The following is a 112,453-nucleotide window of genomic DNA, read 5'->3' as shown; positions in this document are numbered from 1 at the left end:
CACACACGCACACGCCGAGTGTGTGAAGCGGGAAGCTAGGCTTGCTACAAAACTGGACGGAATTAGGTAGCATGAGTACCTGCCCCCCTTTGCAACCTCCCACAATACACAATACACACCTACACACCCTCCCACAGGCTTCAAGGAAGTGTCCCCACTAAGGAGTGACAGTTCCCATGACAGTGATAGTTAAATATAGATACGTGCACGACAGGAAACAGTGTATTGTACACACACACACACACACACACACACGCACACACACACGCACACACACGCGCGCACACGCACACACACACAAATACAAACAAACTCTCACAATACGGAAAGATCACTTATTGAGCATTATATCTTTGATATGAAGCTTAAAGTCCAGATACTAATAATGAAGTGCCAGAACTAGTAGAATTTTATATCACGAGTAACATGCAGTTGTCAACTAGTGCAGATTGTCCTCAATAGTGACATGTAGTTGTCCTACTAGTGACCTACTAGTGACAACCTAGTTAGGATATGGATCTTATGCTCAGTGTTTAGTGACACTTGCAAAGCGTGAGTCATTTAACTCTGTTATTAATATTTTCCAGCTTCCTTCCACATCCCTAAAACACTTTAGGTTAATTAAAGCTGCTAAATATTCCACAGATGTGATTGGTTGTTTGTCTGTATTGTTTGTACCTGATTGTCTGTCTGGCCACCAATTTGCGTCTTGCGTTTTGTCTCAACAATCAATTCAATACAAATTGAGTTCAATCAATGAAGCCCTTAAATGGTAATTTAATTTTATTTATTAAGGGAGAGGGAAAAAAACTATTAAAAACTAGGGATGTAACGATATCCAAACATCACAATACGATATTATCCCGATATGAAGGTCACGATACGATAATTATCACGATATTGTGGGGAGGTTGGCGATACAAAAAAGGTCACAATATTGTAAACAAAAGAAAAAGAGCCCATATGAAACACACACACACAGGTTTGTTTTATTATCTTTGTGGGGCCATCTCATTGACATAATGCATTTCCTAGCTCCTTCCCCTAACCCCAACCATCAAAAATGATTTCCTACCCCTATTCCTTACCCTAACCTCAACCATAACCCGATTCAAACCTAAACTCTAAAACCAAGCCTTGACCCCAAAAAGAGGTCTAAGCTTGTGGGGCCCAGCAAAATGTCTAAACTTGGGGGGCCAGCAAAATGGCCCTACATGGACGGGTGGGCCCCACAACTCTGTGAAATTCCAGAATGTTGGCCCCACTATGTAACAACAACAAGGCCACACACACACAAAATATTGTGTTTTTGTACATTACAGCTATGAAAAATATTATAAAAACATTGAGTTACTACAAATATTGGCTCTGTTCACAAGCACATTACTTTCCCCTTTATCTGACCATTAGCGTGGCCAAAACATGCCTTGTGAAAATTTAACTGCACTAAAAAACTAGCCACCAGAAGGTGCTAGAACTGCACAAATGGAAATCAACCCGACTTATTTAACAGATGTGCTGCTTTTAATCACGAGACATGACGAAGACGATATATTGTGCCGGTTTTAATATCGCAATATCACGATATTGCCGTTATTGTTACATCCCTATTCAAAACTGCCTGGTGTGAAAAAGTACTTTTCCCCTAAACCAAATGTCTGGTTGAGCCACCTTCAGCAACAATAATTCAAATCAACTGGTTTTCTACAACTGGCAAAGTGTCTTTCATATCTTGTGGAAATATTTTGGCCCACTCTTCCTTGCAGAATTGCTTTAATTCAGCAACACTGGATGGTTTTGGAGCATGAAGGGCCTTTTTGAGGTCATGCCGCGGCATTTCAATCAGATTCAATTCCTGACTATACACTCCAAAACCTTCATTTGTTTCTTTCACAAGTTGACTGGCTTGTTTATTTTGGACCATTGTCCAGCTTCTAGCCATAAACCTAATGAGGACAAGCACTACAGGAAGCATCAACAGTATACAATAATACACACAATTCACTGAAAGGCCATTTATCCATTAGGGTGACTGAGATACAGTTGATTTTGGTGAGAGACGATGAACACCCTGGTCGTGTATAAACAATAGCCATTCACACTCACGTTCACTTTTGTGGACAATTTAGAGTCTTCAATTAACCTAACATGTTTTTGGAATGTGGTAGGAAGCTGGAGTACTCCGATTAAACCCACGCAAGCACGGGAAAAACATGCAAACAAAAATGGAACCCAGATCTTCAAAAAACAAACAAACTGTGAGGCATAGATATATATATATATATCGTCGGTGGGGTGGCAGCTTGTTGGGGGGTGGGGGGGATGGGTGGCTGTGTGTGTGTGTGTGGGGGGGGGTGCTGGTGGGGTGCCTGGTGGGCCTACCGTGCCCCGTTCTGCTGCATTGGGCTTGGGGCGCGGGCCATGTTAGGGTGGGGGGGGCGCTCCTGGCTCCTGGGTTTGCTCTCCGGCTGGTGGCCCCTACGGGGCCCAGGGATTGTGCCTTGGCGCTGCCGCGGCCTGGGGGGCCCTGGGGGGTTGTGCTTGCTCTGTCCTGGTTGGTCGACGGCTCCCCGCTTTAGTGGAGGTTTTCATGCATGCCAGCTCCACCACACCAGCATCTACCGAAATTCAAACACAATCTGCTTCGTCCTGTGGTCGCTGAATCGGTGGAGGCTGATGTCTGTGGATCTCACTCTGCTTCATCTATCCTTCCTTCCTTTCCTCAGTCTCTCCTTTGGTCTCTTGAGTTCTCCCTAATTTGTTGGAATTTAGATGTTTCAGGTGTTGGTGAAAGATTCTGGTTGGTAACTCGGTAGGTAGTAGGTGATGTCTGATCGGTGCTGGATTTCACTTTTCTTTCTTTTCTTTGATCCTTCCTAGTGGGATTCTGAAGTATTCGGTTTAGTTGAATGGTATGGGATTTTTATTAGGTTTTAGGTGAATTAATGAGCACACACTCACACGCACATATGCACACCCGCACTTTCTCACGCACATACAAAAAAAAAGAAAAAAAGAGAGAGAGAGCAATGATGATGACATGTCGAATCGATAAAGTTACCGAATGAACAATACTGAGCTCTCTCAGAAAAAACAAAAAGACAAAGAATTTAGAGTGTTACATTTACCAAATGGAAGACTACCTATATACAGTACCTACCTACCTTTATACCTACTGTATATATCAGCAGTTGCTTGTTCACATGCAGGAAGAGACATTTTCCAGGATGTGACTTGCATGACTTGTTTTACTGCACTGTTATTTTATCTCAGTTTTTTTTTTTTACACAACACATAATAATCTCTTCTGAGCCTCAATTGATCATTAATCAAGCATAAAATTCAATCATTACAATACTTTTTTTTCTGTTTTCATTAATTCTAGTCAATTACAGCCAAATGTTATTTATGTAGTACAAATTTAAAACTGCAAAGCATGCTTAGCAACTAAGGTTATTTTAGTTAACGAAAACTAACGAACAAACTAAAACTGAAATTCAAAAAACAACTGAAAGTACATTTTATATTTACTAAACAAACTAAAATTATAGTGAAAATTTCCTTTGTTTTAGTGTTTGGTAATTATTTAATGCATGATGTCAGGAAGGTTGAGGTTTGGTGGAGGACCCAGATGCAGGGAGCAAAAACAGCCGGGCAAGGATGCAGTTGATGATGCAAAAAAAGGGGATTTTAATTTCTATGAAAAAAGGCGGTCTTCCAAATTACAAGATAAACCAAAACATGGGGGGCCAACAAGGCAAAAACGAGCAGCATGACATGGGGAAAAGACAATGAACCCACACAGACAGGGGGGAGACAGGAGACTAACTACACAGACGCTAATGACACAACAAGACGCACTTGGGGCAAGACACAAGTGGCTGAGGGCACTGATTGGTTCACATGAGGAAGGGCAGGATTACACTTGGACAAGACCAAGGGAGACACACAAGGAAAACAGAACCCATACATGACACATGAGCCTTTGGGGATGATTTTAAATGTGATTTTAAGTAGATTTATTTAACCGGAATAAGGACCCTTGAAAGTGTGTCACACAGAAGTGACGTCATTTAGCAGCAGCCAATAGAAAAGCACCTTGCGATCATGACATCGCTCCTAGGCGACAATTTTGCGTGCTGCTTGACTTTTGGCTCCAATGGCTCGGCTCGCCGGCTTTTTCATTTAACTAGGTAAGAAATTAGTTACTTTTTTCCATTTTACCATTTGTGTGTGTTTATTAAATATTGTGCACAAGTAATACATGTTATTGTTTTTTTATGAAAACTAATATGACTTACTAAAACTAATAAAAACAAACAAAACCACCCTGTAAACTAATTAAAACTAAATTTAAAAACAAAACTCAAAACGAAAAAAAAAGAAAATTCCAAAACTATAATAACAATGTTAGCAACAGACACATTGGTGCCGAAATAACTCAGTTGGGAGAGCATTAGATGGAAAGTCTAAAGGTCCTTGGTTCAATCCCAGGTTTTGGCACCATGGCTGTACTTGAGGCCATCAGGAAAACCAAGAGACAGTACAGGCGGAAGCTCAAGTGAATACATGTGGGAGGCCATCATCACATCACACACCCCTGACAGAGGAGCAACACCATCACGACCAGCAGCAACAATAACACTACCACCTGAGGTGCCACCCCCATCATACCCACTCCAGTAGTAATGAAGTGCTTTGAAAACCTAATCATGACACATATACAGAAGGCAGTCCCAGACACAATGAACCCCCTCCAATTTTCTTATCATCATAACCGCTTCACTGTCATCCATGCAGCCCTCACACACCTTTTATTGACTACAGCTCAGCATTCAACATGGTCATCCCAAGCAGGCTAGATAAGAAACTGCCTACCACACCATATGATTTCTATTACTATCTTTACTATTACTACTTTACTACTACTATCTTTTTGGATCTACACTTTAAGAGCCACTAAGTTTCCTGGTCTGATTGGTGAACCGGATTTCATTCCTTTTCTTTAAGCTCTCTTCTGAAAAAGACATTGTAAATAATTGTATATTATATATTGTAAATTGTATATTGTTTCATTTTTTATTATTATTGACTTTTAAAAATATTCCTGATTGTTGCTTGCTGATTGAATGATGAGTACCAGCTGACTGTGTCCATCACACTGTGAACATGTGACTAACTTTTATATAAGCAGTTGCATGGCAGACCTTTTCAGCTTGCCCTGACGATTGTTTACCAAGGCCGAAACGCGTTGGCAATTTTTAATTTTAATTACTGTACATTTTTAATCAATTGGCCATATGGCAATAAAGGCCTTTTACTTGGAACACCTTTGAGTGCCTCAATTTTCTCTCTTTTTTGAAAATGTTTTTGCGGATCCCTACACTGAAGACCACCAAAGAGACATTTTTTTTTGATAAATCCAAAATTATCCTAGCAGCGTTCTTGCATGGTCTGATTGTTTGCACTCAAAGGTGATGAAATGTTGTTTGGCTTCTCTAACAATCTGCCTGCCGAGGCAAAAGTTTAATTTTGAACAGAAATTGGACGTCATTGGCTAAACGTTAGATGAATATCCTTACAAACAGGCACTTGTACATTATCACATTAATAAAAATGAAAGAATAAAAACTGCATATACAATGTAGTTCTTAGGTCATCTGAATATTGTACATTATGCTAATAATGTAAAAACTATTAAATAGAAAATTAAAATGTGCAACGTGCAAACTAAAATATGCTAAGACTAGCATATGGCACGATAGCTAGCATGGAGCTGTGGTGGTTTGTTTACACTCATTTAATTTTCTATACAAAGAGTAGGACATTTGTATCAATAGTTTCAGTGATTTGGACGATTAGAGTGATGTTTTGCCTATTTTTCTTTAGTTAACTCTTATGTTTGCACTGTTACCAAGAAAAACGGGTCAAGTTAACGTCTCCGAAGAGAACGGAGGGGGCTTTACTCCATTTATATACTGTAGATAATGATGTAAGCTAGTTAGTGCCTAAAATATCTGGAAAACTAATTAATACATTTGATCACACTCAATAACGATTCTTAACATTTAGGAAGTGCTCACTACAAAGAACCGCGGTCTTGGTTAGCCCCCATTTTGAACTATCCGGTTCCACTCTTTCACTGCTTTGACACAATTTCTTTGACGTTCAAGGTCTGTGGAAATAAAATATAGAATGATAATTTAGTTTCCATGTTATGGTTTGAACATCTCAACCGCACAAAGTTTTGGCATGATTTGAGAGCTCTCAGGCAAAAGTATTGCAACACAGCATTTGTATTCACCAATTGTTGCATTGCGGGTAATATAAAAAATAACCGGATGCTATGAATTTTCCGTATTAACTATTTTTATTTTTATTGCTCGCACATCGTTGAACAGTGTGGAATTGATTGAAGCATACTTAAAATCTTTGAAACAAATGTTTCACTTAAGATGACCAGTTCAAAATAGAAATGTACTAATCTTCTATTTAGGGCTCATTTTTTTATGTCTGACTAGTCATGAACTTCACCGCACGTCGCTGACGACGTGCTTGTGACTTGAGACCTCTGCTTAATAGTCAACCATTAGAATGTGCATCTGTCCATGTAACGAGGCATACTGAGGATAGTGGAGAAAACAAAAGATGACACACTTAGGTGACCAAAGGCACTCGGCTTGACCTTAAGCACATTCCTCCAGAAAGGCCAGCGTGTCCCACTCCCCTCCTCACCCCCACACATTACATCCTTCACTCCCATTCACGTCGCACCCAGGCCTCAAGCGGCTAGCACCGCACTCACCTACACACACACACACAACCACATAACACAACATACCAGTCAGACCAGTCTCACTGTGCCTTATCGCAGTCAAATACAAGACACTTTTTTTCCCGTGTAACATTCTCTGGACACTCTCCTGCCAGAAAGCCAGTTCGAGAATGGTTTTGTGTTACTGCATCATTTGTCATACTACAGATGACTTAGTAATGAGAGCACCAAACTCAGAAGTGGCACATGATCATAAATCTTTCATCTTTTTTTTTGGTTTGAACTTTCAAAACAGATGACTTGTGCGGCACCTCTGCTTCTCAATGTTACACGATTTACTTGAAAGGGTTGGTGACCTCATCCATACATACATTTTCTGTAGCCATGTGTGCATTTCGGGTGTGCACAAGGCTATCTAAGATAGAGTTTGCAAAAACCCTGAGCCACACGATTGGAGGCAAGTGTTAAAACTCCCAAAAACTGTAGCAAATGTGTTTAACTTAGGTATTCATTTCTGTTGACACAATCAACACATTCACTAAACCTATTTACAAAGCAGAAGAGAGGAAGCTACAGAAAGTAGAAAAAGTCTGAACACTCCTGTATCAAAACATTTCTGTCTGATAACAAAACACATCTGGGGGAAATTGATGACAGAGAAGGTATTTTAAAACTAACTAACTAACTAACTAACTAACTAACTAACTAACTACCTAATATTGATGAATAAAGAAAATCATCCAGGGCAAAAGTTCTGGTGCTGAATAAAGCACTAGCAGGGTGCAGTGTGCACGTGCATGCCTGCATTTGACTATCGCCAGTCAATCGTAGGACATTTCTAAGCAAACAAGTATTCACATCACGTTTATCCGACCACTTGTTGCAGGGCAAAATTAATGGGGTACACAAATTTGTGCCCCACACTGCAAAAAAAATACAATTATCACCTCTATGTATAAAATAGCATGGATTGGAGATACATTTTTTTTCATAGGTGGGGCCGTGGGGGTAATATTCCGAGGAAAAAATGACCAAATTTGCGACTTTATAAAGTGGCAAATTCGCGAGAAAAAACTCTGTTTATGAAAGGAAAAGGCAGGGTTGAGATTGATTTATTCTCAATTTAAACTTTATTCATTATACACGACAGGTAGAGCGACAACACTTCCTGATCCCCTATCAGGTGACTAACACTAATCAATCAGAAGCTAGCATACTTTAGGTAAATGCAAGTGAATGACGGTGAGCAGCAGATTCGACATGCCATGTTTGGGTTCTGTTTTTCCTTGTGTGTCTCCCTTGGTCATGTTAAGTGTAATCCTGCACTTCCTCGTGTCAACCAATCAGTGCCCTCAGCCACTTGTGTCTTTTCCCAGGTGTGTCTTGTTGTGTCGTTAGTGTGTGTATTTAGTCTTCTGTCTCCCCTCTGTCTGCGTCGCTTCATTGTCGTTTTCCTTCCGTCATGCTGCCAGGTTTTTTTGCCTTTTTTGGCCTCCCCACGTTTTGTTTCATTGCCATTTGGAGTTCGCTTTTGTTTTGTATAGTTAAATTCCTCTTTTTTTTTTTTTACATTACTTCTGCCTCCTTGCCCTGTCCCTGCATTCTAGGTCCGCAACCACCACTACCCCTAAACCAAATATACATTTTAACAAATTAACTTAAATGCTTGATCCTCAGGGTGTGGACCTTCACAAAGCGAGGCATCTTTGTCGCTGGCAGTACCCAAAGTGTGAACGCTTAACATGATATGGTTCATCGCTGCTAAAGCAATTAATTACTATTTCCTTATTTGAAAACCCGACTGAAAAGTATTGGCGGAAACATCCGAGTATGCTACGTGTATTTCTCGTAATTTTAATTTTTTTCCCCCGCAAATTTGCCACGTTTTTTTTTCTCAGAATATTCCCCCCCCCCCCCCTCAAAAAATAAAATTATATATATATATATATATATATTTATTTATTTATTTATATGTCGCCCTAATACGCCGTTTTAAGCCCCAAAACTCCAAACTGAATTTGTGCCACCCACTATAAGTCACCAAGCTGACGCAGGGAAGTTCAGTGGAATATTACAAGTTATAAGTGTGAAAGATGTGTTCTTCCTGTTGCTGTTACTAATGTATGTTGTCATGACTGGCCGGACTTGTCCTCACAATATGCCTGAGTAATAGTTGGGGGGAAAATACAGTGATGCACTCCGGTGACAAAATATGGCATTTGCAACATGCTGTAAAATTCCACACGTAAACACAGCGGGCCTGCACTTAAGTGCCTGCCGTACCCTGGTTGTCTCCGTGACAAAGACTCCAAAGCGGCAAACAACAGCTGAGAGGTCATGCTCTATTTGGGCCGCATCTAATCATGGCCGACATCCCGTATTTACACCAGTGACGCCAAGGTAGTTTTAATGATCAGCTTACCCCCAACCCTTCCTCTAAATACTGCAGGGGACCATGTGATGAAAATGGGGGAAAGGTACTTAGAGGACAACGTAAACATGATCGTGTTGACCTTTTCTTAAACAACTTCAGGTCACATGGCTTAATTCCAAGTACATTCTGTAACGCACAATCAGTCGAAGAAAGCTATTTTGTAAATTCTGCCTCTACAAACAGATCAACTTTACTTTAATTATACTTTTAGGATATGAACCTGTCAATGAAGCAATAATGAATGTGGGGAAAGAGGCGGAAACGAGAAAAACTGAATTGTTTTACATGTTGACGGCATTGTTTTACTGTAACACACACCATAGCACACTAACTTAAATTCTAATATTGGTTACATGAAAATATATTCAATGTGTACATGACATTCTTTTTTGTTGGTTTCTACTACAATTGCACCACCATAAGTCACAAGGAGTTGACCCTGGACTGCTGGCCAGTTAATCACAGGGTACATAGAGACAGATAATTATTCACACTACCGCTGAATGGGAATTGAACCCATGGTGCGTGCAAGTCAGGCCAGTAAACCACAGTTAAAAAAAACTAAAAAAAATAAAAATAAAATCAGAGCAACTGCATACCTATCAAAATATTATGCCCATATGTGTTACTTTTACTGTATGTGTGCTTTATTCACAATCTTACAGTAGAGGCAAAAAACAACCTTTAAATAAGGTAAGGGATGTAAGAATAAGATAAGGGCATGGGTGTTCAAACTTTTTTCTCTGAGGGCCACATACAGAAAAATCTAAGGTTGCAAGGGCCACTTTTATTTTTTATTTTTAATATTTATCAAGCACACCAAAATCAGTCAATCAAGCAATTGATTATGTTTATATATTACAGTGTTTTATGGAAAAATGCTACCAAAGTCAAATAGTTTAGGATTTTACAAGATTTTGTTGGTGTTCGTGGTGGTCGAGACTCTGGAACCCACCAGTAAATACTAGCTCTGCACTGAGCAGCCAAATCCATTTCTACATTCAGAACCAAACCTGACCATTTTTAAAACAGTAACTTGGGAATCATTCATGTGATATGTTGACAATTTGGACCTTGACGGAGTAGAAAAATAAGGAGGAAATTAATTCTCCTTATTCACCACAGTGTTATGAAGAGAAATATTGTGACTAATTTAGTTGAAAATAGTCTCTGCATATTTAGAAAAGCACTATAGTAGGGCTGCTTGATACCCCTTTTTTTTTCTCAGACCAATACGTGCAGTATGAGTACACAACTCTTAAGTAGTCAACAGTAGCACTTTTTATACATAACATTTAATTTAAAAAAAACATTTGAGTGATAATTTTAAAGAAAGATCTCTCTCTCTATATATATACATTTATATATATATATATATATATATGTGTGTGTGTTTTATTTATGTATTTATTTGCATAAACTTAATGAGAATTTTCTGTTCTTCTAATTTCTTGTTCCTGTTCGTAAACTGGCCACAGGAGGGCGGCTGATACTTGGGTATCGGTACTTGCCCATCCCTAGTTAACAGTATATGAAATGAATTTATTTAGAGGGAATGTAATTTTTACTAAACGCCGCAAGCTGCTTAAAAATGAATGGCAGGCCACAAAAGGCCCCCTGGCCATAGTTTAGACACCACTGGATAAGGGTATGTAACGCTTTCATGCACAAGCTCTTGCTACAGTCTTGATATGTGACCTGACCCTCTATTTACCTGAAGCCCAACACTCATTAACACACACACACACACACACACACAAAAACCCTTTCTCAACAAAGTGTCACAATTGACCCATGTCGCACAACCAAACCACACCTGACTTTTGCAAAGCATATTGGCGTCACACTGACAGGAAACACACAAGCCTCCCAAAGCTCACGTTTGGCCATTTGACTGTTTTTCTTTTTTGAAAAATACTCAGGGTTCAAGAGACGGGCACACGGGTCAGACTTTAATTTAAACTGTGACAAATGCAGCTGAATGCAGACAAAATTGTTTTGATAATATAGAACAGTGGATCTTCCAAGGTCAAACACAATCTGCTGTGATGCTGCAGTTGCAGTTAGATGTAGTGAATTCATTTTACTTCAGAATCAAAACGGCATTATAAGACCTTCAATAACAGTACAGGCAACATTTTTTATTAATTAGCATTTATTCTTAAATGCCATACAAGTATAAAGAAATGATAACCACTGTAATACTAAAATAAAGTAAATGTAATCAATGGTATAGGGTGCAGTACAATTAGATTAGATTCAGATGACTTTATTGACCCCTAAAAGGGCAATTACCCCAGTCACACCATGTCCAAGAATAATGACAACAATGACCAACATAAGGAGACAGAACGGTAAGCCCGGCAGGTCATCTTTTAGTGCCCAGAGTTTCTTAGATGAAAAAGAAAAATAAGGAATTGGGAAGGGAAAACAAACAAGCATCAAGCTCTGCTTCTTAAAATGGGGCACAGTATGAAACTGGAAAAAAAACACATCAGCACATACAGCCAACCCATAAAAAGATATCGCAACAGGACTCAAAACTTTCGCATGTGGAAAAGGGGTGGGGGAGGGAACGGGCAAAGAAAAGTGGTTAGAACGTCTGCCTCAACATTCGGAAGTTCCAGCTTTGAATCTTGACTCCTGCCTTACAATGTTGAGTTTGCAGATTCTCTCTGTTCTTGCATGTTGCAACTGACAATTCCTCACTGGGTCTTTAAACTTTGGCGCTTCACCTGTCAACCATGTGAGTAATGCTCACTGATTAGTGCATGGTCGAAAATGAGACCTCAAATTGAAAACATACAGTAGTCATACTTGCACATTGACACTCACACAAAGGCACAGTATCTAAAAACATCATAAAAATATTTTTAAAATATATTGGCAAAAAAGGTACAGTCAGGCCTATTTATGTCCTGCTGTGTCTCTTCATCCAAATCTCTTCATGTATCAATTAGAAACGGTGCCAAAGAAGTCTTTGCCCTTCATTGTGTGAGTGAGGCGGCACCCTCACTGACTTTGGCAGACTGTGGCGCCGCCCTTTGCCCCTGCAGCAGCTCTCTTGCGTCTCTTGAGGAGGGGGTTGTTGGACGTGTCCAGGTCCTTGATCTTCACCTGGTCGTAGTCGACACGCATGGTTGCCAAGGCGCTGTTCATCTCCTCCTGTCACACATCAGACGCAGACTCTGTTTACTCATTGGCGCACTCTCATTCAGGAGAACCACAAATGAAATGACAAAAAGGGGCATGAAAGTGAAACGCTAACAGTTAGCTTAGCTTCTTGTATTGTTACTTTTATTTTCCCAAAGTTTAAAAACATATTAAAAATAGGTATGTCTGTCATCCGCTTAAGTGGAAGCTACATGCTATGTAAGAGCATTTGGTGGCTGTGGATGCTAGGTTCTTGCTTCCCTGACTTAGTTTCACATTAAGTTTGAATACAAAACAAATGGCAAATGCAGCTTAAGGCTCTTTCAGCAATTTCATTTTTGTTTTTTGCCTTTATTTTTTTTTAACTGGTTCATAACATTTTTAAACTGGATATGACTAAATATGAAAGTGTATTGATTATTTTTTTTAAACTTTAGATGGTATTTATATATTGACAAAAACGCTACATGTCTGATATTGGCAACAGCTTGTGAGTGAATGAACAACTTCCACTCTGACTAACTTTGTGTAAATTTTTTGGTCTGATTATTTCTTCATAGGAGGGTTTGTGCACTACATAAAGGCAACACACTATAGCTTGTTATGTAGTAAATGTAACTGGCAGTATCAGCAATTTACGTACTTGTCCTATCCCTAGAACAGGGGTGTGAAACTCATATTAGCTCAGGGGCCGCATGGAGTAAAATATATTACCAAGTGGGCTGGACCGGTAAAATCATGGTATATAACTTAAAAACAATTGGTGTCAGCTACACATAGATTTTCTCTATTTGCAGGCCAGGCCTAAATAGCGGGGTTCAATTGTAAATATATTGTTAAAAAAACAAAACACAAATGGAACGCGGCAACACTTCGCCCGTATGAGTTCCGGGCGTGTTATATCTACCCGTTTTGCATATACTGTATGCTGTTCCCAGAATGCGTTGTGTTATCGGTTTAAGTTAAGTTATAGGACGTTAATCCATGTCATATGTTTTTGTGTTACCAATAGCATGTGTGCCTTATTCAGCATGTTTGATTTATGTAGGTCTATGTTTTTATTTTTCAACAAACTAACTTTAGCTGGTGTGTAATGACTTGAGGTAAATTCATTTACAAGTTGCATTGCTCATCTGAGGTTTGCTTGTGAAATTACAAATGTGTATGTTTTGATTTTGGCCATCTGATTAAATTGGGCTGACATTACTCTTTTTTTTTTTTTTTTTACTTTACAAGATCATCTGGCGGGCCGGACTAAACCCCTTTGTGTGCCTGGTCCAGCCCACGGGCCGTATGTTTGCCACCCCATGCCCTGGAAGCTTTCCATGTTAATGCACCGCTTATTTTTGCATTTTCCAGTTTCTTGAGAATTTGTTGAGTGCATGTTCAGCAGTAATAACAGAACTGCACATACAACATACTACTTTGAGCATCAGAGATTCAGTACTGTGGAAAAGTGACAGACACATCAACAAACAAACATAAATGGCCTCTACTTATATAGCGCTTTATCTACACCATGGTGCTCAAATCGCTTTACAAAGCCTCACATTCACCCATTCTCACACACATTCATACACCAGTGAAAGGATAACAAGTTATTAATAAAGACAATTAATTCACAGACCTTAAAAGTGAAACACTGAGCTAAAAGATGCCAAAACAACCTTATGAATTCAATGAGTTCATTCATACATAGTCTCAACTGTACTGGTCTGTCATCATTCACTCTTGAATGCAGGATGAAGTAAGAGTTTAGCCTGAACATTTTTGGAGAAGTAGTTGAGAAAGGAAATATTTATGCAACCTGCATAGCACCATTGCAGAACGATACGCTATTGTGTGTCTATCATTGAAGATAATTGTGTTTTATGCTCCTGTTACGTCAGACGCGAGCTGTTGGGGAAGGATGGCTGCTATGTATTGTATTTATGGATTATGACTTACTCATGCACAATTGCACCCATTCAAAATGCCTGATAGGCAATTTCCTAACGTTACGTGCTGGAGAAGTAAAGCTACAGTGACAAATGTGTGTGTGTGTTTGTTGTTTTACAGTACACTTTTGTATTTAACTGAACCAGTACAGTATTTACAGTAGTTGGGCACCCTTCAGTCATTGCTCCCCCTAGTGTACACAATCGGGATCACATGAGTTTGATCTATTTTTACTGTAACAAATACCATCAGGCACACTAACCTACATGTAAAGTAAAACTTAAATTCTAATATTTGTTACATGTAAAACATATTAGATGTGTACATGACATTCATTGTTATATAGTAGAGGGTTTCTATCATTGTAAGCCTGATGAGTGGTGCTATTAAGAGGAGGTAATTTAAGTTGAGTAGTGCAAACTGAAGACCCAGGAACCAAATGCATGGCCCTTCACTGGATTTATTCAGCGTTGGGTCTACACTGAAGAGAATGATACAAGAACAAAGTCGGAACATTAGGAAACTAATACTGGTTTAAAGTTATCATACCATGTGTACCATTGCACAGACAGAATGTTGCATTGTTCTGTAAATTTTGGTTCACATACTTTCTTTACAATAAGTTGAATATCTTTCTAATACAGTCCTTGCATCCTTATGTTTAAGTGGATCATGTTCAGATTTAGGTTTAATTGCGGTTTATTTTTATAATTTGATTCTTACTTGAGTCTTTTGTAAATACTTTTAATTTCACTTTAACTTTTTGACAATATCAAGTCGTTTAATTATTGTTCTTTGATCAAATGATTTTGCTTGTAATGCACCACAACGACCAGAGGAGTTCAGTGTTGTTGTGCTTCAGACCTTCACGTCTTCCCACATTTCTCTGTCCTCAGTCAACACTCGGCTGGTGTGGAGTGGAGTGGAAGGGACCACCATGGCTTGCTGCGGAGCACAAACACACGCAGATGTGTAAACATGACATTAACAGGAAATAGTAGCAACTGTATCAAATGTGTGTATGGTGTCATAAACTTACACTGATCCAGGGGTGTTTCATAAACTGACTGATGGGCATTCTCTCATTGGGGTCTGTCTTCAGCAGCTGGTGAATCACATTTTTGCCTGTCAGAGGAAAGGGATATTGCAATATGAGATGTTGCAAGCATTTTTTGTTACCAATCCCCCCTTTTAAAACAAATAACAAGACTTTAATTCATTAATCATGATAAAACCTATGAAGCAACTATAGATTTAATTTTATAGTTATTTTGGAAGAACTGCTAGTTTACAGATTTTTGTTAAAAATTACAAGGCAAATTATTGGGGAGTTTTGAGGACTTGGTGTGACCATTGGCCCCTGCATCCCACCTGATGAATGCGCCCCTGCTCTGAGCAGATGTGTACAACTGAATTGAAATGATTAATACATGCAATGTAATCAGTATTTGGTTCAAAATTGACATGTTTTCTGAAAATTAAAACGACTAAGGCCATTATTTTAGGAGGGTGATGATATTTAGAACCAAAACAATCTGGAGCAATATTTTGTCTTTTGAGTTTGCATAGTATGATCATCATAATCATCATCATCATTATTATTATTAGTGTTGCGCGCCATGTAAAAGGTAATTTTTTAAAAGTCTATATTGCAGGCTGCAAATGGCTACCAGCTAATCGTTTGGACGTCGCTGGTTCAGAAGAAGAATTAAAATACATGCAACTAAGGGGTGCAGTCCACTAGAGGTTTTATGAATGGTTCATGAACTCACCTTCATGTGAAACATCTGCCCACTCTGGGTTGGGAAATTCATATTGACCCATCCTGATACGTCGCTTCATCCCTGGTGAAATGGCTTGACCCGTGTTGGAATAAAACGGGGGGAAGCCGCACAACCTGGGGAAGAATGAGAGAGGGGATAATCCTCACATTTTTTTCTTCAAGGTTACTTGGGTGACAAACAAGAGATACTCACAGGATATACATGATGACGCCCAGAGACCACATATCACATGACTTGTCATATTTCTCCGGACCCAAAACCTCAGGTGCTGATCCATGGCCACATGACCACAGAAATTTAAAAAAACAAAGCAAATATAACATAAGTGTGATATCAACTTAAAAGTCCCAATTGATACTTCTCTTATTGATTCTAATCATGCCTTTCAGTCATCACACATACTAGCTCTGGGGTCGGCAACCTTTCCTGTCAAAAGAGCCATTTTAGGCCAAATTAATCAGTAAAAATCTGTCTGGAAAACATTTGAAGATTGTGATGAAGGAAACAATGTGTTAGTGTTAATGTACTGAGGGCCCAAGAGCTAATTAGAGCTGCACACAAAACATGATAGCAGTTTCCAATTTTTCACACTTTCTGCCCTTTCTATCAAATTTCTGACATTTTTGGCATTTATGGTACTTTCTGCCCCTCTTCTTCCTTTGTTGGACGTTTTATGGCTATTTTTTTAAAACATTTTTTTCTGACTTTTTTTGCTTTCAATTTTCTGACATTTTTTTTTACAGTTTATGGTAATTTGGGGGATTTCTTTTGTTTTTGGACATTTTATGGCTACCTTTTAAACATTTTTCCCCCTGCCTTTACTTAATGTAGCTCTAAGGAACTTTTCAACCTTAATAAAATATTTTCATAACTCTTCTGATAAAACATCGATTTAAAACTAGTTGGATGGTACCGTTGCCATGGCCTGAGGGGGTCTGTGTCATTTTTACTAGCACTAAGCAACTTTGAGGAGGATGGTAGGAACACTGTCACACAAAAAAACACAAATGTGCTGAATGCTTTATGACATAAGTCACTTCCAAGTTAACCCTTTACCCATTCATTACAAAGACAATAGTCAATTTGAATGGCAACGCTTAATTACTGCATTCCTGGCAAAAGCTGCAAAACAACTGAAAAGTTTGGTCTGAGGAGACAAAAAGAAAAAAAGGAAAAGGGAAGCTACCCAGATAAAAGAACAGTCAAGGATCAATTTCACTTTCTGGCGTGAGCTAAAAATCGACGCAATGCGCTTGTAGGAAATGTGGTCTTGCTTCAGACATAACAGTACCGCTTTTGTCCATATGGCGCCGACATAATCAACATAAACTGAAAGTTCCTTAGTGTTGCCTTAAATCAATTTTCAGACTTTTTTGGGGGGTCAATTTTGTGGACATTTTTGCAATTTCATGGACATTTTATGGTAATTTTCTGCTTTTCTCTTCTTTTTTGGACTTTTTGGATATTTTTAGGTACTTTTTAAAACTTTAATCTACCTTTTGTCTCTCTTTTTCTGGCAACTTAAAAATGTGGACGTGACATTTTTGAATATTTAATTATTTATTTTTACATTCTAAATCATGAAATGATTAAAAAAATATTTTAAATAAAAATACATATGTAAAAAAAAAATATGAATTTCGATATTTTTTTAATTTTATTTAGAGATCCACAGGGCGCTACAGGAGAGGGACTTAAGAGCCACATGTGGCTCCAGAGCTGCAGATTGCAGACACCTGCACTAGCCCATTGTGTTTTAGCCTTTCCAGAGTCAGTCCATCTTATACCACAGGAAGTAAAATAAAGAGCAACTAACCCACATAGTACGGCGTGTAGCAGGGAGTCTGTAGCGGATTGTGTTGTGTGGTCTCCTTCGCGAAACCGAAGTCTGTTAGTTTGAGGACTCCATTCCTGTGCTTTGAGGTGTACAGTAGATTCTCAGGCTATCGGAGGGCACAGCAAATGACCCAAGTTAATTTTTTTTTTTTTGGAAAGCCAAACCTGATTGTGAAATTGTTGAGCTCACCTTGATATCTCTGTGTGCGATGTTAATACTATGCAGGAACTCAATGGCTGTGCCGATGTCTCTCATGATCTCAGATGCCTCTGGGATGAAAGAGGTTAAAACACATCGTCTCAAACCAGAAGTCAATCCACTTGACTTGACAAATAAAAGTTTTTTTTTTTTTGCATGAACCTAAAATACACTATAACACAGGATAATTGAATTTGTCCTTCTCTTAACTTTTGAATGCACTTGCTCTTCCTCAAAGAAGGTGCCGACTGGCGATATTTACAACATCTGTTTGATGCATGCATCAACAATACATTTCCAGGGAGCTTCTGAGCTTTTCTATGACATTTCCAGTCTCTGGTGCAACCTGCTGATACAGTGCCTGTGACACCGTAAGCTCAGTAGCCACTTCCCTCTGAGAACATCCTGTTTGATGCCTCGCAATGGCGAGGCAAGAAACTACTAAAGAATATTTGAGGTGCGGCATACATTCTATATACTGTCTAGAGTACTGTGTAAGCACAGATATTAAAAAAAAAAAAAAACACACACACACACACAAATGCCACACATTTGAGCACCTCACCTAAGAACTTTGACACACACTTGCGCTAACCACTCATGCAGTGGCTACAGCAGTATTTAAAACCCTATTTAAAAAGGTGGTGTTGAGGAGACAGTGTATGGCATTCCGCAATGGCTTACATTGCAGCTTTCCTGGATCTAACAGAAAGCGATCCGTTCTCACCTTTCTCTGTGAAAGCCTGGTCTCCTCGGGCCTGAATGCGGCTAAACAGCTCTCCTCCCTCCATACTGTGGGTGCAAACAAATCAAGATTTATTGGCCAAATATGTCAAAACACACAAGGAACTTGTGTATAATTGTATGCCGACATTGAATTGAGAATCCAGAAGCTTTCTTATATTGATAAATTTGAATTTTCACTCCTCTGGTTGTCATTAAAAATGGTTGTTATTGTCAACGCTTCTGTGGTGGCATCATGAGGGAAAAAAAACAGATAAGCAAAGCAAACAATCTTTTAGCTGTTGGAGGCCCATGAGATTTGCTACATGATGAGGATTTGAACCCCACATTTGATTTTAGAGGCATGTTTTGCCATAAAAGTTTGGTTAAACTCCAAATTGAAAAGCCTGACCTAAAAGTTTCTACTGGATTAAGATCAGTAGTGAAACTGAACATAAAAAGCTGTTTTGTGATGAGTTTTCCTATGAGGATGTGTATTCAGTGTGGTTAGTGAACACAGAATGGAAGCGAGAATAATAAATGCGCTTTTGTGTTCGACTGACAGAACTAAATGTCGTCCTCCGCTGACCTCTACTTATACAGGAAGCAGATTACAGCAGACTGAGATCACTGATGTTCGTGCGCACACACAAATGGTTACTACAAACAGTAGTTCACAAACACTGTTGCTGTGCCAGTACATTTAGTCAATAAATAAATGTCTCTGTATCAAATAATGTGAAGCGATCCGTTTCAGGTCACATTTGTTTGTGTGAGGCTATTTGTAAGTAAAGACCACAGCAGGCATAGAACATCGCCTTACGAAGTTATCAGTAGTGCGTTTTTATGAACAATAGTGGCCGTATATTCTCAAACAAAAAATGTTACCTTCCATCTTAACATTCTCAAGTGAAACTGCTGACAGCAGCAGTTTTTGGGAGGAAACCACATAACGGTATGTGTGTTTCCTAACCACTTAAAAAGCTTAATGCAAAAATAATACATGGCACAACCAAGAGCATGCAGACCACCCCCATGGCAAAAAAAGTGAAGTGAGGATTTCTTCATGAATGTTGTTCAAACTGAAAGTCAAAAATAACCCAAATTGTGTCAACCCAATTTAATTGAAATGTTTTGGGTTAATTGAATTTTGACAAATGAATAACCGACAACCCCCCAAAATGGGTTATTGTAAATGGGTTATTAATTTAATACAAAGTTGGGACAAATTAATTAATAATCCCAAAGTCAATTTGTTGGGTTATTAATTTGACCCCAGATTTTTAGGTTGAACTGAATTGGGTCCAAAATGAGCTGACACAACTTTTTGAGTTATTTACCCAAAAAGTTGGGTCAAATTAAATTAATAACCCACAAAGCGACTCCATTTTTTTTTTAAGGTTGTTGTTGTGGGTTATTCATTCCACCAAACTTTTTGGGTTAATTGTATAACCTTAATGCATTGTGTCAAAAATTATTCAAATCAACTTTTTGAGCTATTTAATCCAAGAAGTTGGGTCAAATTAAATGAATAACCCACAAAGCAACTCAAATTATTTTTTAGGTTGTTTGTGGGTTATTAATGTCACCAAACTTTTTGGGTTAATTTGTATAACCTAAATGAATTGTGTCAAAAATGATTCAAACCAACTTTTTGAGCTATTTAACCCAAAAGGTTGGGTCAAATTAAATGAACTCTTTGACTGCCAGACGTTTTCAGAAACGGGATGTCGCCAGTGCCAGCCGATTTAAGCATTTTGACTGATCTTTCAAGGTCCACAAAAAATGTTGTGTTTGGAATATGGAAACACACATACTACCAAATGAAAGATTGAACTCTCATCTTTCATCAGAAAAAAAAGTTTGTTTCTACCTTATTCCGTTCTTCAGTAATCAACAATAGAAAATGGTTAGTTTCAAAAAGCGGAGAAAAAGAGCTTTTTGTGAAACGATGTTATTTCATGCACTCTAGTGAATTGTACACTTATTTTTGTCCATGAATGATGCCACAAACACCTAAATAGTGCTTTACTTCTGTAAAACGCTATCACCAACAATGAAAAAGTGTTTTTTTGGTTGCAAAATACGTTTATTTCCATTCAACAGTGTAACAATTTGACAAAACAATTTCGCAAACTATTTACAAATGTGTGCAACTGTGGTACTATTTACAATTATGTGGATGTTTCAAATACAGTTTTTCTTTTTGTAACGCTCCCATGCGTGCAAGGAGACGCAGCAGGATTTGCACAACAGATTAGTTTCACTTGCGATGGCTCCTTTCGCGTGCAGACGTTACACTTTCTTGACGGCCTTTTTTTTCAGGGAATAGCAAGTAGCAGACTGTACCCACTCCTCCGATGAATATGCATTGGACTCGGGGCACTCTTCGTCGTCCGATTGAACGTCCGCCTGAGCGTGCTCGGTTGTGCTCCGCGTTTTCCGGTGTTAGCTTCGCTAGCCCGTGAACCTTTATGACGTCGTCATAGCCGCCGCGTCAACGCTTCCAACTTCGGCGTCAACCTCGGAGTCACCATCATCATCATCGATGATGATCATCGTCGTCATCAATGTGCTCTTTAGCGTTGGTCGATGCCTTTCGTCTTTGAAAAAAATTCCCAAGTGTGAGCTGCCTGCAACCGGTCGCCATTGTTCGCTTCCTCAGCCATCTAGCTCCGCCTCACGTCTTCTACTGCCGCGTCAATGCTTCCAACCTCGGAGTCACCATCATCATCATCGATGATGATCATCGTCGTCATCAATGTGCTCTTTAGCGTTGGTCGATGCTTTTCGTCTTTGAAAAAAACTGCTCGAGCGTGAGCTGCTTGCAACCGGTCGCCATGTTCTCTTCCCTTCCCCAGCCATTGTCCCCTCTAGCTCCGCCTCACGTCTTCTACTGACGCCTACCCAATCTTGTCAAAAGAGAGTCATTGCTGCCATCTAGGGGCCAAAAATAGTCATTGGGCTAACTAGATCTGCTTGAAACTTTCACCACAGCTGGCCAAGGCTTTCCTCCACCCGTTTCAAAAAAAAATAAAATAAAAATTGGATGACGTCTTTTAACCCTCCGTAGGTTTTTACTTGACGTCTTTTAACGTCCATGGCAGTCAAAGAGTTAATAACCCACAAAGCGACCCATTTTTGGGGTTGTTTGTGGGTTATTTATTTGACCCAACTTTTTGTGTTAATTTAATTTTGACCCTACTTGGGTTATTTTTGACCCAACTGTCTTTTACATTTTGATATTGTTGTTGACGTAGTTAATGTGCGTAGATTACTACTAAAATGTAATACAAATATTACATCAATAATTTCCCTCATGCTTTAATAAGGTGTTTTTACGGATCACTTATAGAATAAGAAAAATAAAAATGGTTGATAAATTGATGATTTATGATGATGATTTAATATTAAATTTAGTGTGGTTTCTAAATCTTCATGTGAGCCCTTTCATATCAGACTTTGGCAATTATAAATACATCAGGCACACACATTGATCCAATATTCAAGTTAATTATGAAACACACATTGTAGATTTTAGTCATTTAAAAAAATAATTGTAAAAAAAGAAAGAAAAGAAAAAAGTAAAAAAAAAAAAAGAAAGAAAAAAAGGTATTTAACAATTTTGTTGGTTCATTACAAATTACTGAAACAATGCACCTAAATAAAATTAGCAATAAGGTTTAAATCATTTTAAGTTTAACTGATTGATAGCAAGCTAACACTAGCTAGCTAGTACCACTCCATGATGATGAGCAGGCACTTCTTCCCATGATGCATGTTCTCATACAGGCTGAGGATTCGCACAATATGTGGCCCGCCAGACACCTTCCAATGAAGCTCCACCTCCCGCCTCGCTTTGGGGCTGTCATAGAGGATCTGGAAGACACAAAAGGGAAAAGACAACAGGTACAATTAAGAATTCAACCTAGTTTTCTGGACAAACATGACACTAAACCTAAAAGATTTGAGTAAAACTGTAGAACCACAAATGTGACACAGGATATTATCTGGCTACTAAGCATAATATGAGCAAACTGAATAATTGTATAGCCTATAAACACAAATGAACACGCATACACAAATGTTGCATGTCGTACACACACATGCTCACAGGCAGCAGGTGTAGCTGACATAGCATACATGTCCAGTCAGTGTGTATTTTGGGATATGACAGCCAAGGACTGATCTGATGTTCAGAAGAAGGCTGCTCTGGTCACCGGCTGGGAAAGACTGACTCATTGACATGTGAGAAAGACACACACTTACCCATGCACACACAAACACTGATTATTAGGACAAGCAGCCTGTTTGTTTGTTGATTCAAGAAGTTTAAACGTCACGGAGGACATTTTCGGGAGAACTCTACAGCCATACTGAACATGTCAGTAACAGCTCCTCACAGAGTGTGTGGACGGTGGATGAGGAAGTGATGGCTGGAAGTCACACCAGCACACAACGGCCAGTTGAAAGTAGAAGTTGGGGTTTTCCGGTGACTTTTCTGCAAATGTGTGTGACTCTCTTAGTACAGCCTCGCCCGCCAAACGTGACTAAAATGAGCAATTTTGCAGTTGCGAGCTCATTCATTGCTTTACAAGCCTCATTTCCTGCCCTGCACTGTAGTCATGAGATTAAAAATGGCAAGAAAGACAGAGATAGTGAGGCATCATGGAGAATCATTCTTGTCTCCCTGGAAGCCGCCGTTCACACAGTGGTTCTATACATCGCACCAAAACACAGCGCCATAGAAAACAAAAATATACAGTGTTATTGTAGGCCTATGGATATTATTATTGCTCCTAAAGTCCGTTCTGTATAAACCTGATGGCGAGCTCATCCCGAATCAATTTGATTTTGTTTGATATTAGAGTCCTGTGCAACTTCTTCCACACTGACCGGTTGTAAGCATAGAATTGTCTGTGTTTTGCTAGTATGACTAATAAATGTATGTCCAGTGCCTCATTACCTTATATATGTGACGGGCGTCACATATATAAGGTAATGAGGCCCCACCCCCCATATCATTGCTCCCACATAGCTTTACATTGTGTGCATCACTATAAAAAGTGGGTTGATACAAATAGTTTTCATAGGTGCGCCCCAAAGCCAGAAACAAGCACTATCTATACTATACGATACAATATACTTTTATTTTCCCCGTGGGGAACTTTTTCCTTATCTAATGTTTAAGCAATCAGTGTAAAAGGCAACACCTGAGCACTGCAACTAGAAACACCCATCAGTCACACGTCCCAATATGGCTGCTCACTTGAAAAGTGGATGGGTTCAAACAAAAGTATGGTGCTCTGTCCTGAGATGTTTAACAAATCTAGCTGTAAAAACAATAACATAAAAGCAAAAAATGTTACTCAAATTGTCCATAATGTTGCATTGACGTCATTTAGAATAATATTACAAATATATTTTTTACAATAAAATTGCTGTCTCATTTTGATACACACATTAATGTTGATGGTTGCTAAAGTTTTTTTTTTTAAGGTTGTAATTAGTGTGAAAAGTTTTTAAACCACTGATTTACAGAATATGAACAGTAATAGTAGTTTATAGAACAGATGTCTATGTGATATTACAAGCAGTCCTCGAGTTACTTCATACGCAACCTACTTCGTTTTGATTTTACGGCGCCCGTGCCTCGTCCGTAGCACCTTCTTTTTCATCAATTTCCCACAGTAATCACGCCATTTTAAAGATATTTAATGTTGTGTTGTTGTTACCTCAGCAACAGACGTCCATTGAGCAGGCATTCGGAGTTTGTAGCCCCACTCTGCCGTAGAGGAATTTAACCTCGCTGATAACCCCTACCCCCCCTTTTTCTTTCTTTCTTTCTTTCTTTCATTCCTTCCTTCTTGTTTTTGGATATTTCTAAGCTTGTCTGTTACCTTTTCTATATAATGTTTAACAATGTACTATGCCAATATGTGTTGTTTTTTTACATTCGAAGTTAAACGAATTAAAGAAGAAGAAGAAGAAAAAAAAGCCAAGAAAAAAAAGCTCCGCTCTGCCGTCCGTCAGCAATGATTGTGCATCCATGCGGAAAAACGAAATATTGTTTCTGGCTCTTCCGGGTTGCGCAAATATGTTTTAAAAAAAATGCTGTACAAAGTATTTTAATGTAAATATCGACTTTAAAGGGGAAAATACAGGTTACATTGCCAGCGTAAGAACGGGACTCCGCCGTAACTTGAGGACTTACAATATGCGTAATTAAAATCCATACCAAACTTCAAATGCTTTTATACTTATGTTCTTATATTCAGCAAATGAATGAGGCCAAAGCATCCATTACTGAAGGCTAAGGAGAGTTAATGAGTCTATAAAACAAAAACATTCTGTTCTCATGACACTGTGAAGCTTCAGAGTTCAAGCTGGAGCCATCTCTGAACAATAATTTAAAGGATAACTCAACACCAAATCAAATTTTTATTTTTATTTTTTTGCTGATTAACTGTATAAACTGGTGTCTACAAATGCTGTCCACATGTCCTGGTCATTACTTTGACATTTTAGTGCATGTTTGTTTAAAGCTTGAATTTGTGGCAAAAAAACGTGCGATTGGCGCCATCTTCAGGTAACACATTGGGATAAACTAAATTTGTCTGTTTGTCCTCTCATTACACGAGACAATACATACTACGTCACTTGTTCCGCATGACGTAGTCGCCCCCGCCATCCACCGGCTCATTCTCGTACACGTCTCCTTAAACGGCTTCTTAGCGAGTTGCTGTTGTCAATCACAGCCAGACCACGCCCAACCCTCTCGCTATTCACAACCCAACGGCCCTCCAGGCAACACCCCCTTTGAGCGCCAATTTCAAATCTTAGTGAGGGGCGGAGCAAGAGTCTGACTTCCTGTTGAGTAATCCTTTAAGCTTTAATGAGTGTCAGTGGAGACTGATTAACTATTTCAACAGGAGTGGCAGCTTAGAGCGAACTGCCTGAGGATAAATTCTTGTGAGGAGTTCCTGTGCTCAATTGCAGGAATTTCTTTGATGAAAATTGGGACTGTCTCTCATGGTGGCCGTCATAAACAAGGTAAAGGTCAGAATATGTTGACATGACACCAAAAACAAAATGACTTTCTGTGCAGTTTGACATTCTTACAGTATGACGACAACACTGGCAAGATGTTTCCTTTTCACATGGATCGTTAAGAAAAGACCTAAAAACTGTAATATGTATGCCAGGCCAGTTTGTCCAACGCACCACAAAAATAACTCTCATTAGAGTAGGCTATATGTAGCGCGCCATTGTTGTTTTTAGAATCACACGTCCCTAGGCTAACCATTAGAACATGAGCATGTCTCCTATTGAAATTATATTGAGGTCAACTTTAAGACCTGCTTTCAAATTGTATGTTCCAGCAGTAAAACATGCAAACAAACAACTAAACGCCTGTCGGATGGGCAATTGACTACATTGCCTTGGTTGATAAATTCTTAATTGTTTTCTAACTTCACTTTTTGGCTTATTTTTCTCTCTGGTTGAAATGTTCTAAAGCAGCTCTGCTGGTTACAGCCATGTAGTGCATTTTATTTTGCCTCGGGTGCTTCAAGACACAGTTAATCGATTCTACGCAATTGACAGAATTCTTGCGCTGTCAAGCTCTACCAACTGTGACCTGCTAAAAACATATAAGCTCTAATTTTGAAATGACAGGACGTAGACCACTCAGGAGGTAAGTTACTGGCTCAAGAAAAGCCCAAGAAACTGAAAACTGGTGAGTTTCAGTTTGATTAATTCATTGCGCTAATGCTAATATGCTAGCATGTGCTCACAGTAATTGCATGATACCCGAGCTACACGCTAATGCTATCATACTAACCACATGGCCAGTAAATGTGATGACCTGAAACCAAATTAGCAACGTTAGCTTAGCTTAACATGTGCTTCAGCCTTGTGTTTATTTCCTTTGTTGCGATGAGTGCATTTCTTAGCTATTTTTAGGTGTTCAACCTGACTAACGTCACCTACATTCCCTGTTGTTGTTAACCGTTTTGACAAAACCGGCGCAAAATTTCAAATCACTCCACACTTATTTATCAGTTAAATCTTATTGCACCCACAGCCAAGTACATCTGCTTCTAATATTATAAAAGGTTGTGGAGCTCATCAGGCCTGACTCCTTGCAGTCAGACAAATCCAGGTAAATAGAATCCTGATGACTGTAAGTGAATTAAATTGAATGAATGGCTACCATCCAGCTCGGCTACAAAGTGGATTAAAGCTGTACCCATCCATTACGTTTAGCACCCAGAGGACTATGTAATTAAACAGCGCATGCGATGGTCAATTCCACTCACCCACTTACACATTAAAAACTCCTTATCATGTCCTCTGGTTTTTTATTTACCTCAATTATTAACAAAATTGTGTAGCCCGATAATAGGTAGGGCCTGTATAAAAAAAATCTATGGTGTGCTAGGCAACAGTGGGTTTTAATTAGTCATTTTACAGCCAGGACAAACATTCAAGTGACAAGAGGACTTCTTGTGATTCGACAACTGTTTGCTTTTATCACCGTTAAACTGAGTGTGAATGGTTTGGAGGGATGGTCATTGGGAATTTCGGGGTTTGTCCTCAGTTAGTCCCTGGTAGGGATGGACGTAGAAATTAAAAACAAATTTGTTCAGCTGTGTGAGCTTGATTGTTCATGAATCTGACTTAATTGTTATCATAAGAAGAAGAAGAAGAAGAAGAAATTTTATTTGTAAAGCACTTTACATTTATGCTCACCTCTGGCCCAATTATCTAAATCCAACAATTAATTGATCAATGGACAACTATTTAGATAATTGAATAATCATTTAGACTTTGACTTAAAATGGACAAAATCCTTAGAATTTCAGGCTGCATTTGTATTTTTTGATGTACAGCAGTTCCAAATATTCCCCTGGACACCCTTGTGGCAAAAAATAATAATAATCCAAATTGACTGTCATTAAAAAAGTGGGTTTTTAATCTCTCTGCCAATACAAAATAAATCCATCATGCATTCTATAATGTCAGCATTTCATTTAGAACAAAGGTTGTTGATGTTTTTAATGTTTCACATTTTGTAGGCAGACTCACTAAATTCTTCTACTGTATTTTTGGCAGTTATTAGTCCATTATGTTGCCCAAAAGATAATCTCATCCCACTAAAAAAATTTCTTTCCCAGGAAGGATGTGTGTGTGAGTGGGTATGTGTGACTGTGTGAGCAACATCCTATTTGTTTCTTTCCAACATCAGCATCATATGCTGTATGTTTTCTCATCTTAGTTTCTCTCACGCAACTCTGTCTCTGCAGTTCCTCTTGTACCACATTCCTGCTTTGGCAACCTGGATCTCTGCGGATTACCGTAAAATACTAAATCTCAGATGCCTCCATGCTAGGCCCAAATTATGCACCCTAAAAGTGTCAATCTCCAATGATAGAGAGGCCGAGCTTTCAGGAACTCAGCTGCATGAGCACATAAGACCGTTCCCGCAATGTGACTCTCAGCGAGCACGCAGCAGCAGTCACACATACATGGACATGTGAAACCCAAGCCCAGCATGGACGTGAAGACTCCACACAAGTGTAGAGAGACATGTCTAACCCTGGGGTGCACACAAGAAAAGAGCTTTAGGAAACGTTTTTACTTTCATTTTTTTATTACATACTTTTTATGCCCAGTATGCACAAAATATTCCACTACATTTTTGTGACTTGATTTATTTATTTTTTGTTGCATTTGTTAAAACTTTCTTTGCCAAATACATGAAAAGCATGTGGGAACTAGTAAGCTAGAATCTCACCTACTTTCACGCTCAGATTCAATGATGTCAAATGTCAGACTGTCTCATTCTTTCAGTTTTAGCCTGACAATACAATATATAACTTCTTTTCTCTTCAGTCAACACATACTAAACCGAAATAAAATCCCGTGACCACAAAACAGTGATATTAACCGAATTGTGGATTTTGGGAATCATTCCAGCCTTAGGATAAAGATAAGCAAAGCAGTTAGCAGTAGCTATCAGACAAAAGATAACCAAAGTACACAAAAAAATGCAATGTTTAAATAGAGAAAGAAAAATCATGAATCAACTCTGGGCTCACTGACATCAAAGGCTTATTACATCCAAACTTGTTCATCCATTCATTTAAATAGAGCCAGGATGGCAAAATGAAGTCAGCCAAAAGATCTCAAAAAGCGGTCAGATGATCAGCCATGGCACAATTACAAAAAGCCAATCACTTTTACTTTTGCCAAAAAGGTCTGAATTTTATGGGCTGACGATACGAAAGTTGAACTGTTTAGAAGGCGTGTGTCTCGTTACACATCACACAGGATTCCAGAAGAAGGACACCGTGCAAACAGTTAAACATGGTGGTGGTAGTGTGATGGTCTGGGGCTGCTTCTCTGCTTCAGGACCCGGATGACTAGCTATGATTGATGGAATCGTCAAGTCTGATCTTCACCAAAAAATCCTGAGGTAAAATGTTGTGATCTCTTTGTGATCCCTCTTAGAAATGAAGGCAGTTGGCGAAGTCAAAACTTGGACTTGAATCTGATTGAAATGCTACGGAAGCTTAAAAAGGACGTTCATGCTTGAAAACCCTCCTGTGTTTTTGAATTAATGCAATTCGGCATGAAAGACTGGGGCAAAATATCTCCACAGATATGAGAAGTACTCATTGCCAGGACTCATTGCTTTTAGTTGTTGATGAGTGATTAGGTTTAGGGTGCAAGTAGCTTTCATTAGGGTGTTATCTTTGTCTGATATTTACATTGGTTTGATGGTGTCAAACATTAAATTGGGGGAACTTGGCAAAAAAATGCAAACATTTCAGAAGGTAAGTACAGTTGTGTTCACAACTGTAGTTTTTCATGGCACTGTATGTATTCATATATAAATATAAAAAAACAAAAAAACAGCAAGACGATAAAGCAAAAGTCAAGGTTTTTCAAGATTTGTGGGTGGCCGGCGGCCTTGTATTCCTGGAGTAGCTGCAGAATCACATTCAAAAACCAAACTAAAACGATCTGTACTAAGATGCCGTTGACATAGAGCAGAAGCGGAGCAAGCAATCACAATTCATGCTATTTGTTGCTGTAACTGAATGAAATTATCTTTATTCACTGGGGCGTTATGAATAGAAATTGTATTATTTTTGTTGTATATTTTTATGCAAACCAAGAAAAGCTCAGTATAAAAAACTGTGTATTAATATTAGTTAGTAATATTAATACACAATATGACTACAGTTAATACGCCACTACTACTAATAGTGGTGGTCCATGGTTTTGCACCTGATAAAGATGAAATGTTTTGACGTGTCCATTGTTATTTTTTCATATATACATCTTGGATTGCTTAAAAAAAAAAAGGATGGTGAAAAATGGCTGAAAATCATTAAAGGCATGACGTATACAGATAAAAATCCTGCAATTGCAGCAGTTTCACACTGGAACGAATGATTTCCATTATTTCCAACAAGGAGAAATTATTCAAAATATGAACACGAGAGGTTAGCCAGCGTCCCAGGACAGATTGTGTTTGTTCTCACTGTCATATGATATCTGTTTCTGAGTGGGAAACCATATGAAATGTGATAGTGTGGCCCCCCTCACCTTGACATGTCTCTCCGAAAGTGAACACAATTTCCTCTGCGGGATCAATAAAGTATAACAAAGAATATAAAGATAGTGCTGTTTACACTCCCTTCATTAACACACGCACAACTGAGCAAGATATGAGCTGTTTCAAGAGGAGAAAAAAAATTGAGATTGACAATTATTATGCATCTCTATATGAAGCCTTTTGGGCATACAATATCATTGACATCCAGCTTAAGGTCAGTGTAATACACTTTTTGCCCTCACCCCCCACACGTTCAAAGTGACACATGCCACCTACTAATTGTAATATGAAATTATTCCTTAACATTATCTGAAAGTGAAAGTCAACCCAAAAATTGTCTTTACATATGTTGCATGTGCCCCTCTATTCTAAACATGGCATTGTGATTAATTTGTGTTTGTGGAATATAAATAAAGCAACAAAAATTGACCTGTGTTTATCCATCTAAGGGGACGGCAATATTGCAACTTGATGTTGACTGAAAATGAAATCACAGTTGCTCAGGGCTCAGGTGATGACCAATCACAGCTCAGTGTGCGACCGTCACATGACCAAACTCAGGAAACAGGTGAACCATGAGTGGTCATTACCTGAGCAACTGTGATATCATTTTCAGTCAACAGCAAGTTGCAATATTGCCGTCCCCTTAGATGGATAAAAACAGGTGGATATTTTTGCTTTATTAATATTCAAGAAACACAGTATTAATCAGAATGCCATGTTTAGATTAGTGGGGGTGCACACAACATGTTCTCGGAAAGAATACTAAACTTATGTACTTGATTTGCAGCAGTAAAAAAGTTTTCTTCTCAATAATTAATTTGAAAACATGATTAATTTTTATGTACTTCTAAAAACTTTAAATCAATTAAAAATATATATATAACTTGCCGCTACATTTATTGAACCCATCACTAGATAGCTGTAACCTGTGTTAACACAAATTACTTATAGATGCCACAAGATGGTGACAAAGTGCTATTTTTGTCTCAGTGAAACTCACCAACTCAGTTCAACATAGTTCCTTGAGTATTTCTCCATTATTATTATTACACCAGCAAATAGTTGACTTTTCAGGATAAAAATAAATGTTTGAATTGTTAAAAACGCACAGACAGCAAAGTAAAAATAAAATAATCGTAATAATCTTTTGAAAAACAAAATGTACTCTTTGTGGTGTGCACTTGAATGTTACCTTGAGAGCGCACTTCTGTCCAGTCTTCTTGTTGAAACACTCCAGAACTTTACCATTAATGCCCAAACCCAAAACCTGGCTGGAGATTTTATAATCGTCCGTCACTGCGTGTCTTTTGATGTCCAGTTTGGTGTTTCCGGGCAAGGGGAATAGCGTGTCCTCGGGGGCTGAGGCAGCGGCAGCGGCAGCGGCTGCTGGCGGCGGCTGTGGTTTAGCGTTATCGGACGGCGAGTCGACCTCGGCTTCGGCGATCGGCGCTCGCGGCGGGTTCTTCCCGTTGCCATCCTGCAGCATGTTCGGTCGTGGGTGACTTACCAAAACGACGCGATGACACCACGGTTGTCCGCTAAATGCGCCCGGTTGTCCTGGACACTGATTCAAAAACTTCGTTATCTACTCATTCCCTGGAAAAGGCTCTTTTTTTTTAAACATCGAAAATAGTAAACCTTCTCAGGACTTCCTCATTCGTTAAATGTCAAAAGGAATCCAAACATTCCATCAGGTGTGCCAGTAGGGAGTCCAGATCGAGAAGCTTGTCATGGACTCAGCTTGAGCTCACATGGGTCAGTCAGTGTCACGCCGTGGGGAAGTGGAAACACCCACAGGCACCACCCTCCATCCCTCCCTCCTTCCACTGACTGATCTCATTTCACAACTCGACCCCAGCGGCTGCTTTAAAGGTGCAGGAGCTTGTCGAATGCTGCCTATGCTTACTTACTTCAAGTCTGAACAAAGAATGACTTGATCATAGCATGAGAGGCTTGTCTTCCCTCGCTATAATACATCGCTGCAGAATTTTTTTCGACAATTTTGCATGCATTTGTTTTGTTTTTTACAATAATGTGTCTATTTTATAAAATTTATGAAGGTTTGAACATTCGGAATGTTTAAACGAGAGAAATGTGAGACATTTTAAATGCCTCAATGAGAAAAGTGTATAAACTGAGAGGTAAGGAGTTTTAGAGCCTTAAAACATTTATAATCATTGTAAAACATAAAGCTAACTACTTCGCAGATTTCATTTATTGCGGAAAACAAGGGAATCCTGTATTGATCATTTGCATCGACGTCATGTGACTGTCCTATGACGGACTGCGTAAGGAAATGATTGTTGAATGGAAGTGGACGTGACTTGAGCGACTTAGTGACTGCTATTTTACAAATTAAGTTATTATTGCCCATAGAGCCATGGAATCTACTACTTCAACCGAAGGTCGCCTGTCAGTGGAAGTTGCACATTTAGTCGGGACTCAGAGCGCGATATTTACTTAAGTTGGAGATCGCTAATTTGAAAACAGCCCCTTACCTTCTGTCGCCTGCTGTTTTTATCAAGTTAATCAAATCGCCGACTTTGCCGGAATTCACAGCGCACGACCTATATCATTATGTAGTCAATGCCGTCTCTTCTCCCTATACCGGTGCTGATTTAAAAGCTTGTCGCTGGCTGGGTCTCTGGGACGAGATGCTACGCTCTCACCGGGGGACAATATACCTCGTAATGCAAAGGTAAAACTTGTTTATCATTCTAACTGACTTATTTTTACACAGTCCGTTCTATATTGAAATGCTGTGACGATGTTATGTTACTATGTTTACTAGCATGGAAAAAATGACTATCGTAGTGGCAAGCTATGCAGTAATTTCACGAATATGACTCTGGCTCCAGAATGAAAAACTCCAAGCACAAAGACTAAATCCTCCATTAATAAACAGTCAAACGCACTTAATAGTTTTGAAGAATGTGCATTTTAAAACTAAGATGTGTGTTCGTGCAGTTGGAGTGTGATTGGAAATACGCAATTCGACACCTCTGGTACAATCTTTGTTAGAGTGTACGTTTACTAGTAAAATGTATGAACATTTATCTACTAATTACAACATTTAACTACTAACCTCGCAAAAAATGATCGCTGCAAATCTGTGAATACTTTGTGGGCTGCCAGTCCTTTCTGTTGATTGCTGCTATCCATCAACGTCTTATCTTCATTAGTATGTATGTGACAAAAAGCAACATTTGGTTTACTACTTTGTCTGTCTGTCCAACCGACCGCACAGCAAGATATGACCGTTTTATAAGATAATCGATTAGATAAAGGACTTTACGCTGTACGAGATTCAATGGTTACAATACAGGCAAGTGGCTCTTTTGCCATCTAGCGTCCCGTAGGGGGCATTCCCATGAGGGTTGTGACGTCACGTGCAAAAGGTCAATACACACAGTCGTACCTTGACTTACGAGTTGAATTCATTCCATGGTGTGAGCAAGTTCATAACTCGATTTTCACATTTTTAACTGAAATGAGTTGAAAAATCTAAATCACAATTAATACTTTGTCCTGCACTCCCAATGGTAGTTATTATATATAAAAAAAAAACGGCTAACAGGTGGCAGCAGAGTATAATAGATCAAACAGGGCCATGTTGCAACAAACTCTTTTTCCCAGTGTTTTAACTCATTCACTGCCAGCCCAGTTAAAATCGATCTTTGATGTCTATGGCCGTCATTTACAGTCAATGAGTTAAACAGGTTTGTGAATAATGATGAAACTTAGTTATATTCTAATGCTAATTGCTGCAAAACGGAAACAGATAAAAATATACTTTTTTTTTCTGATGAAAGAATAGACTTTAGTCTTTCTTTTGGTATGTTCTGATTTTATAGCAATAGAGCACAATATTATGTGGGCCTTGCAAAATCAGTCAAGATCTAGTAAAACAGCCGGGAGCGAAGGGGGTTGCTTCACTAAAAATGGCTGGGAGTGAATGAGTTAATAAATTAAAATAGGATCAAGACATAATAAATGAGAATGTAAATAAACTGGTTTTGTAAGGGTTAATTAAATGTCTCATATTATTCAACTTTTCAACATATTAAAATAGTTCGCAAATGCGTAAAAGACATGTCTGTGACATGCATTCGTCAAAATTGACTTTGGATCTAATATGTTTGCTGTCCCTAAATCTGCCCAAAAAACACTCCGTTCAAAACAGCCTGTTTTAGGGGTGTGTTACTTTTATGTAAATAGCTGCACCAGGCCACGCCTAGGCCATGCCCTTCTCTCTCGAAGGGGCAGTGACTTCGGTCATGGTAGCCATGTGCTAATGTTGTGAATGGAAACGACTGGCCATGGGAACAGAAGAAAATAAAAATACAGACATGTCTTTTAAACATTTGACAACTATTTAAATATGTGGAAAAGTGGCATCAAGTTTTACCATAAGAAAAAGTAGCATAAAGTTACTATAGTACAGAGACTATGTTGTAGCGTTAGTTTGTGATTGTTTAGGCAATGGTTATTTTGCCGTAACAGTCAAATCTCCCGCGAATGTTATTTTGCCGTGAATGTCTCAGATTTGCCGTGAATGCTTGCAGACATTTACAAGCGGTTATGAATAGGACAAATGTGCACATTTAGGCCACTGCGCGGTCGCAAGGTGCAAGCCGTCTTGTTGAGACCACTTAGCGGCCGGTTAGCATCATAAAGTCATGTCAACAAGGTGGCGAGCTGTTAGTCACGGCAAATTAGTCACCGCGGATTGTATCTTGACAAAACAATACGCAAGCGCTTCATATTATCCAACCACCATCTGCTTTATAATATCTGACCTCTTGTAACCAAACAACCTCCACACGACAAATGTAGCGCCCACTTTAGGCACTAAAAATACACCAGTAATATGGTCGTAGGTGCACATCTCTTATTAGAAAGGATAGGAAGGAAGGCCAAATCAAAAATGTTAAACTTACATATTTCCCGTTTGCAGTCGTGTCACACTGTTGGCACCGATCCATTATGTTTAAACGTGTTCCTAATCCAGCTCTGAACAGGCTTTCACTAACAAAACTTTCAAAAATAAAATGAATCCACTGTCTTCTGAAAGACTTGGGACGAAGGAAGCAACCACTTTTTCCTGATCAATGTTTCCCCTCTCCACGCAGCATTCGCGAGCAGGGAGAGAAAAAGAAAGGCGCAGCCAGCTTCTCGAATTTCAGTGGGCGTGACAAACCTTTACCAGAGGTGGTGCCACTAACCCGAGGGGGCTGGGTCGAGTGCACTTCCGTGTCTTTTTGACGTCACTAAGTCACGGAAGTTTTATCTGCCTGTTTGAAGCACACATTTTACAAAGGAGGAGAAAGCTAAAGAAGTCACGTATGTACTTTTTTCATATCTGGTTGGATTTTAGACAGGCCGGGGATGCATATTATTGATAGAAAACCCCACTAAAGTGCATTTTCATACTATGGGACCTTTAAGCTATAAGTAAACAAAAAAATATACATTTGCATGTTGATGTTCTTTTTTGGGTGGGCGGGGCTAGTGAGTGACATCAGCAACTATACAGTCAGTCATGTGAGTAGGTCAGTCTTAGCATTTTCACCATGCTCATTTCGAGTGTTTTCATTTTCTATTTGCATGTTTGACTTTTCCACTCAATAAATGTGACTGTGGCTTCAATAAGCAGCTGCATATATGAATCCCAGGCCCCTCACCCCATTGGCAATTTAGAAAATCACCACTGTGTATAGTAAATTATACATTTAGTAACTCTGTAATGTCATTTAACACAAATGTCTCTAAATAGAGCTCAGACTTCTGCCAAACTTGGCTCATTCAAATGTTTTTGTTAGCAGGCAACGTCCTTGTATCTTCTTCACATTTATTGACTACTCAACATTTTTAAGCTTTCTGTTTCCTGTTAAGGGTGTATTTTATTTAGTTTACTTTGAAAAAGGTAAAAAAAAAAAAAAAGAGGTGACCCAAGACTTCGGCACAGTAATATACTGTACGTGTACATCTCAGATCGTCTTTTTAATAGTCCAAAGCACAAATGAGGGCCACTCCCCGTTTGATCCAGTGTCCTGGAGTGTGATCTGTCGGCAGCTCGACTGCAATCACATAATTGGTGGAATGCCCGGTAGTAGACAGCGTCCCTGTAAAAGCACATTAACACGTCAGCGTCCACACTGATCAGTGTGACGGCGCGAGGTGACGCGGTGCGGTCTGGATGGAAAATACAGAGCTGCACTTTCTAGGTCATGAAACGTGATACTGTCTGACGTCAATCTATTTTGGGGTGAGTAACATAACCACACCAGGAAGAGATACAACCTGAGCAACACACACGACTTCGATGCTGTATATAAAGATGAACTGTAATATCACCATTCGCGTTCAAATACTGACCAGCGCGTGTGAGGGTCTTGTAAATGGGGCAGATGTAGATCCCAGAAGTGGGAGCTTTGCGGTTGGGTGTGGGGATGAGCCAGATGGCGGCCATTTCTGTGTAGAGCTCCTTCGCTCTGGATTCTGTCAGCTGAGCAGCGTTATTATCCCAACGGGCGCCCTCGATGAATAAGCCATTGATGTAGCAACCCATGTCTGGTTTCTCGTCTATATCGCACACGGCCTTCAACACAACCTGAGGAAGACAACAGGGCTCTGGTCAGACGTCTACAAACAGATCTACAGGAAAACAAAAAAAAAAGAGGAGCACAGATTGATCTGTTTTTTTCCTCCCCTCTTTTCTCAAGTTTCATTTTTTCAATCTAAGAAACACAATTTTTTTTCTCAGACTGGTTCTGAAATCTGAATCTAAATCTGATTCTGAAGTAACAAAATATTTCAAAAATACCTGTAAATAAATTATTCATTGTGAATGACTGACCCAACATCAATGTAATTGCACGCACACAAGTAAACATTCAGCTACTGTCTGACCTGAAAGTCAAATCCAATGGTGTCAATGGAGATGCCGAAACGACGGGCATAATTCTGCAGGGTTCCGGTGAGAAACGCTTGAGGGAAGTAGAAGCCGCTAATCCAGAAGACGGGCGGAATGCCGTTTGAAATCCATCCGTGAAGAAAGCGGATCCTCAGCAGCAGGTCAGAAACCCAAGAGGCCAGAGGCTTCAGAGACGGGTAGGCCTGCGGGAGACAGCAAACATAATCCCTGGTGGTCTAGTGGCTAGGATTCGGCGCTCTCACCGCCGCGGCCCGGGTTCGATTCCCGGTCAGGGAATTACATTTTTAAGAATTTCATTAGTCAGCCTACAATTTCATTTTTTTTTTTTTTTTTTTTTTTTTGGGAGCCTACAATTTCAAATATCACTAGTTGTTTTCAAACTGGAATGCTGGCAATGCACAAAGCATAGTTCTATACTGTAATGATAGAGATTAAAAATTGTGCTATTAAAGGCAGTCAATGAAGCCTTTTTGGCCACAAAGGTGTCAGGGGAGCGCATTTAGTTCTGCATGAAAATATACAGTACTAATGCAGTCAAATCAGACTATAGAATATAATTACCACCAAAGCCCCATCACTTTACTATTTATGATATGGAAAATAATTCACTTTTTGAGATTCTTTGGTTATTAAAAATAAATAAAATCAAATGATAAAAAATGGCATTTAAAGAGTTAAAATCCATAAAACGTAGTTTTTGAAATGTTTTATGGGGGAAAAAAACTAATTTATTTGTATTTGTATTTGTGTGTGTGGGGCACTTCCCCAAGACTCACATGAATAGCCTGCACTCTAAAAACAGTTGGGTCAAAAGTAACTCAAATATGGATCAATAATGGACCGATACACTTTTTGGGTCAATTTGATCCAACTTTCTGGGTTGTTTTATACAAAATGACCCACATTTTTAGTAAAGGATGTGACCAATATTTACGAGTTGTTTTACACTAAAAGACCCATTTCTTGACTCAAAGTTGGATCAAATACGATACGATACGATACGATACGATACGATATACTTTTATTTTCCCGTGGGGAACTTTTTCCTGGACTCCGTCCAGCTGCAGTTTACAGTAAGGAAAAACAACAGAATAGAAAGAGATAAAATCAAAATTAAATAAGAAGTGCAGCAGTAGTTTACAGTGAGAAAAACAACGGAATAGAGAGAGATAATTAAAATAAATAATACACACACACTCCTATATATATATATTGCACCACTTAGTTAATGTCGGTTATTAAGTAATTTGATGGATGTCGGCAGGAATGAGTTCTTGTAGCGGTTCAGCCTGGTTCTGGGGGCCCTGTAGAGGATTGGTTCATTTTTGACCCATAGTTGGGTTAGTTTTGACCCAACTGTTTTTAGAGTACCTGTTCAGAAAATAGCTGACCAATGATTGGACAACGGATATTGTGATTTTCAAAAAAGGCTGTATAAGTGATCATTTGAAAAATGTAAACACTGACAGAGATTTATAGAAATAAAATATTGCATGATGTGTATCTGTTTCACACCTATATTTAATCATTGTTGATGATAATTATTGTGAAAACAATTAATATAATCAATTACTTCCCACAGATAAATATTAATTACTTATAATAACAAATAATGAAAGATATTTTCTCTTATTTCAGAAGGGGACATCAGCCCTTTGCAGTAGCTCTCAGTTTCAAAAAGGTCAATGACCCCATCTAATGACATCACAGAAATCACAATTGTTTATGCTTATATGTTTGCATATTAACAGTTGTGATAAATGTCATATTTAAGTGATGGCTCCATGAAAGGATGACAAAGATGAAAAGAGGTCTCATTTGTCTTAAACATCTTGCACAGAGGAACAAGGAAAAAAATGAAGAAATACAAGAAAGAAAGACATAAATTAGATCCACCCACTGAATCCTTTCCTGAGCACTGCCGAGATGCCCTTGAGCAACGGACAAAACCAAATGAAAAGAATGTAAATTGAATTTCCCATTTAAGGACAATAAAAGGCTATTCTTGTTTTTTTTTGTTGAGGAAGTAACTTTGGACACATTCTAGCATTGCCCCCCCCCCCCCCCCAGAATACCCTGAAATGTGTTTAAGACATAAAAACAAATTAATTCAATCAAGAGACGTTTCCTCAACAGTGTATCAAACAAGTTATACAACAAACACGTGCAACATGACCTATGAAGCCTCATATCTTTCAGAGGATCAGAAGGGTTGTAAATGTGTGTGTGTGTGTGTCTTGCCTTGCCCTTCCACATATCAGGCACACCATTGATAAACAGGCTGTTGGCCATCAGCTCCAGTTCTGAAGACATCACCACTAAACCTTTCAGAGCCTTCACAATATCACTGAGACTCTGAGCGATGACCTCCAGCAAATTGTTGTATCTGAAAGGCAGATAAAATGCAAGGTCCCGTTACTTTTTGTCAGTCTGTGACCAGACTGCTGGAATTGTTGGTGTTCGGGTTATTTGGCAAATACTATTTTTGGTGCACAGCAATTATTTGTGTTAAGTTCAGACAAAACATAAACATATCGCTGGGGTCGAGCCGAAACCTCCTGTTATATTGGTCAGTTCGCACGTGTGGATGTTATTTAAAAAAGAATTTGGGACCAATCTTAAGTTTTGAAAATGGCTTACTCTCTTTTATTCACTGCCATTGACGGTTATAGACGTCAAATATTCATTTTAACTATTTCTATTAGTTTAACATTTTTTTCCACTTTTGTTAACAAGAGTATGAAAACCTATAATTTGTTATTGTACATTTAGAACAGATATGAAATTTGTGATTAATCATGAGTTAACCCGTGAAGTCATGCAATTAATTATGTTTAAAAAATGTAAACGCCTGACACTCCTAATTTTTAATAATCCTTTATTTTTTTAAATCGCGTCAGGCGATTACATTTTTTAATTGTAATTAATCGCATGATTTCAATAGTTAACTCATGATTAATCATAAATTTTATAAAAGTAGGGAAAAAATAAACTAATAAAAATAGTTCAAATTAATTTTTTACGTCAATAGCCGTCAATGGCAGTGAATGAGTTAACGATGTCATGTTAATGGTTGAGCAAACGTGGTTTTGTGAGTTTCCTGAAAAGTGTTGATTTTGGAGGCACCAGCAAAATGTTAAATATGTATCTGCGTATAATGGAAACATATAGCAGATGAACACCTGTCTTATCTGATTAACTAACAATCTGGCCTTGGGTCACACATTTCATCAGTAGTGTACATTATAAACAATTTGATGGCACCAGTGCTGTTTTCTTCCATTTTTAGTGCCTGTAAAGTGTAAGGACAAGACATCCCAATACATATAGCCCATATATTTTATAATGTGCATCAATGTTTAATGTTGTGCTGGGTAATATTCTGACCATTTGCACCTCTCTGATTTTTTAGACTAAATTTGTAAAATAAATCAATAAATAATAATAATAATAAAATATTCTCAAACAAATATTTATTATTTTTAGGTATGTTCTATAACACTTTTTCAGGCCAATAACAGTATACAAGTCTTGAAGTCTTGAGTAGCCACCACTACCAAGTACTAATACAGTGATACTACTAGTAGTTTTGTTACATAACATTTCCCCCCAAAAAACAATGGCAGATAATTTTAAAGAAAAACTTACTGTACATATATCCCAATATATAAATGTTCCTTAAAATGGAATAAAATAATGGACATTTTCTATCCTTCTAATTTCTAGTCCCTAATCATAAACTTGCCACAAGTGAGTGGCTGATAGTGGTGTCGGCTGCTATCACGAGGACCAATACCTTGAAATAAGGCCGGGTATCGGCTCGCTACCAATACCTTGTATTGGTACTTAAAAAATAAGCATTTGTGTAATAAATGTTTTAGGAAATATAATAATGAAGTTTTATTTTTTCGAAATTGGATGGTGGGATACTTTGAGTGTAAATTGCTCCCAAGCCAGCTGAAAGTCAGTGTATGTTTGTTTATTATTATTATTTCTACAATATGGTATCTTTTTCCCATTGGCACTTGACATTAAATATCAAACAACATTTGATGATGAAAGCTTCTTCCACACACTGGTTGAAGCTTTAGCTCATTTCAGGAAGATCTTATCGGAATGGTGGCTGTAAACTACGTAAGATATTATTGGAGCTCTGCTCTGTGGGTGCTGAAAATTCTGACATAGTACTACAGGTGAGGGAAGGGAATATCATCTACTGCTGTTACCTTATGACCTCCTGCGTAAGCACTGTGTTCATGGACTCCTCGTAGAGCACAGGGTACTTTTCTGACAACTCCTCAATATCAAAAGGCTTTGGAACCTTCACCACGATGCCTGCTACTATCTCCTCCACTATCTGCGATACAGGAAGAAGTCGGTGACTGTTATACACGCTCTGCTGTGTCTTGGCCATTCGAAAAAAAAGGCAGTGAAGGTGACAGAAACGAATACCTCCTCCTGGGTCTTGCCTCCAGCAGATGCCGTTCGAGGCTGGAGGCGCAGCACCGATCCCAGCAGAGCAAACGTCTCATTCTGAGCAAAGCTGATATTAGCGTTGTCATGGAGACCAAAGATCTCAGGGGTATCATTGATAGGCAGACTGTGGACGTATGCCAGGTAACCCTACGGTGAGAAAGGATACAAACGCACAGTCATTGCTGGTAATTACTTGATCAGTCTGCACATTCTAAGAAGGAGTTTGAATCGCAAAGCTGGCAAATTGGACCTTGATATCCGCACTTGTTTCAATCTGCCGGTAAACTCCAGATTCAGAGTAATTATAATCCTCTTCGAGAACAGCAGGAGAGTAGAAATCTTCCAGCACACTGAGGAGGCAGCGTCTGTCCCACTCATCTGTCACACGGCCCCCATAATTGATTTCCCCTGCAGTGTATTTCAGCACCTGGACGGGAAAAAAAGCCAATGAAGGAGAATGTGAACGTGCATGATGGATAATATGAGTTCAGAGGAAAGGCAATGGTTTTTTTTCAGACTCAAGAGAACAAAGTGCAGATGTAAATTGCTCTCAAAGCACACCAAATTATGTGTTTGAATTGATATAACTGGATTTTTATTATTACATTTAAAACAGGCAATCTGGTTTAAACTAGTGATGATCAATACCACTTTTTTCAGACCAATACCAGTATGAGCACACAATACTTGAAAAGTCACCGATACCAAGTACTGATACCACTAGTATTTTTGATACCCCCCAAAAAAAAGTGTCAGATGATTTCAAAGACATATATAAACAATTAACTCTTTTACCGCCCAAAAAGTTTAATGACGTATGCTAAAATCCAAATAAATGCTGCCCAAAAAGTTAATTGGTCGTTTGCTACGTTTTTTTTCTCAATGGGCAGTGGAAGTTGTTGCGCAGCGCTGCCTACTCAATGGATTTGTGAAATCACAAACACCCACTAACTACGGCCAGCAGATGGCAGCATTGTATCTCTTTTCAATGGGCTCCCATTCGTATGGAAGTACACTGAAACATGACCAATCTGATCAAATAGAACGTTTTCAAGGATGAAGTGAATGATGAAAGCTTTTGTCACATTAAATCTATTTCACAGATGGTCACTAAACAAAAATTTATTAGTGTCAAAGTCACTGTTGTGCAGAAATTGTATCTTTTCACAAAAAGCTTGTTTTCTCTTTTCAATTGTTGCTCAATGTCATTTAAATGACCTATTTTCAAATGTTGATTACTAAAAAACGGAACACGGTAGGAACATACTTTTTTTCTAATGAAAGAATGGAACGCGATCTTTAATTAGTTATCCACCATGTTTATGTAGTCAAAGTACACAATATTCTGTTTGCCTTGAAAGATGAGTTAAAATGCTCAAAATCGGCTGGCACTGTCGGCTTTCTGGATAACGTGTGGCAGTAAAAGAGTTCTTGGCAATTTTCCAGTTCCTGATTGTAAAACGGCCACAAGAGGGGGGCCGATACCAGTCTGGCCGCCGTCATGAATACTGATACCTTGAAATAAGGCCAGGTATTGGCCCGTTATTGATACCTGGTATTGGTACTTGCCCATCCCTAAGTTTAAACCAGATACAACTCGCTTTGGCATACACATTCTGTACATAAACAAAAGTGTCGATTGGAAGTTGATCGCAACTAAATGAAGAGACAAACCCATGCTTTAAAAAAAAAATCACTGTTAAAAAAGTTAAATTCAGTCTGTCACCTTATAAGGAACGTTATCGTACTCGTCCAGAAACATTTTGAGTTGGCTGATGCAGATGTTCAGATCACCATCAGTGAACTCGTAGGGAATATTGAAGCCCAACGGACCGAACTTTCTTCGCTCGAGCGCAATTCCGTGGAACAGACATAGAGACAAAAGCAACGACTTCAAGTGTGATACCTAGAGTGAACGAAAAAGAGACAAGGTGTCTTTGAATCCAAATAAAGGTTAAAAGATTCATTCTCGTGAGGCAATCGCGGGAAAGCAGCACCTTGTTGGAGGAATTGATAAAATCATTTGTGAGCTTTAGATACGTTTTCTGTAGGTTGGCCTTGATTCCTTTGGGCAGCTCAATAGTCATCTTTGTCCCATTTTGTAGAATGGACACTGGAAACCTGTTGCTGGGAAGACTTGTGAGCCACAAACGAAAATCTTTATGGACCTGTGACACAGCAAAAACCATCATTTGAACAAGTAAATCCAGTGAGGGAAAAAAAAAAAAATGCAATTTCACCCTGCATATACCTTTAAGTCAATGCTCTCAATAAGGCTCTCCAATGATGGCATCCAGCTGGGCGCCAGGTGACAATTCTGAAAGAAGACCCACTGACCTCTTTCCATAGCTGTGCGCATCAGGGCTTCAGCCAAGGGGCCCTGGATCCCAAAGAGAGCAGAGCAGGATATTGCAGCTTAACACGGGGCCTTCATTGAAGTGATCGTGTGTGTTTTGTGCGTGCGAGAGCGTGTTCAACCTGGCCTTGGCCCAGGGAGATGGCAGTCATTTTCTTGGAGAAGTGCATGATGTCAGCAAACTTGTAGAGGTCAGAAGCCGGATCAGTACCCGGAGACAAAACAAAGATAAGGGGAGAGGAAGGGGACGACTCCTTGAAGACCACCCCAAGGTCTGATGTCTAGAAAAAAGATGTGGGAAATACTGTCACACACCTCTGCGGAAAATGTCTTTAAACTGTATGAATATGACTGCCACAAGGGACACGGGAAGAATACCTGAGGTTCTATGAATCGCTGTCCCAGCTTGACGGAGACAAAGTCCTGTATTCCTTGAACCAGACAGTCAGCCCTCAGGCAGCGCAGAACTAACAGCTTTTGGAAGCGGTCTAGTTTTGTGTTCCACTCTCCGGGTAGAGGCTCTCTAAATGCACACAAAAAACACACTTTTAGTGACAACTGCTGTAAATTCCACTTGAGTGACATCATAGCATCATTGTTCACCTGTGAGGAATGTTGCTGTCAAAAATGTTCTTGAAGCCTGGCAGATGTTGGTCAAAAGTTGACGCAAGGTCTTTGAAGGTCTCCAGTACACTGAGGCCCAGGATGTCCTTCCAGGCACGGTCCGAGAGCCATCTTACGGCTGGGTTGGGAAGTTCTTGGTTGGGCATCCCTCCAGATAACAAATTACGCCACTCAGCCTGACAGAAAAACAAATCAATTGATGTCACTCATTCACAATCACTTGGATTCAAGAGATGAAGCAATTTCTGGAGAAAATGAGGGTGAATGCTGGAACTAAAATAAATAAAAGTGGAATGATACTAAATGATGTGAAATGCTGTTGAAAGATAAGGAATTAATAATTTGGAATATTATTAATGATGTTGAACGTTAGGGGTGTGCCAAAAAATTGATTCTCATAAGAATTGTGATTCTCATTTACTATGATTCAGAATCGATTTTAAATGTCCCAAAATCGATTTTATTTCAAATATTTTTTTACTGTCTTCCCTTTGTTTGTGTGTGCCTTTATTTGGGAGCGCTGTTCATGTTGTACCCGATTTGGCCACTTAGGGGCAGTGTGGTTCTACACGGTCTGATACACTGTTAAGTTGTAGCCACATTAGAGAGTAGAAGGAAAAAGTCACGATCAAGTTATTCCAATAATTATTATTTTTTGCAGCGTAGAGCCGTTCTTTTGAGTGATAAAAGTGCCCCGAGTAGCGCACTAATTAGCATTAGCGAGTCAGACTGGAGTAGATCATTACGATTCCTTGAACATCTATAAATTTAAGCAAAAATCCTTGTCAAACAAATCATTTTGAATCAAAAATCGTTCTTAATCGAAAATCGATTCTGAATCGAACACCCACAAATCGGAATGGATTTGTGAGATTTCAAAGACTCCCACCCCTATTGAATATTATAGAACGACCTTGAACGGCAGTGGTAAAATTGCATGCATTGAATGATATGGAATGATATTGAGTTATATGAAATTGGTGAAAATATGCGCTATGTAAGAGATAAATGTGGAATTTTTGGTATGTGGGAATTGTGAGGATGTTGAAAATCATTCCAAAGGTTAACTGAATGAGTTGACCATTTTGAATTTAGAATGGGAACTCATTTTCGAATGTCTCATTGGAAATGAATGGGGGCTTTTGGGGTAAAAAAAATGTAGAATTATGTGGAATGTAAAAAGGTTTTGCGTGGGTGAAGTATATCAGGTTGAACGGCAAGGTAAATTGAATGAGATGAACGTTTTGAATAGGAACAAATATTAATTTTAAGTAGGAATGATACAAACCCTAACCCAAACCCAGACTCTCAAAATTAATGGAGAATTGTGTTGGTGAAAAATGTATGATATAGGTGAAAAATGTGGAATTTTTGCAAAGTGGGTATGTTTAAAAATGGATCCCAAAGTGGATGGGCTGACCGTTTTGAATGGGAGCAAATTGATGAATGTTTCTTTGGAAATAAATGGTGATTTTTGGGGTGAAAAATGTTGCGTTGTGAGAAAACTGAGAAAAATAATAGCCTGCGAAGCGTGAATTTTTGGAACATGTTGAAGTTGGAATGGTTTGAATCGGTTGAGAAATGTAGCAGGAGTTGAAGGACGTATAACAGAAAAAGTAGATTAAGTTGATTAAGTAGATTGAAGCGTCCTGTATCTATATATGAGAAAGCAACATGGCAGAGCCAGCGTGTCATTTACCCACCATGTCAATTTCACCATCATTCGTTAGGATGCGAGCACAAAGGAGAAAGGCAAACATGAGCTTGTGCTTCTCAAACAAGCTTCGACAAACATTGCAGTATAGACTGAAGGTGAAATATTCATTAATGTTCTCGATGCGCTCCTCCACCGTGTCTGTAAGTACAAAGATACAGTCAGCAGATGCTGCATCACATTTGATAGTCAAATTCTAATATTCCCAAATCTCTGATCCCAAAATTTTGTGAGATTTGCAGAGGCTTGTCTCTCTCTACCTGCTCTCTTAGCGTTGGCGATGCCAACCATGAAGATGCCAAGGAACCACTCCAGGGAGTATTGGTACATGGGATCAACGTTGGACAAGTCTGATACGCAGAAGAAAAGGATCTGTGTGCGCACGGCCACCGGAACGTATGTCAGACGGGTGGCGTCAATGTCCTTTTCTGTCTCCTCTGCCACAATCACTTTGGCCTGACAAAAAAATTTAATAAAATCCTTGTGAAAGAAAACCTTACAAGAATGACTCCTTTTGTTTTTCACAATATTACGAAAGAAGAAGCAATCCTTCCAGTTTCTGACCTGAATCTCGCCAGCTTTGACTTTGGAAGCTTCCAACACTTGAATGAGCTCTTCATTGTCCACCGGGTTTCCTTCTGACGAGCTGAGACGGAACAGGATCTCATCTTCGATATCTTTCAGCTCCTGCTTCATTTTGGCATTGCTGACAATCAACTGGTTCTTAGCGGTTTCCAGTTCTGGACGTTCTGCTGCTACCACCTGAGCCAGCAGCTGGTCTTCCAAACCACTGAAAACACACAAAATTTGTACTGATATAAATCTCAACGATTCAACGCAGAAAAATCTAATGAATAGAATTAGTTAACTCATTCAAACCCAAAAACGCTTAAATACTTATTATTTACTGCTTTGTCCTTCACTCCCAAAAACGTATTTATACGTTTTTAATGTTTAAAAAATAAAATAAAAATTATGCTAGAGCATACAGAAGGCGTTGATACAGTTCTGACATGAAGTGGTCGCTTAAAGCAATGGTAGTTATTACAAAAAACAGCCAGCGGGTGGCAGCAAATTATAAGAGATCATCCAGGGCCATGTTGCAACAAGCTCTTTTTGTCAGTGTTTTCAACAGGTTTGTGAATGATAAAACTTAGCTATATTATAATGCTAATTGCTACAAAACGGAAACAGATACAAATTTACTTTTTTCCTGATGAAAGAAGAGACTTTAATCTCTGTTTTGGTAGGTTCCATGTTTTTATAGCACTAGAAAAGAATATTCTGTGGAGCTTGCAAAATCAGTCAAAATCCAGTAAAAAGCCGTGAGCGAAGGGAAAGAACCTTAGGGTGTTACTGCTGTTTTTATTTTAGTTTTTAAATGTAAACCTTGTTACTACAAATAATTGTTATACTGTATGTTAAAAAAAAAAAAAAGAATATACGTAGCTGTATACAATGAGTTTTACCTTGGTGACAGTGTGAAGTTGATGAGGGTGACTTTAGTGGAAACCTCTGGCGAGTAGTGAGGGTTTGGCAACTTGGAGGTGATGTAAAATTTGAAACTCTCATGGTATGGGATGGTAGAATCGCCCAGTTTCAGTTTTAAACTGCCTTGCTCCTTAAATGTCTGAGGGACAAACAGGCGTTTTACCAATTTCAGGATAAGTGGCAAAAACAAGAATAGGCGAAGGATGGCATAACACAAGTGACCTAAAACCTAAACAGAAACAATGATATAAAAAAAAAAGTGGGTTTGTGCCGCCATATATACGATAAAAAATTATTATATTTTAGGACAGATTAAAGGGCATCTGTGTTTGCAACCTCTTTGGTCTTGCTCACACTCTCCCTCCTCCTCCTTCAAGAGTAACTGCTCGCCCCTCCCCTCTCTGCTTGCTGAGAAGGAGGGGTGAGGGGGAGTTAATTGGAGGCAATGAACTTTAAAGAGGCAGCTTATTTACTCAACTCTGCAAGCAGCCAATCATATTGTGCCCTGCTTAGACGGCCCCACGCTCTTACCGGTGACAACCAGTATTCGCGCTTAATGAAACTTTGACTTTTCAAAACCACGGTAAACCTAAAACCGCTAATCAGCTCATGCCTAAAACAGAATTATTAAGCCAGTCCCACAAGGATAAGTGTCAATTATAGCTGACAATCATTTTAGTTTACCTTACGTAGCATCTTCTTTTTGACTGACAAGTCACACTTTCAAGATCCAGCAGAGTAGAACAAGACTTCCCATACCACATCGCAAAAAGAAAAACACTCAATCAAACCCGTTACACTGTTTTCTCAATTGCTCTGCCTTGGTCAAACAACATTGAAGGGTTTGTTTGTCTCCATTGGAGAATGCTTCAGCTTTTGCACCCCTGTAGAACGTGTGATGTCATACTGAATTGTTAATTAGGTTGATATAATTAGTATGTCTAGTATTCACCTGCTGCAGCAGTACAGGTTCAAGAGAAGGATCCATGTCCTCTTCAATATTCTCAAGCAAGCAGGGTTTACCAAAGCGAATTGCATTTTCAAGACTGCGGAGGAAATCCCGGTCACTGAGTTTTATAATCTCCAATCCACTGTCCCGCTCCTGGTTGACAGAGTGACGATTATTATGGATAGAATTCATAGAATGGAATGCAGATTCTCATTGGCAAAAAAAAAAATCATACAGTTAAAAGTGCCTATTCAGTGTGAAAGCACAACAAACTGTACCATGCTTTTGATCCACGAGTTGGCTTGACCTTGAGGATCGATAAAGAGTGCCCAGCGTAGAGAATACTGGGCAATCACAGCATTTTCCACCGAAAGGTTGTCCTTAGGCAGACCTGAGAGCTGTTTACATAAAAAGACTGCAGTGTGATCCCAGAGATTTGTTCATTGGTAAAACAAAAAAATTAAGTCAGTTCTGACCTGCCAAGAGCGGATCTTGACAGGATCTCCAAGAGTGTTCATGAGATTGGGTGCATCAGTATGTGGAACTTTTAACTCCTTGAAACATCGCAGCCACTCCTCTGCCATGGCAGACCTGTATGATCCCTACACGCATAAAAAACAGTCAACACATATATTTTTACACCACTTTCCTATTGAGTAAATGCTGTTTTTTTTTCCTGTGGTAACTGACGGTGAAGGGTCCCAGGTATGACACATATCCAGCAGACAGCAGCACATCGCCTGCCACATTACTGACCATGTACTCCAGATGTTGCACTGTCTCTTTCCAGCGTGTTTTTTCATCTGCCAGTCCAGCTATAAGCTGAAGGACAAACAATTTCAGCAATGTGGACCAGCCAAACCAAAAACAATGGTCAAGATGCCAAAATAGAAATGTATAAATATTAGGGGTGTCAAAATTAGTGTGTTAATTTTCAGTTATTTTAAAGGTACTGTAATAAAAATGTACGCGCGATTAATGACCGTCCCTTAATTGGAAACTTTAGCAGTAATACATTTAATAATAATGAATATATTTGTGGAGAACGGAGTCAAGTTGTATTTTACAATTGAAAAAAATGTGCAGAATTTCACTAGTTATTTCATGTTAAAGATTAGATAACTCCTAATATGAAAAGAAAATGCACTGAGCTGTCACCAACGTCTTACAAATGCAATTATGCCATCTAGTGGCAAAAAAAATGACCTCAACACAAATCAATATCACACTCGTTTTTTACAGTTCAGTATTTTTTTTTACTCAATTTTATTAATTATTATAAAATTACTGTATCAAAGACTGAAAGACATATTTCTATTTGTTTAACATTTTTCCCCACTTTTATGACATCGAGTAAGAAAACTATTTTGTTGTACATTTAGAACAGATAAAAAATTTGCGATTAATCGTGAATTAACTATTGAAGTCATGCGATTAATTACGATTACGCCTTACACTCCTAATAAATAGTAAGAAAAACAATTTTCTCCCCTGCTCTCACCTTATCCGCTCGAACCAGACGTATCTCACACAGTTGATACTTGTTGTCCAGCTCATTTTTCTTGGCCAGGCATTCTTGGTACTTGGCCTGCAATGCAGCAATACCGCTCTCCACGGCTGCTTGCATTTCTTTCGCAGCTTTCAAACTTCTCTGAGACTCATCATACTCCGCCTGGGCTGCATTCAGAGCTTGCTGTTCAAATATATTCCAATTATACATACTGTATGCTCTAATCCATACACAATGACTGAAACAGAGATTCCATGTTTTACCCTTTTAGGCTCCACACCCTTGGCCACAAAGTGATAAAGGTGCATGGCTCGAACCCACTGACAAATTGAGGTACATGCTTTGGAAACTTTGGCAATGGCGGCAGGCTGGAATTCTTCATTATCTATGTAAGGCTGCACCAAAGTAATCACTCTTTCTGGGATGTTCTCCTGCAGAAATATTAAGAGGAAGGAATAATGTAGCAGTTTTTACAATAAAGCTACAATAAAAAGTGAATCGCAAAAACAATGAGTAATTTTTTGAGCTGATGACTGGCAGTAAAGGTTAAAAATCTGACAAAATTAGCTTGACTGAAATAGCATTTGAATTACCCTGATTTGAATGTAAAATATGAATAAAAGGCTTTGTTGCTCTGTTACCTTGCTACTCTATCACCACAAACTGTCATTATTCTATCACATTATATATGCATCTGGATACTGCAGTAGGATTTCAAAACATTAAATGTAACATGTAAAAAAATATTCTAACAATAATAATTATTATGGGGCAGCACGGTGGCTGACTGGTTAGCACGTCCGCCTCCCAGTGCAGAGGACGTGAGATCGAGTCCGGGCTTCGGCCTTCCTGGGTGGAGTTTGCATGTTCTCCCCGTGCTTGCGTGGGTTTTCACCGGGTACTCCGGTTTCCTCCCACATTCCAAAAACATGCATGGCAGGTTAATTGAACTCTCCAAATTGTCTCTAGGTGTGAATGTGAGTGTGGTTGTTCGTCTCTGTGTGCCCTGCGATTGGCTGGCAACCAGTTCAGGGTGTACCCCGCCTACTGCCCGAAGCCAGCTGGGATAGGCTCCAGCACCCCCGCGACCCTAGTGAGGAAAAGCGGCCAAGAAAATGGATGGATGGATGGATGGATAATTATTATGATTATTTTTATTAGTTTTTTGCGGCATTTTTATGTATAAGAGAAAAATATTTTTGCCTTATGTGGACCAGCTCAAATTAAAATACTGCAAAAAACTGTAATAATTATTATCATTATTTAATATAATATTAATAATGATGATGATAATAATAATATTATTATTATATTATAATAACTGTAATAATAATAATGATAAAAATAATTATTATTAATTATTATTATTTTTATTTTATTAGTTTTTTGCAGTATTGTATGTAAAGGGAAAATTATTTTTCCCTGAGTTGGACCAGCTCAAATAAAAATACTGCAAAAAACTGTAATAATTATTATCATAATAATAATAATCCATCCATCCATTTTCTTAACCGCTTGTCCTCACAAGTGTCGCGGGGGGCACTGGAGCCTATCCCAGCTGGCTTCGGGCAGTAGGCGGGGTACACCCTGAACTGGTTGCCAGCCAATCGCAGGGCACACAGAGACGAACAACCAGTGCTAACCAGTCAGCCACCGTGCCGCCCAATAATAATAATAATAATAATAATAATAATAATAATAATAATAATGACAACGACGACGACTATTATTATTATTATTATTATTATTATTATTATTATTATTATTATTATTATTATTATTATTGTTTTGGGAGTGACCAGGATGGATAGAATCAGGAATGAGTACATCAGAGGGACAGCACATGTTAGAGGCTTTGGAGATCAAGTCAGAGAGGCCAGACTGAGAATGTTTGGACATGTCCAGAGGAGAGATAGTCAGTATATTGGCAGAAAGATGCTGGGTTTCCAAATGCCAGGCAGGAGGTCTAGAGGAAGACCAAAGAGGAGGTTTATGGATATAGTTAAAGAGGACATGAATGTAGTTGGTGTGAGAGCAGAGGATGCAGAGGACAGGCTTAGATGGAGGCAACTGATTCACTGTGGCGACCCTGAAGGGAAAAGCCGAAAGAAGATTATTATTATTATTATTATTATATAATAATTATTATTATTATTACTCATTATTATTATTAGTTTTGTTGCAGTATTTTTTTGTATAAGGAAAAATATTATTTATTTATTGTTTTATTTTATTTTTAATCAATTAAGCAATTATTCAATGAGACAAATTTTTAAACATGAAATAATATATACTTTTTTAAAAGCAATTTGGGGGGGGGGGGATGATACATTTTTGCAACAAATTTTACAAGATTTTTGAACATGCAGGGTAGTGGCCCTCAAAGAACGGATTTGGACACCCCTGGTTTATGTGGATATCCAGTACAACACAATTAGCTGTAAAGAATAGAATCATAAACACTACCTTATCATAGCTGAAAAGACTATCCAGAAACTTGCCAGGGTCCTGTAGCAATACTTTTCCAGCATCCCAGTAGTCATCAACCTTGGTTCCAGGTTTTTCTCCAGGCACCTTCTTAGGTTTGACATCCCTCATAATGCAGACAGCCTCAATGACCAGCCTCACCCCTGCAGGAGGGCGCTGCATGGCTCGCACCTTTGGAGGCATTCCGCAATTGAAAAAATGTAAAGTTGTAGTCCAATACATGAGGGGAGTTCAGCAAGTTCCTGACCTCCGTGACGTCATTCTTGTTGAGTGACTTGAGGCTGTTGGTTGCGGCATCGAGGGCCGGCAGGGCCTCATCTAGATCCCTCTGCGCATCGGTGGCAATTTCCCCTGCTACACGGGCTTTCTCCGAAGCTTTGACTTCTTCTTCTTGCACTGACTTCCGTGTCTCCTCAGCAATCACGGAGTCTACCTGTCATTGTAAAGCAGACATTTGAGTTTGGCTTGGTTCACCACACATTACGTATAAAGCCATCAGGACATCACATTCTTCCTTACTTTGATGGTTTCCATTGTCACCTCGGTTTCCCTTGCGGCCTCCTCCAAAAGAGGCCTCATCACCTCCTGCTCCTCTTGCATCTTACTCACATCTTCTGCTGTGCTTAGGAGCTAATCAGAACACAAATTCAGTATCAAGAGTGTTTAGTTGAGAATAATGACATTCAAGTAAACCTAATCCTCCAATCCAGAAGTGTGACAGTGCAATTCTGCTCTTGGTGCCTTGCCTTGTCCAGACCAGTGCTCATGCGCTCACGAGCATGACACAGCTCTTGCTTCTTGCGACCAATGAGATTTGAGAAGATATTGAGCAGTTCCAGGTAACTCTTAGGCGTCACGTAGTTTTGTCGCGAAAGCTCAGCCAAGAACTGTTCACACTTCTTGGCTACAATCTGGTGGACCGTCATGCACATCAATGTCTGGAAAAAATATGCATCAATTGGTAGCTCCACACGAGGAAAACTAATTCTATATCATTTCTTCCCATGATAAAAGTAAACACAAATAGCATCCTTACCAGTCCATCCATGACTTCGGGGCTAGCTTCTAGCTCGTGCAAGTCATTCAGAAATGAAGTGGCCACAGCTTGCAGAGCCTCATCTGGCCATGCACTGAACCAGTCAATGGTGCAACATGTCACCAGGGAGGGAAACTGCCTCAGCCTAGCACGAAACACTTCCCCGATAGGACTTTGAAGAATGACACAAGAAGCATGAATGAAATGTAATGAAACGGAAAAGGACTACTTGAACTACTCACCTCATGCAGAGTACAGTGTGAATGTTAGTGCGAACTCTCTTAAGGTAAGCAGCCATAAGGTTTGATTTGGTTGGCTGCTGGGCCATCTCTTGGACCACTGGCTTCATGGAAGCCAGGATGCGCTCCTGCTCATCCGACGCATACAAGTTGGGAACGTCGCCAGAGTTCAAAATGCTGTTGATGTCTTCCAGGAATGACTCACTTTTAATCTGGTGAGGAAAGAATCCAAATTATTTGCTTTCTAGACCTATTTCAGAACGGTAGTGCAACTAGTATGTATGATGTCACAGTTAAAACTCTAAACACATAAACAGTCAGAGAGGAGCGGGAAAGTGTCAACTGAAAACCTGAGTGTCCACGAAGAGGAAGGTGATCGGCTGGTTATGAATGCCAGCCTTCATCATGATGCTTTTAATGTCTTCCCGCCACTCAAACTGACCATAGTTTTTTGACAGCTCAATCTGGAAACACTTGTACTCAGATCTGAAATGTAAAGATGTTTGCGTATAAATAATTTTAAGACAATAATGTAGTGTAGTTCTAGCTACTGCAACCTGAGGCTCTGGAGCCACATGTGGATCTTTAGTCCCTCTCCTGTTCTGTGGATCTCAATTATTTTTTTTACTAGAAATTAATTTAAAAAAATACATATTTATTTAATTTTTTTTGGATTAAATATTCTTTGAATTGATTAGAGATTTTTAAAAAGTGAACAATTAAATATTTTTAAAAAGTTAGTCCAAATGTGTAAGTTGTCAAAAAAAGAGATGAAAATTAGATGAAAAGTTTTTTTTTAAATACCTAAAAATGTCCAAAAAAGTGACCATAACATGTCCAAAAAGGGCAGAAAATGACCATATAATGTAAACAAAATTGCCCCCAAAAAGTCAGAAAAATTATTTTTAAAAAGGCAGAAGAGAAAATGTTAAAAAAATAACAATAAAATATCCAAAAACAAAAAAGAAGAAAGGCTGAAAATGACTTTAGAATTGCAAAAAACCCCCGATGCCAGAAAAAGGGCACAAAAAAATAGCCATAAAATGGCCAAAAAAGAAAAAAGAGAGGCAAAAAAGTTACCATATGTCCATACTGGGGTTTTTTCATAACAATGTTCACAGTTTTGCAACTCCAGACTGATTTTTTTTGTTGGTTATTTATTTGGCCTAAAATGGCTCTTTTGACCGTAAAGGTTGCCTACTCCTGTTCTAGCTAATTCAAAACATGTTTTCAACGTAATCTTATTTTTTAAGATCTTTCAGGCCTCAAGCACACTAAGAGGTGTCAAATTATGATTGAATCCTAGAAAAGGACAATGGCTTTGGGGACAAATATCTGATTTAGGACACGTTTCCTGAATTGTGTGTAAAATGTGTGATTCTCACATATATGAGGCAAGCTTAGTGAGGGACTGGCGTCCACTGCCACCGACTCCGAGCAGCAGGGCGTTTCCCAGTGGCTGGCGCAGGACACGAGCAATTCGGCAAACGTGCTCAATGGCATCCATAAAGAGCACAAGTTTCATCTTTGGTGTGCAGTTCTGGTTGTAGTCTTCCATGTACTCCATCATAATATCCTCCAACTACAAAATGTAACAGTGAAGCAGGCAACGCAACAAACGTTCCACATTTCTCAACAATTCTCTGGCACTGGTCACCTTCTCCTTGTCATCGATGAAGGTGTAGACTTTGTGCATTGCACCGGGAACCATGAAATCGCCGTATATAATAGGCTGGCATGGCACGACCACGTCAAAGTCGCAGCCAAACTCCTGAATGAATTCTTTCAGGACGGAGTTAAACCACTCCCTGTCTTCCGCACACACCAAGCGGTCCTGGAAAACCCGGCAGTTTTCGTGGTACCACAGCTGAAGCAGCATCTCTTTGGTCTAAGATTGAGCAAAAGAATTTGATCGTTTAACATTTAATGCTCGTCCATTCTATTCAGTCAAACGCCTTCAGGCTATTGTAGGTGATACGTGTTGATAAGGTTCTGGGAAAGGCACTTTGAACATGTGTCCATCATGTAATATGATATGCAGTGAGAGGCTATTTTTTTTAAAGAAATCATTTTCTTTATTGTTCTTAACTTGTGTAAAAGCGTAAAAATGCAGGTCCCTGGGTGACAATAGAACTAGGGATGGATGAGTAGTGATACTAGATATCGGTATTGGGCCAATATAATGCTTCATTTCAAAATGTTGGTGTTCACAAAAGTGGCCAATACCAGTATGAGCCGCCCTCTTGTGGCCGTTTTACGATTAGGAACTAGAAATCAGAAATTAGAAGAATAGAAAATTGCCATCAATTGAATACAGTTTTAAGGAAAATGCTATATAGTGGCCCTTTGCTACTTTGCAGTTCACTTATTGCAGATTTTTATCCCCCCCCTTTTTCAATAGTGAGTATCCCATAAAATTATTTATTTATGCTGCTGCTTTTGTCCCTTCTTTCATTCAACACAATCTATTACACTTTTAATCAAAATATAGAATATTTGGTAAATTAATAAATGTGTATCATCATGATAAGTTTTTTTTTTTTTGAAGTTGACATTTTACTTCTTTGAATTCTTCTGAACTAGTCAGTGTCCGGTCAGTGGTGAGCCATTTTTAGAACAGAACCCAAAAAAAAAGAAGAGATTTTTTATTTATTTTTTTTAAAGAAAAAAAAGGAGAGCAATGATGATGTTTAATCGAATGAACAATACTGAGCTCTAAGAAAAAAAAGAAGAAAAAAAAAAGAACAGAACCCAGTTACTCGTGCACAATGCATGTCTCATTGCCACCCCTCCCCAAAGTATCAAAAGTACTAAACAGTGGTATTGGTACTTGGTATCAATATCTGTGACTACTCGATACTTGAGTACTCATACTGGTATCGACCTGAAAAAAGTGATTATCAAACATCCCTAATCCACACAGACCTCTGCTATGGCACAACTCCAACATTGCTCTGTGTAAACACTGGCATCAGGAGTTTAAAATATTCAGAGACATTCTCTCCTAATCCTTGATCATTCATGTTCCCCCATGATCCCCATATTCGATAGCCATATTCAGTGCTACTGTGCATTGTTTGATGGTAATACCTCTATCATGGAAGTCTCAGCCATGAGGATACCCTGGAAAACCTTGGACAGGTCTCTGAGGTTGAACGTGTAGTGAGACTTTGTAGGAGTTGGGAGAAGCTGAGAGCAAATAGTCGCGTACACACGGATAGTGACGTTGACGATCGCATTGTTGAGTGGCACGATTTCTGGCACTGATCCTAATGAGGGGGGGGGGGGGGTGATAAAAGGTGAAATTCAAGGTCTAAGCATTTTCAAGGGAGACGGAAACTTTCGATACTCTTATAAATATTTTCTCAACATTTATGTTTTTTAAGTCCATTAAAATAGGAGACGGCTACAGTATTAAATTCTTTCAGTGTCATTGACTTACTGCCTGGATTCTTTTGACTCATGTTTCCATCTAAAGAGAAAATACATTGAATTAGAAAATGGCTGTTCTTGTTCACAAGGACAGAAGTACAAAGAAGAAACAGTGGGAAAGTTTTGGGCCACTGAGTTTGGGTGTAGGACAGCTACCATTAGTAGGATTATGTTAAAATTACAACAAGTATTTTTTTTTAGTAAACTATGTAGCGGGTTAAGGGGAAAAAACTGTTAGGATGTACTTAATCAAACCATTTGAGTATTTATTTATTTTGGATAAAACAACTCCAACGGTGGCCAAAATCAACAATTGTAACTCCATATTTACAACTGTGTGACTCACTCATCCAGCTGCCTAAAATGGTGGAGAAAATCTTTTTCATGCTGGCATCCTCCAGTTCAGTGAAGGACAGAAAACTGAAGTGGCGTGTGAAGCGCTGTGTGATGGGATTCCGGCCTCCACCTGGAGGTCCCATGGCGCAGGCAAAATTGATATCCACTATTTGCTTGAAAGCCCCTATAGTGCAGGCAAAATGTAAGATAGAGAAAGGATGAAGACGATTACCACTTGACACATCACAACTTGTTGAAAACTTATTGGGAAAGAGCAGTCGTTCAACATTCCATAATGACCCAATATGGTAGCATCTGCTCACCAATCTGCTTCCTGTCATACCAGCCAGTATGGTCCATCCACTGCCGCAGCAGTTCAATAGGAGGCTGCGCGCCGTAAGTCTCCAACAATGGCATGTTGAGGTCATCAATAAAGAAGATGAAGTACTTGCCTTTAGGAGGAGCAAACACGCCTTTCCGCCTAACACACAACAGTCAGATGGTGAATTCAAATGGCTGGTTCAGCAAATAACATGTGCACAAATGATCTATTCCTTAAAACATACCTTTTATCCAGCTTGCTGTCTATGAAATCTTGAGTCTGGTTGGCTGAGGTGCGAGCTGAGAACATGAGGAAGTGCGTGACATATTGTGGATGCATGTTCTTTAGCAGCTTGTCAGACAAGGCCAGGGTCTTTCCTGTCCCGGTGGGCCCGATACAAAGCAACTGGTACACAAATGTAATAGAGAAAAAAATAAATATGTTAGCAGTTAAAGTGGAAGTCAACCCCCCAAATATTTCTTGACAATAATTTGTTCTGTGTAGCCCCACTAGTCTAAATACTGTATTCTGGTTAATATTGTGTTAGTGCAATATGAGTTAAGCAGCAAAATCCAGACGTTTTTTAGCACTATCGGAAGGCGGCCATTTTGTCACTTGTGGCGAGTGACAATGACATCACAACTTCAGAAAACAGGTGAGCTGTGATTGGTTGTTACCTGAGCCCTGAGGAACTGTGACGTCATCTCCAGTCGACAGCAAGTGGCAAAATGGCCACTGAGATAGATAATAACGGTGGGATTTTGCTTCATAACTCATATTCCACAAATGTAATATTAATCAGAATACCATATTTAGGGGTCACATATAACATATTATTGTCAAGAAATGTTTAAGGTTGACTTTAAAGGAGGAGCCTTCTACCATCATCTTTTTGAAGCATTCATGGAGACATGGATTCACTTACAGGCTTCTTATTGGATAAAAGCATATCCATGAGGAAAGTCATTCTCACTGTGTCAGCAGTGGGAACTATGATGTCAGAGTAGCTTGTTTCTGGGGTGATAACAACATTCTTTGCATCATTAATCCATTTGACCCACTGCACCTGTTGGATGTAGATGATAAATGGTTCAACTGCAAGAAATGACAGAAAGGCTACAATCTCTTTATCTTTTCTTTCAGCATTAACTGTTTACCTTTCTTTCCTTTTTGCTTTCCTCTTCTTCATTCAAACGACTTATGCCTGCATCATCAAGCCTGTAGTCATAAACCAGGTCTTCGTCTGGGAAACATAAATTAATCTGAAGGGAAAAAATTCACATGAATTCCAAATACAGTACATTTGGTTCTTCAGTCTGCAAAATATTGGCTCACTGATGCAAAAACAGAGTTGTGTCTGTGAGGTGACCTTTTCTTTTGACATCTTGTCTTTGAGAAAGTCACTAAAGCGGTGCCCGCTGGGTCCATCTCCTGTGGCGCCGACACTCCATACCAGGGAGAAAAAAAACCACGGCTCAATCAGCTCCTTCAAGCGGTCTAGTTTATTTCGGGGCGGGGGCTTGTCATCCTAAGAGACAATTAAGCAACCGAGGGATTGTGAGGAATTTCTTTTAATTACTCTATTTACTAACTACACTTGATAATTAATCATGCTCAGCTAAACTTGGCAGCTAATCAAAAAATATCAAGGGTTATTCCCACATCCAAACCTCCTTTACGGTGAACGGCCTGAAGAAGCAGTCCATAAGTTTTACAAGACTAAAAGTCAGATTGCTGTCCAGTGATGTGATGACCTCCTTTACTGACGCGCGAACAAAATTGACAGAGTCCTGTGCAGACATAAAGAAGAAAGATAGCACATATTGCGCATCAAGTACATGCCTGGGAGCATCTTGTTGCCATGTTCTTTTCACTCTCACCTGTAGGAAGCGATCAAACAAGGAAGTGAGCTGCTCTGTAAATGGCTTCATGATTTTGGGGACTTGCCTGAGCCAACACTCTGTAAAGGGGACAAGGCCCAAAATGCTGGGCTCTAGGTAGATCATACCACAGCGAGAAACCGTAGCTGGCGAGGCCACCGCCAAGTCTTGCACCTCAAACATCATGGTCATGCACTGAAAAGAGTCAAATGATGGTGTCATTCATCAAAAGTGCATTTTTATATTAGTTTGATTGATTGTGTTTGTGGAATATGAACAAGGCAGCAAAATCCACCTGTTTTTATCCCTCTCAAGGGGCAGACATTTTGCTTTGTACTGCTACTTGCCGAAAATGATATCACAGTTGCTCAGGGCTCAGGTAACAACCAATCATTGCTCACCTGTTTTCTAAGGTTGGTCATGTGACATTCGCAAGCTGAGCTGATTGGTTACCTGAACCACCTGAGCAATTGTGATGTCATTTCCTGTTGACAGAACGTGACAAAATGGCTGCCCCCTGAGATGGATGAAAACGACAAAATTTTGCTGCTTTATTCATATTCCACAAATACAATATTAATCAGAATACCGTGTTTAGACTAGTGGGACTGCACAGAACATATGATTAGAAAGATTATTTGTGAGGGGTTGATTTCCCCTTTAAATAGCTTTTCCACTTAGTTTTCATGTCACAATGCCATGCGGGTAAATGCTCATAGTTACTTGGAGGATGGACGACTACAGACAGTTTTTGTATTTTGGAAGCAATGAGAAAGAAAGGAAGGAAAAAGGACAATTTGGTAGGTCAGAAAGGAAGAGCAGGAATGGAGAAGGGAAATTATAGCATTGAAAATGGGGACCTGCACTACGGTCGAGTAGTTTGCACGTCTGCTTTGGAAAGCAAAAAAAGAACAAAAAGGAGGAATAAAGGAAGAAAGACAAGAAGGAATTAAAGAAAGGAAAAAGGAAGAAACAAATTAGATGTGGAAAAAGAAGAAATGGAAGAACTATCAGTCAAACTAGTTTAAATTCAAAAACTCTTCCACTATACCTCAGTGAGCTTGATAATTTCTCCGGAGCTGAGGCAAAGTTTTTTGTTGTCATCCAGCACGGTGTTCATGTTCTCGATCCAGACAGCATCTACTGGACCGTCGAACATGTACCACTTTTTGTCATTGTCAAAAACGGATGTACCCATCCGGATTAAAGAAGAGAGGATGCCATCTGTCCTACAATGGTTGGCGCCAAGTGTCATTTCTCATCCGTCTTGTCATTTGTAGGTTATGTTAAGCACAGTGGCACTTACCACTCATGTGTGAGCAAATCATACTCCCCGTAAAGCTGACCCATAGTGATGGACTTGGGGTTGAGGACGTAAATCTGAACATTCTCATACAAATCGCCGCTGACAGAGGGCTGACCCTTCAGAGCTGTTATAGCTGCGCCAAGAACTTCATAGCACTAAAATGCCACATAGGGATAACGTTTACCTACATGACTAAAAAAAACAAACACAGGGCACATAAAGACTCACCTTAGTTTTTCCTGATCCGGACGGTCCCACTAACATGAGGCCATGTCTGACCACAGTGGTCTCATACAGTTGAATACACTTACCAATGTATTCTGTAATCACAAATGACAAGCGTCAATGCACTCCAGGTTAGATAACGACAAATAAATAAGCCAGATAAACTAACCATCGACATCTTTGAGATTCATCTTCAGACATATATTACGCATGGATTCCTCAAGCGTGCCATAGTCGATCGGCTCCTGTTTTGTCTTTGGGAAAAGGTCAGACACGATGCCGTTGAAGAGCTTCAGGTCATCTCGTAAAAATTTTGGCACGTTGACATCTTTGATGGCCCTCAGGCAGATCAACTCCTGTGAGTTGGCAGGTTTGTTAGCGAGTTGGTAACTTCATAATTGCTTCTTTATACAGGCACTAAAATAAAAACACCAAACCTCATTCATATTGGGGTTTTCTCGCTTTAGATTTCCGGCAGCTGAGATAACAGACTTCACAGATCTCATTCCAAAATCGTAGTGATCCTGAAAACAGACGGTAATCATTACTAAAATACACGTACTGCAACACTTACACAATGTAATGAGATTCCCTTCCTTTTACCTTATTGTAGCAACTAGGGGTGTCAGTCGATTACATTTTTAAATCGTAATTAATCGCATAATGTCAATAATCAACTCATTATTAATTGTAAATTAATCACACATTTCATATCTGTTTTAAATATACAATAAAATAAAATGTACCATAATCCCCCCAATTTTTCATACTCTTGTTAACGTAAAAGTGGGAAAATATGTTAACCTACTACAAATATGGTGGTAACTTTTAGTTCATTGATTTAGTCATTCATAAAGTCATTTGAAGTTAAAGTTAAAAAGATGTACTGTACTATAAGAAAAGAGTGTGAGACATTGATTTATGTTGAGGATTTCTCTGCCAGTAGATGGCATCAGCATTTAATGTTGGACATTGATGATAGCACAGTGCAAGGGGTGGGCATTAATCAAGTGTTAAAAAAATTAGTTAACATTAAATTAACTCTATATTAACACACTAATTTCGACACCCGTAGTAGCAACATAAGAGAAAACAAATATTCAGTATGTTGCAGAAGCAATTCTACTACCGTTGCAAACTGCAACCACAAGAATTAACAGCAAGATTAGTATCTCTCCAACAGTGGCCAATCTAAAGTAAACAGTATTTTTGATAAACAGTGCTTGCGTTAAGTTCACCACAAAATAACCCATCTAACCCCGTGTTGTGAGTTATTATGGTTAAACTCCAAATTAGCACAACAAATGTACATTACCAAAGCTAATAAAAATGTTAAAAGTTGGCAAAGTATGTTTACCTCCTATGCAGCTATAGTAATGTATCTAAATATGTCTAGAGCCTTCACTCCTATATCCTTACCTGAGAGCTAAGTTGTTCCGAGGAGAGCGTGAATGTGCTGGTGATTTTCTGAGAGAGGACTTTGGCATCACTGAAGCCAAATGAGTACAGTGAGATCTCAGCTATCATGGCAAAGTTAGGGACCATCATGGCCACCGGACGAAATAAGGCCTGTAAGAACGGATCGTTATATTTGTTCTTCAGAATGCGTTTTGCGGACATCACATACTCATTTAAAATTTGAGACGCATTTCAAACCTTGAGATTGTCGGGTAACTCTGTGCGGCCAGCATAACCGGGATTCATGGTGATGAATACAGCACAAGAGGGGACAAGCGGGATCTCAGAACCTTCAAAAACAAACCTCTCTGCCTAAAGACACAAAATATGCAATCATTTGTTGATGATACATACGACTTAGAATTCACGTGCGTAAACTACATAAATATGTGTGCAAAATTTGAACATTTCCTCTAACAAAGCCTACCAGTATTTTATACATGTATTTACAACGCTACAAACATTGTAATAAAATAGAGTGCAGTGTACCCATTTATAATTCGTTTCTAATCACGCAGCACCTCACCCTTTGCTGTTGAGCCTTTTGTATCGTGGTGATCTGTTGAGCTACCACAGACAACACCTCCACATCAATACGATTAAACTCGTCGAAACATGCCCAGGCGCCGGAGCTGCAAATAACACATCTTTTAATATTCAAAGCCAAGATATTTTTACATATGAGCTACGTCAGAAAGGTTCCAGGACCCAACCTACAAACTAAGAATTTCCCCCTTCAATGTGGGCCAGATGATCAAACAGCATCTCTACAACTATCGAGAGTCGAAAAAAAAAACTATCGAGAGTCGGGGGCAGTCTCCAAGTGCCTACTTTATTGCGCAGATGTGCTTCCGCCATTTTAAAACTCTAGTGCGCAACTTGCTTGCCACATTTAATGGGTATAAAAGGACCCGCGTCATTGGCCATGATTGAGGTCGGCAGTGAGCACTCCCACAGCAGCGCAGATCCGCCGACCTGCATTTGTCTGCAAAATTAACAAGATTGGATGAGCATAACTCACAAAGACACACCACGCGCCGCGCCAGATATACGGCAGTCACCAAAATATAGCCCGGAGTTTGAAATACATCTTTTGTGAGACCAGTCCTGGAACTTTTGTATATGTGTGCGTAAGACCTACCTGGCCAAGCCTTTGAGGAACTTCCCCATTGCCATAAAATCCAGCTGGTCAGAGCAGTTGAAAACCACAGTCTGGATGGCAAGAGCCTTTCCCAGATCTTTAGTGGTTTCTGTTTTTCCTGTGCCTGCTGGACCTGCAGGAGCTCCTCCAAACTTGAGGTGAAGGGCACCTGTCAGGGTAAGGTAGCACCTGAGAGATGCAGAAAAAATGAATTGAAATGATTACAATTGTCATGAATGTCCATACATTTCTGGGGAGGATGGTCATGGTCTTTGTGAGAAGTGCTTAGCAAGAAATGTCATTGGGATTTGGCACTATAAAAATAAGACGGTCATCCCTAAAAAGCATACTTGTCTGTGAGTGGGGTGATGACCAGTCGTCCAGAGTTTCCAAGGTACTCGTATCCATACAAAAACTCTGCATTCACTGCTCGGATGTACAAGTCTTCTCTGGCCCAGTAATATCTACAAAGTATGCATATATGAATATCATGACAGTATAGGCAGTGAACTTGTAGAAAATCCACGTCCAGAAAGTAAAAACCCTGCCACAGTTTGGCTTTAGCCCCTGGGGCTAGCTAGCTAGCTACCTAGCTAGCACCCATGGTGCTAGCCAGGTAAACGAGCACCATGGGAGCTAGCTAGCGAGCTAGCTAGCACCAGGTGCGAAAGCTAAATTCTGGCATGTTTTTTTACTTTCTGGACCTGGACTTGCCACCTCATTGGACTTAAATGTAATGAGTGAAAGTTAAACCTGAGTTGACTAATCCACTCAAAATCATTGACGCTCAACACTGACAGCTCCACCAGTTTGGCTGCTACATCTTTAGCATGCACCTCAATGACAATGAGGGCGGATAGCACAGATCGTTGCATTTTGGATACACCTCCTCTCACCAGGGCCACCAGGTTACCCAGCTGCACCAAAAGGACTCAATTGTAAGCATATCTTCTGGTGTGTATAAGCCTCAATCATACAATATTCCACAGTTTAAATATTTTATAGTTTCGCACCTGTTTCTGCAGTTGAGGAAAAAGATGGTCGCGCAAGACCCCCTGCTCCAAAGCCCCTGACACCTCCGCAGTCCAGTAGACCTGACAGCCAGCTATCACCACTTGCCCAGGCCATGATAAAACCCACTCTTCACGAGGTTTCTGAAATGCCAAGAGTACAAAACAAACATGCTGAACAAGAACAGATTTTATAACTTTTAAGTTCAACTCACAGACCTCTGGGTAAACTTTGAGTGAACGATCAATGCTATCCCTGACTGTAGCCGTCATAGATCTTTCCACCTCCCTCAGCCAGTCCTCCACATTCCCAGTGGGCATAACAGTCACGGCCATCTTCACCTCCTCTCCTTCTCCAGAGTACATATGTGTGATCAGCAGATCTGGCTGGAATTTAAGCTGAGGAGCAACAGTAACCATGTCACACATGTTTGCAGCCATTAGATGAGATTCAAAATAATGGTAAAAAAAAAAAACGAACCCGTGCAATGTTCTCAAAGCATTTGCGCAAGTGTGGCTGTACAGCAGTGGCATCTTTGGTCTGGGACAAAATCTCCAGAAGCTCATCATCGGACAGAAAGTAGAACCTACAAACAAATATTCATAGAATGTTATCTTGAGTATTCAGCAACCATCTTTGATTACTAGCCATAATGCGAACAACTTTAAGAAAACTTGAGTTTTCTTTAGAGTAGCATTCATTTTGATTGATCAATTTCCTAGACCAATGAATATTAATAAGGTGGTCGTGGTCATGGTTTCATATGTATTTTGGCACATTTTGAGAGGGTTTACCTGGGGAAGGCATTTCGTTTTATCTCCAAGTATTCGCTGAGGCCCTTTTGCACCTGTTCCAAAAGTACATTGCACTTTTTCAATTTGTCAAGCAGGTGAGGACCAGGGCAGAATTCAATTATCTGGAGATCAATAAGAACAGACAATAATTATTTTTCTGTTTTATAATGAGCTCTATATACTATCCCTGAAATGTAAGCTAGTGCAGCAAATCACTCTAAAAACAGTTGGGTCGAAAAATAACACTAATTGGTTCAAAAAGGGACTGACCCAAATGCTTGGTTTAATCGTTTAAACCAAAACGTTGGGTCAAATGAATAACACACTAAACAACCACCCAAAAAAGGTTGTTTTGTAAAAAAAAAAGAAAAAATCCATTTTTTTCTTCTTTTTTTAATTTTTGCTCGTCAAGTCGAGTCATCTTTATTAATATAGCGGTGTCAAAATGAATAACCCACAAAACAACCCAAAAATTGGGTTTTGGGCTATTCTTTTGGTTTACGAGTGTAAACCAAAAAGTTGGGTCAGTCTTTAAAAAAAAAGAAAAAAAAATTAATTGTTTGGCGGGTTATCCATTAGACCAACCAACTTTGATTAACAAAGTAAATAACCGAAAACATTGGGTCGATCCCCCCAAAAGGGTTGTTTTGTGGGTTATTTATTTGACTTTTTTGTTTAAATAAACCAAAATGTTGGCTTGGTCCCCCCCTTTTTTTCTTTTCTTTTTTACCCAATTTGGGTTATTTTTGGTTTTATGCACAACCCAAAAAGTTGGGTCAGTCCCCAAAAAAAAGAGTTGTTTTACCAAAAAAAAGAGGTCGTTGGTGGGTTATTCATTTGAACCAACGTTTTGGTTTAAATGAATAAACCAAAATGTTGGGTCTGTCCCTTTTTAACTCAATTTGGGTTATTTTTGACCCAACTGTTTTTGGTGTGTACCTTTATTTCTATTCAGACTGACCTTTGGGTTATCAAAAGCACTTTTCATGATTCTCTTCCATATTTCCTCCATTTGTTGATATCTCATTCCCTCCACAGGCAGTTGTTCATTGATATCATCGGAGCTGAAAATGGGCTCCAAGTAAAGCCAAGAACCCTGACATAACAGCCACTCCTCCAAAACATCCTGCAAGCACAAGAGGGCAGTAGCACAACATTTGTAGTAAACTATTGACCCAGCACATTAACCTAACCGTGTTTGTTTACTTGAGTTGTTCTGAGTTTGCTCTCCCACTTGTTGATATCGGCTTCAAATGCCTTCTTATAGGGGGAGAAGGACATGCTTTGTGTCATGACAATATGGTCATCGAGCAGCTGTAACGCTTCATCAGGACTCTTCAGGATGTAAGTGCCAGTTTCCTTGTACGGCATCAGGTCAAAATCAATTTCCGACCACTCTGCTTTCATTTTATTCAGGGCCTGGATGAGGCGACAGATTGCAAATGTGAATTAGTAGCTGTGTTTCAATGCATTCATCCATTTGCAGGCGTATTCCACCCCCCTCTTAAATGCTAGTATCGTAAAACTTTGATAACAAAGTTACCTGTTCAATGGTGTACTCTTTCCCGGCTGTCTCAGCCACCTGCGCTATGGCATCCATGTGGTTCTGAAGGCCAATTTCCAAGCAGCTGGACAAAGTAAGTTTGGCTGAGGGCACAACTTTTATCTCAATGGTCTGTGAAAGTGTGTCCCAGTGGTGCATTCTCATCCCTGGGTTCCTCAGACCCTGAACCAGAGGTACATAAGGACGGAATTCCTCAATCCTGGCGCGGATTAAAGATGCCACCATTTTGCATTCTAGTACAGGAAAAAAATCAAGTCAGTGACAATCACTCTTGATCAACTTGGAATTGTCATTGAGGTTACTCACCAGGGTTGTCCTTGAACTGTTTGATACATTTATTCATGGTATCCAAGGCTCCTGTAACATTGCGCTCAAGCAGCTCAGGGTCAATGGAGGTCAATGGATCATTGAGCCAGCTCTCATGCCGATTGGTCCAATCATAAGTGGTGGTCCAGAGGTCATAGAACGGCTGGAATTTCTTCGCCATTTTGTGCAGACGATCATACTGATAGAAATTCAAGTGAGACAAAGCGGATTAATTCATATTATGCTGCCGCAACAGTTTATTTGGCATTCCTTTACTCACATTCGTGACAGGAGTACCAAACAAGCGTTCTCTGGTATTGTAGGTTTGGGACAAAAGCTGACACTCTTTGAGTTCCTTGCTTGCACGCCTCACATCGTTGGCCATTTCAGTCGCGTGATCAACATCTGCAAAACCTGTGAACTTTCCAACCATCAGCTAGAAAGAGAAGAGGCGGCATTAACCTAATTATAACAAACAATCAACTTTAAAATAAGAGTTTCGATGTGAGGCAACATCAGAGACCAACATCTGGCTAGTGTGCAAAGATAAAAACAATAATCAAACACAATTATTCCAGATAATTAAACCAATCAGATGGCTGAGCAGACCTCAACAGCTTCGATGCGCTGCTCAAAAACGTCCTGGTCGATTACTTGGATCTTCTGGAAGCGCTCCTCTTCTTCAACAAGATGGAGGCTCACCTCTTCGATCTGTCTGATTATTTTTTGGGGCCACTCAATGGCTCGCCACCTTGAAAATAAATAACCACATTAATCACTGAACATATAGGGTGGGCCACAAGTTTCCAAACATCAGAAAATTGGCATTTATTAACTACAAATATATTGTATTTTTGGATATCATTACAATGTTCTATGCAGTCCCACTGGAATTAAGCATGTCATTTTCGGTTTACAGCAAGTGGCAAAATGGCCGCCCCCTGAGATGGATAAAAACGGGTGGATTTTGCTGCTTAACTCATACTATCTCCACAATCACAATATGCATCAGAATGCTGTGTTTCAGGGTTTCTGCAGGTATCATTAAAGCTAATTTAATGCTGTTTTTAACGCAACTTAAAACTAATTTAATCCCCACGTCGTACTGCATATATACACACACACGCACATATATACATATGCTGTTTATATATTAGGGCTGTCAGTCGATTACAATTTTTATTCATAATTGCCTGATTTCCATAATAAACTTGTAATTAATCGCAAATTATACCTGTTTTAAATGTATAATAAAATACTTTTTTTCCAATTTGTCATACTCGTTAACATAAAAGCGGACAAATATGGTTACCAAATACAAATGAGGTTGTATCTTTTAGTTCACTGATAAAGTAATTTTATAGTAAGCAATTCATAGTTATTTGAAGTTAAAAAGATACACCAAAAAGTTCAAATGAGTGTGGAAAAATTATTTTAGATTTGTGTTGCTATAATTTTCTGCCGCTAGGTGGCATTTGTGTTTCATGTTGGACGTTGGCAACAAGAACAGTACATTGTTTTCAAATTCAGAGCAATTGGTATTTGGAAAATAAAGCAAATCGTGGACTCCAGGCCATTTTTGTTCATTGTAAATCACAACCAGTCACCAGTGACTTCTTTGCCCAACGCTGTATGTGAAATGAAGCATGAACAACAATTGTTTTACATCAATTGTATTTAAATATTTAATGTCTCTCGTGTCATTCAATACTTTTTAATGTCATTTAAGGCCTTAATTCCAGCATGCTCCATTTAATGACTTTTAATGCTTTTTAATGAAAACCCGGTGTTTAGATTAGTGGAGGTACATACAACACATTATTGTAAAGATTTTTTTTTTTGGGGGGGGGGGTGACTTCCCTTAAATAAAAAAACAACAACAACAAAAACCACTTACTTTTTAATAAAATCCTCATTTGATAAAGAATAGTAAAATTCTTCAAATAGTTCATACTCTGCTAAAATTTTTGAAACACGCTCCTGAGGAAAAAGAAAAGAAAATTCCGGTAAAGTAAACTTTATAGGCTAAATGAGATAAATAGCGAACGTATCCTGTTAATTAGCACCTTGCAACCCTTGAGGTGGTCAGGGACTTGCTTCATCCAGTCCCTCTTCTCTGTCAGATCCTCAATAGAGTTGGGACGTTCGCCTATCGTGTGACCAATGTTGTTGAACTCATCACATTCCTGGACACACACAAAGCGATAACAGCTTAAGACATAACTTTGATTTTGAAGAAGTGAATTAGAATTCTAAAATGCTAAACACTTGAAAGTGTCATACATTTGAGACAAATTACTTACATCTTCCAGCTGCCTTCTTAGCTTCTCAGCATAATGCTCCAATGTCGCAATGGCTAAGGCCTTTTTTTTGCTGATGAGATTCTGACGTACTCCCTCAACATGTACAATAAATGCACCAACAATTATGGAGGATGGCAGGGAGCTTTGGAGCACTTCCTTGTCTTTGAAATGCTTTTCCACCTCTAACTTGACTACCTTGGATGTCTTGTCATCGTCGCCGCCACTGGGCCTGCAAAGACAGTGATTTTCTGAGTGTGATGTTGGGGTGTTGTTAAAGTCTTCTCTAGGAAAACACAATTACATGAAGTGGTCTTCTATGTTTAAGTTGTACAGCTCAATGTATTTGATATATTCTGCAGCGTAAGCCTTGAGGGGTATGACCGCTTTCTTGAGAGCCATGTAGATCATCTCTCTCATCTGTAATACTTTTGGCTCACAAAGATGTACTGACTCCAGCACAGGATCGTCACCGAATAACAGCCTCTTCATTAAAAACTGGGACGGACAGAGAGAGTCATGTCAAGACATCTTATTAGGTTTTACGACTTTCTGTTTCATTTGCAGTTTAAGAATATTTGGCTTTACCTTATCAAGCATTGGTATATTGTGTGTGACCAGAATGCCCTCGTCGAATAGGTTTAAAATAGAGGCCTCGAAATTCTCCAGAGGTGTGCTGTAATATACACCTGTCTCGTTCAAAACTAAATCCACCAGGAACAGAGGTTTGTTCTTTGGCCTGCATGAAATCAAAGAAACATCAAATGGCAACTTAATAGTCACATAACCCTGTCCAATATATAAAGAATTATTCAGTAGACCATTGATTCCATACCATCCATCCATTTTGAACTCTGAACTCTGGCGAGTAACCCACAACAATAGTAGAGGCCTCCTTTCCACATGTTTACATTTTAAAATTAGGGTTGTTCCATGCCAAATCACCCATTGGGTTTAATCAAGCAGTTTTGCCCCCCCCCCCCCTCCCAAAAAAAGAAGTATGTTCTATGTGGCCCCACTACGGTATTCTGGTTAATACTGTGTTAGTGGAATATGAGTTGATCAGCAAAATCCAGCAGTTTTTATCACTAACAGAAGGCGGCCATTTTGCCACTTGCTGTTGAATAAAAATGACATTACAGTTGCTCAGGTCTCAGGTAACAACCAATCACAGCTCAGCTTCAGAAAACAGGTGAGCTGTGATTGGTTGTTGCCTGAGCCCTAAGCAACTGTGATGTCATCTTCAGTCGACAACAAGTGGCAAAATGGCCGCCTCCTGAGATGGATAAAAACAGCTGAATTTTGCTTCATAACTCGTATTCCACAATTGTAATATATTAATCAGAACGTCATGTTTAGACTAATGAGTCCACATATGACATATTATTGTCAAGAAATGTTTCATGTTGACTTCCCCTTTAAGACCACGTGATCCACAAGGTCAATTTCAAGATCAAATTATAGGTCAAGAGGTCATATTACTAAAATATGCACCAATCTTCAAAATAATCACAGATTTTGACTCAATGTTGAATTTCCTTATCAACAATATCTGTTTTGTGAAGATTGACCCAGTAGTTCCTGAAATATAAGGGTTCAAAAGAAGTAGGCCACACCCCTTTTTGCCAAAAACATTAGAATTCAGAGGGCCGTAGCTCCCAAACCCCTGCTCCGATTGACATCAAATTTGAGATTTAGCGTTGAGCCATCACTACCAATAACCACACCAAGTTTCATTAAAATCTAAATAACAACCCATTGTTTGCTGTCACCTAATTATGCTATCAGAAGAACAAAACTAACAATCTCTACTCTTTTGTAGCAATGGTTTCAATAGTACCTCATTGCACATCACTATGGTGAGTAACTATTTAGAAATACCATGTAGTTTCCAATATACATTTTCAAGAATTCTTGCACTCACTCACTTACTTGTAGGGGCTATTTATGTAGTCATTCCCCCACACTAGGTCATCGGAGCATGTTAGCACACTGCAGCATGCATCCAAAATCAGTTTGCTGAGGCAGAATAGTGAATCCTCCACAAGGTTGCGCAACGTGTCCTGCAGGTTGTAGTGCACCACAGCTAACAGTTTGTTCAGCTTGGAAACTTTGTGCATCCCCCAGTGAGTTTCGTTCATGTTGTACGCGCCTTTGCCAATAGTTTCAAGGTTGTGTCGGAGGCTGTAAGTCACAGTGACCATCCAGGCCTCCCGGAGAAACAAGCTTATCTGAATGACAAAAAATCCTCAAGGATTGCTTTCTTACACTGTTAACATCTCCATTGTTGGCATTTACAGTACCTGAGTTTGCATTTGGGTTTGGTTATGTTCAAACTCTTCCAGTCGCAGAGGTTTGGTTAAGGAGACATTGAAGAGTTTCATAGTTGCTAGTTTGTTGCACTCGGACCTTATTTCCGATAATGTGCAGATCACTTTGGGTTCTGTCAGCATGGACTTGGTCAAGAATGCGGCTCGGTTCTTCTTGAAGTCAAAGGCAGGAACCGTTACACACCCTGCATAAGGAAAAATAAGTGTTCAGTGGGAAGACTCAAACCTGAATTTAACAAACAAACTCCATTTGTACCTTTAAGTGGCACCCTCTCGTGCTCCTTCTGTGGCACCATGATGTGTGAAAACTCCTGTGGGTGGCTTATCACACCTTTATCCAATATGAAGCGATTCATAGTACGGTCATAATCCAGCTTTACTTCCTTGGCCAGTCCCTCTACACACTCTTTAACACTGCATATAAAGTCATCAACTTAAAGGTAACGAACAAATCAAAATTAGGGGTGTCAAAATTACTGCGTTAATTTTGGGTTAATTTATAGCTCCTTTTAACGCCACAAATTTTTTTAATGCGCGATTAATGACCGCCCCTTACTTGGAATCGAAACTGGGAGAATTCCAGTCGCAATGCAGCAGACACGTCCATGCCAACATTTAGCAGTGATTAATTTAATAATAATGCATATATTTGTGGAGACTGCGGTCAAGTTGTATTTTACAATTTTAAAAATGTGCAGAATTTCACGTTGCTTCATGTTAAAGATTAGTATGAAAAGAAAAATGCACTGTCACCAATGTCTTACAAATGCAATTATGCCATCTAGTGGCAGAAAAATGACCAACACAAATCAATATCACACTTACTTTTATAGCACAGTACATCTTTTTAATTTTAACTAAATTTTATGAATTATTATGAAATTACTGTTTAATTACTAAAAGATGCAGCCATATTTCTATTAGTTTAACATGTTTTCTCTTTTATGTTAAGAAGAGTATGAGATAGATATAAAATGTGCGATTAATCGCGAGTTAACTATTGAAATCATGCGATTAATTCATTCACTCCCAGCCATTATCACTGAAGCAATGCCCTTTGCTCCCGGCTGTTTTAGTGGATTTTGACTGATTTTGCAAAGCCCACAGAATATTGTGTTCTATTGCTATAAAAACATGGAACCTACCCAAAAAAATATCTTTCATCAGGAAAAAAAGTTTATTTCTATCTGTTTCCGTTTTGCAGCAATTAGCATTATAATATAGCTAAGTTTTATCATTCACAAACCTGTTGAAAACACTGACAAAAAGAGCTTGTTGCAACATGGCCCTGGTTGATCTCTTGTACTCTGCTGCCACCTGCTGGCCATTTTTGTAATAACTACCATTGCTTCAACCGTTCTTTTCAGTTCAGAGGCTGAATCAAAGCCTTCTATATGCTCTAGCAAAAAAAAAAAAAAAAATAAACGTATAAATATGTCTTTGGGAGCATGGCAATATTTAAAATAGAAGGTATTTATACGTTTTTGGGAGCAAATGAGTTAATTAGGATAAAAAAATGTAATCGCCTGACACCCCTAATGAAATAATAAGTACAGAAAGGTTAAAAGACAACATAAAGGATCACATACATGTCCAGCTTGAGACCAGAGGCTAAGAGAGCACGTCTTTTGATACGGAGGAGACAGTATGGATCAATAGATGGCGTTTCATTCCAGATGGGCATGCAGTCCACAGTCAAGTTGTAGAGGATGAGGGCCTCTGAGTTTGCCCTTAGGTGCATGGCAAACTGGATCCGCTGGACAAACACACGGGGGTCCTCAGCACTGAACAACAGCCTGATTCTAGGAATCCAGTGCCTATTGCCCGTTTGTAGGCAGTTAACACCTGGACAAGAGTGAGGGAAACATTCAAATGGATTTTTTTATCAAAATCCAGGGCTGTGCTTAGGAAAGAAAATAAAAATTACCAGGGCAATTCTTTTCTCCTTCTTTTAGGTTGCTGTTTGGGAAAACCTTTTCTACCAAGTACTGGCCTTTCTCCCTGTTGTAGTCAATAACACCTACTAAATGCCAGCTATACTCCAATGATGTTGGAGGTTGGCCATTTTCTGATGACAGAGATGAAATAAACTGTCAAAATAGTCTGATTATTCATTTGCATGTACCTTTTTTTTTTTAGTTTTTCACATATCTTACCAAACGACACAGTGTCATCTGCCGGCAGTAACGCTTTTGCCGGAATTGGTTTACTGCAAGGTGATTCTTCAGTTTTACCCAGGACAAGCCAGTCTTCTGCAGTACGACAATCAAACTCCACGTTGTCAAATACCTACGAGGAAAATGTTTGGAAAGAACAAAAAGATTTGTACAAAACTTTGAAAAGTCAAGATCCCATAATGTTGTGGTGCACTGTAGCAGGCTCACCTCAAGCGGAAGATAGGGTGACACAGTTAGATGCTCGTCATTATTGTCCAAACAACGTGGCATCATAAGATTAGAGTTAATATTTTTTTCTGTCAGGAGCCTTTCGAAATCAATCTTCAAATATTCTCTTCGACACCTTTGGAGAAGATGCAGTATTTTTGAAAACACTTGAAGGTGTTTAGGGGCTCCCTTAGCATTTTGATGTGAGTTGCTAAAATGGGGTATATGCCACGGACGAGGCGGGACTTCAGACTTCCGGGTTTCACACATCAGCGCTGTTTCCGGTTGCTGTTTGAAACGTGTGGGCCGCGTCCCAGCGCTTGTGCCCCTCAGTTGCGCGTTCCCATCGACGGGTGCGAGTGTGTAGTGTGTCTTTCTCAGTTGTCCGAAGCATTTCAGAGAGCTGAGACGCCCTCACGGTTGGGGGTGCGAGTGTTGGAACGCGTTGGAACTGCTGGCCGGAAACGCGCTGATGTGTGAAACCCGGAAGTCCGTGGCATCTACCCCATAGGGATGGGCAACTATTGCCCACACTCTGAGTGGCACCCTGATTAATAAAAAATATATATACAGTAAAATATATATTTTTACAAAAAAAAAAAATCCACAAGAATATTGTGGTAAAAAAATCCCAGGAAAAAATAAATACAATATATTAAATTAAATACCTGTATACAGTGACTGTAGTTTTAAGTTGTAATATCACCATTCACCACTAGATGCTTGCACGGGGTCTTATTCTGCCGTATAGTACAACATGAATAGGCTTAATAATTTTATGTGGATTTTGAATTATATGCAGGACAAATATAGTAGCACCTCAATAATATAAACATTTTGGGTGAGTTCTTGCACTTGATGTTTGGTTGCTGTTCAGCAGTTTTGTGCCATCCTTGAATGGCAATTTTTATATGAGAGCCCTTTGCACTGTTGGGTTAGGAGTTTATATTTTATGCATGCATTGAGAAATGTATTATGAAAAATGAAATATATAAAGAGCATGTATTTTATCCATATTTAAAATGGCATTATTGTCATACATCTAGTGTAGCATGGATGAAAAATTGTGGACCCCTCCTGCAATTACGTACAGTATGTTGCCCATCCCTGAGCTACAAAATTATCACAATGACAAAGGAAGAGTATTGGACAATTCTTGGTCACAAATGCAATACGTACCTCTCTTTGGTTAAATCGCGAGGGCTTCTGCCAGGAACGGTTTTGTAGGGCATTTGGACCTTGGGCGTATCTCCACCACGGTTGAAGTAAGTAGTGAGTAGTTGCTTTGAGAAGGGGCCATAATAGTCCTTGTCATCGAACATGTATTTGGCAAATGGAGACTTTGAACTTGCATCTAAGAGCCAAGAGAAGCATATTTGAAGGCTTTCTATAGATCCATTAGATTATGATTTTCCCCCCCAATATTTTTCACTCGTTTTACTTTTAACTTGTGCAGCTTTCCTGGTACAACAGTTTACTCAAGAAATTCAGATATTGAAACCACATGCTTTGAAATTGTCCCATGTTAAACCACAGTTAACGTTTTTAACCTAAATTCCCAAAACTTTTAATTAGCATCTCAGATGTATGTGAAAAGTCAACAATAGATATCGTTAGATAAGTACTGAATAATAGAAGGTGCAGATAACCTTTGGACACACAAATTACATTAATTAGGACATAATAATAATACTGTACATTATGATATTTTAGAACTTGGCCTTAACTTGTAATTGAGCATCCCTGGCCTAAAAGGTTTCTCACCTTCTGAATCATCATCATCATCATCACTGAAGTCAAGAGTGGATAGCTGATCCTGAGTGTCTGCATCCTCTACACAAGTCTAAAACAGTAAACAAAGTTAAGGAATTAACATGCACACCACATAAATATTAAAAGAATTTCATATTTTTACAAGTACTGTAATTACATTTTGCGTGTAGTTTTACCTTAAATCTTAAAGTGGTGAAGACATCTGAGTAGAGGCCCTTCTGTTTATTCTTGCGACCTTTTCTGACAGGAGGCAGTGTGTGTCTGTTACTTTCAGCAGACGGTTTCTCTTTTTGAGTTGTCTGGGACGAATGGTGGCCAAATGTCCCAAAACCTGGCAAACGTTTACCCTCCATCTCAAGCGTAACTAAAATACCTTGTGGATTAACAACAACAACAAAAAGTTAGGAAGAGAGGATGAGAGGTCCAGGCAGGCAGGCTGACAAAACAATTTACAATAACTCCTAAAACGTGAGGCCGAATGCAGACGTTCACTAGTTGTGTCGACGCAGCTAACCGAGTTAGCCTAACTCAGTGAGGTAATGGCTGCACAACTAGCAGCCAGTAAAGCCGCAAAAATAGCAGACAACAGTCGACACACACGCCTATATATTTTGTTTATTCTTCATTGCTCTCTTTGCGAGTGTCAGCCTTGTTTGGGCACCCAAACGGAGCTCCGAGTGTTTATTTTGAAAATTCTCCTGACTGCCGCTGCGGTCACCAATGACGTCGTGATTTGTAAACGCGCTTTGTCATAGTTAACGACAACGTACTTTATACACATCATTCATGCCCTAATATAATAGAACGTAATGTATATACTCAATGAATCGATCACTGAATTGATTCAATATAGGCTAGTCTTCTATTTTGGGTGCATAATTTTACATCTGACTGAAGAGGAGTAGTGCTTGGGGTTAATTAAAATGTAGTTCTATTTTTATTTATTCAGCTCACAATAAAATAATAAAATAAGGAAACATAGAAAAGGATTTACTTTAAAAATGCATTAAAAAAAACCGTTTTAAATTGAGCAATTTGTTCATTAAGAAGTGCATTTACTGTCAATAATAAAATAATCAGCATACCTGCAGTGACAACGTGCAGTTCTCTCTCGGAAACGGAGAAAAGTAAAGGACGTCGCTATTTGTGCATCAATTGTCTTAAAACATATTTGAAGACCCTGAGTGTGCACGTAGCCCTCACCGCCTGCAATAAATGACTGTTGACTATATACGCTCACTCAAACTTCACAAATCTCAGTTTGCCAGTGCCAAGTAAACTTGCACGCGACAACGGTTGTCGTGGAGATGGAGTCACGTGATCCTTTAGGCTGCAGCTCGGAAGCGCTACACACCACACTTCCTTTTCGCTACACTCACTTGATGAAAAGTAGTATAGCTAATCTTGGCTTTTGAATAGAATGTCATATAATAATAATAATTTATTTAAAAAAACAAAAAAACATTTTGTCTGAAAAGAGAAAATTTTCCGCAGTTTGAATGTGTCTAGTTTCAATTCTAAAGCTGGATCACCGGAGGTAAATTGCTTCCAAGGGAGACCGAACACTGGCTGCAATAGTGTGAAATTTAACAGGTAAATTGGTTTAAAAAGACAAGAAGGATTCAGGGATACTGCAATTGCCATGATCGTTGACAGACGTTACTGGCTGATTGACTTTTCTGTCACTCTGATTAAAGGCACAAATATGAAACACCAGACTTAGGTGTAGTTTGGCAGAATTAAATGTTTAACACTAGACATTAGTGTTAAATACTTTCAACACTACTCAGTGTTTACCAGTCTTGATTTTTAATACTACACAGTGTTGCAGTAACACTGGTTAAGTGTGGGGGAAAAGTAACACTTTGAAAAGTGTCAGATTTACACTGGCAATTTTTCTGTGTATATCTACAAAATACCCAGTTTTTGTGTTGCTCGTATAGATCACGTAAAGCGTTACCATAGAGACCGTTGTTGTTGTTGCCTTTTTTTATGGTGTTTGTGCTGCTAGTCCAGGTAAACCTACATGTAGCATTTTTTTAATCCATCAATCCCCCACAAATCCCTTGGTACTGTGACGGAGATCTGCTAACCACTTGGGCCACCGTACTGAAATTCCTAAATCTTGTTTTTGTGAAACTTCAATCACATCTTATTGTATTTGTCTATGCAATTTCCGGAAATACTATCGAGCAAATAAACGTTCATTATAGCGTTGTACACACAAGTGTCTGACTTCAGCGTACGTGTTTCTGTGCTCAAATTTGCATTGTGTTCCTTTCACACTCATGACAGTTTAAATGTGTATGCAAGGGGGGGCTACTGACCCGTGTGCTCCACTCACTCGTGGATCACAGGGGCAATCAAACCTGGTCCGTTATCCATGGTCGATCACAGACATCATGCACTGCAGCCCCACCTCCTGCCCCTGGCCTCTTCAGTTGAAAGGTATCAGAGCAGCCTGAGATTGGGTAGCCAAGCACAAGTGAACAATCTCATGTGTTTGAAGCCTCACATGTCCCTTGTGAACGACATGCTGCTACGCAGATCGGCAAAATCTGTGTTGCGTGGAGACCATCTGAAGAGAAAATGCATGAAAATGTTGGCGGTTATGTTTCGGGAGGTGTTACGCTTCACTTTGGTGGTGATCCAAATGACAAAAGGCCTGATGTGACCTTGTTCTTTATGAGAAGGTCTCTGGCAAAATGAGGAGGTTTTTACAGTGGCGCCAAAGAGCAATGCCCAAATACAAAGAGATATCATGGATAGTGAAATTCTGTTTCTAGGCTGATTCTCAAAACAATGATCTCATCTAATGAGGAAGCCCACACCAGGAGGAATCTTTCCCGAAGGATCCAAATAAGCCACATCTTATGAAGACATTATCGCAACCAAGTGGCAACAGTCCTGAAAGCATCCTGACAAAGCAGTTTATTAATGATTAACACATGACGTACGGCGTTGACGCCGATAAGTCAACAACAGATGCGCCCAAGAAAACCCATATAAGAACCGCACGTCTTTGATGAGGTGGTGGCTTTCAAACGTTCACTTGGCAGTGCTGCAGCTAACTTTGGAATGTCAATGATGGTACCTGATTATACAAATGTGGCTTGCAGCCCTTTGGAAGTGGAACCGAATACAAACTAAACAGCTTTATTAGAGCTTTGATCAGCCCAGAAGTCGTTTTAACAAGAGAAGAAAGGAATTGCACAAGTGAATATACATCAACCCTTTCATCCAAAAGCCTTATTCATTCCAAATGTAAAACATACACAGTACACTCCTCAGCCATCTCCTACCGTAATGTTGTGAAGGTGATTCATTGAGAATCCGAACCCTGTTTTCCATTGTTGACATTGTGTTGCCAAGTTGAGTTCCTTACAAGGACCAGATGTTGGCAAACTGCATAAAAAAACAAAAAAACATTTCCCATTTACTGTCAGGCTGTTCGGAAAGCTTCAGCACAGGAACCCAAAGCTGTGGGCACGCCCTTGAAGAAGGTATATTAAAAATCCATACTTTTGCGTGTCCAATAAATCAAATTATGGGACAAGAAATGAACAGAGTTCCTGCGCAGGATGATTTATTCCGGAGATCTCCGTTACATCATTGAATCAAACTCCAACAGTTTCAGATCAATAATGCTACAATCAAATCGCAAGAACAGTGTCTCCAACACCGCCCCTCATGAATAAGTAAATGTGTTATATAATGGAAAAATACAGGTTGAAAAACAGAGTTCTCAGGACACAGATACAGCTGTATTCGTCTCTAGTCAAAATATACTTTCAAGGCACTTCTCAGTACTTTCTCCCATAACAAAATCTCACAAACAAGTTGAACTCAACAGCTCCTAATGTAACATAGTTATATGAGTGTGCGCTCTCTCTCACGAACAGAAATGTGTTTTCGCACAGAGAAGGAACTTCTTTAGACTAAATAATATGACCCAGCTTAAGGCCAGACCATACGAGGTCGACATCATCTGCTCTGCTCAGGACACAAAATATGTCTTATAGGTTAATATGAAGAATTAAAATGTTCATAATGTGTAACAATAGTTGATATATGAAATTAGGTATTAAAAATGTTATAATATCTTTCACCCTCAAAGTGCAATCAAACGTATGCACGCACACTGGCTGTGAAATATATGATTGCCACTGAAGCCTCGTAAAACTCTTTGCAATAGCACTAAGTATTTTGACTGTCACTAATTTACAGCAATCTGGTCATAATTTTAGATATTTTGTATTTAAATGAACGGTAAGTAAACAGCATGCACAGCTACCACTTATGTACACTTGCACCTTAAATCAAACTCTAGCGCTTTAAAGGAGTGCCTGTTCAAAGCATGGCCAGCGTCAATGTTGTCACTTTAATGATGAAAGGGACCAGCAACACATTCTGCTGCCTCCGTGCAATTGATATTTTTGATGGTTTTAGCAGTGACCCTGTTCTTTGACTCTACATTGAAGTCCCCGTCACGGGTTGACTGGATCACAGATGGACCCTGTGCAGTCCATTAAAGACACCGGTAATGAGTTCAGAAGGATCTTAAATCAGTACCAAGTCCAGGTGAGGGGCACACTTAAACCCCAACGAGTGGTTGAGGACTTCAAACGACTGCTTTTGATTTTTCCTCTCATTTGCGCCATTTTTAAGGAAGAGCCAAAGTCATACACGTTGGGTTTTTGCAGCCTGGCTAATATTAGGGAAACATCGTATGTCATGTCAGATTTGTTTAAATGATCTTGTTTTCTTTTACTGAATGGGGGATGTGGAAGCAGGTGTACATGCATCTTTAATTTTATGGTTATTCATTGATTATCAAAATGGACAGAAAATGAAACATCGTGCTCTACATTAAGTGAAATACTTCAAGTTTCTTGGCTAACAATTGGAAACTCCAAAGTTTCAGCCCCCTCCACTGGTTTCCTATTGAGTTGATGTCTGGAATTAGGCCACTCTGTGACATTCTTCTTCAGCCATTTAAGCTCATTTGTTGCCCATTATGTTTTGGGTCATTGTCATGATGAAGGACCAAGCCACAACAATCTTCAACGTTCTTGGTTTTCATCCTAGATTTGGCCACTAAATGTGGGGACCATTTGCAGACAAACAGCCCTGATGTTTCTTTCTTTCCTTGACTGTGGTCATGGTGTTCTTCGTAGCATACTTTTCCTCTTCCAAACAGAATGGATTGAAACTGCTCAGTGGCTCAGCTTGTGAACATCTCATGACCAAACCCAGAAACCTGCAGGTGTCCTAAGGCACTGTGTGGCAAAATGGCCACCCCCTGAGATGAATTAAAAACAGCTTGATTTGATTTGATTCATTCCAAAAATGCAATATTAACCAGAATGCCGTGTTTATTCTATAACGGGACCACATAGAACATATTGTTGTAAAGAAAATGTTTGACTTAACTTCCCCTTTTTAAAATCCTGGGGAAAAGTTTACTGTGTTGTGGATGCAAAGCTGAGAGAAGAGCAGGCTAGATTCCAATCAGGAAGATCATGGCACAGATCAAATATTTACTCTTTGAACTGCAGAGTCTGGAGTTCAATGGGCCACTCAAAATAAACTTCACAGACTTCACAGAAAAGGCTTTTGTTAGCCTTCACAAGGACGAGTTTTGGAAAATTCCTGGCAGTTCTGACAAGCTATTCAATGACATGTTCGGTGACACAAGCTGTTGTGTTATGCTTTCTCAGGGATACATTTTATCCCCAATGCTTTTCTCACTGTGTCACGGAGAAAGGACTTTCCAATGTGCTCCTGAGAAGATGCTGACAGATGTGCCATTTTCAGGGACTAGAATCACACAGACACAATGACAACCAAATAGCAATACTGTAAACATGATGTGGTGGCTGCCGGATGGATCTCAATACATTCTGGATGCAAAATACGAATAACACTGCACATCTCTAGTAAATGAACACTGACATGAATGCAGGAAGAACACAAACACATTTACACTCATTTTAAGAAAGAGACGTTTTTTTCCATGTGGATGATGTTTAAAGATGATTTCAATAAACTGCTGTGTAAGCCATGTTAGTATGATTCATCGTGGTGGGTGAGCAACTCCACACGAGAGAACCCAGCCACTTTGTTTATGGGGCCAATGAAGGGAAACTGCCAGATTGTGTTGTGTGACCAATGTGAGCTTGTTTCTAAAAAATCTCTGAAAGCAGTCAGACAAGAACAGATTCAGAATTCTAGTAAAGTAATGTTGTTTTTTCTGTTTTTGTGGGTTGGTGTATTTATTTAGTCTATTATTATTACATTGGTTACAAATGAACCCTCATCAAGTGAGTAACTATTTAACATTACCGGAATCTTTCCTCATTGAGACAAAATCACAATGATGTTTACATAGTAAATTACACATATGTAAATGTTTACAACGATAACGTAACCCGCACATTCATGCATAAACGTTCAGATGTGCGCATTATTGGTTTGGCAGTATGCCTGTGCACGTCATCGAGGCCTTCATTTGTCATCTGGCTTCTATCAGTTGCTGGCCTTGATTTAAGCGCCTACTCGTACACGTGCACACACACTAACACACATGAATACAACTTAATGATCACAAAAGAGCTGATTTGCCCTGTTAAATTGGAGTTGGTTCAATTTAGCCCTTCACCAATGATGCGAAAAAGAATCTTTTTTTTTTGTTGGCGCCAAAAATAAAACCAAAAGCTATATATCCCTAGCATTGATCGAAAATAATAATAAAATAAATAAATAATAATAAATAAACAACGGTGTTTTTTTCACAGCAGTAATATTGACTTAATTAAATAGGAACTAGGGTAAACAATTAGACAGTTTACACAAATAATACAAGAACATAAAACTTTGCAAAATGCCGATTCATGTATCAATGAAGCAACTGATTGAAAGTTAGTGAAGATCTGGATAAAGGTGTGGATACAGGAGTTGATTTTCACTTAGTCACTTTAATCTACAGGACCTCCAGAATAATAACGGGAGTTGTTGTTCTGCACTGTTCATCTTAACTAATAAATTGACGGGCAAACCTTTTTCCCTTCACTTTGTTCACACATGGGTCTGCTCTTTGGTCAACAACTTCATTGAAGCAAAAAATCTAATGGCAGCATGGGATCCTTTACACAATGCTATTTGTGTAACTTTATGCAAAACGCAGTCTGAAAAACTATCATGCAGAAACGCCAAATGCCCCTAAGGGTGGGACATGACGTCCCTGCTATCAAATCCAAGCGAAACGGTAAACCCAGTTTTTTTGGGGGTTTTTTTGCACAGATTAACAGTAACTAACACTGTTAGCATCTGATAAATGTCACATTGCTGCATGGCTATTAGAACACTTGAGACTTGAAAACTCCTATAAAATCTGAAAAAAGAAAAAAAAACTTTAGCACACCCCAGAGCAAAAATTGGAGTGATAAAATTCCAGGGTTACATTTTTGGGAGTTGATAATGTTAACACATTTTCTGATTTAAATGGCAGCTAATTCACAGAGTTGATCACCTAGTGTTAGATTAACTCTGCAGAGTGTGAGATTAACGCAACATTCACACCTGCACTTCTCCAGTTTCAGAGAAACGAGTCAGCGTCATTTCCCACTTACTCCTTTCCTCCTTGCTTACCACTAGGAAACACTGAAACATTAAAAAGTACTTTCTCCAAGTGTTATTATATTTAAACTGTTTTAAAAGTGGTGTTTTAACTCTGGAGGGTGTGGAGCTATATAAACTCTTGAAAAAAGTGTTAAAATAAACTCTCTAATCAATTAAAACTCATTCAAACCCAAAACGTATGAATACGTTTTTAACACTTTGTCCTTCACTCCCAAAAACGTATTTAATAAGTTTTTTTAGTGTGTGTGTTTTTTTTAATGCTAGAGCATACAGAAGGCTTTGATCCAACTTCTGACCTGAAGAGGTCGCTTAAAGCAATGGTAGTTATTACAAAAACAGCCAGCAGGTGGCAGCAGAGTAGAAGAGATTAACCATGTTGCAACAAGCTATTTTTCAAAGTGTTTTCAACAGGTTTCTGAATAATGATTAAACATATATTCCAATGCTAATTGCTGCAAAACCGAAATGGATACAAATAAAAAAAATCCTGATGAAAAAAGAGACTCAAATCTATATTTTGGTAGATTCCATGTTTATATAGCAATAGAACATAGTATTCTGTGGACCTTGCAAAATCAGTCAAAATCCAGTAAAACAGACGGGAGCGAAGGGAAAGAACCTTAGGGTCTTACTCCTGTTTTTATTTTATTTTTTAAATGTAAACCTTTTTACAAAATCTAGTAAAACAGGAGTGAAGGGGGTTGCTTCAGTGAAAATGGCTGGGAGTGAATGAGTTAAACGCTGGACGTGTAAGCAAGACAACCCCGCAAAATCCCTTTAAGTTTTGTTTTTTTCTTTTTTTGCCCTGTGAAGCAGCATCCAGGCAACTCATCTTTTGCAGAAAACAAGCTGACGTGGGATGTGAGCATCAGAATAGATCTGAAATGTGAAAAGTGACATTGTGCTCTTTATACAGGCATGTATGAGCACTTTGAACAAACATTGACAATTATACAGTACTCACAGACCCCTGACAGCCATTAAGACCTGTAAATGCAAATAGGCACAATTAGAGAAACAGTCATGACTCATGGGGCAGGTAGGAGATCCCCCTGACCTCCCATGTCAGGTATTTGGGAGTTGTAATGAAGATATGTGCTCAACTTGAAAGCAAAAGAATGTAAAATGTGTGTTGTCATTCTTCCTCACAGTATCCCTGTTTTAGGACTTCATTGTTTTTGGGCAAGGCTGGCATTATGACATCATACAAAATTACACTTAATGAGCCAATTCAGACATTTCATGTGTTTTTTGTGCATTTTTGTTGCTAAAAAGCACGACTTACATGTAAATGGTTTGCACGTGCACACGGGGTTGCTGCTTTTTAGAGTATTTTATAGCCCACTTTTCCAGCCTGGTGTTAACCTCAAACCTCAACCACTATTTGCACACAATGAAAGTATTCTTGGACAAAAAGAGACTTTTATTTCAAGAAATTATTGCAAATCAAAGCACTGTGATGTGCACTGTGATTGACTGGCGACTAGGCCGCCTCTCACCCTACTCTAAGGCTGTGCATATTTTCAGCCAAAATGAAAGGAACACTACTATTTAGCAGGATAAATGAAGTTGAAACAAATTTTTACTTTAGCCATAAAACTGAAAAGACATGTTTTGTTGTTGTTTTAGGAAATGGTGCAATATGTGCCTGTCTGTCTCAAGTTTAACACTAATAATAATAATAATTATTATTATTACTATTATTATTATTATTATTACTGACTTAAAGCCCATCAGTCTTCATGACAGGATGATTTTACAAGTCAAAGAAAGACAATTTAATTTGTCAGATAACTGTGATTCTCAGTGCGAAGTTAAATTGCATGAAGCTATTTTTATCCTCCTCTCGGGTTTCCTCCTGTCAGGCTTCAAAGAGGAGTTTAGAGTTGGTGCACATCGAAGAAAAACCATGACAAGCAGACGTATCTGAGCTTGTTACTTTGGAAAATAACTGCTCATAGTGGCAGGTAGGCCAAAATCACGAGGTGCAATACAGAGCAGAATAAAACCACGTTGACGTCTTTTTTTCTTCCCAGAGTACGCGCACGTGCGGGGAGATTTTCTAGTGGGTGGATAAATAGAGCGCGCACGCCACTCCAGTGCAGCTTTGAACCTGACCAGAGATAGGACACTTTTTTTCCTCTCCCCATGTAACGACTCATGACTTCATCTAGACAAAATGGAACTATTTTTGCGCTTAATGGTCACGTGGAACCTCAGGATTATTATTGCAATCAATCATTTTTATTGATGTCTCAGGATTTTCTCCCGATCCAAATTACCATTGATTACAAACAGACATCGGACTACTTCCACTTTAAGATGCTACTGTCCGTTTGTCATGATATTGTTCCCTTCTCCAAAAGCTTCTTTGTCGCAGTATGAAGGTTGTAAACGTGAAAAGACGTGCGAGTACGTTTAGAATGTTTGGGAAAGGTGAACATCGGCTAATGCTGCAACTGTTGGGTGTCATTTGGATGTTTGCGGTCTTGGCGCGGAGTGGAGCAGGTGAGGAGATTCGTTTTATTTACGGGTGGTGCAGTTTTTGCGTCAAGTGTTGGTTGTGGTGAGTCATCATTGACACAAGGCTTTCCCTGCTAACCATGAACATGACCAGAAACACGACAACCTACATTTCTAATACCGTTTCCATATTAATTCCCATGTCTATTCCCTTCATTTCGTAGCATTTCTCTTTGTTGTACTGCTTGTAGATGTTAGACTTTTTAGTACAGACTTCAGCCTTTCTGTTCTTATCATGCCAATCTACTTTGCCCGTGTTCTTTAGAATGAGCATTGCTGACAAGCAATATTTAAACTGTATTATTTAGCAATGACACTGTTACTTTAAAACAAACAAACAGAAATTCGTCCTCACACGGCCAGCTAGCCGGCCCACAATGACATTGGAATTTATTCCATAAATTCAACTCTATACTGTAATGATCTGCACAAATTAATACATTCAATAAGAGCATCTCGTGAATATGAAGCATTTAATTTGTCAATTCTGGACTGCTGAAGATGATGTACAGGCCACAGGTGGTTAATTTATAATGCATTTTGTATAGTACTACTAATGGTAACTATATTTGCAATTTAAGTGGTAGGGGGATAAAGTTATGGCATTATGACGACTGAAAAAATACATTGGATTACATGATTATTTTTGGAAGTCGATGCATTTTTAGTCAGGCCTACTTAAAGAATCATTTTAAAACAATATTTAATGTGGAAAATATCCCGTCCAGACAACAGGATTTCTTTTAATTACCGTATGTTGATGTGAATGAAATAAATTCGGAAGTTTTTTTGTTTTGTTTTTTACATTGTGGCCTTTTTCTTCTCTGACAATAGTTTTGAAAGAAAAGGCTCTTACATTTCATCTATTATATGTTTGGTAAAGGCAGCCGTTACTGCTGCCTTGCCTCTACATGAACTGTAACCTGAGTGTCTATTTGGATAAAGGTGGAAATTGTGTGTAACATGAATTAGGGCGAATCAATGAATTTTTGAACAGTTAAATATAGCTATTGTGCCCTTGGTCTAATGTTTAATCATAAAGCATGGCAAAACCACACTGACTGTCCTTGTGCTTCAGTTTCCAGATGCGCAGAGCATGCCTGCAGTCCGCCCATTAGGAACCTGGCGACAGGCAGAGCCCTCATCACCCTCTCAGGGAGCTGTGGGAACACCTCCCATGACCAAAGCCCATGTCCCCACCCACCTAGTCATATGAGCGATGATCCCTTCTTGCATCCAAACACCTGGTGGGAATCAAGCGTGGAGGGGAAGCGCGACGAGATCCGTCTGGACCTGGAAACACAGTTCTGTCTGTCCCATGTGGTTTTGTTGTTCCGGTCGCCGCGGCCCGCCGCCATGGCCGTTGAGCGATCGACAGACTTTGGGAAGTCCTGGGATGTCCTTAAGGTCTTTGCACACAACTGTAGCATGGAGTTTGGTTTGCCCGATGATTTTAATGAGCCTGGCTCTTTGTGTACATCCCGTTACAGCAGCGTAGCACCCTGCAATGGTGGCGAGGTAAGAGATGTCGTGATTGTCTTTCGCATATCGGCAGTCAGAATCCGGCTCATGCACTGTCTCTTCCAAGGTGATATTACGGATACTCGACCCCAGCAATGCAAACGCACTGGACCCTTACAGTCCAGAGGCGCTTGTCCGCCTGACCCTCACCAGTCTGCGTATAAAACTGCTAAAAGCTCAGATTTGTCCTCCTTCAATGGAACAAACACAGCCTACAGCCACTTCAATGACAGGCTCTTATGCCATTTATAATTTACTGGCACAAGGGACATGCCTGTGCCACGGACATGCGGAGCTTTGTGTGGCACGCCACAGCAGTCGAGACACACAAACGCATGGTAACATGGTGAGTGTTTGTTTTTTTTACCTTAAAGACAGAAAGCATTGTTGGATAAACATGCCGTACAAGGGGAAGCCATCAAAATTTTCTTGACAATAATATATTCTATGTGGCCCCAGTAATCGAAACACGGTATTTTGATCAATAGTGCACTTGTGAAATGTGAATTAAGCAGCAAAACCATCCATTTTCATCCATCTCAGGGGGCGGCCATTTTGCCAATTGTACCAGAAAATGACATCACAGTGTTAAATGCTGCATTTTAAGAGGGTAGGAATTCTGACATATCCCATTTTAATGTCTCGTTTCGACCTCAAAGCGCTAGATTCCAATAAATTGCTTATTCGGCATTCACTACAAATCATGTTGAGTTAGGTGAAATTACTTATCTTGAATAACTAAATGAATGTAATAATAAAGAGAGAAATATGTTTTTGTGTAAATAATGTTTTGCAATTTACGGTCTGTGTCTTCATGTGATTTGCCGTTGTTGAGTGGCGTCAGATTTAAGCCAATCGGTAAAGCTGTGGCCCCCCTTGCAACTCGGATCTTCGAGTTCAAAGGGGTGAAGTGCACACTTCTGGTATGAGCCCGTCACAAAATTCAGACTTCCCACCTTCCTCGAATGCAGCATATGGCCTCAAGTTTGCCAACTTCACATGACCAAGCCCAGAAAATACTTACTTTACTTCAAACCCGTTGTTGCTGAACAGTGGATCTTTTAGACATACAAAATGAAATATTTAGAGCATATATTTTGTCCATATTTAAAACAGCATTTTTGTCATACACCCTGTTAAAGTAGTTAGTCCTATGTGGCCCCCCAGTATTAGTACTAATTAAAAAATAGTGCCCCTCTCCATCATTTAAATTGCTCATCCCTGTTGTAGACGGTAGATGTTTGAGATGAGTTAATACTGAAATGTTCCAGATGTGCCTTGCAGGTGTCTGGTGGGTGCGTGTGTACTCATCATACAGCAGGTACCCACTGTGAGAAGTGTACACCGCTCTACAACGACCGTCCCTGGAGGCCTGCCAACGGGAGCAGTGGTGATGCTAATCAATGCCAGAGTGAGTGAAAACTAACAGGAAGGTGACTTGAAAGTAATTTTGGACCGTTAATCGAAATTTTATCGCGATTTTTATCTTGGCTTCTCTCAATTAAACGTAATGATCGAAGAAAAAACTATTATTAGGCACAACGCCGCAGCGCGTTTACAAGTTCCCTACGTTGTGAAAGGACCCTAAATGCACCATGTAGCTTGTAGCAAGCCCGAACGAATCAGTATGATTCTTCCATCCCTAAGCGTACTTAAGCTGTTTAATGACACTCCAGTTGGGGTTGACTGTAAAACGAAACACGCGATAAGGAGAATTACATACAGCGTGTTTTTAAATGCAAAACATGCTTCCTTTTTTAAAACATCGATAGCCTAGCGCTAATGATAGAACATGGCAGATTCCATTCAAATGCTAACAGGAAGTTAAAATCAACTTCGGGAATAGTCCTTCAAATAACGAATATTCACTGACACAAATGCTGTTGAAACACATGCCCACGGGTAAAATAACACTACTCAAAGGCACAAATTCTTCCCAATCATTGAAAAACGAGTTATTTTAATAGAAAGCAATCACAACTTTTTGTTCTCATCAAACGTGTACACCATGGATGCATGGCACCACACTGCTCCTAAGAGGCCAAAACGCGCAGTGACAGCAGTATTTGTTTCGTAATTACTGTACTGTTTTAGTATAGGCCTACATGATTTTTATTTTACTTTTTTATTTTAACTTTTTTGAGTTTAAGGATTCACAGAATTTTCCTTTCCTCAAAATTCAAGTAGCACAAAATACAATCCCTGAGGTCCCAGGATAGCTCACTAAGTATACAGACTTGAAAAATAACATAAGATAAAACAAATATGATAAAAAGGCTTATGTAATGCTTAAGTTTCAAATGAAGAATGAAAATGCAAGAGGCTTATATGATATTAATAGGGTTAGGTTATACTTGACTAAAAGAATAGTGTTCAAGAATAAAGTGTTCAACGTGAATGGGGGTAATGATTATAATTTTGAGTCGTTGAGTTTTAGTCGTTGAAAAAAATCAATATAATAATCGTCCAGCCCTACTTGAAAGCCAGGAACTAGCAAACTATGTGACTTTCACGGCTCGTCTTTCTCTCATTTCTTAAACTGGCATCAGAGTGTGAGTGTCACGACCATGCAGACAGCTGCCACTTCTCCCAGCGAGCATGGCTGTCCAGCGGCGGCCTGAGCGGCGGGGTCTGCGATAACTGCAGACACAACACTTTTGGGCAAAGATGCCAGCGTTGTCGTCGAGGATACCACCGTCACCCGAACCTGCCCATCAACTCCCCCCACACTTGCCAGCGTAAGTGAGTCCAACTGAATCATTGTTGTGGATGGAAGCAGCAGAGCATTAACGGAAATGTGTGCGTCTTTCAGGCTGCTGGTGTGACCCCCAAGGCTCCTTGTCTCCACATCCTGGAGATGATGAAACCTGGTGCCACCCTCGGAGTGGGCAGTGCAAATGTAAAACTGGCGTTGAGGGCACAAGCTGCACTCACTGTATGCCCGGATATTGGGGCTTCGGAGCTGAGGGGTGCAAACCCTGCGCCTGCCCTAACAGCTGTAATCCCACTAGTGGCCTGTGTCAGGACAGGTGAGCCGTATACTTTGTTTCAAGATGTTTACACAATCATTAAGAAGACTGAATTCAACTTGATAGTGACTCCGATTGGCTTTTGCAGCCATTCAAATAATCAGTTGTTGAACATACCCATTGGCGGAAAAATCCCTGCTTTGGAGTCTCAATTTTGGGATGAAGAGGCACAGTGGCCAAAAGAGCAAGCTGTCTCTGTGTTGCACTCTTCAGGTGTGTTCAAATCTACACAAGGAAGGTTTTTGTGTGTGTCACATGCCAAAGCCATGCACAGCCATCATGAACCTGCAAAACGTCTACTTTTGACATAATGCCAACAATTTCAAATTCATTCATATAAACCACGGTTATTAGAGGCATATTTGACCCATTTAGCCATTTTCAGCAAAAAAAGAAGTTAATATTTTGTCTAGAATTAATTTCATAGCATCATCATTATTTTATGTACAATTAATTATGACATCACAGATGCTCAGAGCTCAGGTAATGACCAATTAGGCTAGGGCTCACCTGTTTTCTGGGTTTGGTCATGTGACTTAGACTTGACTTTATTAATCCCTTTGGGACTGACTCCCTCTGTGAAATTTACGTTTCCAGCAGCGATAAGAACTGATAGGCATGCAGACAGGAAGAGCAAAACATTAAAAAAAAAAACCCTGAGTACACATGTCGTCATTTTCGGTCAGTGGCAAAATGTGTTTTTAAAGGAATTAATTGAAGTTACCAAATTAATTCTATACAAAATATTAACTTTTTATTGCTGAAAATGACTAAATTAGTCAAGTACCCTTTAACAAAAACTACCAAAATAACAAAAATATTTTCATGATTTTTTTTTTTTTAAACAACTAAATGAAACCACATTTTATGTTCATAAATCCAACTAAATCTTTTAACGAGAGTGAAAATGTACTCTGTTTTTGTCTGTCAGGTAATCACATACATGAGCTTTTGGGATTTATTTTAAATGTATTTTTTTGGGGGGGTACAAAAGAAAGGTTGAACAGTCATTTGATAATTGTAGTTTACTTTATTACACAATACTTAGTTACCTTTATTTTGCTCTAAAAACTCATTAAAATGAACTGAATTCAAAACAAAAGTGTATGATCATCAGCTCAACTTCATCAGCTCAACTTAAATGTGCTAGTCCAAATGTTGCTCTTGTGTTTACCCACAGGAAAGTGCAGCTGTAAGGAGAAAAAGCTAAGAAGTGTGTCTGACCTCTGCAAAATCAAACATGATTATGGTAAGAAAGTATTTGTATTGCGTAACGTATGCATGGCTCTTATAATTCGAGCACATACCGTGGATTGGTATCAACCCTGACAGTGATGAAGGCGAGTGTGGTGTCAGCTCACGACAAGGGCAGCCATGCAGAAGTGCAGGTCAAAGTGCGCAAGGTCCTACGATCAGGTCTGGTGGCACTCAGCTTGGGGACTACCAGCATCTTTCCCGTGTCCTGGACCAGCCGTGGATGCACTTGCCCCATTCTAAACCCAGGCAAATATAATATATGCATTTATTGCACATTGTTGTTATGACAGACACGAGTTAGAAGAAAATGTTTTGTCGGCAGGTATGGAGTACCTGCTGGCCGGCCCAGAAGACTCAACAACCGGCCGTTTGCTGGTCACAATGCAGAGTGCGGTGGTCCCCTGGGCCCCCAGATTGGGTCTCCTGATTACAGAGGGCCTAAGGACTGGATGCCCATGATGGACGGTCTCCAAAAAACTTTGCATATTCACAGAATCAGTTAAGAAAAGACTGAAAATGAACAGACGTTTAAACGCGGGCAAGTAAAGAGGACACAATTGCCTTTATAGATAAATAAAGAAAACAAGGCGTAATTGTTCCACCACAACCATTTTATTCTGAATGACTGATGTCAATTTGAGGCATAATTGTTGTTCAACACACAGCAGATAAAGGTGACTGTGAATGTTGAAATATCTGAATTTTAATAAAATTGCCTGACAAAACCTTAAAGGAGAAAAGTCGGTTTGCAATGCATGTAATGTCCTGCTGCCTGAATCACAGCACATCAGATGTTTGTGTTTTATGTGCGTATCCCATAATCATTGCCAAAAAAAACCTGGTAAGTCAGTCTGGGAGGATGATGCGTGGGCAGACAAAAAATAATATGCAGTTGTTTCAAAAAATGTATACATTAGGGATGGGCGAAACCTCGCTTTGTTTCAAGATATTGGTAATTGGGACAGCAGACAATATCAGTATCGGCCGGCCACTTGTGTCCCTTTTATGATCAGCAACTACAAGTTAGAAGAAGATTGCCACAAATTTCATGCAAATTTAAAGGAAAATACATACTCTAAAATATATATACTATTTATATTAATATAAATTTGTATCTTTTTTTTGTTGGTGGGGGGGAATTTTATGTCTCAAAAGTACTAGTGGTGTTGGCAACAAACAGCTCTATAGTCAAGTACCACTACTGGTACTGGTCTGAATTTTTTTTTTAATGTATATATTGAACATACATACATTATATCCCAAAAAAATCTAATAACTTAAGGATGCCATAATGATAATCAGATCTATAATTACACATAGCACTTGCATGCTAGCATTTTTTTCTTTCAGATGGGGAATCAGCACAACAAATTTGCCTAGCCTAGAGTAATCAGGCCCAACATTTACACACTCAAATCACAAAATATCGATATAAAAACATTGAGATCCTTTAGATTTCTCTAAGAACACGTATGTATGTTTGACAAATACAATCATACAGAGGTTGTATTGTCTGTTAATGACATGTAAGGCAGTACAGTACAGTAGTTGTACAGTGGTTTTAGAATGGCTTGTGTTTTAATGCAAAGACTTGCAGGAAAAGTAAGAATATTCAAACACTAAATTAAACTAATCAGGAATGGAGATGCTCATGACATTTGTTTTTCTTGTGGGAGTGTTGTTTTTTCAACCACTGACAAGGGTCAAAAGAACCATCCAGGCATGGTTGTGCATAAACACCACCACCACATTACCATACATGTTTCTGCTTCAAGTCCTGTTCTGGTTCCGCCCACGAAAGCCACCACAGTACAGGCCTTCGTAAGTGGTCTTAATGACTAAAGGGCATCAATCTACACAGTGATTGTACACAGATTTAACAACCTGTGGATTGACAGTTGATCTTAGCTGGCAGTCTTGCTGTCTGTCGGTGAGCTTACAGGAACAGAGTCGGTTTGGGGCGATAAGGCAGGGCCCTCGGTTGAGTCAGGAGCAGAGATGGCCTCCGGCTGGTTGGAAATTTCGTCTTCCTCCTGAGGATAAAGCTCAGGGTACCTCTGCATGCACTCCTGCATGTTACGGAAATGGTCGATGCACTCTGAGCCCTTCACCTCCTCCTTGCTGTAGTGGAAGCACGAGAATGCCTCCTTGAACTGAGTGCCACAAGGTCCGCTGGCCATGCCACCGAGGCACGGGCAGTTCCAATTGATGTCGCCATTGGGCAGGATGAGGCCTACAAACAAAAAAACACAGCAGCATTTTAGGTTGTGCACTTGGACCTGATGTGTGAATCCAACATTAACAATAATTTTCCATGTAACAACCAATAACCCACTATGTGTACACTGTTTATACAAATAAAGATATGTTTACCACATAGGAAGTAGCTGAGTGGTCTATCAGAAAACATATAAACACCCTGTGTGTATCAAATTACGAACCATGCTCCTCATACGGATCATGCGGATCGTCTGCAATCAGCTCGGCATTGCTGGGGGCATCGTGGTCTTCCTTGGTCACAAAGATAATGCGATCTTTACCTGGAAACACAATACACACAATAATCATGAAAACTATTAGTACTTCTGTCGCCACTCGGGAATAGCATGCAGATAATTGTTTTCAGAACTGGACATAACGCGACCATACGTTTATCAAACGAGAGCAGGCATGTAAACACTATACTACAAATCCAGCCACGTACGAGTGAGAGACTTAAACCAGTCAATCAGTTGAGTCAGGTGGCACTGGCAGTAGAAAGTTAGCTTAGCATAGCAGCACCACGGTGACATTGCAGACACGCGCTCAAATGAATGGACGGTCTACGTTTTTACCTTCTTGCCTGCAGTAAGACATGTCTGCTCCTTGCGTCCGTCCGACCTCGTCGGCCGAAATGAAGGATAGCCAGCACGAGCGAAAATAATCAACAAAGGAGGGGATTTCATCTGACAAACAGGTCTGATAGTCTTCTATCTGCGCCGCTGCCACAGCGCTCAACTTCTTGACCTAACCTCCTCATACGGCGGCGCAGTTGGATGACGTCAGCAAGGCTCGCCGACATGACATTTTCAATTAATTTGCGATGCTTGTTGGCCTGTACACATTATTCATGCTATCACGAAATGAGTTGCTTTGATTACGAGTTGGTTCATTTCTATTCTTTACTGCAATACAGCTAATGTATTATATTGTAGTTTGACATTCTGTGTAGTGTTTCAGATTTTTGTTTCAAATTGGTCAAAAAAATAAATAAATCGCCATTTGATTTGTTAAGCATAATAATAGCAAAAATATTGATACCATTATATGCGTTTCTTTATTTAAAGTGTTAATTTATTCTGTAGAAATCTGTTAACTAGACTAGACTTTTGGTACTTTCTCATGGGATTGACCAAGCCTCTGATTGCTACTGTATTACTTCATTAAATTTGATTATGTATACACATCAAATGTTTAACACCTGTACAATGTGTTCAAACTCCATACCGGCCTGTTTCTCTCGTAGTTTCCTTCAACTGGAGGCCTCTAGCGAATGGCGATATTCAGAAGCATGCACAATGTGTTTTCAAAATCAAGCATTTCGAGAAAAAAAGCAAGCTCCATTGTGCTTTTGTATCGTGAGTCTGTCAGTCGTTAATGTTTTGTTGTTGCTAGAAATAGAGCTCCTACTTCCCTTTTATAGCTGGTAGAAAGTCAAACGGCAAAAACAAACAGACATTCTCTCAAATAACTTTCAATGAAGGCAAAGAATTTCCATTCGTTGGAAAAAAAACATTGTTTAATAACACAATTATGTCTGTTACATAAGAGTAAAAACCAAAATGAACCCCCCTTTGCGTCCATATCAAACCCACCCTTTTACTGACCACCCCGGCAGTTTTGTGCAGCGATTCAGTCTGGGAATTGAACAGCAAGACAGTGCAGACTATCCCTTAGCGCTACCAGACAGAGATATAGGACAAACATACCGTGTCCTACATAAGACCAGAGTGAAAAGAACAGTCCGTCATTGAGAATATAAACAAAGGTAAATGTGGGCAACTCCCCCAGATAGCAAAAACTACATTTTGTTCATACTCTTCACGTCCCACTAACGAATCCCCATGAAAACTCTGGCATGACTGCTGGCATGGCTTTCCTTAACATGTCCTAAAGCTTGAAATTCATGTTTTGCCGTAGTGTTCTTAGAAAGGTGCCCATGGTGAGTCTAAGACATCACCACACATTTGCATGTGTTAAGGGATTCTTCAGCTGATAAACAGTCGGCGGGCTTGGTTAAGAGCGGAAGAAATGGCTGAAGACAATACTAAGCTCAAAGCAGAGAGAAAATGTTTTTTCTCTTGACAATGCTAGAGGCAGACGGTGTGCCAGATGAAAAATGAACTGATTGTGCAAATTGTCAAAAGAGAAAAAGACGGAACGCAAAAGAGTGACAAGGTATGGAGGTGCTGTAGATTGTTGACTTGGCATTTTCTAGAAGAGCAGCGCTCCCATGCTTCCCACTTCGCTCTGCTCTTTCACAAAGATTTCAAAGTACTGGTAGATGATGGTCACGGCCAAGAGGATTCCTGTGCCAGAACCAATGGCTCCCAGGAAGTCAGCCATGACAGATAAGCCTCCTATACAAAGGCCACCAAAGGCAGCAGCAGTGGGGATGTACCTGCAAACAGGAAACAATTCAAATATAATTATGCCTCCATTTTAAGTGGGAACAACATACAGTTTAACCGCCAAGCATACATATATCGTAACATATCTTCCATTATTGGTGTTTGTACACTCCTTGCCCTATTTTGCCACAATATGGAGCCAAAGCCGTGTCTAATAGCCCTAAGATGTCACAACATGGCTCTAAAGTCCAGACTGGATGCAAAGGAACTGCATCCATGTGAAACATCTCAACAGCGAATTCCAATCTTTTTTTTTTTAAGGGTTGTCAATTTGTCATGTTTTTCCACCATTTCAGCTCCCACCCCCAAATAATGGAGCTAACAAACAGTAAAACCCTATATAATAATTAATATATATATATTCCCCCTCTATATTGCCGTTTGACATTTGTAGCTTAAAAATCAGTGCAAGCACAAAGATGCAAATGTCAAACGGCAATATAGAGGGGGAACATTGTAACACCATTCTCAGTCTCATGTGTACCTGTTCAGCTCATGCACCATGGAAGTCTCTCTGTGTCCCCTCATCACCATCTGCTGCTCTTTCAGCTGCTTCGCCACCTGACACACCGAAAAACAAAATGAAAACAAGTCCTCCATAAAAAGTCAAATTGCACACATGCACAGTACATACATCTTTGGCAGACGACCCCGAGACTTCAATCCAGGTCTTGGAGAAGAAGGCACAAGAGCCAAGCATGAAGACAATGTAGATGACAGCGTGGACCGGGTCATCCAGAACAGAACCAAAGGACTCCGGAGGAGACAGGTAGTAGCAGAGGCCACCTACTGGGTAGGCTCGAGCTGGTCCACCCGTCGATGTGTCCTACGTGAATAAGACAAGAAATCAAATTTGAGGTGGAATTGGACCGCATACCTTCAAGGATATTTAAGGACATTTTTCCACTTACAGACCACGTCCCGAGGAGGTTAACCAAGAAGTTTCCACTGAAGCGCGTTGACAACATTTGGGAGATGACGTAGAGATTGGAGACCAAGGCCGACTGCAGTATGATGGGGATGTTGGAGGTGTAGAACAGTTTGATGGGGTAGGTGTTGTATTGCCCACGATAGCGTGCTGACTTGATGGGGAGGTCCACCCTGAAGCCCTGATGAGGAGAATGAGATGTTACATGTGCAATAACATTAAAACATACATAAAACACTCCACTATTTTATTTATTTTTTACAGGGTAAATTACTCTTATATATTATTATTTTATTTTTACTGGATTACTTTAAACACTTTTTTTTTTTTTAAGTTCTTTGTATAAGTGCAATACATTTGTATGTTCTTGTCTATATCAATTCCTTCTATGTTCCATAATGTATTAAAATCATTATATTTCTTATAGAATATTCAAATTACTTGAAAGGGTGAATTTGGGAGTTTCGTTGGCTGCAAGCTATAATCATCAAAATAAGTGAAATATTTCACTTTTCTAGTCTACTTAATGTGTTCTGCTTTTTGAATAGAACTACAGAAATAAAGTTCTCCAATTTTTTTTAATTTACTGATGTGCACCTGAACATAATACTGTACATTGTGAGGCACATGTGCAATTTATGACGGATTTTTTAGCATTCAAGAGACAAGTGGCTTTTTGTACTCAATGCTATATATTTTAATATTATTCGCAAAAGTTTTTGGCTTCTATGACAAACATGTTACAAAAATAGCTGGACAGTTTATGATGAAAACAGTTGGACCCCTATTTTTATGTATCCTATCCTGAATATTAGGGGTGCACCAAAACGATCCGTTTCCTTAAATTTTGGGGGATTGGCCGATCCCTTAAAAATAAACCAATATGTTACACCGATCTCATCTCCCTCCTCAGAGGTCTGATAAAGTCAGCCACTGTCCTCTTCTGCCGAGATGACTAATAGGCTTTTCATTTTTATTTGTGAAAACTATACTTCATGTGCAGTTAAAACAAACCGTTTGAATTTTTTAACAGACATTGTTCAATGTTTTACAATAAAACAAGATTGGAACACTGAAGGTTTAAAAAAAAAAAAAAAAAAAAAAAAAAGATTGACAAATCAGATAAAATAATAATAATTAAGATCGGGAATCCGTGATCGTCTGGAAAATTGTGATTGTGCACCCCTACTGAAATATTTCTTTCTAAATCAGTCAATCAGCACCCATTGGAATGGAATGTGTCCTCAGACTCATGAATGAACCGTAATGTATATGCTGCGCTCTTATATTAAACATGATTCAAAAATGTAACTGTTCCAATAAGTTGAAGATAGTCAATATTGCCCCACAAAAGAAACACAACAATTAATTGCTCAAAGTTGTGTTTTATACTGTGTAGTAAACACCACAAATCAAGATTCCGACCAACAAAGCAAAACTTTTGAATAATCCCACTCTATCCGTGCTTACCTGGAAGTATATGACCACTGCAAACACAAAGACTGTGGCAATGAGGTTCATGAGGTTGGGCAGGTTTTGCCTGTAGAAGGCTTCTCGCAGGGCGCGCACCTTGTCCGTGCGAGTGGCCAACAGATGAAAGAGAGCGATGATGGCACCCTCAAACTCGGTACCTGTACGAACAAGAGGATGAATTGAGCTACAATGCGAGCGTTTGACATCTGGTCAAGCCAATGTGTGTCGTAACAGCTGCCAAACCTCTTCCAGTGTTGACGGTGGTGGGGCTGAAGGCCTTCCAGACGATGGTCTCACAAATATTGGTGGCAATGAAAAGGGAGATACCAGAGCCCAGACCGTAGCCTTTCTGGAGCAGCTCATCGAGTAGCAGAACGATCAGACCTGCAACGAAAAGCTGAACAAACAAAAACGGTTTCGCATATTAGTGTATGCCTATCCATAGCCTTATCCAAAGTCAATACGGTGGAACCTTTTGGAGTGGATTTTTTTTGGTCACACTTATTCCAAGTAGCAGTTTCAACAAAGGGAGTGAAAAAAACAACCAGATACACATTCAAAGTGTTAAGAATTCAGTATAGACAGAAAGACTGAAATTGTGTTTATGGGTTTTAACTTCAACTAGGAGCTTTAGTAATTACATTTTTTTTCACAATAAATTGAGAATACTGTTTAACAATTGCAAATACAATTGCTGAAAGTTTCATGATGGTGATCATTTGGTGCCCTGTTATACACATCTAGAAAAATAAAATGTTGCATATTAATATTTTATATGTTACCTATAATTATTGTTATGGGGGTGTCAGGTGATTAAGAATCGCATGAGTGCAATAGTTAACTCATGATCAATCATAAATGTTATATCTGTTCTAAATGTACAATAAAATATATTTTTTCTAAATTTTCATACTCTTGTTAACATAAAAGTGGGATTTTTTAAAAAACTATTAGAAATATGGCTACATCTTTTAGTCATTGATACAGTAATATCATAATAATTTATAAAATTGAGTTAGAATTAAAAAGATGTGATGGGCTGTAAAAAAATAAAATAAAATAAAAAAGTGTGGTATTAATTTGCATTGAGGTCATTTTATGCCACTAGATGGCATAATTGCATTTGTAAGACATTGGTGACAGCTCTGCATTTTTCTTTACATATCGCTAACTAATCTTTAACATGAAGTAACTTGTGAAATTCTGCACATTTTTAAATTTGCAAAATACAACTTGACCCCAGTCTCCACAAATATATGCATTATCATTAAATGTATTACTGCTAAATTTTGACGTGGACGTGTCTGCTGCGTTGCGACTAGAATTCCCCCAGTACAGGCCTTCAAAGTATGGGGCGGCCATTAATTGTGCGTCAAAAAAAGTTAGTGGTGTTAAAGGAACTTTAAATTAACTCAAAATAAACACACTCATTTTCATACTACTAATTATTATTAGTAGTGATATTGTTGTTGCTGTTGTTCATTTTCACCTGGATGATGATGAGTAAGCATATTCCAGCACCCATCTCTGACGGATCTCCATACATGCCAGTCATGACATAAACAATCGCCTGCCCGATGGTGATGATCATGCCAAACACTGCAACAACGCATATGGTTATTTATAATGGTATAGTACAAATGAAGCTGCATCAAAGCTTTAGTGCTAAAAATAGCTCGTGAAAGAGACGTACATTTCTGGGCGCCGTTGAAGAGAGCGCGGTCCTTGGGAGTGTCTCCCACCTCAATGATCTTGGCACCGGCAAGCAGCTGCATGATGAGGCCCGACGTGACGATGGGCGAGATACCCAGCTCCATCAGAGTACCTGAAGGTACAAAAACAGTCAGCAGAAGGACTGTGGGCTGCGCATTCAGCCCGAACACTGACAGCCTTTGACCCACCACACGTGATAGTGAGAATGCGTCACAACTGATAACAAGCAAAAAAGTTGTTAGTCTTGAATGGATGACAAGAGTTGTGGTGAATCTATTATAGCTGACAATGGATGGGATACAGGGACCATACTGACGAACAAACATGTAAAACCCACACAAGAGCTGGGAAAACATGAAGTCTGGAGGTAAAAATCAAACCCGGAACCGAATTCTGAGCCAGGTGTGCATAACCACTGGGTAACCAAACTGCCTAATTGTAAAGTCAAAGCACATATTTGGAGCAAGCACCTCTGTTGGAAGCCAGAATGACTCTCATCCAGTAGAAGGGATCTGCAGAATCTGAAGACATGATGCCAAAGAGAGGAATCTAATTTAAAGGGAGAAAAACGTTTGTGTTACAAACAACATAAATAAAATAAAAAAATACCTCAATTTAGAGATTACGGAAAGCTATAGAAACACACCTGGCAGCACACCAGGAAGATGAAGAGTGTGATGGCTGTCCATAGTACTTTTTCTCTAAATTGAATCTGTGAGGTAGGAAAAAAACCCATAACATAACATATGCACGGAACATACATATATACGACTGTCTTACCTTTCTTTCTGGTTTTTGAATTTCTGGTAAGACCGCACAGAACGGCTTGATGACCTCCAAAAATTTAACTGCAAAATAATATCAATAAAGTAAGTTCAAATCAAACACAGTTAAGTCTGTGTTCAATATATTTACAGTATATATATATATATATATATATATATATATATATATATATATAGTAAGACCTTCAATGCACGCTACGCCATCACTAAGCCAGCGACTGCCACACAAACCAAATGTGACTGGTCTGTCTGGTCAGATAAAAGATTTTATTTTTAGCAGATTTTTTATATTATTATTATTGTTGTTGTCAAAATAAGAAACTGTGATTTAAAAAAACACACACACACACACAAAACAACACCTCGACGTTTGCTGGTCCTGAACGGCTTACGTGGTAATTGTCCAACCAACACACACCAAAATAGACTTTGACAGCAATTAAAATTTGACATTAAATTTATTTCAGGTGGCCCGTAGACAAATTAGCTTTCAAATAAATAATGATGAAAAACACATCTCATATTGAATAGAATTTAAACGTTGCAAGAATTTAGCGTATGGCTAACTAACGTTCAATCACAAACACGATGCGCAAATGGCTGAAAAGCACCAAATCCTGAGGTCGGATAAGATTGGTGATAATAGGGATTACTCCGAATCGATACGCAGTGTTTCATTTATTAAACACCTCACTGAATACGTGATTAAAAACTTCAAATAGCTCTGGTGTAAGATAGCTCAACTTGCCACCTACAGTGGTTCTGTTAGCCAATTAGCATGCCGACGATACTCTACATTTTCGCACTGCTGAATAGAACAACGACAGCGAATCACACACACCGAATGACCATCGACATTTAGAAGAAATTGCAAGGATCCACACGTACTTCCCATTGTATCCTTGGGTCGACTCCCGCTGAGATAGAGCTACCAGTTGTCGTGTTCCTTTGAGTCAGTGTGGCTCCATCCAGCAGCTCGTTGAGAAAAGAGCGAGCATTAGAGACACGTCACCACACCAGCCGCTAAACACACGTCACTTCTCCGGCCGGGATACACACTACTCGGTAAAGAAAACACAGCATATACAGCACTATAAAGAGAGACAAATTTAACTCAAGGCCATACATACAGTTGTAATATACAAGAGCGTTATTTGTTACATTTTGGGGATTTGAAATTGAGTTTGTGAAGTGGATCCCTCCAGGTCGCTAGAGGGCGCTATACTTCAACCTGGGCTGTAAACGCTTCCTCAATGTTTGACCCCCCGAATGACACGCGAAGAAGACTCCTGCCGACTAGTTGCTGGCTTTTTCAAAAACAAAAACAAAAATAAGTGATGCGACTTTGAGATGCTAAACAGGCATGTTGTAAAAACGAACATTGAAAATGTAAACACTTGCAGAAATTAATATGTTATGAAAAAAAAGTGTTGCAATCTTACTGAGATTCACTGTTCACTGTTTCTAATCTTTCTAAATCATTGTTGACGATTATGGAGAGAAATTCCATAGACAATTAATAAGCTCAATTTCCCAAACTTTTCAGAATCAGAATCGGTTTTATTGTCATGTAAGTGAATACATGTAAGTGAATACATTAGGAATTTGTCTCGGTGACTGGTGCAGACAGCGATAAAGGCATAAACAAGTGACATTGTCGCGAGTGTGATTAAAATGACAAGAGTGAAAAAGAGAAGTATTCAGGTCCTAGTTAGAAAATTCGAATATTGAGGGGGAAAGCCCATTTTATTTCAATAATTTGTTAAATATTACATGTTACATTAGTAGTTCACCACACATAAAAATCAAATATTTCAACTTTCAAACTTTTATTTGTTTCATTTTTTAATGATTATGGCAGAAAGACACAAAAATAAAGAATCCGGTGTTTCACAAAATTAGAATATTGTGACAAAGCTCAACATTATGTGTCTGTGTCTGCAGAGGCTTTCCTCAGCCTTTATGGTGCCAGTTTGGTTTAGTAAGCTTCAGAATCATAGGGAAGACTGCTGACTTGACGGTTGTGCAGAAAACCATCATTCACCCCCTCCATAAGGGGAAATGAAAAAAGAAATAGCAAATGAAGCTTGGCGCTCACAGAGCACAGACATGAACAGAGTGCTAAGAGAAAGGGGAAAACATGGCACAAGTGACAGGGATGGAGAGGATATATCAAGCAACGGTGATTCAGAAATCTGGATGAGCTCCATAATGAGTGGACTGAAGCTGGTGTCAGTGTATCAAGAACCACTACAAACAGATATCTGCATGACATGGGCTACAGCTGTAGATTTTCGTGGCTCAAGCCACTCCTGAAAGCAAAACGTCAGAAGCATCTGTGTTGGGTGAAGGAGAAAAAGTACTGGTCTTCCCAATTCCTCTTTTCAGATTAAAGTCAATTTAGAATTTCATTTGGAAATCAAGATCTCCCAGAGTCTGGAGAAGCATAAAAGTCACAATGCTTAAAGTCCAGTGTGAAGTTTCCACAATCATGGCTTGGCGAGTCATGTCATTTACTGGTATGGCTCCATTGTCTTTGATCAAGTGAAGTCCATAGTCAACCAACGCATGCTGTCTACCAAGAAATTTTACAACCCTCCAGGCACTGCCGCTTGAGCGTTTTTTTTGTTGAGACAATGATTTTATTTTCCAGCAGGATTTAGCAACTGCCCCAACACTATACTTGCTTTAATAGCCATGGGATTACAGTACTTGATTGTCCAGCAAACTTGCCTGACTTGAACCCCATTGAAAATTGACGTTGTATTGTCAAGTAGAAGTAGAGGGAACAGAAATCCTGATGTATAGACGATCTAAAGGCCGATGTCAAACCATCTTGGGCTACAATAACATCTGAACTGTGCCAAAGGCTGATCGTTTCCATGCCACTCCACCTTGATGCTGTAATTATGGAAAAGGAGGCCCACCAAAGTACTGAGGGCATTTGACTTGAATACGTTTCTGAAGTCCAACATTTCTGCGTTTGAGTCGAAATCCTTTTTTGTTGGTCACATGAAATATTCTAATTTGTGAAACACTGGATTTTTTTCGGGAAACAAATAAGGCTTGAAATATTTTACTTTGTGTGTGGTAAACTAATGTAATATGCATGTTTCACTTAAAAAACAAACAAACAAATTATTGAAATAAATTGACTTTTCTTTGATGTTCTAATTTTCTGACAGTACCTGTATGACATTTTCAACATTTACTCAATTTTAATTGATTAAGTGATTTTACAGAAAATTCAATTAACATTTTTTATATAATTTTCCGCTATGTACAGTTAGAAATGGAAAAATAGAGAATGGGGAAATTATGGTAAATATGGCCGATGCTTCTTTTTTGGTCTTTTTTTAATTAAATTTTTTTTTTCTTTGTTTTCTTTTTTTTCTTTTAAAACCATTTCATCGGAATGCTTGCCGTCTTTGGTAAATTTGCCTAATGATGAACTAATGATCCTCCGGTTATCACGCCGAAATAGCTCAGTTGGGAGAGCGTTAGACTGAAGATCTAAAGGTCCCTGGTTCGATCCCGGGTTTCGGCATAGCCCGGTTGGCTTTTGCATCCAGCAACGTCCAGTCATTTAAAACCCCAACTCATCACTCATTAATCAGGTCGCCATGAAGCCATTCTATCAAACTACCCTAAACATTCAATTGATTGTGTTTATCATTCATTGTTTTTCCTGAAATTCAAAGAAAAATTTTCCTGACAGTATAAACCGAAGGTCCAGCACATAGCTTGTTCCTTTTATCGTGATCACCCCCTGCTTGTTCCTCAATCTTTTCTGAATCCTGACAACCAAGTAGGCGGTAACTAGTTTACACTTGGATCTTTAATTCATCTACGTACTTTCAACGTCGGTCCATCATCAAACCACGCGCTCAGAACCCGCATAACTTTTTACATGCTTTCACCCAACAGACTAGGCACAATTACGTCATCAGTCCACTAGATGGCGGCATGTCCCCGGTCTTTATTAACCGTCCTGTGATTCCCCCCCACCCCCACCCCCCCTTGCTTTAATAAAATGTCAAAGGCCATTGAGACCCGCTGCATATTTAAGCATTAAAAAATACATTTGGATTTTTTTTTTTCATAGTTAATTTTAAATGCAGCCATGGGTCAATTTGGCTCAAAAGATGGTTAAATAACTGCTGAAATATTATGTGGCACTGATGTAATTCTGATCGCTTGAATGCCTCCTATGAAGGTGACATATGCCCACAAAAAGCAAAACAATCTCTCAGTTTCCGTGGCAACAGATTCGAGCTGGCAATGTACATCCTCTGTTGACTAAGTATGGATCAAAGTTATGTGTACTAAAATGCAGTCCATTTATTTACCTGTATGTTAAGACTTTGTGAAGTATGCTGAGTTCAAGCTGAGTAGGGAAAAAAAATCCCCCTCAAACTAAGTGTTGCCCTAGCAACCACGCACGTAGTTATGTGTCTTTGTGCTTTCTGACCTGGGAACAATATTTATATTAAAACACCATATAAGGAAATTCAATGTAATCTACTGAATAATGAATCAAATATGCCCTGCAATTGATCAGGTGACCAGGCCAGGGTGACCCACAGTCAACTAGGATAGACACCAGCTCCTCAGCAAGCGGCATAAAAAGTGGACAAGAGGTTGCAGAAAAGAGATGTTTGTGGAGTTGTATCCTTGCATTTTGCCATCACTCTACGTCTGTCATCAAAAAGTATTTTCAACCAAAACAATAATGTCCACAGAGCCAGAGGAGGGATGGTCCAGAGTGTGCTCGTGTGGCCTCAGATAAAGAGAGATTTGTTCATGTTGTTGCGCAATGACCACAGGCCATGGCTGTACACTGACACCAAGGTGAGGACATCACTGTGTCTTCATTTGTTCATTCATTTTCAATACTTTGTTATTCCCACTCAACAGAGCCTCTTTTATTGCCAGCCTTAAGGCTTTGATTTACCAAAAATCATTGTAATCACAAATGTGTCAACAACTCAATATCAGCCACTCGAGTTATGCACGTCAACCACATTCCACTGGATTGAGATTTTTTTTGTATGTTAGGATACATCTAGCAATACTATACCTTTTATTTATATACATATATTACATAATACATCGTAACTCACTAAATAACATGCTCTGACCACACTTTGGAAAGCACACACCCTGATCGCTGATCTTCACATACGTCCAGTATGTGTAACTCAACACGTGCCGCCTGCAGTGACGCACGTCTGACCCGAGGAGAGCCATCGTATAATGCAGCGGCTCGACTAATTGTTGTTTACTTTCCCTCCACTGTCACTTATATTTAGAGGTGACTCAATGCAAAAGGTGCATGTGGTAGCGTGGGAGCATGTGGGTTCAAAGGTCATCGGATGACCGTCATAACAAATGTAGTAAAAGGAAGCCATCTGCATATGGTCCGTTTAATTAAACCAGTGGACATGGTAACAACATTTTTTTTTCATACCTACTCACAGATGATTATGTCGCATTCCCGATTTACCATCTATCTGGGCTCTCAGGATTACTTTAATGCAGAGCGTCTTTGGTGCATTGACAAGCCAAACGCAAAGAAAATATCGTATACTTGTCCTGAAAGCCTGTCAGACAACCTCTTCAAAACGGTCGCATGTGTTCAAAGTATTTCTCTATTTTACAGCCAGACCACTGGCCACCATATTAATCCCCAACTAATCCAATTGAAGCCCTGCAGTGGAACAAGAGCAAGTGTAGCACCCAGCGACCGATTTTACATGCCAGAGTCTTTCGTCATTTGACCTTCAGGCTAAGCTGGAGCAGCGGGGGCACTCCGGGGCTAATCTGTGCCTCAGATCGCTCATTAGAGTAATTAGGAGGTCAGTGTAAATGAGTTGGGCGGGGGCAATCGTGTGCATGGGTACGACAGGAGCCTGAGGCGGGGCATGTAGACGCCTGGAACCATCGCGTCACTGACGCCACCACACATCTTATATAACACTCTAATTATGACCCGACTCCTTCCCTCACTATCTCTCTGTGCAAGGTGTGAGCTTTCACGTAAAGCAGGACATGGCTCGCTCCGACACGCAGTTTCAAGAACTGAATGATAAGAAGACCACATCTACAACTGAATTTGGCAGACAAGCAACTGCTTCCTCAAAAGCAAGGAGACTCTCAGTAGTTGTCCATTGGTTATGCCTGTCAACCCATGACTGATAGATTATCGAGAAGTAAATTAATCAGTTTAAGTACTTTGTGTTTGACTTCAGTTGGGAAGTTCCATTGTATTCTTAGAAGCACTGAAAGAACCTAGAACATGTTTTCTTCTCTCATGTTTGTGTACTAATCGTTAAAATGTGATTTCAGTCAGCTGACTGATCAAAATGAATTTATGTCAATGTGCTTTTTTCTCTGCTGAAGTGAACAAACACAGCATAAACCTTTGATTCGATGAAGATGTTATATTTCTTCATGAACCAAATGATCTGAATTCTACATCACAGGATGCAAAGGCTGACATTGATTTCTTTTGTTCAACTTAATTAAGTAGTGTTGGTCAAAACAAATAGCATCACACATAGATCATCACATAGGGATCTGTTCTTAATTCTCCATTCCAAGGATGTTGCTAGAAAACGGAACAATCTTGGGCCACCAAGCATTACAGAAAAAAATACAAATGTTAATTCACCATTTGTGGTAGGATGACATCAACAGAACAAGTCCATTGCTAACCATAATGGTACAGTCTGTGCATCTGTGCACACAGAAAGACCAGAGCCAAGATTCTAACCCAGAACCAGTAGTTCACAGCTTCCCTTATACCAAAGGTGTCCAAACTTTTCTTCCAAGGAAAAACCCAATGCAGAAAAATTGAATGATGCAAAGTCCACTTTGTATGACGGTGTATTCACTTAGCGAGGGGAAATAAAAAGACAACGAAATTGAAAGTTGTCATGACGAGATTTGAAGTCATCACGTAAGTCTATTTATTTACAAAAAACACACTTGTTATTAAGCAAAAAGTCAAAGATTTTTCTGTTTCAGTTGAACACCGCGTTAAAAAGATTTACCACAGGCCTCCTGCTGATTTGTGCAGCTCTTTCTTTTTGTCTCAGGGCAGCTTTTTAGTCACACAGCATGCTGTCTGATTTCAACCCCCCTACGCGCACTCTTGTTTTCATAGCCAGGGGCAGCAGCATCCACTGCATGCTTGCACACTAGTAGTGAGCCAGACAATGGAACAATTCTCAGTTGGCCATGAAGGGACGATCACATGTCGGACCACGCTTGCTGAGGTGGTATGCTTGTGACCTTCTCTGCATTTGTTTGCTCATGAAAGAGAGATGATGCGGCTTTATGCAAGTGGCATTAAATCTTAAATTACATAGCGTGTGATGGGATTAGAAAGAAACATTTATGAAGTCGGGGAAATGAAATGGGATTCGCACAAAAACCACCAACGCGTCTTCACAAGCAAACAGAGATGGAAAGCTGCATTTACCGCCAGTCACATACATTTTCGAGGTTTAATGCTCATTTTGCTGAAAGGTGAATATGTCCATCAAAAGGCACACACAGCAAAATAATCTCAAAAGTTTTCAGTGAGAACTTTTCTGTCACTATATGAAATGACATGTGCCAAGTGTTACATGCAACGTACAACCAACATGCCCAAGCAGTGCTGGAGCGGACTTGAAGGAAAGCAATTTGTGCAATTATTCGATATCTGCCACATCCAGTTTTAGGCGCATGTACTCATGACATCACTTTTAAGACATTTCAACACACTAGTAGAACGACTGTGTCTTAAACCAGCGGAGGTGTCAAAATGAACAGACTAAATGGACAATTTATCAAAACAAATATGGTGACGTGGCATCCAGCTGTTATGCTGCATGCAATTTGAATAAGTTGCCAAAAGAAATGAAAAAAATAATAATTTAATTAAATGAGTTAATAGATGGAATAGCTTATCCTAAAAATATTCAATAAGAGGCTTGCTTAGCAGTAAAAAGTATATGACAATTTGAGCACACTAGTAGCAAAACTTGTCATACTTGCGTACTATAGTCACTATGAGAAAAAAAAAAGTGGATTAGTTGATTATTGCATGCTACGAGACATTACTGTATACATTATATTAGACATTATAGCTCAGGGTTGACCAAATTATGATTCGGAGGTTCTTTATGGACAGTTGTTTTTCATATTCTGGCCCACCAAGGATTTATAGGGTCCTGTAGTATTTGTCTCATTAATGTAGCGGTTTAAAAAAAACTAACGTAGTTATTTTCTATTCATTTAATTTAATTGTTTTATTTTCAAAATGTTTGTGAAATGATCTAATTAACATACTATACACATTTTATTTATTTTTATTAAATTAAATTGGGTAAAATTATAGATTAATTATGAATAAAACACAAATAAAGAATACATTATTTTCTATATATATATTAACATATTTTAAATACTCATTACATATAAATGACCTGGCCTTTCTGTCCTTTTCAAAAAGCAGAACCAGTAAGACTATCATTCGACTACTAGTGCATTACATCTCTTACTAGTGAGCCCAAAGAGCTCACTAGTACATGGACCTTAACCTGGATATGACGAATCTAGCATGTTGGAAGTGAAAGAAGGATGTGGTGTCCCAAAAATATTTTACACTTGTCTTCCTGCCTGTCGCCATGGTGATATTTTTTACCCGCTGTTATGCAACTGCTCCACTTGCACCAGAGCTAACCCTTACAAAGCAATGGGCCATGGGATGGCACACGCACTCGCACACTGCACACGCAGAGGTGTGTGACGGCACTATGGAGGTTTTTTTTGTGCGTAACATACATTTGCATGCCCCTGACTCAGACACACGGAGCATATGATGACAGAATGGGATCATTTTGATGGGTGAAAACAGCCCAGTGATCCTGCTGAGGCTGTTACATAACATAATAAAAAACACAAAAAACATCCTATGCTTGCCCCGCAATTGGGACTAGCAGCTCTCAATGTCATGGTCACGGTGATATTGTGCTTCTGAAAGTAGCAGTAAAAGCTGTCAATCCACTGACCTGACCTAGACTTGAGGAGCTTAAAGTGTATGTCATCTTGGTTAAGACTTCTGCTGGGTTACAGTGAAGTTTTTTTTTTTTTTTTTACTTTATTGTCGGGTCCCACAAGAACACAAAGCCACTCACATACAAATATCATCACTGTAATCTTGACTAATTTCATTTGCTTGTTCTTCTACAGGGCAGCACGGTGACCTAGCGTACGTCTGCCTCAGAATTTCAAAGTATAGACTTCCATTTTCAGCTTTCTTGCATGGATGTTTGGTTAATTCACATGAGGTAACAGTACATGTATGCATTTGTATATGTTTTACGTTCGTACAAAATTGAATGAATGAAATGGAAGTTTTTGTTTTTTTAGCATAATACTGTAATTCTGACTTTTTACAGTAGCATTTACCAGCATCCCTCATTTGCACTTCTTAAAACATGTTCCTCCTCAGTCTTAAAAAAGGCACAAAAAACATGAAAGTATGATTTCAGAGGCTATTGTTGATTATAGTCATGGTAATGACCATGCAGTTGTTGACATTAATTTGGGTCTACTTTATAGAACAGGGGGTTGTTGTTGCTCTGTATACTCAGACTGGTGACCAGAAGTGGCTGGAAGATCCTCACGCTGCCGTCATCCTGTCTAGCAGAACCTTGTGTCTCACAGACTGTATGACATCATCACTAATGCTCCAGACACTCATTTCTTGAGGGTAAAGGAAGAAAACAAATTATTAGATATGTTGGAACACATACAGTATGTATGAAACATTTCATAGGCCAAATAATGGTCTAAAATGTATATCATATATATGTATTTAAAAAAATATATAATTAAAATATGTTTAATAAATGTATTTAAGATAAACCGACCTGAATAACAGGTTTCAGGAAAATTATAAAAACACACTTTGACCCTAAAAACCTTTCTGACATCTAAAGCAAGGATAATATTTCTGCATGCAACAAAAACATGTTTAACTCTGAAAAAAAGACACCTGGTCG

General features: G+C 39.3%; 6 protein-coding genes and 2 non-coding genes across 9 annotated transcripts in view; 3 read left to right on the top strand and 5 right to left on the bottom strand.

The window, feature by feature from the left end:
- The window catches only part of pfkfb4a (6-phosphofructo-2-kinase/fructose-2,6-biphosphatase 4a), a 15,640-nt gene extending 15,561 nt beyond the window's left edge, over window positions 1–79 (bottom strand). Inside the window, exon 1 of the mRNA XM_077573643.1 lies at window positions 1–79. This exon is cut by the window's left edge and continues 130 nt beyond it. The gene's annotated coding sequence lies outside the window, so the exon portion shown is untranslated.
- Window positions 80–11,148: 11,069 nt separating this feature from the next.
- mapkapk3 (MAPK activated protein kinase 3) lies at window positions 11,149–32,277 on the bottom strand. Its single transcript, XM_077573288.1, has 11 exons — window positions 32,113–32,277; window positions 31,667–32,038; window positions 22,582–22,721; window positions 18,847–18,911; window positions 18,111–18,190; window positions 17,901–18,027; window positions 16,277–16,352; window positions 16,073–16,197; window positions 15,340–15,425; window positions 15,165–15,245; window positions 11,149–12,374 (listed from the first exon to the last, which is right to left on the bottom strand). Exons 2-11 carry the CDS (start codon window positions 31,958–31,960, stop codon window positions 12,222–12,224), a joined length of 1,227 nt encoding a protein of 408 aa, XP_077429414.1. The 5' UTR covers window positions 31,961–32,038; window positions 32,113–32,277; the 3' UTR covers window positions 11,149–12,221.
- Window positions 32,278–36,464: 4,187 nt separating this feature from the next.
- dnah1 (dynein, axonemal, heavy chain 1) lies at window positions 36,465–79,316 on the bottom strand. 2 transcript variants are annotated; one of them, XM_077573952.1, is made up of 79 exons: window positions 79,225–79,316; window positions 77,032–77,228; window positions 76,847–76,925; window positions 76,262–76,436; window positions 75,083–75,218; window positions 74,855–74,987; window positions 74,626–74,766; window positions 74,288–74,543; window positions 72,955–73,112; window positions 72,672–72,883; window positions 72,301–72,599; window positions 70,957–71,107; window positions 70,673–70,866; window positions 70,372–70,600; window positions 70,135–70,254; window positions 69,966–70,048; window positions 68,678–68,819; window positions 68,349–68,504; window positions 68,069–68,267; window positions 67,742–67,995; window positions 67,405–67,617; window positions 67,160–67,324; window positions 66,199–66,320; window positions 65,885–65,990; window positions 65,623–65,802; window positions 65,407–65,547; window positions 65,147–65,310; window positions 64,744–64,857; window positions 64,394–64,582; window positions 63,779–63,884; window positions 63,451–63,564; window positions 63,214–63,363; window positions 62,232–62,318; window positions 61,964–62,150; window positions 61,798–61,889; window positions 61,570–61,724; window positions 61,315–61,492; window positions 60,264–60,458; window positions 60,054–60,173; window positions 59,753–59,911; window positions 59,541–59,645; window positions 59,309–59,449; window positions 58,628–58,788; window positions 58,385–58,542; window positions 58,072–58,245; window positions 57,736–57,765; window positions 57,384–57,562; window positions 55,951–56,181; window positions 55,679–55,875; window positions 54,644–54,779; window positions 54,297–54,505; window positions 54,055–54,226; window positions 53,765–53,956; window positions 53,538–53,648; window positions 53,266–53,451; window positions 52,998–53,189; window positions 50,795–50,962; window positions 50,523–50,714; window positions 49,712–49,843; window positions 49,498–49,623; window positions 49,300–49,419; window positions 49,025–49,174; window positions 48,051–48,211; window positions 47,146–47,371; window positions 46,842–47,037; window positions 46,571–46,722; window positions 44,847–45,043; window positions 44,622–44,766; window positions 44,366–44,524; window positions 44,139–44,267; window positions 43,885–44,055; window positions 43,614–43,793; window positions 42,138–42,314; window positions 41,864–42,034; window positions 41,638–41,768; window positions 39,653–39,797; window positions 37,387–37,593; window positions 36,853–37,087; window positions 36,465–36,599 (listed from the first exon to the last, which is right to left on the bottom strand). In XM_077573952.1, the coding sequence occupies exons 1-79, from the start codon at window positions 79,238–79,240 to the stop codon at window positions 36,478–36,480; spliced, it is 12,633 nt and encodes a 4,210-aa protein (XP_077430078.1). In that variant the 5' UTR covers window positions 79,241–79,316; the 3' UTR covers window positions 36,465–36,477. The 2 variants fall into 2 exon arrangements, with proteins under 2 accessions (XP_077430078.1, XP_077430077.1); XM_077573951.1 differs by lacking the exon at window positions 79,225–79,316 and adding an exon at window positions 77,941–78,075 and having other exon boundaries at window positions 65,407–65,802.
- On the top strand, window positions 37,616–37,687 carry trnae-cuc (transfer RNA glutamic acid (anticodon CUC)). Its single transcript has one exon. It is a non-coding gene; the product is annotated as a tRNA-Glu (tRNA).
- Window positions 79,317–86,608: 7,292 nt separating the features above from the next.
- LOC144057016 (netrin-4) lies at window positions 86,609–93,560 on the top strand. The gene is made up of 10 exons (XM_077574210.1): window positions 86,609–87,004; window positions 88,098–88,537; window positions 88,608–88,886; window positions 89,825–89,951; window positions 91,090–91,278; window positions 91,353–91,569; window positions 91,658–91,782; window positions 92,750–92,818; window positions 92,902–93,072; window positions 93,149–93,560. Exons 1-10 carry the CDS (start codon window positions 86,878–86,880, stop codon window positions 93,283–93,285), a joined length of 1,881 nt encoding a protein of 626 aa, XP_077430336.1. The 5' UTR covers window positions 86,609–86,877; the 3' UTR covers window positions 93,286–93,560.
- Window positions 93,420–95,862, bottom strand: chchd4a (coiled-coil-helix-coiled-coil-helix domain containing 4a). Its single transcript, XM_077574211.1, has 3 exons — window positions 95,661–95,862; window positions 95,268–95,366; window positions 93,420–95,059 (listed from the first exon to the last, which is right to left on the bottom strand). Exons 1-3 carry the CDS (start codon window positions 95,680–95,682, stop codon window positions 94,731–94,733), a joined length of 450 nt encoding a protein of 149 aa, XP_077430337.1. The 5' UTR covers window positions 95,683–95,862; the 3' UTR covers window positions 93,420–94,730.
- Window positions 95,863–96,576: 714 nt separating this feature from the next.
- On the bottom strand, window positions 96,577–103,438 carry LOC144056751 (protein transport protein Sec61 subunit alpha-like 1). The gene is made up of 12 exons (XM_077573785.1): window positions 103,284–103,438; window positions 102,391–102,458; window positions 102,257–102,322; window positions 102,081–102,159; window positions 101,591–101,722; window positions 101,387–101,496; window positions 100,141–100,294; window positions 99,895–100,055; window positions 98,408–98,605; window positions 98,131–98,322; window positions 97,981–98,057; window positions 96,577–97,486 (listed from the first exon to the last, which is right to left on the bottom strand). Exons 1-12 carry the CDS (start codon window positions 103,288–103,290, stop codon window positions 97,300–97,302), a joined length of 1,431 nt encoding a protein of 476 aa, XP_077429911.1. The 5' UTR covers window positions 103,291–103,438; the 3' UTR covers window positions 96,577–97,299.
- Window positions 103,439–105,869: 2,431 nt separating this feature from the next.
- Window positions 105,870–105,942, top strand: trnaf-gaa (transfer RNA phenylalanine (anticodon GAA)). Its single transcript has one exon. It is a non-coding gene; the product is annotated as a tRNA-Phe (tRNA).
- The last annotated feature ends 6,511 nt before the right edge of the window (window positions 105,943–112,453 follow it).

The sequence above is a fragment of the Vanacampus margaritifer genome, chromosome 8, assembly GCF_051991255.1.
Source record: "Vanacampus margaritifer isolate UIUO_Vmar chromosome 8, RoL_Vmar_1.0, whole genome shotgun sequence".
NCBI classification, from domain to species: Eukaryota; Metazoa; Chordata; class Actinopteri; order Syngnathiformes; family Syngnathidae; genus Vanacampus; species Vanacampus margaritifer.
Note: the sequence above shows the minus strand (reverse complement) of the source record. Positions and strands in the feature narration are given on the sequence as shown.

Bases quoted from the DNA above. Each gene is read 5' to 3' on its own strand.
- dnah1 (XM_077573951.1), bottom strand. From the start codon at position 77,208: ATGGAGGGTAAACGTTTGCCAGGTTTTGGGACATTTGGCCACCATTCG. The intron at 74,988-75,082 runs GTGAGCCTGCTA...TTTTCCTCGTAG, and splicing joins CACCCTATCTTCCGCTTGAG to GTATTTGACAACGTGGAGTT. The intron at 60,174-60,263 runs GTGAGAGTGAAA...ATGTCTGCACAG, and splicing joins TGTTTGATCGCTTCCTACAG to GACTCTGTCAATTTTGTTCG.
- LOC144057016 (XM_077574210.1), top strand. From the start codon at position 86,878: ATGAAGGTTGTAAACGTGAAAAGACGTGCGAGTACGTTTAGAATGTTT. The intron at 91,279-91,352 runs GTAAGTGAGTCC...TGCGTCTTTCAG, and splicing joins CTCCCCCCACACTTGCCAGC to GCTGCTGGTGTGACCCCCAA. The intron at 91,783-92,749 runs GTGTGTTCAAAT...GTTTACCCACAG, and splicing joins CTCTGTGTTGCACTCTTCAG to GAAAGTGCAGCTGTAAGGAG.
- chchd4a (XM_077574211.1), bottom strand. From the start codon at position 95,682: ATGTCTTACTGCAGGCAAGAAG. The intron at 95,367-95,660 runs GTAAAAACGTAG...TTGTGTTTCCAG, and splicing joins GTCTTACTGCAGGCAAGAAG to GTAAAGATCGCATTATCTTT. The intron at 95,060-95,267 runs GTTCGTAATTTG...TTTTGTTTGTAG, and splicing joins TGATCCGTATGAGGAGCATG to GCCTCATCCTGCCCAATGGC.
- LOC144056751 (XM_077573785.1), bottom strand. The intron at 100,056-100,140 runs GTTTGGCAGCTG...TTGTTCGTACAG, and splicing joins CACCGTCAACACTGGAAGAG to GTACCGAGTTTGAGGGTGCC. The intron at 98,058-98,130 runs GTATGTACTGTG...TCGGTGTGTCAG, and splicing joins CGGGGTCGTCTGCCAAAGAT to GTGGCGAAGCAGCTGAAAGA.
- mapkapk3 (XM_077573288.1), bottom strand. From the start codon at position 31,960: ATGCTGCAGGATGGCAACGGGAAGAACCCGCCGCGAGCGCCGATCGCC. The intron at 22,722-31,666 runs GTAACATTCAAG...TGTGTCTTCCAG, and splicing joins GACAGAAGTGCGCTCTCAAG to ATCCTCTATGACAGCCCCAA. The intron at 18,028-18,110 runs GTGAGCTCAACA...GCCCTCCGATAG, and splicing joins TCGCACACAGAGATATCAAG to CCTGAGAATCTACTGTACAC.